General features: G+C 36.3%; 6 protein-coding genes, 1 long non-coding RNA gene and 1 other non-coding gene across 10 annotated transcripts; 5 read left to right on the forward strand and 3 right to left on the reverse strand.

Annotated features, from left to right (window-relative positions):
• Positions 1–1,601: 1,601 nt before the first annotated feature.
• LOC130467592 (uncharacterized) lies at positions 1,602–29,585 on the reverse strand. The gene is made up of 8 exons (XM_056836143.1): positions 29,406–29,585; positions 29,172–29,315; positions 6,498–6,627; positions 6,079–6,371; positions 5,190–5,958; positions 4,076–5,074; positions 3,270–3,913; positions 1,602–3,044 (listed from the first exon to the last, which is right to left on the reverse strand). The coding sequence occupies exons 1-8, from the start codon at positions 29,583–29,585 to the stop codon at positions 1,602–1,604; spliced, it is 4,602 nt and encodes a 1,533-aa protein (XP_056692121.1).
• On the forward strand, positions 6,482–6,587 carry LOC130468325 (small nucleolar RNA R71). Its single transcript, XR_008928716.1, has one exon. It is a non-coding gene; the product is annotated as a small nucleolar RNA R71 (small nucleolar RNA).
• Positions 29,586–34,702: 5,117 nt separating the features above from the next.
• Positions 34,703–36,226, forward strand: LOC110780060 (protein ALP1-like). Its single transcript, XM_021984492.2, has one exon. It carries the CDS (start codon positions 34,755–34,757, stop codon positions 36,045–36,047), a length of 1,293 nt encoding a protein of 430 aa, XP_021840184.1. The 5' UTR covers positions 34,703–34,754; the 3' UTR covers positions 36,048–36,226.
• A 1,244-nt stretch (positions 36,227–37,470) lies between these two features.
• Positions 37,471–39,544, reverse strand: LOC110780061 (cuscuta receptor 1). Its single transcript, XM_056836144.1, has 2 exons — positions 39,276–39,544; positions 37,471–39,190 (listed from the first exon to the last, which is right to left on the reverse strand). Exons 1-2 carry the CDS (start codon positions 39,542–39,544, stop codon positions 37,471–37,473), a joined length of 1,989 nt encoding a protein of 662 aa, XP_056692122.1.
• A 140-nt stretch (positions 39,545–39,684) lies between these two features.
• On the reverse strand, positions 39,685–40,509 carry LOC110792327 (uncharacterized). Of its 2 annotated transcripts, none has more exons than XR_008928133.1 (3): positions 40,301–40,509; positions 39,903–40,064; positions 39,685–39,823 (listed from the first exon to the last, which is right to left on the reverse strand). It is a non-coding gene; the product is annotated as an uncharacterized lncRNA (long non-coding RNA). The 2 variants fall into 2 exon arrangements; XR_008928132.1 differs by having other exon boundaries at positions 39,903–40,061; positions 40,301–40,500.
• A 3,950-nt stretch (positions 40,510–44,459) lies between these two features.
• On the forward strand, positions 44,460–57,604 carry LOC110792326 (arginine biosynthesis bifunctional protein ArgJ, chloroplastic). Of its 2 annotated transcripts, none has more exons than XM_021997140.2 (18): positions 44,460–44,730; positions 45,101–45,178; positions 45,306–45,428; positions 45,892–46,015; positions 46,374–46,447; positions 46,813–46,857; positions 47,047–47,097; positions 47,198–47,266; positions 47,449–47,507; positions 47,663–47,732; positions 48,811–48,891; positions 48,963–49,049; positions 50,782–50,904; positions 51,449–51,511; positions 54,179–54,256; positions 54,381–54,526; positions 55,390–55,460; positions 57,262–57,604. In XM_021997140.2, the coding sequence occupies exons 2-18, from the start codon at positions 45,122–45,124 to the stop codon at positions 57,342–57,344; spliced, it is 1,404 nt and encodes a 467-aa protein (XP_021852832.1). In that variant the 5' UTR covers positions 44,460–44,730; positions 45,101–45,121; the 3' UTR covers positions 57,345–57,604. The 2 variants fall into 2 exon arrangements, with proteins under 2 accessions (XP_021852832.1, XP_056693133.1); XM_056837155.1 differs by having other exon boundaries at positions 44,476–44,730; positions 45,046–45,178.
• Positions 57,605–63,763: 6,159 nt separating this feature from the next.
• LOC110792325 (uncharacterized) lies at positions 63,764–69,372 on the forward strand. Its single transcript, XM_021997136.2, has 9 exons — positions 63,764–64,058; positions 64,162–64,319; positions 65,260–65,441; positions 66,197–66,481; positions 66,579–66,637; positions 66,730–66,766; positions 66,882–66,953; positions 68,186–68,513; positions 68,670–69,372. Exons 1-9 carry the CDS (start codon positions 63,950–63,952, stop codon positions 69,024–69,026), a joined length of 1,587 nt encoding a protein of 528 aa, XP_021852828.1. The 5' UTR covers positions 63,764–63,949; the 3' UTR covers positions 69,027–69,372.
• A 58,238-nt stretch (positions 69,373–127,610) lies between these two features.
• LOC110792324 (uncharacterized) lies at positions 127,611–128,524 on the forward strand. Its single transcript, XM_021997135.2, has one exon. It carries the CDS (start codon positions 127,707–127,709, stop codon positions 128,286–128,288), a length of 582 nt encoding a protein of 193 aa, XP_021852827.1. The 5' UTR covers positions 127,611–127,706; the 3' UTR covers positions 128,289–128,524.
• Positions 128,525–144,179: the final 15,655 nt, after the last annotated feature.

Genomic DNA, 144,179 nt, shown 5'->3' on the forward strand with positions numbered 1-144,179 from the left:
GGTTTGGGTGCAGTTGGTTTAGTGGCATTACGCTTAGGATTTGAGCGTCTTGGTGGTGTCATGGTGTATGAAATCTGTGATAAGTGTCACCACAATCAACACTGCCAACAATCCAAGTAAATCAAAACTCCGGTACTCCAAGAAACAATCAAATCAATGAAAACCAGAATTCACAATGAAGCAATTTGTCCCTCAATCAATTTCAATTGACAATCAAGTAATGCATGCAATTCAATTTAACCATAAGCATAGAAATTCTTGAATAATGTCAAAGAGTAAAATAGAGGGAGTAATTCGAATCTTACTACCAATTTGGTGATGAATAGAGCATGAAATTGATGTAAATCTCCTCCTTTGACCCTTATGAAGTGCACAATTCAACCAATTTGAACTCCAATTATGAGAAACAAAAACCCCCAAATTGATTAAGTCTAGGGTTTATGGTGTTAAGGTGGGGAAAAGGTGAAGGATTTTGAGGGTGGGTGGCTGGTTTGGGGCGGCGCCGGCAACGGGGGTGGTCGCCGGCGGTGTTGTGGTGGTGGCAGTTGGTAGGTGATGGTGAGTGATGGGACGTTGGGTGATGGTGGTGGAGAGTATTGGTGAGTGAGAGAAAGGCGTGATGCGTGGGTAAAAGATTTTTGGGTGGGTTGATTGTGGGCTGAAGGGCGTCGAGTGAGGTGAGGCATGAGGGCTGGCAGCGCGAGCTCTCTCGCTGGCGTCGAGCCAGCGCTCGCTGGAAGCTACGAGCAAAGAGGAGTGGCGCGGGCTGTGGAATGGCGAGGCATGCGCGCGCGAGACCTCTCGCTGGTGGTCGAGCATCGCTCACTGGAGCTACGCGAGATCGATCGCTGATGACGAGGGATCCCTCGCTGGGCGCTGCGAGACTTGTTGCGCGAGCTCTCTCGCTGCATCGAGCCAGCGCTCGCTGGGCGCGAGCATAGGTGGGCTGGCTGGTGCACGACGAAGAGCAGCGCGGGCATTGGCAAGGGGCAGTGAAGGCTGGCAGGACGCGAGACATCGCTCGCTGGTGACGAGTGCTCGCTCGCTGGCGAGAGATGCACGCAATGGGACAAGTCCAGCGCTCACGCTGGATTGCCAGCGGGCAAGGCAGTGGCTCTCAATCGGAGTGGTTATAGGCCAGCGCGCACGCTGGGTAGGCGCTGGGTTTCGCGAGCTTGCGGCTTGTCGATGCATCAAAATTTCCGAAATTAACTCGATCTTGCACCTACACATCTTTTAAAAGGAAACAAGCACCACTAAAATAAAAAAAATTAGAATCGTTTGTAAAAATTAAAACACGCAAAAATAAATTAAAAATTACGATGAATGAAAACTAATCTAAAAATAAAATAAAAATAAAAATACGAAAATAAATAAATAAATAAATGAATTCAAGTGAACTCAAAAATAAAATATTTTTTGTTCTTTTGTTGTTTTTATACTTTTTTTTTTCAATAAAATAACCAAATAAATAAAATAAATTTCATTTAAAAAATAGAAATAAAAAAAAAAAAAAATTGAAAAGAAAAAGAGTTAGAAATCGGGTTGCCTCCCGATAAGCGCTCGTTTTAAGTCATTAGCTTGACTCCAAACCTCAATAGTCAAGCGTCGGTGGGTGGATCGGAGAGATAGATCGTCTCCAATTTTCCAATAAACGCTCCTTCAGTGTATAGCTTCAAACGTTGACCGTTCACTTTGAACTTGGTGCCATTTTCACTAGCAACCTCAATAGCTCCATGTTCCTTGACTTCGGTGATAGTAAAAGGTCCGGACCATCTAGACTTAAGCTTTCCTGGAAAAAGCCGTAGTCGTGAATTATAAAGCAAGACCTTATCACCGATGTTGAACTCCCGTTTTTGAATCATCTTATCATGAAACTTCTTCGTTTGCTCCTTATAGAGCTTATGATTCTCATAAGCTTCAAACCGTAGTTCATCTAGCTCATTCAATTGAAGAAGTCTCGCTTCACCGGCCGCTTCTAAATCCATATTGATCTCCTTGACGGCCCAAGTAGAGAGATATTCCATTTCAACTGGTAAATGACAAGCTTTGCCATACACCAACCTATACGGAGTTGTCCCCAACGGAGTCTTGTAGGCCGTGCGCAACGCCCACAATGTGTCATCCAACTTCAACGACCAATCTTTTCGAGACTTGTTGACCACTTTTTCGAGAATTCTCTTGATCTGTCGATTAGAAACTTCAACTTGGCCACTCGTTTGAGGATGATAAGCCATGCCAACCTTTTGAGTAACTCCGTGCTTCTTCAGAAGAGCCTTAAAAGTCCTTTGATGAAAATGGGAACCCCCATCACTAATCATGACCCTTGGGACTCCAAAGCGCGGAAAGATGATTTTCTTGAAAAGCTTCTTAACGACGTTAGAGTCGTTGGTTGGCGATGCAATAGCTTCCACCCACTTTGTAACGTAATCAACGGCAACCAAGATGTACCGATTCCCACATGAAGAAGGGAACGGTCCCATAAAATCAATGCCCCATACATCAAATGGCTCAACTTCAAGAATTCCGGTCTGTGGTAGCTCTTGCCTTTTCGAAACGTTGCCCGTCCGTTGACATTCATCACATGCATTGCAAAAGAAACGAGCATCCTTGAATATAGAAGGCCAATAGAAACCACTTTGAAGAGTTCGATGGGCGGTCGGAATAGCACCAAGATGGCCACTAGAAGGTAAACTGTGGCAATGCTTAAGAACCCCTTGGGTATCCCAATCCGCTACACACCTACGAAACATACCATCGGCACACTTCCGATACAAATGTGGATCATCCCAAAAATACCGCTTAGCATCATGGTAGAATCTCTTACGTTGTTGATATGTCAACTCCAGAGGATGGGAGCCACCAACACAATAGTTTGCAAAGTCCGCATACCATGGGGATTGAGTAGACACAGAGAATAGATGATCGTCAGGAAAAGAATCATTGATAGGCCCGTCTGTGCTAGATTGAAATTTCAACCGAGAGAGATGATCTGCAACAACATTCTCAGCACCCTTCTTATCCCGAATCTCCAAATCAAACTCCTGGAGAAGAAGAATCCATCGAATAAGTCTCGGTTTGGCCTCTTTCTTGGCCAACAAATACTTCAAACCGGCATGATCAGTGTGTATAATGACTTTCGAACCAACAAGATACGTCCGGAATTTGTCAAGTGCATAAACAACCGCAAGGAGCTCTTTCTCAGTAGTAGCATAATTCATCTGAGCTCCATCCAAGGTTTTGCTTGCATAATAGATGGCATGCAACACCTTGTTCTTTCTTTGGCCAAGCACTGCTCCAACAGCATAATCACTCGCATCACACATAATTTCGAACGGCAAATCCCAATCCGGAGGCTGAATGATCGGAGCAGTTATCAATGCTTTCTTGATCCTGTCAAAAGACTCCAAACAAGCATCAGTGAACTCAAATGTGGCATCCTTGAGCAGTAATTGAGTGAGGGGCTTCGCAATTTTAGAAAAATCTTTTATGAAACGGCGATAGAAACCCGCATGACCGAGAAAACTCCTCACCCCCTTGACATTCACGGGAGGGGGAAGTTTCTCGATCACCTCAATTTTTGCTCGGTCAACTTGGATGCCACGCTCAGAAATAAGGTGACCAAGTACCACTCCTTCATTGACCATAAAGTGGCACTTTTCCCAGTTCAATACCAAATTCACTTCAGAACAACGTTTAAGTACTTTAGAAAGATTATGCAAACATACATCAAAGTCAGAACCATAAACACTAAAATCATCCATAAATACCTCCATGATATCCTCGATGAAGTCAGATAAAATGGCCATCATACACCTTTGAAATGTAGCAGGGGCGTTGCACAAACCAAACGGCATTCTGCGGTATGCAAAAGTTCCATATGGACAGGTGAACGTCGTCTTCTCCTGGTCGTCTGGGTGAATGGGAATCTGAAAGAAACCTGAATATCCATCCAAATAACAGAAAAAGTTGTGTTTTTCTAATCTTTCTAGCATCTGGTCAATAAAGGGGAGGGGAAAGTGATCCTTCAAGGTGGCCGTATTCAACATTCTATAATCTATAAACATACGCCAACCTGTGACAACACGAGTGGGGATAAGCTCATCCTTATCATTCTTAACGACCGTTGTCCCCCCCTTCTTAGGAACGACTTGCACCGGGCTCACCCATTTAGAATCTGAAATGGGATAGATGATGCCCGCATCAAGTAGTTTCACTACCTCTTTTCTCACCACATCTTGCATATTAAGATTCAAACGACATTGTGGCTGTATGCGAGGGCGGTGATCTGCTTCCAAGTTAATTCTATGCATACAAAAGTCAGGACTAATGCCCTTGAGATCGTCAATGCTATACCCGATTGCCTTTTTGTGCATACATAGCACGGTCAGAAGCTTAGAAAGCTGGCTATCGTCGAGTGCAGCATTAACGATCACAGGAAAATCCTCATTATCATCAAGAAATGCATATTTAAGGTGAGATGGTAATGGTTTTAGTTCTACCTTCGTTACCTGTGGCTCGGAAATAGAGCAAACAGTTGCCAATACCTCAAAACCATCGACCTTCTCAACTTCAATTCCATCTAAATCCGAGATCAAGGAATCAATCTCACAATCTCCTTCTCCTTTATGGGCTTCCAAGGTGAGAGTCGCCAGCAATAGATCATCATACAACATTCTAGGAATGTTGTCTAGAGAAATCTCTTCTGCAATATCAATCCTGCAACAAGTATTCTCAAGCATAGGAGACTTCACAGCATTGGTTAGATTAAAAGTAACAGTATCATCACCAACACTCAAAGTAAGAGACCCAGACTTGACATCAATAACAGCACCTGCAGTACATAAAAATGGCCTACCCAAAATTATGGGGATTTGACTATCCTCCTCCATATCTAGCACCACAAAATCAACAGGAATGTAGAATTTTCCCACCCGGACAGGAACATCCTCCAAAATACCTAAAGGATATTTTATAGAACGATCTGCCATTTGCAAAGTGATTTGTGTGCATTTTAGTTTTCCCATATTCAACCTATTACAGACAGAAAGGGGCATGACAGACACACTTGCACCTAAATCACATAATGCTTTATCAATGAACAATGCACCTACATGACAGGGGATGGAAAAACTACCCGGATCCTTAAGTTTGGGTGGAGACTTATTTTGCAATATGGCACTACGTACACTCTTCAGTTAGAGCGACTCTCTCCACACCACCATAATCCCTTTTCTTAGTGATCATCTCTTTCAAAAATTTTGCATAAACAGGAACTTGAGATATTAAATCAGTAAAAGGGACCGTTACCTCAAGATTCTTGACCATTGCCAAGAACTTACCAAGCTGTTGATCGACCTTAGTTTTCTGCATCCGGTGAGGGAAAGGTAACTTAGGCACAATAGGGAGAGAATCAGAATTCTTCTCTTTCCCCTTATTTGCACCAACATCATCAGCATTACCAACTTCCAGGACTTGAGGCTCTGCATCAATTGCTTTCCCTGGTCCATCTGTGTTCTCCTTAGCAAGAGTTGCATCATCAGTGGGCATCGGGGGTCCATTATATTTAGTGCCACTTCTAAGAGTGATAGCATTGGCACTTTCTCTGTTCTGGGGCGGAGTAGGTTGCCCTGGTAGTGTACCCGGTTGCCTTTGAGATAGAGTGTCAGCAAGTTGAGCAACTTGATTCTCCAACATTCTATTCTGATTCTTCAACTCTTTGATGCTCTCATCATGGTTCTTTTGAGCTATCTCTGCGGTCTTCTGCATATTTGCAATGAGCTTATACAGATCACCCATGTTAGGCTCTGGAGTAGCACTGCTCTGAGGGGGTTGTTGATATCCTTGATGCGGGGGCCTATTAAACCCCGGGGGAGCATTATGTGAGGCTCCTTGTTGAAATGGAGGCCTAGCAACATGTGGTTGAGGTGGATGGAACTGTGGTTGCGACCATTGTTGCTGGGGTTGAGGATTTTGAACATTGTTGCCCCGATATGAGAAATTTGGATGATTCCTCCAACCCGGATTAAATGAATTGGAATATGGGTCATTGGGTTGTCTCTGCTGAAAAGCATTCACTTGCTCCAATTGCGTAGTATCTTGTAAACTATAAGAGCACTCATGACCAAAGTGACCTTGGATTCCACATACTTCGCAGTAAGAAGTTGTCACTGGAGCTACACTAGACATAGCATTAATACTCATTGGGGGAGTACTAGACTGAGGAGCCTTCAAAGAATCGATCTTCAGGTTCAAGGCTGCCACTTGTGAGGACAATAGATCATAAGCATCGACATCCAATTTTCCCTTCTTAGATGTGGATCTGGTGGTGCTGTAATGGTTGGCAGCTACATTGGCAAGAAAATCATAACCTGCATCCACTTCTTTGTCAAGAAAAACACCCCCAGCAGCAGAATCAACCGTGTTCTTTGTTTCATCTTGCAAACCATGGTAGAAAATCTGAACCAAGAACCATTTTTCAATGTTGTGATGCGGACACGACCGCTGCAAAGCCTTGAATCTATCCCAGGCTTCTCGAAGTGATTCACCAGGTTCTTGAGTGAATGTAGTCAGCTTATGCCTTATTTCAGCAGTCTTGGTGGGTGGAAAGAATTCTTCTAGGAAGGCCTGTTAAATAGCACTCCACTCTGTCTCCTTGACATCATTCAACCATGTATGAGCCTTATCACGAAGGCTAAAACCAAACAACATGACTTTCAATTGGTCTTGAGTGACCCCTTGATGCTTGATAGTACCACACAGTTGGTTGAACCTCTGCAAATGGTTGGTGGGTTCCTCAGATGGATGGCCACCATATTGACTTTGTGAGACCATGGAGATTAGAGCGGGTTTGATCTCAAAGTTGACTGCATCAATAGTTGGCATTGTGAGCCCAGTCGGAACACTATTCGAGGAAGGAACCCCATATGATTTCAGGGATTTAGACATCGTGTGACTCGGTGGAGTCTGTGAGTCTTGGGACCCTGACTTCTTCTTCTTCTTTTTCTGTTGCTTTTTTAGTTGACGAAGGGTCTTTCCGAGATCGGGATCGGGAGGAACCAAGGTACCCGTTCTGGCAGACCTAGGCATAAACAACAACGAAAGAAAACGCAGTGAGATTTGCCTCAATTGGAACTGAGAGTTCCAATGAGACAATGGAAACAGTTCAAATAATCAAACTAAAACTAATAGAATCTAGCCGTCTCCCCGGCAACGGCGCCAAAAACTTGATGAATTAAAAAGTGATACCGCAAGTGCACGGTGTCTGTTGTTAGCAGATACTTAGCAAATACGGGTCGATCCCACAGGGAGACAAGTTCTATTAGTTTTTGCCCAATTATACGAACTATTTCAATAACGAAAGTTGATTTTGGATATTATTAACTAATGAAGCTAAAGCAATAATGTAAATGTGAAATTATCAATGAATTAAAAGGTCTAGGGCGTCTGTTCGGTTCACCATGCTTATACCAATCCAAGAACACAAATCAATCCATAAATGAATAAACTAAGCCGAGTAATTAAAGTACATGTTAATCCTACGGTCGGGTCTTAACACTTTCAATTCAACATATGCAGTACGGTCGCTAACATAATCAGAATTGCCGATTGCACTAAGCCTCTAAAAATACGATCTTTCGATTCTAATTCCTATTAGCTAGATAATCAATTCATGAAACTGGCCGATAACATGAATCAACAATTAAAACAAATCAATCGGAATACTCAAGCAATAATCTATAAATTAACAAACTTTATGCATAATAATCATGGTATAAACATGGCTTCCCTTACTTAGCCCTAGAGTACGACTACTCGCTCATAATTGAATTAATAAACATGATAGAAATAATAAACATGAATTTCATAATCAAAGAAAAGATTAAACTAAGGAACGAAAACAATAATAATAAATTAAAGCAAAAGAAATTATGAAAAATACCTCTATATTGATTAATTGAATGGAATGAACTAGGGCTCAATAATGTGTAGAGAGATAAATAAAACTGAGCGTTTAAAAGAATTCTAAGGAAATAATAACATGAGGGAAATAAATTAGTTCCCTTGAGTATTTATATGCTCCTATTTTCTAAAATAAAATAAATAAATAAATATGAAAATAAAAAATAAAAGTCGTCGATGATTGGTCGATGGAGCGATGATGTGGCAGCCAAACCCGAGCACGAGCCGCGCACATGGGAAGATAGATGGCGAGGCATGGGCAGCGAGGGATCTCGCGCACCATCCCTCGCTGGCATCATGATGAGCGACTAGCAAGAAGGTAGAGCAGCGAGGGAGCTAGCGAGCCATCCCTCGATGCCCTGCGCGTGTGTGTAGCAAGCTAAGCGACGAAGCTATAGGAAGCGAGGGAGCTAGCGAGCCATCCCTCGCTGGCCTAGTGAAGTGCAGCAAGACAAGACGACGAGCAACGAGGCAGCGAGGGAGCTAGCGAGCCATCCCTCGCTGGCCTAGTGAGATGCATAGGAGGCCAAGGCGACGAGCAACGAGGCAGCGAGGGAGCTAGCGAGCCATCCCTCGCTGGTCTAGTGAAGCAAGCAACCATGAAGCGATGAGGCACGACGGTAGATGTAGCGAGCCAACGATAAATGTAGTGAGCCTACGATAGATGTCTTGCGAGGCAACGAGGGATCTTGCGAGCCAACGGGGGATCTTGCGAGGCTATGCACAAGCGATACATCGAGTTAATCATCCCCGGAAAACTCAATTCTCCGATCAAACACTTCGTCTCCGACTCAAACCATCCGGTGATCATTCGTTCCACCTCCAAACACTCCGAAAGCACCCAAATGATTGTAAAATCACCTGAAATATCAAAGAAAACACAAACGGAGCGTAATAGAGTACAATAACGACGACTTATGCAATTATGACTCTAAATGCAACTAAAATGAGACGAATGCCTAGAAATGCAACCTAAATGAGCCTAGAATACCCTATATAAATATATTCATCAACCGGATACCTAGTATTTATGCTCACCCCTAGTACACGACTAATTAGAGTATTATTTTTCATTTGAGAATTCCTGTATAGTTAACTGAAGATATATTCCTCGACCCGTCCTGAAAGTGTCAGAAATATACGAAGTACTTACTATACTCCGTCCGTTTAGAAATAATGGTTACGCTTTTATCTTTTCATGCTTGTCAATGTAAATGTTTGGACATTAATATCTAGAACTTTGTATTCATAAAAATTATAAAAAGTAGATATTCTGAAAGTACATAAATATCGAGATAATCAAATAAGGCCTCACACGACTATAGTTTTCCTTACCCATAAATCACAAAGATAGTCAAATTGAAGTTTGTGAATACTGTGGAAAGTTAAAGTATCCCCAATAATATGAAACAGATGGATTAGGTGCTTAGAAAGCTTGCAGAAAACTGAAAGTGTGGAACGCGTTAGATTCCTTCATTTAATTGTCTTTCATATGTTGTAATTTTAATGATTTGTAATTTTGTTCCTTGATTTTTGTAATTATGTTGTAAATTTATTATACTTTTTATTCATAAATTATTTTCAACATTACGTTTATGCTCAGATGCTCTTTTTCTATAGTTACTTTAAATAAAATATGGAATATCCAAGTAGTCGCTAAAACACTAAAATCAGTTGCAAATTTGGTCTCCTTGGTTATCATCCAGTAGCAAAAAAATATATCAGTGACTGACAATAAATAGTCGTAAAATTGGGTTTTAGTCGTAAATATAAAGTAGTCGCAAAATCAACCGTTAGAAAGTAGTCCCAAGGTAGTCGCAATTTTTTTTTAAAACCATCCAAAGTATCCAACATTCTCTTCCAAATCTAAATCATCTTTGTCCTCTTCTCTCTCTAACAAAAATATCCTCTCTTATCTCTCCTCTCACCGCTCGCTGTACCTCTTCAATTTTAGCCTCCACCTCATCGACGATTGGCGATTTTGGATCTCTAGATTGCCATCGCCGGCGAAGGGGTGTATGTTTTGTTGTTCAATTGTAGTTTTTTTTTGTTTCTTTAAATGTTTTTTAAGCTTAATATTCATAGTTATTATTTTGTTCTTCAATCGGCAAGGTTCATAGTTTCTAATCGATTTAGGAGGTGTGATAGGTTTGTTGGCATATATGGTACCACCCACCACTGTTTTCGGTGGGTTTTGTCGCCGCTAGGGTGGTTCCGTCGCTTCTCTATCGCCGTTCAAGTTTCCTTCCAAGTTTGACTAGTATGTTTTCTTTGTATTTGTTTTCCCTTTTGGTTGATCATCTCTCTTTTGAGGGGTTTTTTGGGGCTAGGTTGGTCGATGATTTAAGGTTTCTTTAGTAGCATTTGTTTTCTTCATAATAATTGTTTGTTCTATTGGCTTGGTGTATTTTGGATGTGTATGTTACCTTGGGGGAGTGGTGTTATGTGGGTTTGGGAGTCTCATGGGATTATGCTGGTGGGGTCTGTAGGAAAAGGCTATGCCCTACTTCGTCTATCTGGTCAGGATGCTGACCCTCTCCTATGTGGTGGAGGGAAACTAGTGTGGTTATAACCATAAGGTTGTTGTTTCTAGGATTTATTAGGAGATTATTTGATGGAAGTTATGCTTAATGGGTTTGGTGTGAGGAGGAGAATTTTGTATGCATACAAAGTTGATGTCCCTATGGTTTTTTAGTTAGTTTGTTCGTGATGATTTTGTTTTTCATCGTCGTTAATACATATCTTGAAGGAGGCTCCCCATCTTTAATGTTTGGGGTCAGAAAATCCCTTCATTTTCTTGCTATCTCCATCGTTGGAGTTGTGAGAAAAGAATCTGCATTGAATTGTAAGGCTTCTCATGGTAGAGTCACCAAGGAAAGTGGCTCTGCTAGTAGTATTCCAAGACTTTTAGGTTGTCGTTATGTTATGTATCTCGATCTCTGAGAGTGGATTGGTGTCATGCATGTGTCGGTTTTTCAATCAGGATGTTTGTCAGACGTTTTCTTCACTTCTTATAGGCTTCCATCGTCAATGTGCTTCAAAATTTCTGCAATGTCAAAGTCCCTTTACCGGTGTCATAGTTCCACCATTGTCATTCTCACACTTTCCTGTAATGAATGTGTTGTGGGTTCAAGGTCTAGTTGCTGCTAGTTTATGTATCACTTGGCTTTCCAGGCTCTGAGCCACTGTCTCAATGCAAGGCATGCATTTTCGTCTCTTATTTATTGACTGCCTTCATTTGTATGTTTTTAGTCTTGGCCCTTGTAATTGTTTAGTAGTTACTTGTTCTATTCTCTTTTCTTTAGCTTCCTAGTTTAGGTTGTAATTGTGTTTTTTTGTTGAGTGAACTCTTTGAAAAAAAAATCGCAAGGTAGTCGCAAAAATTTTGACTACTAAAAAGTTAGTCGCAAAAATTTTGACTCCTAAAAAGTTAGTCGCAAAATGAAAATGGCGACAAGGGTTTAACCTAATTTTGTGACGGTTTTCAATATTTTTGCGACTACTTTAGTCAGTTGCAAAATTGGCTTTTTCTTGTAGTGACAACCTTGATACATCTGGACCTTAGGAATGAGAGTAACTGCAATGTTGTTAATTTGTTTCAGGACCTTCCCTGTAGAAAAGAACTCTTGAACAGCCAAGTAAACATCATCTCTAACAATACTCCAAGTTTCTTTAAAGAAGTAGCTATTGAATCCATCCAAACCTGTATGGTCCAAAAGTGCTACTGTGTTTGGTCATACGTATATGCTAAGATACACTTAGACCATAAAAGATAGATAGTTTAACCAACAATTATTCACACAATTAATTAAATTTGTACGAGTGCAAGTCTATAGGATCAATACTTGGATTGTAGGAACTAGCGTAGGCCAATATTAAGGCTTAAGTCTGTTGAAAATAAAGGAGTGAAGTTGGACACATCATTAAAAATATTTTCTCCCAACTGCACTGAGAAAGAAAAAACTAATAATATTGTTAATAGGAGATTGAATTTGGGGAATTCTACTACTGATTCATCGAAAGAGTGAATTAAAAAAACACTTGCTAAATGACATTAATTTAGGGTTTAGGGTTGCAAACCTCCTTCAAATAGTTGGATGCTTGAAGTCAGATGCTTGAAATCGTCGTCAACCACTTCGCCGAATCAACATGACGAATTGTATAAATTCCAACTTGAACGTACTTTTGCTACCAATATTGATAACGGGTGAGAGAGAATTTTATGGAAAATGGTGGGAAGCTTCGTGACTCGCCGGGAAGGAGAAGAGAGAATTAGGATTATGTTAACGAGAGAGACTATGAGTATTAAAGCCTTGTTCTCTTCCACTTATAGGACCTTATTTCCAGGTCCTATTAGTTCAGATAAGTTCCAATCAGTTCAGATAAGTTAAGATAAGTTCCTATAAGTTTCTATAAGTTGAATAAGGTCCTACAAGTTCCAATAAGGTCCTACAAATTCCAATAAGGTCATATGAGTTCCTATAAGTTGCAATAAGTCCTATAAGTTCCAATAAGGTCTTAAAAGTTCTAATAGTCTTATAAGTTCCAATAAAGTCGTATAAGTTCCAATAAGGTCTTAAATAAAATGTGCAATATTATGACTATTTACGTTGTTATATTAAATAAATCATATTTATACTATTAAATTAAAATAATTTGTGGTTACTAATTGACGATAATAATTATCAATTATATGTAAATATGAATTAATATGTTATTAATTACTATCAATATAATTATAATGGAAAAAACTTAATAAAAACTTTTAAAATTATGTGTACATTACAAATCAATGGAAGATTTTTTGGTGAGACGCAAATAACGATTGTAATACCTCAATATTTATAAATATATTTTTATTATATTTATAAATTATTTTACGATTTATTAGCATTTAAATAGTATTTAAATGTATTTAATGTATTTTAATTAATTAGAATATTTATTATTTTAATTAATTACGAAACGAATTTAATTCTTGAGTCGGGAAATTAAATGAGTTGCAAATGATTTTTAAAAGCTTCGGGTTTTAAATAAAAGTCCAGTTCGTTTTATTAATCAAGCCCAATCCAAACAGTTTAATTTAAATCCTAAGCTAGCCCAATTCATTTAATTCCTAAGCCCAACTTAAATATCCTAAGCCTAGCCCATCAAGGGATTAAGGAGTCTATAAATAGGACTCCCCATCATTAAATAAACCCCTAAAATTTCATAAACCCCTTTTTGATTTCTTTCACCTCACTCCTCTCCCTCTCTCCTCTCGTCCGCACGCACGCACACCCGTGCTCGTGCCCTTCGTGCGCTCGGCCTCACGCCCCGCACACTGCTCGTGCTCTCGTGCCTCGGCCTCACGCCCCGCACACTCGCACGCCCCTCTCCCTCTCCTCGCGCCCAGCGCGCCCCTTGCTCTCTCTTGCTCGCGCACCAGCGCGCCCCTTGCCCTCTCTTGCTCGCGCACCAGCGCGCCCCTGCTCTCTCTCCCTCGCGTACGCAGCGCGCCCCTTGCTCCCTCCTCGCGCACATCAGCGCGCCCCTGCTGCCTCTCCCTCGCGCAGCGCGCGCCTGTGCCTCGCCCCTCGTCGCTGCGCGCACACCCACACACGGTTGGTGCGTGTGTGTGTGTGTGTTGTTCGTGTTCGTTCTTGTTTAATTTTTCGCCCAATCACCCTAATTCGTGATTGTTCCGTGCTATAGGCCGGATTGGTATAATTCTCTTCTTCCTTACCTATTCTATTTAAATTCCGTATTTTAAATTATTATATTAATATTGTTTTGAGTAATTAAAATGCTGGGAACCGGTTATGAATACCGTGGTTTGAGGATTTGTGTGTTGTGATTCATTAGGTTTGTTTTAATTATTAAAGTATGAATTTTCAGATTTGTTTATTTAATAAAGCATGGATTTTTATTGATTTTTTAAAGGCGGAAAAAGTATGTTTTTGTACTAGGGATTGATTTTGCAAATTGAGACGACTTTATTATTGAAAAACGATTGAATTCTAAAGTCTAAAGGAAGTTTTAATTTTTATAAAGTTGCTGGAAATTTAATGAACATGGAAATAATTTAAGTTTCATTATTTTGATGATAGGAGGTGATTTCTAGTTGAGTGCTCGTTATTGCAAAGTGGCCCCTACGCTTAGGTATTCAAGGTACGTACAAGTCTAGGGCGACCACACCTTTTTGTCAATGACATTACATGATTGTTGATGATGTGAATTACATTATGTGAAATCATGTTTATTTTGGTGAATGAGCATGTGTTTTGTGATGTTGGATTTATTGAATTAATTGTTGAACAAGCATGTTGAAATTATTATGAGTGTGGATTTCATTGTCAATCATGTTGTTCAATATTTATGCATGTATGGTTGAATTCACATGCAAGGGATGGATTAATTATTTGCATGCTATTGTACGGGATGTCTAGCATACTTTGAGCCATTTATTTATACCTCGTTGTACTATTTATTTCACCACATGTGAAAGGTTAGCTCACGTAAGCCACCGCACATGTAGGGTTCAGTTGGGAATATTATGTATGAAATGAATTAGGATTTGTCGTGCAAGGGCACAACCTCATGTTAATATGCATGATGTGGAGTCTCACTTTTGTGAGGAGGAACATGGTAGTAATATCACAAGTGTCTTGCTTGGTTGATCACAAGTCTTAAAACATTAAAATAAGATTGTTTTGGTTGTCGTTTATTAATTGTATGTATGCATGTTGTCGAGTCTTGAGTTCGACTTTATTAAAATATTAATAAACGTAAAGTGCAACCGGAACAATCTTCAAAACTCTTGGAACGTATATACCTTGAGTATGAACAATGGGGGGAGTCTTGCCGGAAAGCTCGTACTCCTACTAATGATACAAGACGTTGTTTCATTTATATTATGCGCAGGAATTCCGTCGGTATGGCCCGACATTCGGTATGGCCCGATTCTATTATTATTATATTTGGTGTATGGTTGGCTCCCATCACTTTTTCCCTTTGTGGATTATTCTTTTGGCCCGTTCGAAGCTTATTCTAATTAAATTGTGAGTCAAGAGTCGAGTCAAGAGTCGAGTCTTGTATCTCATGATTGTTTGATTTGTTATTATATGGCTTTTGCATGTTGATTAGTATTTAGTGAGTGATGCATGCTTTAGTTTCATTACTCTATGCTTGTAAGTACTCAGCTTTTGCTGACTACGTGCTTTGTGTGTTTCTGGTCATGGCATTTGCCTTAATGACCCTATGATGATCCATCATATGCACTTGCATTGTTGGGGAGTAGATTAATATAGCAGGTTGGTAGATCAAGTACGATCGAAATCATGTGGCTTGGGATGATTGAGAGAGTTGCATATTTTCGTCTTTTGAAACTATTTTATTTAATATTTTAATTATGTTTGAAATGTTTGAATTATTTATATTTTGGGTTTTGGGCCATTATGGTTCCAAATTGTAGGAGGCCTCGATATTTTATTAATTATGGTTTTTAAAAGTTAGTTGACATTTAATTCCGTTGCGTAATTCTGGTAATAGCCTTAGCCGTTATCACGGTGGCGGTAATGCTTTAGTAATTCCTTTGTTTTAAGTTGGAAAATAGTTTTATAAAAGCAAGGAATTATTAGGGTGTTACAAAGTGGTATTTGCAGAGCTCTAGTTTGAGAGCTGCTTTGCATTAATTAATAGTGCAAAGTGGTAAATCCTTAAACTACGATTGCGGAACTTTAGAATTTTTGAAAATTATTTTCCTAAAGTCAAAACGTATTATTTTGAGTACTCAATATTTTAAAGGTCAAATACCAATTATTTTGGGTCGTTTGAAATAAGTTGAAAGGTTTGGATTATTATTTAATTTAATTAATTTTTTCGAATTTTTTTTATTTATTCGAAAATTTCGAACTAAATTCGAATATATTTATTTTATTTCGGAAATTATTTTATTATCCGAATTATTTTAATTATTTATTTATCTATTTATTTTATTCGAATATTTTTTTTTTCGAATTTATATTTTAATTTTTCGAATTTTTTTATTTAATTAATCAATAATTTTTATTAATTTTCGATTTTAATTTAAATAATTTCAACTAAGTTAGGAGTTATTTCTTAATTAATTTCGAAAATTAATATTATTTTCAAGTGAGAACTGGGTAGATTAAGAAAGGGCATATTAGTTTAAGTATGCATTTTATGTGATTATGTGGATTATTAATTGCCATGTATATGTTCTAATCATGTTTTATCTTGCTTTATGTGATTAATTGCATCATATTTCATGTTGAGCATATATTTGTGCATTGAAATTGTATGGCTCCACGAACTATTTATTGTATCCTTTTGGGGTTGGAATTTCTATGGAAACGCGTTAGTAAGACTTTTGAGTTGTGAATTTTCAGGAATTAAGGATGCTACCTTCTAAGTTCACCAGTTTAGGATACTTAGAGAAGATGGATAATGAGACTCCTCGCACGTATGTTCAGAAGATCGTGTTTGCTTGTGACTATTTGGCTTCGACCAAGAACATGCCCCACCTTAGGCACAAAGATATGATGGCTAATATGATTATACATTGTTTACCCCATAAGAACCCCTACATAGACCTCAAGAATAGGTTCAGTGACATGCATTATAGTGATGGTACCCCAAATAGGTACAAATATGGGACTAGTGATGGTAGGTGGAAGTATGATTCTGAGGTTCTTGCTACTATCTTAGAGGTTGCGGAAATTAGCTATGAGGATGGAAAGTATTCTGCGGGTCTAGGTATGGGCTATGGAGGAATAGAAAGTGATGGTGAGGATGATATGATCCATGATGAGCAAGCTAGTGATGTTGAGGAGGATAGTGATGATGATGTGGTAGAGATTGAGAATCCTAACCCTATAGTTCCTGAACTAACCATTGAGATATCCAGTGGATCTGAAGATGAGCTTGAAGAGAATAATGTGGTTGATAGTGAGCCACAGCAAAATGATGAGGCTATGGATGAAGACTCAGATCCGGAAGAAGACTTGGATGATCCTAATGATCAAGACTTTACTCCAGAGCAATACAAGGAAAGAAATGATCGTCGTGATGACGTTAGTCTCTAGAGAAATGTAATCCTTAGTTTTATTTCTGTTGTTCCTTTCTTTTCGTTGAAGTAATAAAGTGGCAAAGCTACTATTTATGGTTTTAGTCTATTATAGTTGGAGAATAAATGTTATGGCATTAGTGGATGTAAGACTTATTCATTGGAGTTTTAATAAAAGAATAGAATTTCCTTTTTCGTTATCCTTTAAGTTTAATTCTCAATTCTAAGTCTTGTGGGTTTCGCAAAGGGATTATTTGTTATTTCTTCAATGAAATTTTTATGTGCAAGGTGGTTTAGTAGCAACCATCTAAATTTACTTGCATCGAATAGTGGGGTGAGAAGGCCCGAAAGTGGCGCCAAATCTTCCCCTAGGTGGCGCCTAAGTGTGTGTTCTTGTTGTGAGTAGGTTCGTTGTAGAACCAGTACCTTAGTGATCTCATGTCCAACCAATATTAAAGTTAGCCTTTTTATTTATTCAGGAGAAGGGATATGGCTAGCCAAGAGATTTTTGAAGTGGTTAGACAACTAGCTGAGGTAGTCCGTGACCTAGCTCAAACCAGAGCAAACCCAATGCATGACCCGGCTGGGGAAATGTTTAAGAAAATAGCTCAAAGCAAGCCTCCACTCTATAGCGGAGAGATTGAACCAAGTGTGTTGGAGAACTGGTTGAGAGAGTTTGATAAACTCATTGTAGCTGTGAATTGCCCCGAAAACCTTAGGGTGAATAGTGTTGTGTACTACCTGAGAGGTGAAGCTGATTTGTGGTGGCAACGATGTGAAAATACCCTTAGAGCCACACCTAACTTTGGATGGGAAGCATTCAAAACTGCACTAAGGAACAAGTTTTACCCACCTTACCTGAAGAAGCAAAAGGCGCAGGAGTTCATTGAACTCAAAATGGGAAGTCTGTCTGTGACGGAATACTATTCTAAGTTTATAGAGCTGTCTAGGTTTGCACCTGAAGTGGTGGCAACGGAAGAGCTCAGGGCTCAAAGATTTGAGAATGGTTTGACCATGGCCGGACTTACAGTTGTTGTTGTCTGGAGAGACCTTTACCTCATTAGACACCCTGTACGGAAAAGCTGCTCACCTGTATGGGTTACAGCAAAGGAAGAACGGTAGTGTTGAAAAGAGAAAGGATGGTGGAAACTCAAATCAAGGAAATAACCATCAGAATCAGGGGAATTTTAAGAAGCACAAAGGAAATGGGAATTTCCAGTTTAGGGCTAACAATGGTGGTAATCGCAACAACCAAGGTGGTGGAAATCAGTCTGGAAGGAATGGAGTACGGACCTACGAATGTAGGCGCTGTAACATGAATCACCCTGGAAAGGATTGTGATGGGAACTTGGTGACTTGTAGATTCTGTCAGAAGTTAGGCCATAGGGAGTATGAATGCTATTCTAAGAATGGAAATCCTAACCAAGGTAACCACCAAGGCAATAACCGGAATAATCAGAACCGGAATGGGGGGAAATGGAGGTGGAAATCAAAGAAACTACCAAAGTGGTAGCAATGGCAATCACCAGAACCATGGAAAGCCTGGAGGAAACCAACAGCAGAATGGGAATCGAAACAACAATGGGAACACCAATGGAGGTGGCTATAACAAAGGAGTTGCCCAAGGAAAGTTGAATGTGATATCTAGGCAAGAAGCGGAGACTTCCTCTGACGTCATAGCGGGTACTTTTTCTATTAATTCCGTTTCAGTTAAAGTTCTATTTGATTCTGGTGCGACTTATTCTTTTATATCAGTAGATGCTTTGGGGAAATTAGGGTTGAAAGAGCCTGAATCAATTGAAGTACCTATAGTCATACCTACTGGTAGCATAGTGAAGTGTACCAAAATCCATAGAGATGTGCCTATGACCATAGCCAAGACCGTATTCTTATCTAACCTAATCAAATTCGAGTTAGGAGAGCTAGATGTAATTCTAGGGATGGATTGGTTGGCCAAGTTCAAAGCCAAAATAGATTGTGAGAAGCAGAAGGTTCACTTGAGGTCTAGCCTAGGCAAGGTAGTGTCATATCGTCGTTTTGGTAAACCTAAGAACATAGGAATCATCACGGCAATGGAACTCGTGAAGCTAATCAGTAAAGGGAACCCAGCCTTCTTATGTAATGTGAGGAACCTAGAGCATGTGATCAAGGATCAGCCTGAGGATATTGCAGTAGTCAATGAATTCCTTGATGTATTTCCAGAAGAGATCCCGGGGATGCCTCCCAATCGACCTATTGACTTTACCATAGATTTAGTGCCTGGAACCGCCCCTATTTCAAAAGCACCTTATAGAATGGCTCCAGCAGAAATGAATGAATTAAGAATCCAACTAGAGGATCTATTGGAGAAAGGTTATATTAGGCCAAGTGCATCGCCTTGGGGAGCACCAGTGTTGTTTGTGAAGAAAAAGGATGGAAGTATGAGGCTCTGTATAGACTACAAGGAGCTCAATAAGGTCACAATCAAGAACAAGTATCCATTACCTAGGATAGAAGACCTATTTGACCAACTAAAAGGAGCAGGAATCTTTTCGAAGATCGATTTGCGTTCGGGTTACCATCAATTGAGAATCACTGACCATGACATACCAAAGACCGCATTCAGAACTAGATACGGACATTATGAGTTCACTGTTATGCCTTTTGGGTTAACCAATGCCCCTGCAATATTTATGGACTTAATGAACCGTGTATTCCATGCCTATTTGGACAAGTTTGTAGTGGTTTTCATAGATGACATCCTAGTGTATTCGAAGAGTGAAGAAGATCACGCGGAACACTTGAGATCGGTGTTGAGTACCTTGAGAGATAACCAGTTGTATGTCAAATTATCAAAGTGTGAGTTTTGGTTAGAAAGAGTTGCATTTTTGGGACATTTTGTGTCGAAAGAATGAGTGGCAGTTGACCCTGCTAAGATCAAAGCTGTTAGTGAATGACCTACACCCAAGAGTGTGACTGACACTCGTAGTTTTCTGGGATTAGCTGGCTACTATAGACGATTTGTGCAAGACTTCTCTAGGATAGCCAAGCCCATGACTACCTTGATGAAGAAGGAAACCAAGTTTGAATGGAGTGACCAGTGTGAGGAAGCATTCCAAGCATTAAAGACGCGATTGACAACCGCGCCAGTGTTAACCTTACCAGATGAGAGTGGTGCATACGATGTGTATAGTGATGCCTCTAAGAATGGTTTAGGGTGTGTATTGATGCAAAACGGGGAAATTATTGCGTATGCGTCAAGGCAATTGAAGCCATATGAATCCAATTACCCTACCCATGATTTAGAGCTAGCGGCTATAGTCTTTGCATTGAAGATATGGAGACATTATCTGTATGGTGTGAAGTGTAGGATATTTACGGATCACAAAAGTTTAAAGTACATCTTCACACAGAAGGATTTGAATATGCGCCAACGAAGGTGGTTGGAGTTAATTAAGGACTATGATTTGGATATCCAGTACCATGAGGGAAAAGCCAATGTAGTTGCGGATGCCTTGAGTAGGAAATCAAGTCATAATGTTAATGCGTTAGTAGTTGCGAACGAGCTGTGTAAGGACATGCAGCGTTTGAACCTTGAAATAGTGAGTGGTGAAAGCCTTGAGGGAATGATGAGTGCCTTAACCATCCAGCCGTCAATATTGGATCAGATTAGGGAGAATCAAGCTGGTGATGTGAAGTTAGAGCGAATCAAGGAAAAGATTTCGCAAGGGAAGGAGTTAGAATTCCATCCATGATGATGGAAGCTTGAGGTAAAAAGGCAGGTGGTGCGTGCCTCAAAAGTGTGGAGAATTGAAAGAGAGATTGATGAAAGAAGGGCATAATACGCCATATTCTGTGCACCCAAGGGGTGACAAGTTGTATAAGGACTTGAAAAAGGTCTATTGGTGGCCAAGGATGAAGAACGAAGTGGCTGAATTTGTGGCTAGATGTCTGACTTGTCAGAAGGTTAAAATTGAGCATAGGAGACCTCAAGGGGAAGGTCCAACCTTTAGAGATTCCAAGCTCGAAATGGGACTGTATTTCTATGGACTTTGTCACTTGTTTACCTAAGTCAAAAACTGGGAATGATACAATTTGGGTTGTGGTAGATAGGTTGACCAAGTCCGCAGTGTTTATACCAACGAAGAAAACCTGGAAAATGGAACAACTTGCTAAAGCCTACATTAAGAATGTTGTGAGGTTACATGGAGTTCCTAAGGATATCGTATCAGATAGGGATTCAAGGTTTCTTTCGAATTTCTGGAAAAGTGTGCAGAAGAGCTTTGGTACGACATTGAAAATGAGTACAGCCTTCCACCCAGCCACGGATGGACAAACTGAAAGGACTATCCAAACCCTGGAGGACATGCTTCGGGCATGTGTTATTTATTTCCAAGGAAGTTGGGAAGATAGCCTAGATTTGATTGAGTTTTCCTATAACAATAGCTATCATGCTAGCATTGGAATGGCACCATTTGAGGCTTTGTATGGACGAAAGTGTAGAAGTCCACTTTGTTGGAATGATATTAGTGAAACCGTAGTGTTGGGACCTAAAATGATAGAGGACACCATGAACCAAATCCGAACCATCCAATCAAAGATTCAAGCGGCGCAGGATCGCCAAAAGAGTTATGCAGACTTGAAACGTAGGGATGAAGAGTTCAACATAGGTGATAAAGTGTTGCTCAAAGTGTCACCAATGAAAGGTGTCATGAGATTTGGGAAGAAAGGGAAATTAAGCCCTAAGTACATAGGCCCATATGAGATCTTAGAAAGAATCGGAAAGGTAGCTTATAGACTAGCCTTGCCTATGGACTTGCATAGAGTGCATAATGTGTTCCACATATCTCAGTTAAGGAAATATATCCCGGATAAATCGCATGTGTTGCAACCGGAGACCATAGAATTAGACCAAAGTCTAACCTTTGAGGAAAGACCTGTCAAAATCCTTGATAGCAAAGTGCGTAGTACGCGTACTAAAGATGTGAAAATTGTCAAAGTGTTGTGGTCTAATCAAGAATCTGAGGAAGCCACTTGGGAAGCGGAGGACGAAATGAGAAAGAAATATCCCGAGCTTTTTCCCGAGGTTAGTTGAGTTACGGGGTCGTAACTCGTGTCTTTTAAGGGGGGTAGAGTGCGGTAGAATTTCGCGCTTTTTACCTTGTTTTTCCCTATTTTATGCTCATTTTAGTGCTTTCTATTGAATTTTCACTTATTAAAACTTTTGTAAATGAACGTATTGAAAAGCCTCATAAAGTCTCAAGTTGAGTTGAATTTTGGATTTCCGAACCCAAGTTTCGGGACGAAACTTCTTTTAAGGAGGGTAGACTGTAATACCTCGTATTTTTATAATATTTATAAATATATTTTATTATATTTATAAATCATTTTACGATTTATTAGCATTTAAATAGTATTTAAATGTATTTAATGTATTTTAATTAATTAGAATATTTATTATTTTAATTAATTACGAAATGAATTTAATTCTTGAGCCGGGAAATTAAATGAGTTGCAAATGATTTTTAAAAGCTTCGGGTTTTAAATAAAAGTCCAGTTCGTTTTATTAATCAAGCCCAATCCAAACAGTTTAATTTAAATCCTAAGCTAGCCCAATTCATTTAATTCCTAAGCCCAACTCAAATATCCTAAGCCTAGCCCATCAAGGGATTAGGGAGCCTATAAATAGGACTCCCCATCATTAAATAAACCCCTAAAATTTCATAAGCCCCTTTTTTATTTCTTGCACCTGACTCCTCTCCCTCTCTCCTCTCGTCCGCACGCACGCACACCCGTGCTCGTGCCCTTCGTGCGCTCGGCCTCACGCCCCGCACACTACTCGTGCTCTCGTGCCTCGGCCTCACGCCCCGCACACTCGCACGCCCCTCTCCCTCTCCTCGCGCCCAGCGCGCCCCTTGGTCTCTCTTGCTCGCGCACCAGCGCGCCCCTTGCCCTCTCTTGCTCGCGCACCAGCGCGCCCCTGCTCTCTCTCCCTCGTGTACGCAGCGCGCCCCTTACTCCCTCCTCGCGCACATCAGCGCGCCCCTGCTGCCTCTCCCTCGCGCAGCGCGCGCCTGTGCCTCGTCCCTCGTCGTTGCGCGCACACCCACACACGGTTGGTGCGTGTGTGTGTGTGTGTATTGTTCGTGTTCGTTCTTGTTCAATTTTTTGCCCAATCACCCTAATTCGTGATTGTTCCATGCTATAGGCCGGATTTGTATAATTCTCTTCTTCCTTACCTATTCTATTTAAATTCCGTATTTTAAATTATTATATTAATATTGTTTTGAGTAATTAAAATGCTGGGAACCGGTTATGAATACCGTGGTTTGAGGATTTGTGTGTTGTGATTCATTAGGTTTGTTTTAATTATTAAAGTATGAATTTTCAGATTTGTTTATTTAATAAAGCATGGATTTTTATTGATTTTAAAGGCGGAAAAAGTATGTTTTTGTACTAGGGATTGATTTTGCAAATTGAGACGACTTTATTATTGAAAAACGATTGAATTCTAAAGTCTAAAGGAAGTTTTAATTTTTATAAAGTTGCTGGAAATTTAATGAACATGGAAATAATTTAAGTTTCATTATTTTGATGATAGGAGGTGATTTCTAGTTGATTGCTCGTTATTGCAAAGTGGCCCCTACGCTTAGGTATTCAAGGTACGTACAAGTCTAGGGCGACCACACCTTTTTGTCAATGACATTACATGATTGTTGATGATGTGAATTACATTATGTGAAATCATGTTTATTTTGGTGAACGAGCATGTGTTTTGTGATGTTGGATTTATTGAATTAATTGTTGAACAAGCATGTTGAAATTATTATGAGTATGGATTTCATTGTCAATCATGTTGTTCAATATTTATGCATGTATGGTTGAATTCACATGCAAGGGATGGATTAATTATTTGTATGCTATTGTACGGGATGTCTAGCATACTTTGAGCCATTTATTTGTACCTCGTTGTACTATTTATTTCACCACATGTGAAGGGTTAGCTCACGTAAGCCACCGCACATGTAGGGTTCAATTGGGAATATTATGTATGAAATGAATTAGGATTTGTCGTGCAAGGGCACAACCCTCATGTTAATATGCATGATGTGGAGTCTCACTTTGGTGAGGAGGAACATGGTAGTAATATCACAAGTGTCTTGCTTGGTTGATCACAAGTCTTAAAACATTAAAATAATATTGTTTTGGTTGTCGTTTATTAATTGTATGTATGCATGTTGTCGAGTCTTGAGTTCGCCTTTATTAAAATATTAATAAACGTAAAGTGCAACCGGAACAAGCTTCAAAACTCTTGGAACGTATATACCTTGAGTATGAACAATGGGGGGAGTCTTGCCGGAAAGCTCGTACTCCTACTAATGATACAAGACGTTGTTTCATTTATATTATGCGCAGGAATTCCGTCGGTATGGCCCGACACTCGGTATGGCCCGATTTTATTATTATTACATTTGGTGTATGGTTGGCTCCCATCACTTTTTCCCTTTGTGGATTATTCTTTTGGCCCGTTCGAAGCTTATTCTAATTAAATTGTGAGTCAAGAGTCGAGTCTTGTATCTCATGATTGTTTGATTTGTTATTATATGGCTTTTGCATGTTGATTAGTATTTAGTGAGTGATGCATGCTTTAGTTTCATTACTCTATGCTTGTAAGTACTCAGCTTTTGCTGACTACGTGCTTTGTGTGTTTCTGGTCATGGCATTTGCCTTAATGACCCTATGATGATCCATCATATGCACTTGCATTGTTGGGGAGTAGATTAATATAGCAGGTTGGTAGATCAAGTACGATCGAAATCATGTGGCTTGGGATGATTGAGAGAGTTGCATGTTTTCGTCTTTTGAAACTATTTTATTTAATATTTTAATTATGTTTGAAATGTTTGGGTTTTGAGCCATTATGGTTCCAAATTGTAGGAGGCCTCGATATTTTATTAATTATGGTTTTTAAAAGTTAGTTGACATTTAATTCCGCTGCGTAATTCTGGTAATAGCCTTAGCCGTTATCACGGTGGCGGTAATGCTTTAGTAATTCCTTTGTTTTAAGTTGGAAAATGGTTTTATAAAAGCAAGGAATTATTAGGATGTTACAACGATAATATTACTTCTTTACATCAATGCATCAAGTGAAATTCTCATACGGAGTAACAAAGAATTGTTTTTCGCCCGTGATAAGAATTGAGTATAAAGATGTTTATTAAAGAGTTAGTTACCCTTTTTTTCCACAAATTGATTGAATTCTTACTTGGATTTTATAAATTTTGGGTACCTATTGCAGGGTAATATTTTATCTATTAAATAACATAAAAACATAATATTAATATAAGAACTAAATAATAATTGCTTTATTAATTTATATTTATTAATTTTTGCAATCAACTATTATCAATATTCTAATTGTTAAAAGTTTAGTAATAAACTTTAAATAAATTCTAATAAGATTTAATCAAGTCTTATAAGGTCTTATAATGTCATATAAGTTTATATAAGTTAAACAAGGTCATATAAGGTCCTATAAGTCCAGATAAGTTCAGTTCCTATAAGTTGAAGAGAACACAACCTAAATATGAAATCCTTGCAAATTTCAAATTTTGGTTGTGAAGTTAAAAATTGGCCAACTGCCCCAAACGAGTTCCATTATATTCAAGTGGGTCCATCTAATTTATCCTATTAAATTACATTCTTAGCCCCACTTGTGTCATGTTTTGCCACAAGTCAATGTTGGCTGAGACGAACTCCATTACGAGATTAAACATTACGGAATACTCCCCAAGCTCGGCGAGGCGACAGAAGGTTACGTTTGTCAAAAACATAACCTTATGCAAGAGGACAAAATAGGGAAAATGGTCAAGAGGTAAAAGACAAGAAAGAAATGACAAGAACAACAATCTGAACAGAAAAAGAAGAGAGAGATGGGGGAAAAAGTAGAGAGAGAAAGAGAAAAAGTGACAAAGTAGAGAGATAAAGTACCATTTTTTAAAAGGTATAATTTCATTAAAAAGAGTATCATTTTTTTTAAAAAAAAAACTCTTCGTCCCTTAATACTCGTCACGCTTTCCTTATAAAACCGCCCCTTAATAGTCGCCCCCTTTCTATAATTTACATACTTTTACTATTATTATATCATTTCTCTCACTTAACCATGTACCCACATATATTCCTACTTCCTAACAAAAACATTAAAAAATTCAACATTCACCCCCACCCTCACCCCTTTATTTGACACATTTCCTACTAACTATATTAAAAAAGTACCCCACTATCAACTACCAACTACCAACTAATAAATTAATAAGTCAACTAAGTTACCTAAATTCTGTGCCGGGCAAATTGGGGTGAGTATTAAGGGACGGGGGGAGTACTATTGTTTCATTTTTTGTACCATTACTTCATTTTTTTCGTATCCATTATCAATCCAAAAAATAATCATAAAAATATTATTTTAAAAAAGAGTTGACAACATTTTTTTTTGTCTTTTTTCTATTTTGTCTTTTTGCTGCGTTATGTAATTGGTATTACACAACTGTTATGCCAATATACTTACTCGTACCCCCTCTGTTTCGAAATAATCGGGATAATTTATCTTTTCACATTTACCAATGTAAATGTTTGAACATTAATATCTTTAAAAAATTATAAAAAATTGATATTCCGATAGTATATATCGAGACAAATCAAATAAGACCCTACCCGACTATACTTTTCCTTACACATAAATCACAAATGATAGTCAAATTAAAATTTATAAATAGTGACAAAATCTAAGCGTTTCTGTTAGGGGTGACCCGGACCGGGTACCCGATTGAATTTCAAAGAACCGGTCCCGGTACCGGTCAACATCGGTTCCTGAAAATTGGAACCGATTCCGGAACCGGTCAACACCGAGTCCAAGTTTTGTGGAACCGGTCCCGGAATCAGCGGGAACCAGTTCTAGTACCGGGTACCCGGTCAATTTTAATTATAATTTTTTCTTTAAGTAATTTGGTATATATTATTTTATTCAAATCCAACACCCTGTATCATACAAGTGGCGAAAAAATGGAATTAACGTAATACAAAGCGATAGAATAGATCATTCATAAATTAAGTCCAACAGGGAGTGGTGGATAACTCAGTTGGTTAGAGCTTCCATCCCGATTTCAGGTGATCATGGGATCGATTCTCATCTCCCCCGTTGTGGCTTATTCGCACAAAAAAAAAAATAAGTCCAACAATATGATTGAACAATATTGACTTTAAATTTTAATAAAGTAAATGTCTCGGACTAATCTGCCATTTACCTCAAATTTTATCTTACAAAAAAGCATCAAATCCACAAATCAAACCATTATTCGTGATATCAAAATGAAGATTCAATTGTTAGCCCAAAAAATAAGAGAGTTAACTTCTAAAGAAGACTATTACACATTAATTTAGTTTTTTCATCAATAAATAGAAGATCTATTAAGGGTAACTGTATTCAAATGTAGAAGAGGAAGATAGAGAATAGAAGAATGACTTGAAAAAAGAAAGAACATTGACAAAACAAAATATAAAACGCCCGCAACATGATGAATTTGGTATGAATGAAGGACCTTTTGGGACTTGAACGATGATTTGTATGACAATTTGATGTTAGAATAATGAGAAGAAATAAATGAAGAAATTGAAAACATACACAAAGATTTAAGGTGGTTCACTCTTCAGTGAGCTACATCCAACATGGGAGAGGGTTTGGAGCTTTTATTACTCTTGTATGGAGAAAGGATTACAAAGAGGAATTCTCAAAGGTGAAGAAGAGAGAATTCTATGTATGCTTAGATCTAGGGTTTTAACCTCACTTGTGTTTCTCTCTCTTAATCCTGAAAATCTCATTACATTTGGTATTTATAGTGTTAGACATCAAAACAATCCAAGGGACAAGAAAAGGCCACGTCGATAGAAGCTTGCGGAGAAGAAAACAGTTCACCCGCAGGGTTCGGCCGAACCTAAAACATGTTCGGCCGAACCAAGGTCAGGTTTGGCCGAACCTACCCAAGGTTTGGTCGAACCTCCAAAATCTCCAAGCTACTGTCTATGGTCGAACCATCAAAGGTTCGGGCGAACTTCTATCAGGTTCCGCCGAACCTCCTGTGATTCATGACAGCTTCTCGTAAAATAGTTATAACTCCGTCATTTCTAATCTAAAATGAGCTTATGACCATGCGTTGGAAAGCTATTGGACCAAGATTTCACCTCCAACTTGAATCATCTCAATCTAATGAGTAGATCATGAGATATGTTCATTTGAAGTCATTTCTTCCACTATAATAGGCTAATATATATATATCCTTCAAGGAGGATTCGAGGCACACATTACAATTCTCCACCTTTAATTGAATCCTCCACACTTCCTCATAATGTAATATCAAACTATGCTCCAAACACACTCCCGACAAGCCCTTATAGGCTTACATCGACCATGGAGAAAGACCAACTAAGTCCACACACAATGTGAACTTAGTTACCGGAAAATGATTTGTCAACATGTCGACAGGATTCTTCTCGGTACCAATCTTCTTCAAGACCAATTATTTCTTAGCTATCACATCTCGAACAAAGTTGTACTTGATGTCAATGTGCTTGGTTCTCTTGTAGAATGTGTTTTGATTCTTAGCCAACTGTATGGCACTTTGACTATCACAAAAAACAAGCTTGAATATGGACTAAACTCTCCCACTAGACCCTTGAGCCACTTTGCTTCTTTGAATGCTTCGGTAATGGCCATAAACTCGGCCTCCGTAGTTGAAAGAGCTACAACATCTTGTAGCATTGATTGCCAACTCACGGTCGTACCACCCAAAGTAAAGACATAACCGGAAGTAGATTTTTGGTCATCCAAATCACCTCCATAATCCGAATCACAAAAGCCTTCAAGTCCGTTTGCATTTTTACCAAACTCAATTCAAACGTTTGAGGTACCCTTGAAGTACCTCAACAACCACTTTACGGCTTCCCAATGGACCTTTTCCGGTCTTGACATATACCGACTAACTATGCTCACCGCATGAGCTATATCCGGTCTTGAACACACCATGACATATATCACACTTTCAACCGTACTAGTGTATGGAATGTGAACTTAAACTTTTCTTTCATGATTGAAAATGGATTTTGCATGCACCATGGATAAGCGCTCAAGAACCTTCTCAATGTATCTCCTTTGAATAAGATACAAAACACCCGCATTACTATCACGAATGATCTCCACACCAAGAATCTTCTTGGCTTCACCAAGATCTTCCATATCAAACTCACTTGCCAACAACTATTTAAATTTGTCAATCTCAATCATATTCTCGCAAGCCACCAACATATCATCTTCGTATAAGAGCAAGTAGATGAAGGAACCACTCACAAGTTCTTTGTAATAGACACAACTATCATAAGAGCTCCTTCTGAAATCATGTGCCAACATGAATGATTCAAATCGTTTATACCATTTCCTTGGAGATTGCTTCAAGCCATACAAGTACTTTAAAAGATGACACGCATGATTTTGCTTCCCTTTCTCCTCAAAACCTTCCGGTTGCTTCATGTAGATCTCCTCCTCCTAATCCCCATGGAGGAATGCGTCTTCGCATCAAGTTGGTGTAACTCCAAGTTTTCCATAGCTACCAATTAAGGTAAGCAACACCCTTATGGATGAGTGTTTCACAATCGGATAAAATACTTCATGAAAGTCAACGCCTTCAATTTGTATGAAACCTCTTGCAACAACTCTTGCCTTGTAGACGGGACCGCCGATTCCGATGTACCTTCTTTGTTCTTGAACACCCACTTGCACCTAACAATTCTTTTGTCTTTCGGTGCAATGCATAGGCTCCAAGTATTGTTCTTGTGGAAGGAATCCATCTCTTGCTCCATGGCCAACAACCACTTGCCGGCATCATTTAGAGACATTTCTTCCTTGAATGAACAAGGATCATCATTATCAGTCTCTACTTGACTTGCAACGGAGAGAGCATATTGGACATAATCACACTCCTCAATGTATCTACTTGGAGGCTTGATTGGTCTCTTTGCTCTTTCTTCGGCAATAGATTTCTTTTGAGCTTGTGGTGTCCCTTCATGAGTCTCCTTGGCGAGGGACCATCTTCATGTGAATGCTCATCTAGTCCACCTCCTCCTCGGTATCATGGTGTGAACCTACATCATTGCAAATAAAAAGCTCCTTTCCATGAATGATCATACACTTTTCATCAAAAACAATATCTCTAGAAGTTACGACTCTTCTAGATTGATTACACCATACTCTATAACCTTTAACTCCCAAACCATAGCCAACAAAAATACATGTTTTAGCTCTAGGTTCAAGTTTACCATCACTAACATAAATATAAGCCAGATAACCAAATACTCTCAAACTAGGATAATCAACGGGTTTTCCGTACCATACCTCAAGAGGTGACTTCAAGTTAAGAGCCGAGTGAGGAGAGAGATTCACCAAGTAACAAGCCGTTGCAATGGCTTCTGCCCAAAAATATTTCCCCAAATTTGCTTGTGAAAGCATACATCTACCCCTCTCTAAAAGAGTTACATTCATCCGCTCTGAAACCCCATTTTGTTGAGATCTACCCGCACAAGTTGGATGCCACACAATGCCATGCTTGAGAAAATACTTCAAGAACTTCTTCACAACAAATTATAGACCACTATCGGTACTCAAGGTTTTGATCTTTTTCTTGGTCTTATTTTCAATCATGGTCTTCCAATCATGGAACACATCAAGGACATCATCTTTATGCTTTGTAAAGAACACTCAAACCTTCCTAGAGAAGTCATCAATTATAGTGAGCAAATAATTACAACCACCAATCGAAAGAACTCTAGAGGGACCCCACAAATTCGAATGGTTGTATTCAAGTATCCGTTTGGTGTTTGTGTACCGCGCGTTTGAAGCTAACCCTATTGTGTTTACCAAACACACAATGCTCACAAAAGCCAAGGCTTCCAAGTTTCAAGCTTCCAAAAAAACCTTGCTTGCTAAGCTCCAACATACCATGCTCCCCCATATGACCAAGTCTCAAATGCCGTAACTTGGTTTCACTATCACTCATAGTACCCGTGGAAATATTTGCCGAGCCTACCATGGTGGATCCTTGAAATGAGTACAAGCTACCCACTTTGGCACCCTTCATCAATACAAGAGAACCTTCCACAACCTTCATTACTCCACCTTCCACTATACACTTACAACTTTAGTGTCAAGAGCGCAAAGAGAGATCAAATTATTCTTTAGCTCCGGAATATGACGAACTTTAGTTAAGGTTCTTACAATACCATCAAACATTTTGATGGCTACCGTCCCAATTCCAATCACCTTGCACATTGCATTGTTTCCCATGGTGACAATACCTTCATTATACTCCTCATAGGAGCTAAAGAGATCCTTGTTCGGGGTCATATAAAACGAGCAACCCGAATCCAAAATCCATTCATCCTTACCTTTGATTCTTCCATGAGTGGCAACTAATGCGCCACTATCACTATATGTGTCTACATAGCTAGCCTCGACGGTAGCATGAGGTTCTTTACCCTTTCCGGACTCACCATCACCTCCCGATTGTTTCTTTTTCCACTTCCAACATTTCAACTTAATGTGTCCTTTAATGTGGCAATAATTACAAGATTTCTTACGGTTAGGATTCGATTTCTTTGACTTGGATCGACCCCGATTCATTCCCCATTACCACCACTACTAGTAGAAGTCTTCTCAAGATTTCTACCCCTCACAAACAAGCCATCATTGGAGTTATTTGATGATTTAGAAATTAATTGATTATCAATTAAGTCCTTTTGGGTCAAAGCATCTCTAACATCATCAATACTCAAGTCATATCTACCATACAAGATAGTTTCACAAAAATGTTTATATATAGGATGGTGGTAATGAACATAACAAGTAAATTGCAAGATTCTCATCATCTAAAACAACATCAATATTTTGAAGATGCATAACAATCGAAAAGAACTCATCTAAATGAGACTTAAGAGAATTACCTTTCTCAAACCGAAGATCATAGAGTCTACTCTTGAGTAGTAGACGATTGGTGACACTTTTAGCCATATAGTTTAAAGAGCATCAAACTTTGACCATAGATCATCAGCGGTTTCCTCCTTGGCAACTTCCCTCAATACTACTTTCGATAGGCAAAGTTGTATCGCCGATAAAGCCTTCAAATCAATCTCCTGCCACTTCACATCCGTCATAGTAGTGAGTTTCTTATCCTTCCCTTTAAGAGGCTTGTGCACACCATTTTATATCAAAATAGCTTTCATTTTCATGCCAAAGGACAAAGTTGATTGACCTATCAAGCTTCTCAATATCCAACTTCATTGTCGACATGAGTATTCAATACTCCCCAAGAAATCAAACAAACAACCCAAACACAACCTTAGCTCTTGATACCAATTGTTATGAACGAAGGACCTTTTTGGACTTGAATGTTGATTTGTATGACAATTTGATGTTGAAATAATGAGAAGAAATAAATGAAGAAATTAAAAATATGCACAAAAATTTAAGGTGGATCACTCTTCAATGAGCTACATCCACAATGGGGGAAGGTTTGGAGCTTGTATTACTCTTGTATGGAGAAATGATTACAAAGAGAAATTCTCAAAAGTGAAGAAGAGAGAATTCTATGTATGCTTAGATCTAAGGTTTTAACCTCACTTTTGTTTCTCTCTTAATCCTGAAAATCTTATTACATTTGGTATTTATAGTGTTAGACATCAAAACAATCTAAGGGACAAGAAAAGGCCATGTCGATTGAAGCTTGTGGAGAAGAAAACAGTTCACCCGCAGGGTTCGGTCGAACCTATAATAGGTTCGACCGAACCAAGGTCAAGTTTGGCCGAACTTACCAAAAGTTTGGTCGAACCTCCAAAATCTACAAGCTATTGGCTATGGTTGAACCATTAAAGGTTCGTACGAACTTCTAGAAGGTTCGGTCGAACCTTAAAGTTTGAGGTTTGGCCGAACCTCCCCTGCTTCATGACAACTTCTCGTAAAATAGTCATAACTCCCTCATTTCTCATCCAAAATGAGCTTATGACCATGCGTTGGAAAGCTATTGAACCAAGCATTCACCTCCAACTTGAATCAACTTAATCTAATGAGTAGATCATGAGATATGTTCATTTGAAGTCAGTTCTTCCACTATAACAACCTAACATCCTTCAAGAAAGATTCGAGGCACACATAACAGAATTGAACTTTTATCTTTGAGATCGATATGGGAGAGATGAGTGATTTGCTTGCATGAAGAACAAAAACTTTAGATCTAACAAAGGGTGAATCTGGTGAGTTGGTGACCGATGAGTGAGAAAAATGTTATTTAAACTTAGGGTTAGTGAGTATGGTGGTGTTACTTGTGTAAATGAGTAGATAAAAAGGAACGATGGGCTTCTAAACAAAGTTATGACATACAAGCCCATTGTCCCCATTCATTTGCATCATATCTATTTAATTTCAGAAATTTTTGTGTAAGACTGCCTAACGGTTAGACCATTTTTTTTTGGAACATAACTAAAAGCAATAAAATCATAACTAATTGAATAAAAAAAAGTTAAAGGTTTAAAGACAAACAGTTAAATTTATGAGTCGAATAGTTATTACTTTTGAACAAACTTATTATTAACTAAAACTCATAAAATTTTAACTAATTGATCTCATTGCTTAACTAATCAGTTTCAATGTTTAACTAATTGGTTCAGTGCTTAACTAATTGGTTCAGTTGCATAACTAATTAGTTTCGTTGCTTAACTAATTAGTTTCGTTGCTTAACTAATTGAATTTCAGACTTAACTAAATGGTTTCAATGGTTAACTAATTGGTTAAAGTGCATAACTAATTGGTTCCAGTGCATAAAAAGTGGTCTAACCGCTAGACCGTCTTTCCTAAAAGTTTGTATTTAATTAAACTGAGTAAATAAAAATTAAACGGTTACACGGATACCGACAAGTACCGGGTCCAAATGTTTTGGAACCGGAACCGGTACCGGTCAGAACCGAAACCGATACCGATCAAAACCGGTTCCTGATTTTTAGATCCGGTCTCGATACCAGTAGGACCAGTTCTTATTTTGTACCCGACAGATCTTTATCGATTCCGGTTACGAGACCGATACCTATAGTTTTGCTCACCCCTAATCTATTCCTATATACTAAAAGAGACATCAGGAATGACACGTGTCAATTCCTTGTGCTATTTTTTCCCGCCAAAAATCCTTTCCTAAAAAAAATATTTACTTTATTCTATTTTTATTTTCTCTCCTTTTATATAAATGTTTATAAATAGAAAAAATTATAGGGTTATTAAATATGACATTATTAAACAATTTTGGTAATATTTAGTCAAATCTTCATATCAATAATAATATTTTGTTCATATTAAGCATATCAAATATTTAATTCGGTCAAATCATCATATTAAACATATATAATACTATGTAATAGAGCGGAAATTGTATATTATATGATAAAATGAGTAAGTTCGAGATTTATTAATTACGCAATAGATTTAAGGGATAAATATTTCAGTTAAAAAAGATAGTCAATTAATAATTTTCAAATAACTGTGCATGCATTGCACGGGACCTAATCTAGTTTCTGTTATTTTGAAACCGAGGGAGTACTTCATATTATCGAAACCTTTCTAAAAATGAAACAACCATCTTTCCAAATTTGACCACTAAAAAACATGGCTGCTTCTCCAAAACCTCCTTCTACTAAACGCCGGACCACCAAACGCAAAACCACCGCTACCACCGCCACCATCACCCTTTCTCCGCTAACCGCCGCTATAACAACCGCCCTCACATCATCCCACTCCTTCTTCCACAACCACGAGCTTCACCTCCTCCCGTCTCAATCTGTCTCCCTTCAATCTTCCCTCTCTTCCGTCTTCCTTTCTCTCTCCAAACTCCAACCCCATTTTCAGCTCGCACTACCTCTCTCCTCCCCCTCCTCTTCCTGCTGTTGGTTTCAGCGTTTTCTCCTTTCTTCTTCAAACGATGAAGATCCTAGGTGGGTTGATTTCTTCCGAATGTCAAAACCCACTTTTTATCGCCTTAATTCCATCCTAAGTAATTCTATTTCATCTGTTCTTCCTTCGTCAATTTCTCCTGATTTTGCAATTGGTGCTGCTATTTGTAGACTCGCGCATAATTGGTCGTTTTCCTTTGTCGGTAAACGGTTTGGGTTGAGCTCGAGTGATGCTTGTAGGGTTTTTTATGCTGTTTGTAAGGTGATTTGTGAACAATTAGGAGGTTATTTGGGTGGATTTGGGTCGGAATTAAGAGATATTGTTGTGGGTTTTGAGCGGATTTCATTGATTAATTGTTGTGGGGTTTTAGGGGTTGAGAAATTCCCAATTGAAGGGGAATTATTGGGGGGAAATGGATTTTTGATGATTCAAGCTTTGGTTGATAGTGATGGTAGATTCTTGGATGTTTCTGCCGGTTGGCCTAGTACATTCGACCCCGATTCGATTTTACGACAAACTAGGTTGTTCTTGAGTGTGGACGAATCTAAAGAGTTGTTGAATGGTCCAGAAGTTGAGCTAATTGATGGGAGTTTGATGCCTCAGTATATAATGGGTGATTCTTGTTACCCTTGTTTGCCATGGCTTTTGACTCCTTTTGCTAGGAGGGGTGAGGCAGAGGATTCAAGCTCGAGTAAAAAGGAGTTCAATGAGGCGCATAAGAGAGCAACGGATTTGGTAAGGATGGCATTTGGGAGGGTTAGAGCTAATTGGAAGTTGCTTGATAGAAAGTGGAAGGAGGAGTTTGCTGAGTTCTTACCTTTCATTATCATCACTGCTTGTGTGCTGAATAATTTTTTGATGAAGCACGGAGAACTATTAAGTCATGGTGATCTTGGCTGTGTTCGAGAGCAGGATATACCGGTTTTTGACGGCGAGGTCGATGAGAGTGCTGCAAGGATTAGGGATTTGTTGGCATTGCATCTTAGCCGGGTAACACAGGATAACTGAATATTTTTTATGCGAAACACTTGATTTAACTAGTTGATGATATATTTAATTGGAATGTTCTTTGTTCTAATATAATTAGTTTTCTTTTGTATTTCAATGTGATTATGATTTGGTTGATCTTTGATTAATATTGTTGAAAGTTGAATAAGAATGAGAATGTCATAACTCTGGTACCAAAATTTCTAATCTTGTTTGTTCCATCCGCTCGGGAACCCATCTTTTACCCCTTGTAGATATTGGCTACTATATTATTAACTCTTGAGATGAATTAGTTACCTGGTTTTTAGAATATGGTTGGTGTTTATATTGTGTCTTTGCTTGAAGTTTTTGTCTGGGAAGGGGATAATCAATCATGCCCTCGTGTGAAAGTTGATGTATTTTAAATTACATCAAGTGTTCATTTCCTGTCATAGTTGAGAGTTTCTGAGTTAGATGCGAAAGAAAAATTAGTGACTGAGATTGGTGTTCTCTATATCTTATAGGGGTCTGGTTAGGTGCGAAATGACGTTCATTAACCCTGCTAGCTGCTAACTGTTTGTTTGCTATGTGAAGCCCAATAGCTGTTAAGCAAGCTGATTTGGATAGAGGTAACTTAGATGCCTCTATCAAAGTGGAAAATAACTTAAGAACTAGGGAGACATGTCTTTTTTTTTATTTGGAAAGAATACATGATGAATACATTCAAGCAGTATTAGTATATTGTACTTTGCAGATAGCTTAAGTTATTATATGTTACTTTGTGTTAGCTATTCTTAGTTCCTACTAGCTAGCATGGAAACAAACTAGATATATGCGTACCCTTTTGTTAGATGAAAAACAAAAATGGCTTTAATAATCAACACACCTAAGCTTGTTGCATTGAGCATGTCACTTGGGGTGACGAATTTGTTTCCATGCGAATGTAGATACCTCATTCTTGGAAGTTGTCCTTTTTAGGAACTTTAAGATACTACAGTCTCGGGGAGATGAGGGGATAAGTTGTCCTTTTTAGGCACTTTAAGTTACTATACAGTCTTGAGGAGTTGAGGGGATATTGCCCTTTAGTTTCAATGCAACAAGCTTGGAAGGGGATCTTGTGTTTAATTGAAGATCTAAGCCATGGAGTAATCTCTTCTGGCATTGATAAGCCTGTAGTCATGTTGGCGTGAAGGGTCAGGGAACGTGCATAAAAAATGAAAAGCTGGATTTCTAGTTCTGATTCATTAAGGATTTGAATCAATTACTTATCAATTCCGATTTTTCATTGTTTATCTCTAAAAGAGAGGAGATGAACATGAGGAAGAGGCAATCATAATTTTTTTTTACCTGACACATTATCATCCGTAGTCTTAATAGATTATTATCCATAGTCAATTAATACTATGAGGTACCATCATCACATTCACAACTTACAAGTGATGAAACCTTAACATCAAGAACCACATTAAACACGCCTAACTCTCAGGAGCTTTCTCATATTGTCCTCAAAGTAGTAGTAGCTAGAAATGATACATGTTTTGACAAGATAAAACAATGCATTCCTCCACTGAGGATTAATCAACATAACTATCACAACCGCAAGAAACATAGTTACACCGGATATCACAAAGGTCATATAAAATGATTCCATGTCAATCCAATCGCCATCTTCATCTTTGTACGATGCAGTTTTACTTATGTATGAGGGCGATTTATCTGCAGTGCAGTTCTTGGATATAGGGGGTCCGCATAGGAAGAAGTTGCCTTGGTAACTGTTGGTGTCGAAGGTTGAAAACTGAACTTCATATGGTATTCTACCGGATAAGTTGTTGTACGCGACCATGAAGACTTCTATTGCATTCAATGTTGTAAGCGCGGGTGGAATGCTTCCATTTAGGAGGTTGTATGAAAAATCCAAGCTCTCTATGTTCTTGAGGTTTGAAAGAGTTGTTGGAATAGCACCCCATAACTTATTATGAGACAAATTTAACGCATGAAGGGTGCTCAAATTACCTAGCTCACGTGGTATCTGGCCGGTTATGTTGTTGCAAGAGAGATCTATTCCAGACATGAGATACATGGCACTACCAATGTAAAGGTAAGACTGGCTCTTTGTCGTAAACTGCACCTTGTTTGAAAACTCATACTCAAAACTTTTATATTTTCTCTCTTCAATCAACTCGGCTAATTTGCCTGTTTGTCTACTGCCAGGCTCAGAAGATGATAATGGAGGTGCAGCAATGATATCGCCAGAAAAAGCAATTTCACCTAGGCAAGTGGGTATAGAACCATACAAGCTATTGGAAGAGAGGTCCAGTATAGATAAGGTAAGCAACTTGCACAACTGCACAGGAACTTGACCATGAAACTGATTACCCCTCAAGACCAGAACTTCTAGGTTTATGAGATTTTCAATTTCAGCTGGAATATGACCACTCAAGTCATTATTGCCGAGATCCAAAATCATCAACATAGAAGCATTGTTAAAAAATGCATCAGTCATGTGGCCACTCAATCTATTGTTGTTTAACAAGAGAGAGAAAGGTACGTAGCCGTTGTTGAAGCTTGAGCAATATGGTAGAGTCCCAGTTAACTTGTTAAATGATAGGTCCAAGATAATTAAGGAAGGGAACTTGGAAGAACTGCATATGTCTTTGGGAATAAAGCCTTCTAGGGAATTATTACTTAAATTCAGTACCCCTAAGTTTGGACTTGGACCAAAGATGTTTTGTGTGAGACTTCCTGACAAGATATTACCGTGCAAATCCAGGGTTATCGTATTTAGTAAGTGTTGGAAAGATGGAAGTGTTCCCCTAAAATCATTGTTTGATAGATCAAGAGTCACTAAGTTGATGCAGCTTTTGGTTAAGTGTTGTATCCCCTCAGATAAATGATTATTTGCCAAATATAATCCATGAAGAGACTTTAAGCCAAGGCTCGAGGGGATATTTCCCTGGAGTCCATTGTTTGACAAGTCCAATTGAATGAGATTAGGAAATACCACACCTATGTTTGCAGGAATATGTCCTTGTATGTTATTTTGGGCAATGTTTATTCGGGTTGTATAGGCAAGAGTCTGAGAGGGTAGCTGGAGTGATCCTAAGAGTGAGCAATTTCTAAGGACAAGTGTGTTCAATCTTGTATTGTTCTCTAAAAGCCATGTAGGAAATTCCTCATCCAAGAAACTATCAGAAAGATCAATAAGCCTCAGCCCTCAGGTCTCGCTGTTGAAGCAATACACGAGGATATGCAGAGAGTTTGCAATCTGACAAACTGAGTATGTTTATGTTTAGGCCATTAGTAAAAGGTTGGACATCCTGATCTATAGTTTCATGGACTAGTTGGTTTGAGTCTCCAATAAAGTATTTCAACTTGGTGTGGTTTGCAAATGCTTGGAATGTATCTGGGATCTCAAAGTAATTTTCTGACAGTGCAAGGTATTCAAGAGAGAGGAGATGAGTCAGAGGAGATGAGCCAATATTTCCTGTAAATTGATTTCCACTGAGGTCTAATGTTTCCAAACCTGTGAGGTTTTGCATCCACAACGGAATTGCTCCAGCAAGATGATTATAAGAGAGATCCAACTCTCTAAGTGACAGTAAGCTACCGAAACATGAAGTATTACCATCACATGCTTTTCTCCACAACCTGCAATGTTGATTATAGATTGATAGTATTAAACTATGTGAGGTTGTATTAACTGTTAGCATTGCATGGTAAAGAGATGAGAAATAACTTGCCGTAAAAATTGTGGATGCTAGTAATTTGGTTGGCACATAAATCCAGCTTCTCCAGATTCTTGCTGATGGCTTTAATATCTGTTGTTCGCCAAAAGGAATATTTAGCTATGTTAACATGTAGTTCGTTTACAGATAGATACCGTGTTTTAAAGCTTACCATGAAGTTGAATTGATCCCGTCAGACTGTTTGCTCTTAGATTTAGATGTCTGAGTGATTGAAAACCAGATAACTCCGGCAAGATGCTGTTGTTCAAAACATTAGAACTCAAATCCAGCGATTTAAGCTTTTTAAGGCTTGCTGACAACTTTACTGAACCTGCTTCAAAACGAACATTTATATTGGTTTTTCTAAATGAAAAAGCCAAAAGCTAACTAAAAAGCAAATGAAAAGCCAGTTAAAAACACTCCTTTGTGTAAGATCAACTAAATAGGGGGAAGTGGAACACGATTACATAAGTGGTACACTAATTGTAGGACAGAAGATCCAGACTCGTTGTAAGACTTTATAACCACGAGACAAGGGAATTTATAGAAGAAGCATGAGATAGATTTTACCTTTAGCCTCGGTCCATCATCGTTATCATTATCATTATCATCCACAATAAACTTTTACCTTCAAACTTCATCATCTTCTCGCTAAAATAAATGTCCAAAATCGCAATATGTATCAGTATACATGTTATTCACTTTAAATCTGCAAAGACTTTGTTTTTGTTTTTTTTGCAAGTCAACTGTAGTATACTTTACCAAATACGGAGTACCAGTCAATGTCTTTATTAACTGCCAAAAGAACTTTGACTTTTTTAGTTGACTATAAATCTACATCTAGTGCTACGCTTTGTTCTTCCTAGTTATGGAATTAAATATCTAATCATGTGCTTTTAAACTTTTATGACGTGGAGTAATTGTTAAATCAATTGTACATAAACATGACCAATTTATTCAATGAGGAGTTTTGTAGTATGTGTTTTCTGGAAAAGCTACTTAATTGTTACCTAATGTTAGGGGTGTTCATAAAAAATCAAAAGGAAAAATCGGACTAAATGGTTACAATTTTTTTTTTCGGTTTTTTCATGAAATGCCCATGAGGTTTGCAATAATGTACCAAATACCCCTGCGCGTTTCAAAATTCATAGAATACCCCTATTTTTTCCCTACTGTTCACCAAATACCCCTATTATGATTTTCCGTTAGTCCTCCGTTAAGTCATGTTTATAATTCATTAAATACACCTACATATAAAGTTTTTGCATAGTATACACCTATTTATAAAGTTTTTTGCACCAAATACACGAACTCCTTTTAAACAGCAGAATTTGAATCCAACGGCTAGATTTATTACAATATAGCCGTTATGTTCTTGCTGCTTATAAGTAAGGCTAGTGTTCACTTGCCTTGCTGCATGTTTAGCCCTCCATTTCCTAAATAGCCATGAGTTCTAATAAAAGTCGAATCCTCTTCCACCCCAAATTTATCATACGTAAAAGTTCCTAATAAAAACTGCTTTTTTAGAGAGTCTTGATTCATTTCTTACATCATTTGACATATTGCACAACTCTCCCAAAACCAAGCATTGGCCAGCATTCTCCGTCATGGATTGACTGTTAACGCTAACGACATGATTAATAGAATGGTACAATTTCAATCCTTTGATACACTTCCAGACATCCATTACAAGTGGTCTAGTACTTGGATCAAAGGCCAAGCATTTGAGCAAAACTTCGTGTACTGATGAATAATCACTAGCCAGTGACAGCTCCAACATAACGTTTACAGTCTCAGGAGGGAACTTATTTCGTTTCTTTTATCAACATTCATCCAACTAACAACACTCATATCCATAAAAGTTGAACCAATTCTAACCCTACCAGTAGTAGTACCCAATCCATCCTCCGTCGAAACTGCACCATCCAGTCCTTCCAAGCAGCATAAAGCTCCTCGGACCATATTCGTGGCCAAATCCAAGACCTTGAAAAAATAAGCCCAGTATGTGGAATTTGAAATCCATATTGAAATGCTGGTATTTGAAATTCATTCATTGCTTACTTTTTTTTCTCTCTCCTCCACACAAACCAACCCCTTCCTTTCTCTTTCTTGGCTGCCATTGGAGCTCGATTCACTCTTTCATCTCAACCAAAATCAATTATCAATCCTCAAATTTCATTTTCTCTCTCCTCCGACCACTGGTCACTGACTCACCGCCCCAACTGCCTTCACGAACACCACCTTCGTAAGTCGTAACCATCGCCTCAACCCTCACAAGCGACGACCACCTCTGTACTCCGTATCTACTCCATAGATGCATAGAATCTGATCGAATCCACCTCAGTTTAATTGAGCAAAATGATTATGGGTTTCTAATTTACTTGAAATTGAATAGAGGGGAATGGTAATCCATTTGACAGAAACAATAATGCTTGCTTAGATCAAGAGGATGGATTGCCAATTGACACGAGGAGAGAGAAAGACATAAGTTGCTAGAATGTCCGTACCCGAGTACGCGTGGAATTGCATAGTCGCCGTCGTAGGATTGTAAGCAAACTGGACATTCCGGTGGTTCTATTGCCGGTGACGAGGTTGAAGAACAGGGGAGAGGAGAGAGAAAGAGGATAAGTTGGGTTTTTTTTTTTGAAATTTCTATCACATTTGTTGCTTAAATCGCACCAAATAAGAATTAAGGGCAAATTGGTAAAACACAACTAACGGCAAGCTAACGTCCGTTAAATCCAGGTGCATTTAATGAACAGTACAGAATTATAGGGGTATTTTATGAATTTTGAAACGCGCAGGGGTATTTGGTGCATTATTGCAAACCTCAGGGGCATTTCATGAAAAAACCGTTTTTTTTTTGTTCTACTATAAGGAGTTCTCACCGCCTTCGACGAGTGGACTAATGAGCACTATTTCCTTCAGTTTTAGGTAGTTCTTCCTATCGTAAGACCCTTTATGAGTCAGAGAAATCAGAGGCAAAGGAACTCGACTACTTGCTTACTTGAATGAGTAAGGTCAAATTCACTTACTTGGACTTGGAACAAGTATGGCGACATATGAAGTCGCTCAAAACTTCGCTCCGATCGCTTAAGCTAAAAACCTATTCGAGCTTTACCTTCAAGCATCCTCTCAGTTGAAGTTTTTTCCATTCCCAAAGTTCGAACCCGAGATCTTAGTTAAGGAGCAAGAGACCCTTAACCACTCATGTCAACCTCAATTGGTACATTTTTTCAATTTTTATCATTACCTATATAAAAAAAGCCCTCTGGGAAGATGTTTTGCGTAATTTTTTTTCCAACTTTACCCCATATGATTACGAATTAATTAATTCATATCCAATTTTTCCTCTTAAAAGGCACATGTTACTGTCTTATACAAATTTTTATTTAAAACTGACATACAATAAATATTGTAAATCGAAGTAAAAGTTAAATAAAAATGTTTCTGAAAATTTGTCAAATACAACCCAGTAAAGTGGTATATGCATTTAACAAGGAATGGAGAAAAGTATATATATAATTTTTTTTTTTTTGTAAAGCTAAACATTTTCATGCTGCTTTTTATAGAGATATGGATATACACTTATTAACTTGCATGCAAATAAGAATGACAAAATTTTGTTTGATGTAAACAATTAAGAAATAATGTATTTTATGTTATACGGAGTACTTAATTAATATGAGTACTCCTTCGATCCTTGAATGTTAGTCCCTTTTGGAATCCAAAATAATCCAACAAAATTACAATTATCACATGAATTTCAATAGAATATATGACTCACGTGGGTAGAAGAGAGAAAAAATTGTGGGGTTTAATGGGATAAAAGTTTACTTCAGAGTAAACAAGTGTGTCTTTTGGATATTTATAAAGATTTAAAGGGAATAAATGCTGGACAAATAATGAAATAATCCAAAAGAGACTAATAAAAAAGAATAACTCATTAAAAAAAAAAAAGGAGAGAATAATAAAAGGATAAATGGTTTTTTACCACCTAAAAAAATCAAAAATTTGTTTTTTACCACCTAAAAAACTAAAACTTGTATTTTACCACCTAAAAAAAATTAAAAACTTGTTTTTTACCACCTGAAAAATGGAAAAATGTATGAAAATGTTGTGTAGGGGGCGACAATAACGGTAATATTTCTTATATGTTCTATTATTCCACGATTTCATGTATTTAACTCTTTTGACTTTCCCAACTTCCTTATGTTTCATGAATTTGCATAATTTTTCACCACCATTAATTCACAAAATTTAATGAAAGTAAATCAAGAAGGGTGAAAGAGTTAAAGAAAAACATATAGGGAGTGTAAAAAATTGGAGGGAAGTTGAATTAGATAGACATACATAAAGAATTTATCTAATTTTTGGCTTTCAAGCGGTAAAAAAAGTTTTTGTTTTAACTTTTTTTTTTAGGTGGTAAAATACAAGTTTTAATTTTTTAGGTGGTAAAGAACAAATTTTCAATTTTTATAGGTGGTAAAAAATAATTTGTCCATAAATACGTCGAGCCAACACGTGCATTTAATATCAAAAATCAAATAGAAAGTAGAACGATTGCATTCCATGACAGCTTGATCAAATCAGGTTCCATTTTTATTTTCGTTTACGTATTAGGTTGAGTTCCAGTTTGTTTCAATAAATTTGAGTCGGGTTTGTTTGTTTTCGTTTATAATGCAAAGTGGGTATTAAATCTTTTAACAATAAAAAAATCATTCAGAAGACAAGAAACTCATTCGATGCTACCGAGTACCGAGTACTACTCCGTAGCAAATAGTACGAAGTAATTGATAAAAAATACTCAATTTATCAACTTGTACCGATAAATCGTTCATGAATTTAACCCCGCGTTGCTGGTCATCTTCGTCTTCCTCTACCTCCCGACTCCTTCGCCTCTTAAAACCCTCCAATAAAACCACCATCTTCCAGTTGTATCACCACCCCTTGTCGGCGCCGCCCCCTTTTTCGCTGCTATTCTCGGTGTTGACGACAATGTATAACTTCTTTTCCTTCTGTGCTTTCTTCACTTCTCTATTTCGTATCGATTGTTTTAACTAGTAATTTAATTGGTTGATTTGTCAAATGAGTTTTAAAAGTTCTAAAATTTTCTACGAAACATTAAATAAGTAATTAGGTTTTTTTCCTGTGTATTTGTAAAGTATGGTGATTAATTGAATGAATTAGTATGTTAATTATTGAATTTATTAGTTCTTCAATTTTTGAGCTGTATAGCTTCAGTATACTGAAAAATATTTGTGTTTTTCTTTTTACTGAAAGTTTTCTTGCATCCCCAATCTGCAATGTTACAGATTATTACGATATGATAGGTAAAACCCTAAGTTTGCACAATTTCTGAAAATGCAGCAACTCCATTTTTGTTGAATTATGTCGATTTGCTTCCATCAAATCTCCGTCAAACTTCCAAGTTTCAACAACCGAAAGGTTTGCCACTATTTTTGTGAATTTTTTTGTTTGGTTAATTGTAAGAGTATTTGGGATAGCCTGACAATAATTTAGTTTCTATCATGTCTAAATTACCCTGAAATGTATGATGTGCTTTAATTCACAGATATGGAGACCATCTGTGTCTAGGAGGGCATTGACAATAGTCTCTATGTCGTCAGTTGCTACTGATGCAGCGAATTACATCCCTGCCGCTCCTATACTTGTCCCCGAAGGACCTTGGCAACAGGTGACTGATTTCATGAATCATATTTGCGTCTTCTTGCCTATCTTGAACAATGTTAAAGATTCGTGTCAAATTTTTGTATGCGAAATAGGTGCAGGAGTGCAATTTGTTACCTATTTTGTTCATTTTAGTCCATAAGTGTCCCACTGTATTGATTTTTACGTACCAATTTGAACGTTTCTTATCGTAGTCTGTAGGGTAGTAGTGAATTGGGTAACACTGATCTCGAATATTGAGTTGGAATGACAGCAATACGCAATCTAACCTCTTTTTCTGTTTCTAAAAGAAAGCAAAAAGATGAAATAAAAGCTAGGAATCTGAGAGTGATGGATAGCTCAGTTGGTTAGAGCTTCCATCCCGTTTCCAGGTGATCCTGGGATCGATTCTCCCGCCCTTGTGGCTCATTCGCACCAAAATAAATAAATAAATAAAAGCTAGGAATCTCAGTGTTCAATTTCTTTTGTAGATTTCTGGGGGAGTTACAGCTGCAAAGGGATTCAAGGCTTCTGGTATCTATGGTGGATTGAGGGCCCAAGGACAGAAACCGGACCTTGCTCTGGTCACTTGTGATGTAGATGCTATATCCGCAGGTTGCTTTTCTTTCTTATGAGTCTGACATGCCTGTTTTTATTTTCTGATTAGTTTTGATTTCAAAACACATGCTTCTTCTATTCCGGAATGTCTGGCTTCTTATATTTCTCTGACATGTAATATTAGAATAGCATTAAATTTGAGTGCGTGTATTGATATCTGGCTCTTAGATAGTTCAGAAATGCGTTGATTTGCACTTAACAGATCATGACGTATATTAATGTAGTGGAGTGATTTGGTTGACATTTTCTATGAGAATATCACGAATATTTAAGCCTAAGCTTCATATTGTCTGTCTTGGCTTTCATGACGCTGATACTGTAACTTAATATCTAGTTTATCTTTATTTGCTTTCAGGTGCTTTTACTACTAATGTGGTTGCTGCTGCACCAGTTGTGTATTGCAAGAAAGCTTTAGAGAAATCGAAAACGGTAGGCAATTTATGTTTCAGTTGGTGTAGCTGACCCTGTTAATCTAGGATTAATTAACCAGTTGAAGAGCTTCAAGCATCTTTTTAAAGTCTGATTTGTTTCTCACTTGAGGGTTTGATGTTTTTGTGGATTGTTTCATTATCTGATTTGGGAAAAAAAAAAATTCAAGGTTGTTTTTCCATAGAACTCCATGCAGTAGTATAGTATCCAATACTGATATAATGGTATACACTTATTATTTTGAGACTCTACATCATTCGTACCAACTGCTATATCTGTATTAAGCCTTCAATGTCTTTTGCTTTTCTATAATTGAGTGCATCTCATATCATTTGTTTAACATCCTAACTTCTTGCCCTTGCTAGGCACGTGCTGTACTGATAAATGCTGGCCAAGCAAATGCAGCCACGGTAAGCATTTTGTGGTTCTGGATGATTGCCTGTGTGTTCTGGTATTTACAATTGTGTGACTTGAAGTGATAGGTTGTCTTGTTTTTAGATCAATCATAAACATTGAAATAAACTCTACCTTCATGTACTTTAGTTGCAAAAGAGAGCATTGGATTAGATATTTAATAGTGACATACCTTATGATTGCAGGGAGATGCTGGCTACCAAGATGTTATAGAATGTGCAAGTTCCTTGGCTGAGGTCTGTCAGTAGATGCTTTATTCAATTGCAGGAGACTTGTCATGGCGCTAACCAAGTTTTATTTGTGCTGCATCTTCTGATGATATTTCTACTATGGAAGATGCTCCACTTGGTGCAAGAGGAAGTACTTATTGAATCAACAGGTGTAATTGGCCATAGAATAAAAAAGGTAGGGGAAGGAAATTATTAGCTACAATTGAATTTGTTTGCTTGTTGATATCTTTATTGCAAAGAAAATATTGGTGAACATTATGGGAGCTCAATATATTTGTCTGGACTCTTCTGATGGAAAGTGACAAGTGTGATCTATTGTGAGAATATTAACAGCTATTTTGGTGGTTCATGTTGCAGAAGGCTCTTCTTGAGGCACTACCAAAGCTTGTTGGTTCTCTGTCATCTACAATTGAAGGGTATGTATTTTTGTTTCCTTTATAAGTTGACATGCGGATATGAGCTCCAATCTTGTAAAGTTTTGTTATGCATTCTTGCTGCACTTATCATTATGTAGTAATTATATTTGCTTCTTTTTATTCAAATGTTTTGGAACTTACTAGAGGATATATAGGGCAGATTCTGCAGCTGTTGCAATCACTACTACTGATCTCGTGAAGAAAAGTGTTGCCATTGAATCCAAGGTATGTAAAGTTTTATCTTTTTTATTTGTCCTTCATCATTTATGTGACACTTGTACGGTTGCGCTCGTTTAGAGTGTTGAACAGCTAGGAAATTTTGTATCATTTATTACTTCTGTGTAATAGCATGTTGGCCTTAATGTGTTGGTTTGCCTACAACAATGAGATGTTTGCTGATTTGGCATAATAGCATGTTGTACTTAGAATGTCTTAATTGTTATAGGAATCTTCAGATAGGCAACAAGTATACTTGGAGGTTGATGTACATGTGTCTTTGAGTTTGAGTGTGAACTAAATTTAAGTGAGTTGCTTCTTAACCAAACCTGTGTTCCCTTTATTCTCATTTACTCTTCTTTTTAATCATTAATCAAATGTTTAGGTGCATCATAGAGCCAATTTGTGAGGGACATCACTTGACATTTTAGCGTTCCACTGAGGTGTTCCATAGGCATTTAAAGTACCAAATTAGGAAAAGTGCAATGAACTGCTATTATGGAGAGGGGTTTAAGGTCTTGACCATGACAAGCAAAACCATCAGCAGTCAGCATTACCTCTAAACCAGAAATAAAAGTGGTGCAAAAAAACAGGAGGAGAGGAGTTACATGGTAGATATAGTGGTGAAAAGTATCTTGTGAATATGATGGATGTAAGAGGCCTTGACATAAAAAATACAGCAGATATTGCTATTTTGACACTAATGCTTTATCCAAATATATTTAATCCAAATTTGGGATTGGGAGTTTAGGAAATTAGGAGCAGTAGTTAATGTGATTCAAAGTGCTCGAAGAAAAATCTCCTTTGTTTACCTTTTTTGTCTCATATATACCATACCATACCATACCATACCATACAATACAATACCTTGTTAGTTCCAATGTTGAAAATTTTCCATAAGGGGATTTTCTCAATATTTTATGCGTAATTGGTGCTACCATTTTTGCATAATCTATTAATACCAGCCTTATTCTTATTCTGTCAATAGTTTATGCATGAAAAGTTGTAATGCCCTAATTATTAAACTTGTACTGTTTTTTATTAATGATAATTTTCCCTAATAAATTCCAACGAATGCATATTTAAGGTTGGAGAGACTTGTATCCGAGTTGGGGGCATGGCTAAAGGTTCAGGGATGATCCACCCCAATATGGCAACTATGCTTGGGGTATGTGTTTTGTGAATGCTCTTGTTTCTTTTCTTTTGCACTTAAGAATTAAGATATGGTATGACTTTCAGGTTATTACAACTGATGCTGTAGTTGACAGTGATGTTTGGAGGAAGATGGTGCAGGTGGCTGTAAGTCGAAGTTTCAACCAAATTACGGTTAGTTACGACATTGTCTTCAATGTATGGCCTTCGTTGTTGTTACAAAGTGGAGAGATTGAGCAACTGTTCATTGAATGATCTTTCCTTTGTTCTCTTAAAGAGCTCACCGGATATTTGTTATTGAGCCTGGTATTCTCATCTCATGCTTCACATTATGTCATATTTTTTCTATCTGCAACGATGACTTGATATTGTTTGGAGCATTGTAAATAATCATCTTCCCCTTTGACGTACTGGTTGCGGTATTTATGTGCTTCAAAATTCATTGCAATAGTCCTTTGGTGTTGTAGTTAATAGAAGTAAATGAAACTGTAGAAAAATGCTTGACCATGCTGCTTTAGAGCTTAACTATTCAAGTTTTTCACAAATTTCAGGAGTGTTTCAGAGGAACGAAAAGATGTTGGTTGCTAAACTTGCTAATTGCTATGCTATAAACTTTCTTCCTAGTTTTTGTAAGGCTGTAACTTTATGACCCATAACATGGTTTAGTTAGAAAGCCCGAACCTTGCTCATTTTGTTTTGTGGCGTTTGCCCCTTCACTTCTTTTTAACCTTAGCATTTCTATGGCTGAAGATGATATGGAGTAGTTTTTAGTTTTTACCAAGAAAACCACTGTTTCCATTATCTTTCCCAGTGTTTAGTTTTGCAACAGTCCACTATTTTCAATCTTTTTACAGAAAACAGAATGGTACCTTGTTCATCAACTATGTTGGTCTCTGAAGAGATCATCAATTGAGAGTTTCCAACTTTCCATTATTAGTATTTCTATGCTGGTCTCCATTTTCAGCCTCGATGTGCTCCTGAAGTTGTAATAGAGATAAAAATATAAAATGGAATTGAAATCAAATGACATTTGAATCAGTTGAAAGTGTGAAAGTGAGGTTATAGATTAGACACTGAGATTGAACCTGCCAGATTAGAATTTGCTATGCACCAATTAAGGTTTTCAATTTGATATTCCATACCAAATTCCATACTTCAGTTTTACTTTGTCTACTTCATTTATTTGGTATGGAATGAAATGGCATATGGTTTACTCCAATTCAATTTTAAATCCCTATATGGATATATATATATATATATATATATATATATATATATATATATATATATATATATATGTGATGTTTGATCTCTCTACGATTCTAAGCTTACTATTATACGAGAGAGTTCCACTTCGGCCTAATGTAATCGCCTCAACAAAGACCCTTATCCTTGTACTTCCTTAATTTTGAAAGAGCTCTTTCTCCCTGACAATACCTTAATCTGTTCAAATATCTACTCATTGAGAAAACATGTGCTGCTGCTACGTAAGTTTTCTAGACGAGACTGGATATTTTGCTTGTAGTTGAATTACAAGTAATGGGGTTTGTGATAGGCGTCATAAGATCTTAGAGGGTATTAAAAAAAAAAGTTAGTAAAGGGGATCTTCATAAGCTTCAGGCACTCTTCAAATTCATAAACCATAACTCTTCAAGGGCGCATACTTCTTTTGATTGGCAATTCTGTACTTTAGATCCATTCCAGACATGCTTTGACTGGTATCTATAAGACTGCATTATGCATTTTCTGTACATCTTTACCTCTTAATGTCAATGACGGGATGCACATTAAGTTCTTGTTGTGCTGTAAACATGCGTAGTGAAGTACAGTATTTAAACAATATATGTATGATCCTCGTGATTTATACCACATACGCCAGGCATGTGAAGAGTTGCATGAATTGCAGGTAGATGGGGATACAAGTACCAATGACACAGTAATTGCTTTGGCTAGTGGGCTTTCTGGTGCGGCACGGATATCAAACTTGAATGGTCCTGAAGCATCACAACTTCAATTATGCCTTGACGCTGTATGAGAATTTTAACCATATTCTATATTTTGATGTGTTAAAGAATATAAAGTAAAATGTCTTCAATTTTCTGTGTATTATGAAATGTTCTACGTGATTGCTGCTCCACACCTCCGTCTTTGGTCGGAAACACATTTTGTGTTCTTCCCCCGACCCCATTTTTTCCAACAGCCATAATGGAACTTGTTAATCTTCTCTTGCTAAGCTTTTGTAGTTAATGATTGTATAAACACGTGAAATTTTGTGCCAAAAATATGTTGTCTTTGTCTTCAAACTGCTTGCGGTTCTTCATCCCTTCTTTCTATAAGAATCTTTCTTGTGGTTCATTTTGAAAGTTATTTAAACTTTAAAGTTAACTGTGATTGTATGAAATGAACTTTTAAAGCTTTTCCCTCAAATATTTGATACAAAATAATTCTATTTGTGAACATAGTTTTGAAAAATGAGGAATAACTGGCAACATCAAGAAACCCGCTTTGTCTTCCTGAATGTTTAATTATGTTTTAGCACTTAACATTTGATGTGAACATCATTTCTTTCTCAGGTAATGCAAGGTCTTGCAAAGTCAATTGCTTGGGATGGAGAAGGAGCAACCTGTCTTATTGAGGTATGTGCTCTACTGAACTATATTTGTTCTAAGTGAGATATTCTTTTATACAGTGTAGAAGATACTATTGATTTCTCATCTTAATCGTTTTTTTGGTTTGGTTCTACTAGTCTAGTAAACAACAACAACAAAGCCTTAGTCCAAAAATGTTTCGGCGTCGGCTAACATGAATCGTCGTTGGAGATCGTCATTGTCACCAATCAAACCAGAAAAGAGCGGGAAGTTAAAAGAATAAACAAGGAAGAGGGAGGTGGAATTAATGAAAATAAGATAAGAGGAATATATATATATATATATATATATATATATATATATATATATATATATAGTATTATATATATATAGTATTATAAGGGATAATAAAAATAAGTAAAGTTTAAAATAAATAAATAAGTAAAATAAGTACATTTCAAAATAGCATGTAAAAAAAAAACCGCTAGAAGTAAAACTAAGAATAGCCAAAATGGAAGCTGCTGTATAAGTCAAATAAAGTCATCAACGTATATTCGCTCCCTCCACTATGTCCTATCCAACGCCATATTTTCCTCAATCCCAAGAAAGCTCATATCGTGCTCAACCACCTTCCTCCAAGTTTTCTTAGGTCTTCCCCTACCCCTTGCAATTCTATCACTTTGCCACCCTTCTAGGCTCCTAACTGGGGCATCACTTGATTTTCCATCACCTTAAACTCAATCGGTGCAACCCTACTTTCTTCCTAATAATCTCATTCCTCAAACGATCCTTTCTTGTATGCCCACACATCCAACGTAACATGCGCATCTCCGCCACATTCATGTTATGCACGTGACAATGATTGATATATTGTAGAGATAATTTTTTTAGAAATTGCTAAATGAAGCCAATAGGATGCATGCTAAAGCCATGACAAAGATCACATTCTTAGGTAATTTGCGCCTGGAAAGTCCTGTCATGACCTCCCTCGAACTGTCATTCTTATCCAGTCACAGGATGAAAGCCGCCTCAGTAAGTCAAGTTAGTAATTTGAAAAAGGTTTTATAAACTGGCCTCTACCTTGGCATCAGCCTTTTGGTTGTTTGTTCTAAAGTCCACTTCATTGTTCCAGATCTTGAACATGTGTTCTGTACCTGAGTTTATACTACGATTTTCCTGTTTAAGACATGTTACCTGAACTGTAGATGTGTTACCCCTGGGAGTTAGAATCATCGCCGTTCCTCCTTAGAATAGAATTGCTAGACCTGCTAACAAAAACATTGATGCTCTGGCGACTCTCACTACCTCCCACAGCCTTGTCACTACCTTACCATCCTTATACTGAGCTTCATTCAACTCTAGGAGGACATACCTGCAAATAATCCTCTTGGGATATATGAATAAGATGGGCTGGGGTTCCCGGAAACAGTTTTCTCGAGAAACTCCTTGTCTCTATCATTTTGAACATGGTCATCACTCATTCTGCAAGTATTGAAAGCTATTAGAAAAGGTCTGCCCCATATCTTTTACTGTGGTATAGTGGAACCAGACCAGTAGATAATAGGGGTTCACTCTCTGGGCAGATACCTATATGAATACAACCATCATCCTCACAGGTGCCAGGACTGGTGAGTACATTTGTACAAAAGCCTCACTTAACTTCATATTCCCCCATGGGAACCATACTCACCTCATGTGTACCGAACTGTAAGTTTTATGCATCTAGTTTCTCTTTAAAACCGAGGCTGGTCCAATGGCCTTCCCAACTCTGTACATCCTCAAATCTTTTGTAGGTCAACCATTGAACCCATTTGTCACCCTTAAGTAAATCCAGACTTTGAGTTCCATTGTGAAACTTTCTTGGATCTGATCCTAATTGAACATTGTGAGTAATCTCAACATTTTCTAAAACCATTGTTTGCAGTACAGCCCTAAAACTTACCAAGATTTGTTGTCAAAACGCAACAAAATAATTGTGAACTACCCCTCCAAGAAAACCCAGGCAGAGAAATTTACCTTCAAAGGAGATTTATTCTTCATCCATCTTAGAAAATGCTAGTCTTCCTATTTGCAGATCTACTGACTGAGATGAAAGTCATCCAGTGAGCCATAGCTGCCTTCACAACCATGCTCTGGTTAAAGGGAGATATTTCTATCTCTCTTGCAACGTTGCTAGTAAAAATATGAGCTGTGGAGGAGCAAGGGTGGGAGATTTTCTGGAGATGGGTTTGTGCCTCCAACCCAAAGTTTGAGCGGTGATGAAACTTAGTTTTGGGGTTTTCCAACTCAACAGATAAAGTGTTAGAAACTTTACATCATATGTAGAAAACAGAAATCGAAAAGAGAGGAAGTATAAGAGAGATGGGTGAGTTATTTGGTTCACCAATAAACTTGAACCTTTGTGATTATTTGCAATGAATATATGTGAACTAAAAGTTGTGTTCCTCCATTTATTTTTGTATAATCGACTTCTTATTCGAAAAACTGGATTAAACAATGTACTACTATTTTACTAATATGCTGCTGCTGAAAGTGTTTTTCACCTTACTAACATACCTTCCCTCCAGCCCCCTCCTGTTAAGACTTTGTCCAAGGTCCTTGTGGGTAATATGTCTGATAGACGACCAGGTTCTCCATTTTGACCTGTGATCCAAGTCGTAATACACTGATGTCAGATCGCACAAATTTTAATGCTTATAGAATTATGGCCTGCAGGTATCTGTAACGGGTACCAGTGATGAGGCTGAAGCTGCAAAAATTGCACGCTCTGTAGCATCTTCTTCTCTTGTCAAGGTAGCCCTTTCTTTGCTTTGAAGTTCCTTTGCTAAAACAAATTCATGGTTCTGTTTATTTGCTTAATTCATGTTTCTGTTTATCAAACTTCTCCTTACCTAGTCTGTTATACCTATGCTTTAAGGCTGCTGTGTATGGCCGAGATCCGAACTGGGGACGTATTGCGTGTGCTGCTGGCTATGCAACAATCCCTTTCAATTTAAACAAACTCCAAATATCACTTGGAGACATTATGCTTATGAATGGTGGGCAGCCCCTTCCATTTGATCGGTATGGACTATTTTTTTTCTTTTCAAGCTTTACTGTAAGAGCAGCTGAAAGAGATCTGCACTGTTTTCTCTTACCCTTTAATTATATTGAAATATTTACATGTCTTGTATAGTTGTCAATTATTGTGGAAATTGCTACTTCACCCAATTCGAAGGTTATTGAAACCTTAGGTTTTCTAGCAAAGATGTTTGAACCTGAAACCCAAAATCACTCTAGTCCAGGGATCTAAAAGGTTTTGGATTAAGTCAGGGTGGATAGGAAAATCCAAAACTCCAAGCTTTGACTCGTTTGCTGTTTTTTTCTTGATAAAGTAATGCTTTCCTATTTGTTGCCCATGTGATTCTTATTTGTTCTTTTATGATGTACATGTCCCCGTTTGATGGTATAAATTAGTTAAAGGATTGTAAATTCAACGAATTATATTTTGGATATTCCAACGATACTGATATAGTTCTTCAACTCACTAATATAGTTCTTCAAATTTCCGCTGGAAACTTATGTTTTACTGCTGCCTTGGAGAGAAAAGAACCTGTTGGAGGGTTTAGATCTACGGAAAACAATAATTCAATAAGATATGGACTAAATGGCTTAGCAAAAGAAAGTATACTTCTTCTCCAGTCATCTATTGGTAAATAACTAAATACAGAGTACTATTCAAAATAATTTTTACTAAGGGCTAGTGTGTACCAAAATGACCCAGGATTCTAGCCACTAATAATTTTCTTAAATTTAGTGTTTAGGACTGGTTAAATAGGCCCAAAAACGACCTAAATGGCTCCAGGACTTGAACCAATAATAATTTCTTAAATTTCAGTTGGATTCTTTCTTCTTTCAATTTAACATCTTTATATCTAATTCTACAGGGAGGCTGCCAGCAATTACCTTCGGAGAGCTGGGGAGGAACATGGTACTGTTGAAATGCACATCTCAGTAGGTAAGCTAAATATCTATCTAAACTAGTACAGGACCCCTTGTACAAATCATTTAGTTTGCAACCTCGTCTTCTCTGAATATTATTGCATGGAACATGGTGTATGATAAATGCCTATTATACTTAGCTAAAAGAAAACAGTATTATGCTTTCCTTGTTCCTTGATTGTCTTTATTGAAGTGCAATAGAAACGGTGAAATCATTTCTGATTCTATGCAGGATCAAAGACCACTGCTAAAACTCACAGTAAAATATAATATAGAAGAGATTTAAGAAGAGGGAGTGATGATATTCTTTAAATAGTGAATGAAAATAATTAGAATATGTGTTGCTCATATTTGTGAAATGAGAAATCAGTTATGCTAAGCTCAAGAAATAAATTAATAAGCAAATGATGAAAATCCGGGAAATACAGTTATAACAGAATTTCTCACTGCGCCAAAATCAGTTTGGCTTTAACCTTATTTTAACTCCCTTGTCATGATTCTAATGAATCAGACAAACTGGGTTGACTTCGGAATAAAGGACTCCTCTTCTTGAAGTCAAAAAAATTAATTGCCAAAGGTGATGTATCGACAAACTGTCTTTTTCTTTTCTATTACGAGGTAGGTTAAAAAAATGTTTGGTACTATTTAGCTTGTAACATGGCTTGATGAGGTCGTAGAAGCTTAAAATATTGAAAGTGGAGCAGATTTCTTGGTCTAATCATTCACTTGCATTGTGCCAATTTCATTTCCCTCTGATTGATATACACTGACAGTAGATTACAAAATTGGATTACTATCCGTGTCATAAGGGTTGAGGTGCAATACTGATAATCAAACTTCTTTGGGATTTATCGGGCCTTGATTTACATGACTCGGTGTAGGAGAGCAGTGGGGTCCAGGCTTCTAGCACTTGCCCCTGTCGCCAGTTCCCCATACATGTGTGACTTTTGGGAGTCCATTCTAGTAATTTATATATACACAGTTTATGAGGCAGTAATTGCAGTAGTATATAGTTCATTTCATTGGTTCTTGCCTCATTTGCATTATAGTGACAAGGGGTTTGACATGATCGTTTGTTGAGGAATATTAATAAAATGACGGACATTTTAGCGTTCACTTTATCTTGTTAGGTATGTTGGGATAGAGAGATCTGTACATAAATAAACAGAGGAAATCATAAAATGAAAAGAAACAACAATGAATTAACTACGTAGATGAAGAATGATACAATAGGTTCTATCCTCATTTTTCATCAAATGAAACTATGAAAGGACTTAGATGTCCAATTATATAACCCTTGCTAAAATGTAATGTGCACTTTTCTGACTACTCGTCTGAACAGATATTCACACAAGGATTATTTTTTTGTTGGAGGCGAGGGCCTACACCGAACTTTCATGACACTGCCTGATACTTATGTTCGTGTCTTTAGACACTTCATAACCTTTACACTGTTTTTTCAGCAATCATGTAGTAAAATGAAACATAAGGAAAGAGAGCAAGAGAGGGAAGGGGAAAATAAATCCCTCTCTTCCCTTCCCTTCCCTTCCCTTCCCTTGAAATACCTCCATGCAAGCACACTATTAGTGCTTGAAGTACATTAATGAACTACATAAATTATGTCATATAGCTGCAAGAAAATAATTAGCAGGAATAAAAGTGGTTTGTAGGGGGATTGGACTGGGAAGCTTAGGGTGTGTTTGGTATTTACCAATATGGGAGTGAAATAGACTAATTCTATTCACACATGCTTCTCATAGCTTTTGAAGTATATCCCTGTAAATGTAAGTTTCTTACTCTGGTATTGTCTGTTACAGGTGATGGGCCAGGAGAGGGGAAGGCATGGGGATGTGACCTGAGCTATGATTATGTCAAGATAAACGCAGAATACACAACGTAAACTCGATGTCAGATAAAATTATGTGTGATTGCTGCACCTTAACGAGTGCAGTTACCCTGGATGAGTGCATCAGGTGTTCATCGACTGTCAACCGTATCATTTAGCTTAACCATTACTGTTAACCATTGCAATGGCTTTTGAATATTTGAACCGTAACCGAACTGTTAAGAGATGGTTAACCACTCTGGCATTTCAGTAATATAGATGTTGATGGAATAAAGAGCTTGTTCATTGCATTATGATGATTAGCAATTCAATAATATTCTCAAGTTGGTTTTAAATTATAATAAGCATAATATTATTTCACTAAACAATAAAATTATAGCAAAATTAGTATAAATTTTAGTTCTTAAAGCTAGAATCCCTTTTCATTTAAATACCTTTCTTTTTACCAAAGGATGACTTTATCTTTTTCTTTTTTTGTGTGGATTGGCGCTATAATCACACTTATTTGGTTGGGGAATCTCTTTTGATTTATTTAACTACCCTAATTGTTTTCATTTTAAAAAGTTATTTTAAAAGAATCTCTTATTAAAGAGATATCACCAACCCTAATATTCATAAGGTTCTTTTGACGGAGTAATGATAAATATGCAAATAGCAAAAACAAGGTATTATTTCATCTGCGAGATTAGTATGTTATGTCTGTTGTTGAAAATCCCCCAAGTAAAACCTATGCCTTTCACTAGAGCCTCGTTTTTTTAACTATTTCAATTCATACTCCTTCTGTCTCATTTAACTTTCCCACTTTGATCAGAAATTTCTAGGGGTGTAAATGAGGCGAGTCGATCAATAAACTACTCGGGCTCGGGCTCGTTTAAAGCTCGTTCATGTTCGTTCATTTATTAAACGAGCCGAGCTTGAACAACTTTTGAAGCTCGCTTAATAAACGAGCTTGAACATGAACATAGGTATGCTCGTTCATTTACGTTCATGAACAACTCGTTCATTTATGTTCATGAACAACTCGTTCATTTATGTTCGTGAACAACTTCTTCTAGTTATGTTATGTATCATATTTTACCATATATACGTTTTTCAAATATAAATAAAAATCATGTTTTTGACTTTTGAAATCCATAATAGAATAAAAATATTTTGAAATAAAATTTTAATTGCTAAATTAGTGCTCTTTGACTCTTTCTAAATTATTAGTTTGTTTATCAAATAAAGTAATGTAGTTTAATCTTTATTATTAGACATGATTATAATTTGTTAGATTTTCAAGTGGTTATACTCTAAATCTCGTTTAAGAAAGCTCGTTCATGAAAAAAGCTTGTTTATAAACTCGGCTCGATTAATAAATGAGCCGTTCACGAACAGTTCGCGAACACAAAATCTTTAAAACGAACCGAGCTTGAACAGATTTTTGAACTCGATTAAAAGCTCGGGCTCGGGCTCGAGCTCGCATAAGTTAAATAAACATGAACATGAACATGGTAAAGCTCGGCTCGGCTCGTTTACACCCCTAGAAATTTCCAAACAAATTGGTTAAATGAATCAAGTAAAATAAGATCGGGGGAGTATTGTTTTCTTAAAAGATAATTACTCTTTTTTTTTTTTTTTTTTTTTGCTTTGCAGTGGAGGACATTTCAAAAGTAGAATTGACTAGAACCTAATCTAAATGGTCTCTTGACCAAATAGACCCACTTAATTCAACATGAATGTAACTCTTTCAAAACAAGTTTTTACATTAATTCGCCTCCTTCTAAAATCGCAATAGTTTAACTATTACACTCATCTATTTACAAAATTCACCTTTAATACACTATACAACATGTAGGCGTGTTCTTTGGTAGAGTTTAAGGTAACAAACAACATTCTAGTAACATTTATAGTACGATGATGTAGCGGTAGAGGAAGCGATTGAGTAGCTTTTTCAAAACATAGATATAGTAAAGTTTTAAACAATTCAATTGGATTTATAATATTTTAGAATTTCAATCACTACTTTTATCGAACACTCGTATTATCAACAACTACTTTAACGGTTAACTTAACATTTTCCCACTAGACAAACGCTAAAAATTGTCCCGTGTCACTAGTTTAGACAAAGTATCATAGTTTGGGGTGACAATTAGGACAAACAGACATGCTTTGGGATGGATTCATCGGTTCGGGTTGAAACAATTTCATTTGGCTATCGGTTCGGATTGGGTCGGGTTGAAAAATTAACGAGTCGGTTCGGTTTGTTTCGTTTTGGTAGACACAAGTTCATACCGGGTTTGGTTACTATCGGTTCTGGTTCATATCGAGTCGGGGTATAGTCGGGTCGGGTTGTAAACGGGTATAGTCGAGTCGGGTTGTAAACGGGTATAGTCGAGTCGGGTTGTAAACGGGTTTAGCAGGGTTATAACAAGTTCGAGTCATATCGGGTCTGACTCATGTCGGGTCGGGCCAGGTCGATTTGGGTTGGAATAAAGCGGGTTGTAAACTTGTAATAGGTTCAGGTCATAACGGGTTGGGTTCATGTCGGGTTCATCTGATAACGGTTTGAAATGGGTTGGGTTGAAGATGTTTAGTCGTGTTACATTGGGTTCGGGTTCTTATCATTTTGGTTCACCCTTTCCTCCAATAATATATTATGTAGTTACATTTATGGTAATTGAATTATGCTATAATTCCATTTTTATCTTAGTTTTCTAAAAAGAGTAATGCAATTTTTTTAAAAGTAAAAATATTAAAAAATATTTTGGCGGGAACACCAGGAAGTGACACGTATCATTCCTAGTGTCTTTTTCAGTATTATGTACGAACTACGAAGTAATAGATAGATTAACTCCATTTTTATCTTTGTTATCTCGACATTAATTTATAAAAATGTTCTACGTAGTACGACTTTTAATTTGGATTAATAAAACATATTACGGTTGTAAATAGTTCGGGGTAGACGAGTTATAAACGGTTTGGATTAAACGGGGTACGGGTTGTAAACGGTTTGGGTTAAACCGGTTACGAGTTAAACAGTTCGGGTGTAAACGATTCGTATTAATCTAGTTTTTCTCGGGTTGAAACGGTTTGGACTGAAACAGATCGGGTCATAAACATATTTAATATCCATTGGTTCGGGTAGAAACGGTTCCGGTTGCTGCAGAAAGGTTTGTTATCGGGTTTTTGGTCTTAATCGGGTTAATATTTTCGAGTCGGTATAAATACGAGTGAATATAATCGGATCAGATCGGATTTCAATTACAAATTGCGAGTTATTAAAGATTCGAATTCTATACAATCAGAGTAATCCAGCGTGTTCAACGATTTGGATTGAGAATTTACGGCTCTAATTCATATTCGTAGACTCGTAGCCGTTAGTTAGTTGAACACTTAGAATTTGAATCTATACATTACATGTGAATTTTGTAGTCACGTTGCGCTTCTTTATAGATTGTGGGAATATCTCTGTTTTTTTTTAATTAAAACAAAAGCAAAGAAAGTGACATAGGAAAAGGTGGAGAAATCATGGAAATGCTGAGATTATGAATAAAAAAGAAATTACAAAAAATTAAAAAAAATTGGTGTTTGATTTAAATTAATTAAGAATAAGACTTGGAAATTTAAGATAAACGTGGCAGAATGCCAGAATCTTTGCTGGACAAATGACAACCAAACAGCGTAACACGTTTTGTAATTAGGATCACCAGATTTTTATTCGATCATTAATCAAATTAAAAGTAATTAAATAATTAATTAAGAGGTAGACATTAGACATAGGTTAGGAGTTAACTACTACTCCCTTCGTTTCTTTTTGATCTTCCTGTTTGGAGTTTTGGGTGGAACTTAAGAAACTGGAATCTTTTAATGATTGGGTGTAAGAGTAATGATTGAGTGTAAGAGAAAATAATAAATAAATGAAGAAAGTAATAAAGAAATGAAAGAGAGAGAAGATATTTTTATGAAAGTAATAAAAAATCATAAAAGTGGAGTTGGGTGGGTGAATAGGGAAATGTGAATGAATTAAATAAGGGATGGTGGAGAAATTTATGATAAAAAGTCATGTCCCAAAATAGAAACAGGAAGATCAAATAGGAACGACATTTATAGAAACAGGAAGATCAAAAAGAAATGGAGGGAGTATATCTTATGCCTAATTGACATTTTTTAAAAACAAAAATTATATTCAATCAAAATTCCATGTGATAGTCCGATGAGCTTGTTTTTTTTCCAATTTTAAATTCCAAAGACATTTATTCCCTTATAGTTATATGATTAACCATTGACGTGATTAAATTTGTATAGTGTATGCGTTAGGTTTTAGGTTCATATCTCCACCTCCATAAACGAATTATGTTAGAGAAATTGTAAAATCGCTTCATGAACCTTGGTATTGACGTATCTTCATTTGTGCTAGTATGGTACGAGCACTCGACTCCGCTTGAATTTTTTTAGTTATACCAACAAAAAAAAAAACAAAAAAAAGATTGTTGTCTAAAACATACACGTAAAAAGGCGTAGTTTTGAGAACTATCTACGTATTTGCAAAAAAAAAAAAAAATTTATCTACGTAGCAACTTTTTAAAGTATTTTGTTGAACTTAAAAGATAGACTATCAATCAATTAACTTGAACACAAACTATTTGTTTGATTAAGAAAACAAAAGAAGTTTACCAATATTAAGAGAATGCAAATTAAAGTTAAAGCGACTCCAAAGTGGTTTTTGGACCTTTCTTAGCATAATTGAGAAGGTAATACTTACTTTGGATAAAATGAATGAATCAACTTGAAATTGCACTTTTTAACTGGGTTGGCGTGAGTGGTTATATCTCTTGCTCCTTAATCAAGGTCTCGGATTCGAGCCTTGATTGTGGAAAAAACATCAACAGGGAGAGATGTTGAGAGATGTTGCTCATTAAGATACCTATTTAAACTCCTGTCATAGATTAGTTCACTTGTTGAAAGTGGTGAAAGCTCCTTATAATGAAAACCCAAAAAATGCACTTTCTAAATATAGTTGAAGTTATGTACTACCTCCGTTCCTAAAAGTTCTTTACGCTTTCCGTTTTAGTCCGTTCCTGAAAGTTCTTTACGCTCCTACTTTATTCCATTTTTACTCCTATTTGGCCCACCATAAATTACCCACTCACAATACTTTAATATTAGTTTCCACCCACTCACATTGTTGGACAATTTATAGCCACTCATTTTTCATTTGTTACCCCACCATCACATGTTCACCAAAATTCCTTAATTACCGTGCAAATAGTAACCGTAAAGATCATTTAGGAACGGAGGTAGTACTACGTACGTTTTTACTCATATGAGTTTGACTTTGGAGGTTAGCCAAGGAGAAAACTTCTATAATTGTTGGCAACCACCACTTATGGAATACCAACTTCACCTAATCAACCTATTCAGTCTATGATACTTTTGTTATAAAATTGGTATTAAAAAATCGAGATAATAAGTCTGAATTAAGCATGGACCATCGAGGACAAGAAGTAATGTGACATATCAAAATACCAAATATGTGGTAAACCGATTGTGATCGCATTGTTTTCCGTATTCTATTCACATAGAGGTGTGTTAAAATCAATTTCATCGCAGATAATTCTGAAACTATCAAACATAAGCAATGTATTAAAGAACCCATATTGAATAAATTACTCCAAACCTCCTTTTTCATAAAGGAAATTATTATTTTATAGTACAATCAAATAGGCAAAAATCATTTTTAGTGGTCCTTTGCAAGAATTTTCACCATATAACCGGTTGTACCTTGTGTAAAAATACTTGTAAACAAAGAAACAAACTTAGTTATGCAGTGTATAATTCACAAGTGTACAACTGGTATTACTGAGTATATAGCAAATCACCGTGATTTGATTTTCATTCAACCAAAAATTTTGATCACAATTCTGCTAATTTAGAAACGAAGTAGAAAGACGGGGGTCGCTTATTCAAGGAGGTAGTTGACTCGAGCTTTAGCAAGTCAACTACCTTAAGTTTCGCATAAGCGTGTAACCTGACAAGTTCGATGGAATAGGTGATCATATCTTGCATGCCCGCGAGGAAAGAAAGAAGAGCGACAAGGTTCAAATTTGACTGTTTGCGGTATGGGAGTATGCAACCTAGTTCTGTTAGTGGAAATGGAAGTATTGGTGATTTTACGAGGAATGATGTGAATAGTGGTTCAAAACGAATTTCATATATCCCTTTTCTACTCAATCCAAAAACAAGAGAAATTCATCCAATTGAACTCACGCTCAAAGGAGGACCACACTTTTCCTTCCAACCTTTCAATACCGGGCATGTGTTAGACTCTATACATCGTGTATTCGTGTTACCACTTAACAGAGTCATGAATATCTAAAATGAAAACAAAATAATGTGTCCCTAAAAACAACACGGAAGCGCGTCTTAAATTAAAATCATTCAACAACAACAAAATAATAAAAATAATATAATAAAAATAATAATGTGAAAGCTATCAAAAAAAAAAAAAAAAAAAAAGAAAGCATAAAACACCAATTAACTACCCACAACTCCACGACATTGTCATTTGCCCAGTTCTTCTTCTTCTTCTTCCTCCTCAATTTCAACTCACATCACACTCCCTGTTTCTCTCTTTCTCTCTCCTGAAAATCCCAACAAAATTCTTCGTTGAATCATTAATGATGTCATATGTAACCAAAACAATTCTCATATTATTCTTCACACTCTTCTTCTTCTTCACTTTTTCCAATGCATTTCAAGATTTGGGCTCTTCTTCTTCCTTCCCAGGTTTGTACACTCTTGAAAAGTTAATTTTTCACTTAAATTTCAGTTTTTATGCAATTTTGATTTTGATTATTTTGGGGATTTTTATTTTATTTAATTTATGCAGGGGTGATTAGTAATAGTAGGAGGTCCATTGCTGAAACTACTACAGAAGGCAATTCATTAACGGTATTGGCTGCCAAGAACACTTACAGAAGGGACCCACTTAATCATTTCCGGCGCTACACTGGTGGTTGGAATATCACCGATAAACATTACTGGGCTGTTAGTATTTTGTGACTTTCTTCCCTTCTCTTGACTGAAAATTTTCTGGGTATTTGCAGTTCGGATTTTTTATTCTTTCAACTTTTTGGATTTTAAAGTTGGGATTTTTTCTATTTTTTTGGATATTTTCTGGGCATTGATTTCTAACTTAGGTCATCTTTTGGACCTTTTCATGTAGTATACTGTATGGTTTCTTTATCTGAAATTTAGTGGTGGAGTATAATTGTCTGTAATCTTGAATTTTTCTAGGTTGTTTGTTGAGTATTTGTTACGTTTACTATTTTTATGAGATTTTTCTGGGTTGATTTTGATAATTTGCATGATATTAAGGGCAATTGGGCATAGCTTAACTTTGAATTTTAACTTTTGAATGTGAAATTGAAATGTTAGTGTCCTGCACGTTGTCCTGTTCTATTGTGGATTTTAAAATGTTATCTCTGAATTTGAATAATGGCTTGTTGGTGGAGTGAGATGATTGGAGCTTGAATTCATACTGTGATGCTTGCTGGGTCTTTCTTGACTTTGGCATTTTGCCATTTTAAACAAGTATTTTAGTGTAGTGGTTCTCGGATTCATCCGAGTTTTTAGATATATGGACTCAGCTTCATTTCTATGTTGGGTCATGTTTTTCTGAATTGGGATATGATTTATGTAATGTGGTTTGCTGATTCTTGTATTCGTTTTGCAATAAGTTGTATCAATCTGCTAGTGTTACGTAGTACAGTAACTGTTAATCTTGCATAGCCGAGCTTCTGATTTCTAGGCACAATGTATTTAGTACTTATCATGTGATGCTGGCCTTTCACAGCAATTGCTATTCTGCACATACTTTTAATGCAGGGTTAGTCTCAGTTCTGTTAGGAATCTACTTGTTGAGTGCTATTCTGATGGCTTCTATATGTTGTTCCGCTCCTGACATTTTTTGTGTTACTTAATGCAGTCTGTGTCTTTCACAGCAGCCCCATTCTTCATTGTTGCCGCAGTGTGGTGGGTGATTTTTGGGTTGACTTTGTTATGCACCTGCTTTTATTTCTGCTGTTGTCGAAAAGCACCATATGGCTATTCTCGAGTCTGCTATGCTCTTTCACTCATTCTCTTGGTACTTTTCACCATTGCTGCTATGTAAGTATTCCTATTCTTCATCATCTTGTTTCGATGTGTCAACTCTAATGGGGAAACAATATAACATAGTTGGAATGTACAAACTTGGGAATCCAAGATCTGTCATGAAATGTTGATTACTTGATTTGATTGATATAACATAGTTGGAATGTACAAACTTGGGAATCCAATATAACATAGTTGATTACTTTATTGTCCCAAAAGTTGTAACTTACCGGGTTAGGCTTGCTAGGACTGCTAATCATGGAGAATATGTTTAAAATTTTATATCAAACTCATAAAGGAACAGATTGTTTTGTTGCTCTTATTTCTAAAGATTTTCCTCTGGATGAGAGTAAATTTCTCCAAAATGTAGCTTGTAAATAGAATCTGAACCAATGATTATCCATGTCTCTTGAGATTAGAAGTTTAGAAGCATGCAGCTCCACCAAATCTTTTTGAGTATCTGGGGATTGGGGATTTTATTCCGCCGCCATTTTTTAACAATTGAACACCTTCAGGTGCAGTGAAATGTTCAAAACTATGAAGTTCATTTCTACTCTTCTTGCCAAGTAAAATTATCAAAAAATTGTTAAATTTATCCTTCTCTTTCTTCCTCTGTAAAACAAGTTTCCAAATTTACGTATTGAAACTCCTCTTAATTTCTTCACCTGTTACACTTATGTTGCTACTTTCCAATGTTGTCTAGAAATCTAGAATCATTGCCATCTCCAGCGTTTAATATATGTCACAAATTGTTTGTTCTGTAACTGCAGTATCGGTTGCATATTTCTCTATACTGGCCAGCAAAAATTCCATAATAGTACGACATCAACGTTGCGTTATGTGGTATATCAAGCAAATTTTACTGTTGAAAACCTTAACAATGTCTCACGTTATCTCGATGAGGCAAAAAACATTGGTGTGGGACAGACGAAGCTACCAGAAGATCTCCAGAATAAGATCAGCAATATACAAACGAAGATGAGTTCTGCTGCAAATACTCTTGATCAGAGAACCGAGGAAAACTCTAGGAGAATTCGTCGGGTCTTAGATTTAGTGTAAGTATGCAGTCCTTGGTTCTTGCATATTGTCACCAATACTGGTTTTGTTTTTAGCTTTGTAATTACTGATTGTGGTCATTGCAACTAATTGTAGGAGGCTTGCCCTGATTATCCTTGCAGCAGTTATGCTTTTACTGGCATTTGTCGGATTCTGTGAGTTTAGAATGCCTTCTCTTATAGACTTTGCTTCTCCTGATTTTCTTGGCTATAAATCATTTAATGATGAACTTGTTTTGTGGTTGCAGTGCTGTCAGTTTTCGGAGTGCAATGTCTTGTGTATACGTAAGCTTCTGTTGTTGCTAATCCATGTTTATTTTTCCTTCATCTTGGTATTGATATCTGTTGTTTGACTGGTTTCTTTTTCACTAACTTCTATGTGCCTTGTCTATGATTGCAGACTGGTCATTGTTGGTTGGCTTCTGGTGACATTAACGTTTATCTTATGTGGGGTTTTTCTTGTCCTCCACAAGTAAGTCCGACTGTATTGTTTCTCATGTTTTATTGGGATTAATTGCACAAAATTAAGAATTTGGGACTCTTCCTTGGTGACTGGCGTGTTTGTGTGAGTGATTATCACTTTGACACTTACTGCATTTCATTTGTTAAGCCGAAAGCACCACCTAGATAGATGTTAAGATGTGTTGATTGTGTTTTGTTTTCCAGCTGGTGATGCAATCTCTGTGGGAATAAATTTGGCTTCTGTAGCTGTTATTCTGAAAACTTCCTTTAAGACTGAGTCTTCATGGACAGTTTCAACAGACTCCAATAATGATTATTAATGTCCACCATCAATCATTTTCATTTGTTTAGTCTATAGTTGTTTGCTAAGGAATAGGGGTTCGCTAAGCACTTTTTTTAAGTATGCGTAAATCCTAATTTGAGCTAAGAAAAACAGGCAATGAATTACGTAGAATTTTTATTTTATCTAGTTACATAGTAACACTAGCCCAATTATCAGATATTTAAGAATGTTCCTGTGAATAAGAATAGGGAAAGGAAGGTATTCAATCCCCCTTGTTCTTGTGAAAATATGGAGTAGCAGATGTTTTTGGACTAGGCAATTGGTTGATGGCTGGTTATAGTGGTTAATTACCTTTGAATAGGAAATGAAGGGGTCCAGAAAGTTGTTTTTCAAAGCGTAAATCACCTCTTTTGGAAAAGTTGTATGAATCTATGGAATTATGAGGTTGGGGAACAAAGTTCCAAGTTATATGCATATGTGGTTAATGATTAGGTTTATTTGGCGTCTTGACAGACTAGTTATTGCTTAAATAAGCATGACTTTTTCATAGATTTGAGCAAGTCTCATTAGTCAACTGGTGTGCTATTCTAATTTCATAATTGGTAGCGTGTATTTATTTGTATTTTTGCTTTTCTAGTGAACATGGTCAGGACATTATAATGTTAAAAGTGTTTTTGAATACATAATTGGTTATTGACATAATGTATAAAAGCGGAGTATAAAATGCAAGTTGTCTAAGATGTTACACTCACCATATCTGGATTCTTGGTGAGCAATTTTCTTACATGTTGCTGATCACTGGCAGTAGAATATGGGTCATCACATTATACCATGGAATCTCCTTGTTTTCAGCTGTACATTCTTGATACAATATTTAGACATGACATGACATGACATATCATGTATATTAGTTTAATCTCTGTACATGCATGGTATCTGAGTATCGTGTGGATTACCAGTGTGGTTGCAGATACTTGTATTTCCATGGATCAATGGGTCCAAAACCCTACAGCCCACACAGCCTTGGATGACATCTTGCCTTGTGTTGACAATGCAACTGCTCAAGAAACTTTGATACGATCCAAAGAAGTTACTAGTCAACTAGTCGGCTTGGTCAACTTGGTCATTGGCAATATTGCTAACGCTAACGTCCCACCAAGTACTCCTCCGCCATTATACTTCAACCAATCAGGTCCTTCTGTGCCTAATCTTTGCAACCCATTCAACTCTAATCTGACTGATCGCACATGCATGTCTGCTGAAGTGGACTTCACCAACGCAACCCAGGTAATAATACATGACTTCATGAGATATCTTGTGGTAATAATACATGACTTTACGAGATATCTTGTGGTAATAATACTTGACTTTATGAGATATCTTTTTTCCTCCTACATATTCTGGAAGAAGTATGTTTAGAATCCATTATTTTTGTGTATATAGGTGTGGAAGAATTATGTGTGCGAGTCTAGAAAAGTAAACAGCAACGAGATATGTACCACAAGAGGACGACTAACACCCACGATATACAGCCAGATGAATTCAGCAGATACAGTGGGCTATGCTTTGTATCATTACACACCATTTTTGGTAGATCTCCAAGACTGCACATTTGTCCGCAGCACTTTCAGTGACTTCAGTGTCAACCACTGCCCTGGATTGAGGAAATATACACAATGGATCTATATCGGTCTGGTGTTGGTGTCTGGTTCTGTTATGTTTTCTCTGATTTTCTGGGTTATATATGCAAGGGAGCGAAGGCATCGTGTCTATACCAAGCAATTCATGGCTGGTCACTAAAAAGTAAAAACCCTTTCTTCTTCTTCTACATTCTAGATAGGAGGGGGAGGAAGAAGAAGATAATTGGAGTTTGATTCATGTTTTTTATTCTTTTGTGTATACAGATGTAGTGTGCAAGATGGACTTGTTTTTACATGCCATATGTATTTTCGGACCTAGATTGGCATTTATATGAGTATATTATGTTAGAAGTAGGTATGGTACAAATGTTTCATCATATCCTGTTACTGCAGTTTTGTGCTGTATAACTGTACGAGGCTTTGTATTAAGACGGAGACGTTCCTATGGGATTGTACTAGGGAGAATTAGCTGCAAATCCTCATCTCTCTTATGTTTCAACTCTTTATTCTCTGGTTGTTCCTCTTTTTTCTTTTATTTATTTATTTACTAGATTTAAGCCCGTGCGATGCACGGTTTTTTTTAAATATGATTTGTTAATCGTTCTTAGAACTATACTCACTTACTATTGTGATCAAGAATTGCGTTAATCATTTATTTTATTTTATTTTAATTGTGAGATCCAATTTGTACTTTTATTTTTTTAACTCTTATTAGTTATTACTATGGATAAATAACAAACTAAAACAACTACTCCCTTTGCCTCTAATGTTACACTTTCGAATGTTAACGGTATTCATAATTGAAGAGAATCTACTAAACTCTTTCCAATACTTAAGAAAAAACATATTCATGTAGGGTCTTGTTTGATCCATTTTTATGGGTACATTAAGAATATCAATGTTATTATTTTGTCTAATGTATTATTAGAGATTAAAGTGATACAAAATACGTATTGGCAAACATGAAAAATAGAAACTGTAATGTCTGATTATTTGTTAAAAAACAATTTAAAGAATTTCCTAGATCATTTTTCTAAATAAACCCGCCAAATCATTACAACATGTGTTATCATATATAAATAGGTGTTTTTATAAATTACATAGAAAGTTAAAATAGATCCCTATTCAAGTTAGAATATAAATATTTTCTTAACATTGAAAATGTTTATGCATAAGAGTCTCATAGAAAAACCGAGTTTATAAAATGGTTAGTTCAATAATGGGAAAACTCGAGTTAGTTATTCATGTGATGCTATTAGAACTCTATTAAATACTTAATAATAATTATCATAATTAAAATTTATGATATGAATTGATCCAAATATCAAACGTTTAATATAAATAAAACTCTATTACATGCTTGATAATTATCTAAAAATAGAAGTTAATCGTATATCATGTGTATGTTATCGCACTTTTATAATAATGTATTAGTAAAGTAATTGTCATTACCTACTTGTTACCAGCTTTGAAACATTAGTTGTTGTTTTCTTGGTAATGTCGTGCTTAAATACTGTATACGACTATAATAATGTATTAGTAATTGTCATTTGAATTAATTATTCGCATCTAGCACTTGAAGAGTTGTAGTCTTGTAGGGGTTTAAATCACGGGTTACACTCTATGTTACGAATATCAAAGGCTTAATGTAAGTAAAACTCTATTATGTTAAAAAGTAGAAGTACGTAGGATAAATTTACGTTGAAAATCTACTATCATTTTGTTTGTTATCATCTTTTCAAATATTTATCTTATCACTATGGATAATTTACACGTAGTACAAAACATGGAAGAGATAGAATATGATAAATTTTCGTTAGGATATTTTATTCGTATGGGGTATTTTAAAGATAATTAGAATGCTATTTTAGTTATCATCTTTTATAATATTTATCTTATCATTATGGGTAACATATATAGAATATAAAGCATGGAAGAGATAGAATATGATAAATTTTCGTTAGAACATTTTTCATATGGAATATTTTAAAGATACTAATGATGCTATGTTAATTATAGACTCCTTAAAAAAGTATTAGCATTATCTGACTCAAATTCCAACTGAAAAACGCAATCCAAACTGGGAAAAAAAGTTGGATCATAATCACACCATACATTAGAGAAGTGAATACTTATTAAAAATTAATTAGAAGCTATCACACCATGCATTATTTTTAATAGTTCGTCTATTGTTTCAGTATAAGACCCCAAATTTAGATTCGTTTATGTTCAGGCTGACCATTATTTTGGTTTAGTATAATATGTTGGAGCCAACTATTAAATACAACGTTGTTAATAGCTTAAAGTGTAGCCTAAACTATATCAATTAAAGTTGTTACCGTTTAGGCTAAAATTAAATTGTGTTTACGTATTGGTTTACTTGTTTACCTCTTTTCATCCATCACCTCTCACGGTTGTGATTAACGGTTTTATGTGTGATATTAGGGTAGAGTTCACCTTGCTTTTGTAGTGTACATCTTATATACGGAAAACCTATTGTTGCAGCATTAGTTTATATATGCAGCACATGATCTTGAATCTGTTTTTGTTCTCTCTTTACAGTGCTTAAACAAATACAAATTGTTTATCTCCAACATAATGGACTTGCTTAAAAAAGGAAATATCTAGATATCTAAACATCTAAAGAATAAGAGGGATCTGAGAAGGTAGGAGGAGAATTGAAAAAATGAAACAATTGAGGAGTTTGGCCAAAGTCTTCCTCCTTAATTGAAGCTAAGGGAATTCTATAGTATTTTAAAGGAAAAGGAAATGCAAGCAATTAAGGAGAGAACCAATTTACTTTTATTAATCATCAGCACAGTTTTAGGATTATACTTCATATAAACTCTAATTCAAGTCACGGCATTTATAACGCAACTTCAACTAAAATTGTGAAGGCTATTAAGATGAAAGCTTCAAACACATGAAGGTTCCTTTGAACCATGCAAACTACTTCGTATACCATTATATAATAACGAAAATACTCAGTATATAATTGTGTGCTCGTATATTAATTACGGCTACACGGACCTAATTAACTAAAATTATACCATCAACCGTGAGTTTTTGTGGATTGTCGAAGTAGGATTTTTGGTAGCCATGAGCTTATATGTATATATATACAAAAAGGTAAAAGAAAAGTAAGATAATTTTTTGTTGGAATCTATCTTTATCATATTATGTATCTATCTTTTTTTTTTTAATTAATTAAAATATATTAATAATGATTATATTTTAATCCAAGTAGAATTATAATGTAAATAAAATTCTAATGTAAATGTAAATAACATTCTAACGAAATTTTTAGGTGTTAGCACTCTTATGGTGTTAGGATTCTTAACATAAAGTAAGATTTTGATACCTAACATTCCAACGGAAACTTTGATCCAATGGAAATTTTAATTTATCCTTTTTTTTAATTAATTAAAATATATTAATAATGATTTTGTTTTAATTTATCTTTTTTTTAATTAATTAAAATATATTAATAATGATTTTGTGACTGGACATTCCTACGTGGCACTCCGAATGCTCTCCAAAAAACTCCCCTTTATATATATATATATATTAGATCTAATTTGGTTAGTCAATTTTCATTTCGAACTGCTCATACGCAACTCCATTTCAAATTATAATGCTCCAATAGTCCAATGATGATCACTTTGACCATGCACATCCCAGATTTTTGGCTGCATACCTATGCATGCAGAGCTGGGTGCATATGAGCTTTTATCGACATCGTGAAATAGTTAAAATTGAACATGATGTAAAAATAAATGAACATGAAAAAAAATATCTTTCTTCATACTTCTCTTTAGAGAAATAATAATTTAGATTAATTTAGTAATATTAATTAATATATCAGAAAAATTTAGTACGTCCGCACAAGTTTAATCACTATACGGTACATTTCGATAGAAAATTATCATTCGAAAAATAAATAAAAAATATAAACATTGATGAATCTTTTTCTTCTTCTACGTTCCTCTTTCCTCTATGCTTCTTTCTCTCTCCCCTGCAACTTTTTCTCCATCTTAATAGTTCTTATTTGTCCCTTCTCGTCGATAAATTTTCTACCACCAATTGCAAACGGATTGAGTTCACCAACTTCTCCTCCACTTCTTCTTCGACTCTGTCTTTTTTCCTCCTTGTTAAATTCTGAAAATTGAACATTGAACCTTTTTTTAATTAAAAAAGAAATTGAAAGGATATCAAACATAGTATGAACATTAAATTTCTAAAACTGAACATTGAGTTTTAAAAATTGAACATAACAAAGAATAATAGGTGAATTTTTTTAGAAACTAAAAAAAATCACCTATTATTGATTTAAACACATTTACTCCAAAAATCGAGTATTAAATATTTTAACAGTAATTTAAATTTACAAACCCATAAATTGAACATATTATTTATGAACACGAGACATAAGAAACTGAACATCACACAAAATTATTGAACATATATTAGTTTTATAAGTTGAGTTTAGTTGAACATGATTTTATATAAGTTGAACATAAGACTTTAGAAACTGGACATCACACAAAAGTATTAAACATATATTAGTTTTATAAGTTAAATTTAGTTGAACATGATTTTGTTTAGTTGAACATGATTTTATATAAGTTGAGCATAAGACTTTAGAAACTGAACATCACACAAAAGTATTAAACATATATTAGTTTTATAAGTTAAATTTAGTTGAACATGATTTTGTTTATTTGAACATGATTTTATATAAGTTGAACATAAGACTTTAGAAACTGAACATCACACAAAAGTATTAAACATATATTAGTTTTATAAGTTAAATTTAGTTGAACATGATTTTGTATAAGTTGAACATAAGACTTGAGAAACCGAACATCACAAAAAAGTCTTGAACATATATTAGTTTAATAAGTTGAACGTGATTCTTTATAGGTTGAACAAGATAGTTGAAAAACTGAACATCATTCAAAATCAAGACGAACAAAGTAGAAAATTATCATTTTTAAGAGAAGAAAATATATGTTCAACAATATTATCAGCGTAAAATAGATGAAGCTAATACTAATTACTATGCTTAAAATTAATCCATATCACAGCCAAAAATTTAGCAATGCAACTTAAGTTAACATTTCACAATTACACAAATTATATAATTAGATAGATGTTTTTAGTGCAAAACATAATTGATAGATAATCACATCATATATTGTACTAGTAAACTGATTTCAATTAATAAAAACTACAACATAAGCAAATTTCTCTCAATCGCAAACAAATTCGTTCAAAAAATAAAACTAATTAACATCACACAAAAGTGTTAAATTTAGTTGACCATGATTTTGTGTAAATTGAACATGATTCTTTATAAGTTGAACACGAGAGTTGAGAAACTGAACACCACACAAAAGTATTGAACATATATTAGTTTTATAAGTTAAATTTAGTTGAATATGATTTTGTGTAAAGTTGAACATGATTCTTTATAAGTTGAACACGGGAGTTGAAAAACTGAACATCACAAAAACATGTTATTATTTGAGAACATCACTTTTATAAGTTGAATGTGATAAATTATAAACTGAACATAACAAATTAAGAATTAATATTTAACAATAATTATCACAAGTATAACCCCAAAAAATACAGAAATCAATCAACAAAAATAAAAGGAAATGAAAGAGAACAATAGAAATTCCATACCACACCAATCAATAGCTTTCTTCAAAACATTATTGGCACCATGAGCACACTCACCTCGTTCAGAATCGAAGTATTAGGGCCACATCTCTTCGTCTTCGCGCAATACGTCCCTGCTTCATCCTCAACTCCTCTTATCTATGTCTTGCTGAAGAAGCTTGATCAATCTCTAGTTGACCTAAATTCCGACTCACAGTTCGAATATCAACAAGCCAATCCCCAAATTTCTTGTTCTCTTTCTTCTCAACGTAAACCCTAACTGCCGGAATATGCTATTCCAGCATTTGTTTCAAGTCGAAGACCGCGCAATCTTCATCAATCTCCGCTCGATTTGACGAAGAACAGTAATAGATCGGCGAAGAAAGACGTACATTATTTTCCGACGGCATATCAAGGCAGCGGTGGCAGAGAAATCGGAGGAGTTAGCGATGGAAGCAAAGAATGAGCGCAGCATATCGACGACGGCGAAAGGTGGAGGGGAGAGAGAAGGAGTGACATCAATGGAGGAAAGAGAGTGGGAGGTTTTGATGATAGAGAAAATGGTGAGAGAAAAGGGGCAGAGGTTAGAGGAGAGAGAAAATGGGTATGTGATATAAAATAGGGGCGTGGTTTCTTATTGTTGAAACACAGTCGTTTAATTGCATATGCATATATAGATAGGTGCATACCTATCTATATATTAATAATTACCATGCACATCACTGTTTTTGGTGTCCGACACGTGCGTTTGGTGGATGTGTCATCGGTTTAACGGAAAATCTTAGAAATAACTCTTGATTATATGCCTGAAATGACCAATACGGCAATATATAACGCTGAAAATGTTTAAGCCCAATGTTGAATAGTAGGAAACGTAACAAGGATAAGGACAGAGTGAGCCCATAATAGAAACATAAATTATTATTTTATAATACAATTTTAATATTATATACGCCACGTAAGAATGACAGACATTATAAAAAAAAAGCTTTTCAAGTAAAATCATCTTCTCATAAATTTGGTCATTGAGGGAGATAATTTGGATTGATAAATTCCATGACTTGTGTGTGGCAGGTTTTATGGGAAATTAATACTCTCATTGAAGACTCTTTGGCGGACTTATCCAACATCGATAAACTTATGATCAACTATTGTTATCGGGAAGCCAATTAAGCGGATGATTTTATGGCGGAAAAAGGAAGATTTTATATTTCTATGTCGCTATATTTTTCGTCTTTTGATCATTCACTCTCCCATATCATCTGCAAGGATGTTAAAGCTTGGCCCACTCAAAGGGTATATGAAGAATCAAGAATTGTTATAATCGAGTTCAGGCAAGGTACAACCTGCAGTTCATTTTTGTGTTGTCTTCAGTATAATCTCATTTCTAACGACAAGGAAGGGAGTTCCCTTTCTTATACACTTTTACATCTAGGATCCGAATTGTATTATTGATACTAATAGGAACTAAACCTTGTACGAATCTTAAGTGGAGGGTAATTTACTTACTTAATGCTTAAAGAATGGCTATCGATCGTCGTGTATGGTTAATCTATTACTCTATAGATGCTTGTCCACCACCGTTTTACGTGTTTATGTGTTCTTATTACGTATAAAATAATACGCCGCAAATCGAGTATAGGACTATAGGCTATTCAAAACATATTGGTTAGCCACCTTTGTGATAGAAATGTTTGGTAAAATGTCACACTCGAAGTGACAAATTGTAGTTCCAATTTAAATTGCTTTTGGCTTGCCGACTTTAATACGGAGTACTACTTACATATGTTCACTACATCTAAAATTAAGCGAAACTTCCCAAATTGTGTAAAGGAGAACACAACAATAACAGACAAAAGGAAGATGCACAAAGCCGACATCTAAGTTGTTTTTTGAACCTTAATGGCCAAGTTACCTTACTTGCCCGAATTGCCTACTTTCCAACTTTTAATAGTACATAAGTTAATGAATTGAGTCATTGTTGATTATATATAACTTAATCAAATACAGAGTATAGGTTGAGAACACACGTAGGACATAGTTCCACCTAAACAAATCATGACTTCGTCACTAGGTGGACTAGAAATCTAAAGCAGTACTCCATTTAGAACTAAACAATCTTTTGAAAATATTTCTATGTTACTAAATAATTGTTGTCTTAACTTACTTTATTATGTTACTAAATAATTGTCACTTTTAAAGTATCAATGGAACTTCTACTTTTATAATTTAAGGGCGCGTTCGTTATCGTATTTTTGTTATGGTTTTCTGTTTTTTACAAAAACTAAAAAACAAAATATGAAAACCACAAAAACTATTTTCCAGTTTTTTGTTACCGGTTTCAAAATCAACATAATTATTAGGTACTCCCTCTGTTCAATAATGTTTCTCATGTTTACTATTCATATGGTCAAAGTTTAAAAACTTTGACCGTAATTAATAGTATGATTAATATAAATGTTAACTTGTGGGATATCATTAAATTCGTATGAGTTTTTTTTAGTTCATGATTCAATCTAAATCATATGATTTACAAATGAAAAAACCAAAAATAAAAACTCACCATTATACCAAATGAGCCCAAACTATTACACTAAAATATTGATCTTTATTATAAATGGGTAGGAGTATAAAAGAATGCCTAGAAATATGGACACAATTAGAGTATTTATTGAAAATTTAGGGGAAATAGTACGGAGTATTTACAAGAGTAGTATCTATAATATGGATCACGGTGTATTGGACAGTACCTGAATAAATGTTTTTTATTTATAAGACAAAAAGTACATCTAGACCAATTGCTTGTTGGTTCAATGGTGATTGAGGCTGGACTTGGTAGGGAGAACCCGTGTTCGATTCCCCGCAACAATAATTGGGAGAGGACTGGAACATAACCACCCAGAATTAAACTCGCCCCGAATCCGAATCCTTATCTAAATTATGTAAATGTTAAATTCACCTAGACATTTTTTGAAAATGGTGTTAGATTAATGGACTTTCTAGTTTAAAAATGTACGGAGTATTTAACTAAAAACCAGGGAAAAGGATTTCATTTAGCTAAAAACCAGGGAAAATGAAAAATATTTAGGCAATTAAACGTTCTCCAAAGATATTTCCAGCTAAAAATTAGCTACAAGAAATGTGAATCGTAAATAATGTCACCCCAAGATTTCCTAAATAATTAACACCAACTAAATATTTGATATTCGTTCCGAAATTTCTATGCATGGCATCCAAGACCGGATGCTCATGTTCTCCTACCAAGCACCCGGGTTCTTTTCGATGTCATTCGCATCGAAATTCTAATTCTAATTCTAATTCCAAATCCAAATCCAAATCCAAAGCAGACGTCGTCAATAATGTCAAGACTGCTTCAATTTCTAACAATTTAAATTCCAATTATTCTACGAGGATAAAATCTCGTACCATAAGTAATAAAATCGGAATTCTTACAAAAGGAAATGATTCGTCGAAGAATATAATTCTCCTACAAATTATTATCAAGTATATCCACCCGTCAAGGCATGATCGTCGAAGGAGGAGGAATTTTCAACCCAAGCCTAGTAGGTTTTTTCTAATGAATTGCCATGCAAGTCCTCGAATATGATCTATTTTTCTAATCATTGTACAAAATATGATTATATATCTTTCTTTTCGATCATATTGTTAGCTTTGGATTATAAAATCCGAAGTGAAAAACGGAAAAAAAAAAAAAATATTAAACAAAAGAAAAAAATGAAAAGCCCTAGTTAAGTTTGTCGAAAGAGGCGAATATTTCATATTTTAGCTAGAGTAAATACAGCATGAATGATTATCCTCATGTTGGTGTTCATGGAATGTATTATACTATTGGTAATGTACTAATTAATGTAGTCTTGTTAGAAGATGGTTGTTCAAGTATTCAATAGCCACTTCAAGGAACGAAATATATGTACAGTTAGATTATTATGGAATGAAATTATACATATCATACAACAAAAATTTTGTTGAAAATTATTTTGTGCTTTTTAAACCAAGGCATTTCAATTTTTAATGTACCACCAGCTGTAACATGATCGGCAAATGATAAATTCAAGGAAGAATTTCACTTCTTCGAAGGAAATCAACTTTAAAAAATGTTGATTTCCTTGGAAGAAGTAAAAATTTCCTTGGATTTATCACTTCTCAACATGATCCTGGTACAACCAAGGCTTTCCCTGAAATAGTCTCGGTTTTACGGGAAGTGTCTCTTGTTCTTGTAATGTCTTGCTTTGAACCCTAATAAAAAAAAATTGTCAATTATCATGCACTAATTAAAATCACATCATTGCACGTCAAACATTTCCTTTGATTCGAGATTTGGTATATCGTACAACTACTGCAATTTTAATAGGGTACGACCAAACCATCCAATATGATTTACGGAAAATGTTCACTATAAAATTCTCACTAATCCTAAGTACATATTTTAGGGGTTGCGAGAGAATCGCACCATTATAAATATATAGTATAACCGGAAAAATAAACATATATGTGAAGGTTCATAAAATTGCCCCGTATAGTTTTCTATTTTAACATTTTCTTTTGATATTGTAAGTAGTAGCATAAATATCATCACTATTCTGTCAAAAATCATGCAAATAATTATTTTAGTCAATTAACACTAAATCTTTTATACTTTTCCATTGAAACATTAAATCTCTCACTCTTTTCCAATGTCATGTTTTGGATAAACATAAAAACATTTTCAATACAGGTAATTTGCATTGTTTGAATAAAAAAACTTCATCAATATTAATTAATTGTTAAGTCGCTTACATGCGGACGTGTTCGGCGGTAGCGTTTGAGGTAGCGTTTTGACCAAGTCAAGACACTATTTATAAAATTTGTAAGTGTTTGGCGAGGTAGTGGTTTAGGTACCAGTTAGTGGTAGAGGTAGCGGTTGAGTAGCTTTTGTCAAATGTTAAAATTAGTAGCGTTTAAGGTAGCGGATAACTTTTGTCAAATTTATTAAAGTTTTAAATAATATTTAAGCTTTTCTATTATTTTATAATATCAACCGCTAATTTTATCGAACACTCATATTGTTACCCACTACTTTGCCAGCTAACCGTTACCCGTTACTATTCACCGCTACCTGCTACAACCGTTAGCCGCTATTCGCTACTGCTACTTTTACCATACCAACTTGACCATGATACCAAATGTAAAGAAATAAAAAGAAACGCAAGGGAGTAGTTAATAATATACAAAATCAAACGTAACAAAAACCCAAGCTAAAAGGTCCAAATAATATAATGCATGTAATTAGCATTAGTAAACCGGCAAAGTCGAAAATCTGTTTTGGGAGCAATAGCCCTCAACCTTTATCTGTAGGCGAGACCTCGTCGGTCACACTATAAATCCTCATAAACCGCCACTTATCCTGAGTTTGCCGCACTTGGAAACAGAATCTCCATTATTCTTGGCTAACTCCAAGCTTTGCAGTTTTTCAACAATAAATAATTCTACGTACTATTCCATTGGCATTGTAATTTGTAATCCCAAATTCAAATAACAAAAGGTATGAATCCCAATCCCAATCCCAATCCCAATCCCAATTCCAATCCCGGGCAAACATGTCTTTGTTCACCCACAAATCACCCTGGTTCATTCCGGTGCCAGTTACACCGCAATCCCAATCCCAAGTCCAATCCCAGAAGGTTAACCCATAATATTAGTAATAATTACTGGGAATTAGCAGTAATGACAAAGGCTAATTCATTGAAAGCCATTCTTGTTCAGATAATTAAGCCGTCAACTCATCATTTTCAAAGGAAACGGACTTTTCACCCTAAGCCTTCCAGGTTTTATCTCCTTAATCATCATGCCCTCTCTGTTTCTTGATTTTTTTTTCTTTTTATTGAATATAGAATAAAATAAATCTTTGTTAAGGTTTTCTTTAGGTTTTTTTGTTTTCTTAAGTAAATCTTTGATTTTGAGAAATTATGTAAATTTGGGATATTGTAATTTGTGCCAATGTTTTTTTTTAAGTAACTAAGGCACAAATAATAGTGCGATTTGTTTGTTTCATTTTAGTACTATAAACTGTGTAAATAAAAATTTGCATACGAGTTTCTTTTGATGGTTCATGCATGTAAGGCAATACAAATTTTTTGAGACTACGATTTTGTTGTTGTTCATTTGTGCAAATGAAATCTTTTTATCGCATTTTTATAATTCACTAGTGAGGTGGATAACTTGATAGAGATCTGAAGGCCTATGTACAATGAGTTAATAAAAAGTCACCAGTGATGTTTGATCTATGCCTTTGTTAACCTGTAAACCATGGAAGACAAAGAAAGGATCGGAAGTGTACGAATGTCATTACTGGGTCGAAAAGACCTTGTGAACCGCTCACAAGCACCTTGATAGCAAGCTATGAACCCCCAATTTAGAGCTGCTTTCAGATTAAGGATTTTGAAAACGTTGAATTCTTGCAACGCCAACCTAATATTAGAATTAACAAAAGTTAATCCCAAAGACCATCTAACAACTACTTCATCCATTCCAAAATTATAGTCATGTTTCTAATTTTGACTATTAAGGTCCTCACTTTACCATGTACTATATTAATTAAAAATACATTAAAAACTCCACCCATGTACTATATTCCACTTTTCTATGTACTTTATTCTCTTTTTCATGTACTTTATTCCCCTTTTCCGTGCAATTCAATCATCATTTATACTTTATTCCACTTTTTCATGTACTATATTCCATTTTTCTTAAAATCCGTATTTTTGGTCAAACGGGACTATAAATATGGGACTGAGGGAGTACAACCCAAGAACACCAAACCTTCCACTGACTAACATTTCCTTCCTCACCTAAGAGCATTACCCTAAGATTACTTCCAAAGCAACTTAACAACTTCCAGCACCAATACAGAAAATTCAACCCCTTCACTTCCTCAATTAAACACTACACTAACAAAAACCATAGTTAAGAAATTCTTATGAGTTTGTTGATGTTGATGTTGGTAATCAATTAAGAATATGGTCATGCTTACCATAGTTAACAAGTGTGTTATAGTTTATTGAATTGATACTTTGTTTTTGACATTTCTTAACTTTAAGAGGAAGATTTGATTCCCTCTTGTATATTTATTATGTTCCAATTTTATAAATTGTGTAAAATAATTAAATCCAAGTCAAATTTTAATCCGGACGAGGAATTGGAAAGATGATTAACATGCATACGAAATATAATAAATGGTGGGTGATTTCATTTCTACTCACTCAATCGTATATTCGTATTGATATTAAATTGAATGAACGCTTTTAATTTTTGTATATGTTCCCTCCGGCCTTCGCAGAAGAAGATCGAGGATTCTCTCTTGTTACGGTCCCCTCATCGCACCATCTATTTATTGTACACAAGAGATTATGTTTCAATTGTATAGAATATGTAAATTGATTACGTTCTTGCTCAAATCAATTAATAAGTTATATAAAGGTAAATTTTAATCTTTCGAAGAATCGGGATAATCAAGAAGATGACTAACATATACTCCGTATGTATCTTTTGATGGGATGCTAATGTAGTAATGACATGATGACTCTTTGATTTAAAAAATAACTAGTTAGTGTCTCGGGTGATGCTCCGGAGTGTTGCATATAGTTGGATTTTTTTTATTCATTTCAATTTACTTATAAATTTCTTCATAAATGTAATTTGAGAATAATATGAATTTCATTATATGCAATTTAAGAATAAAATTGGTTAACCAACAATTGTTGAACTCAAATTTTGAGTAACATTTTATTTGTATAAAACTTTATTTTTTTCTAATAGTTTACTTACAACCTATAAAAAAAATTAAATTACAATTGTATATTGAGTTACAAAGTTGAAATGCATTTTAGAGGGAAAAACGCATTTGATTGGCTAAAAGAAAACACAACATATTTTCCTATTTTTTTATCTGTTAATGTCATGGTTTTATGTTTGATCTAAATAAATTTCTAGAAAAGATATATGATTTGATTAGTAAAAGAATAGAAATTAAGAAAATTAAGAAATTATCATAAATTGTTACTCAAATACATAAATTTGGCCATTAAATTTTTTATAAGATATTGCTTTGGAGTCACAAGTTGTATGGTTGGAATGATGGATAAAACTTATCATTAACATATACTACGTAAGAGGTCATGGGTTCAAGGATGGGTGACAACATTTTTTTTATTATGAGGACACAATAAACATTCATGTGTGCGTATGACGTGGTGCTACGATGCCATGTCACTTGCCAAGTCATCGTGACACATGAAGAGATGTAATGGATTATCTTGGAGATTTAATAATATATATATATAGATATAGATATAGATATAGATTGAATGTATGCTTTTAATGTTCATATATGTTCCCTCAGTGTGTCGTATGTTTATCTAACACTTGAGTTTGTGTTTCAATTTTATATAGTGTGTAAATTCGTTACATTTTTGTTGAAATCATTAATCCAAATAAAAATAAATTTCAATCTCAACCAAGAACCATGGCGTGATTAATACGAAGTGTTGGGGTGTTAAAATGGGCTCACCATTTTAACCCAAAAGCCAATAAAACTCACTCAAGCCCAATATAACTTACAAGGCCTCAAAGGCCCAACAATGCACTATATATACCCCTCAAAGGGCAAGGTAAAGAGGCCATTCTCTAACCCTAGAGAAGCCACCCTACTTTCTCTCTCTCTCCCCTAAACACATCATTTTATACATCAAATGTACTGACTTGAGCGTCGGAGGCTCCGCCTCGGGGACCCCCCTGGCTCGGAGTTCATCTTGCAGGCACCGTACGTGACCGGAACTCAAGATATCAAGGACGCTCCTAGCATCGTTTCAACCCCGAAACAATTTGGCGCCGTCTGTGGGGAGAGTACAAAAACCCATGAAGATCCACTCTTTCATGGCTACTATGCTCAACTGGAAAACGGGCACAATAATCATATAATTGTGTCCAGATCCAATTTGCTCGACTGTACAACACCGATGGGTCGCGACAATAAGATGAGCATTCAAATTGGAGAAGTAGATCTGATTACTGTAGTAGATAAAAACAAGCAGCTCATAAATACTCTGTAAATAATTATTGGATGACAAATGATGTCACATATAATCAAAGGAGCAGCCAGCTTAAACAACGGCATACGAAAGACAAAGAAAAGAGGTACAAATTTGCCAATCTAATACTCCTTTGCCACTGAGTTGCTCTCTACTTGATAAAAAAAGAAGTCATTACTTGACAAAGCTACGAAGCCTAGCAGTCTAGCAGCTCACCTCATCACCTTGAGTGGTCGATACGGAGCTGAAGACGCCAACGCCGAGTTCGGTACCGAATCAAAGCTCCCGAAGCTCATCTCCATGGCAACTCCCGAAGCTCGTAGCCAAAACTCCTGAGCTAAGCAAGATGCCCAACATCCTCTAAAGCAGACTAAATTTGCAGCAGCAGAATCTTCGTTCCTCCGAAGAGTGCCGAAGAGATAGGCATCCTCAGTTTCAAAGTTATCTGAGCATTGAGACGTAGCTGAAACAAAGCAGCTCTAATGACTTGAAGTCGATCTCCCAAGGTGGAAAAGCTTCCCGAGGTCAGCCAGTTGGTCATGCTGCTCCCGAGCTCAGTCTCTTCGGGCTACCGAGGTTGACCCGCCGAGCTCCATAATCAGTCACAACCTAAGAGCTAAGTTTCTCCCTCTATTTATTGATTTTTGAAAAATTATAAACTGGCACATCTATGTTGTTTGATACACTGTTATTTGGCAGACCTCATAGTTGAGTTCATCAACTTGGTCGTGAAAGCTACACCAAAGAAACTACAGTACTAAAACTTCAGATCGTGCCCACAAGGTGTTTGTTAAAATGCCCAAACGAAGGTCAGCAACCCCAAGCAGTGCCGAAGCTCACTACTTAAACTCAGTACGGAGCACTGCCACCTTCCGAGGTTCGAGTCAAGCCTAGCTCATTGGGTCTTACCGCTGTGGCTAACCCGCCGAGGTTTTCCGCCAAGGTCGACCACCAAGGTCAGTGGCGAGCTCTGTACTGAAGCCCCATGGCCGAGGTATGTGCCGAGGTCTATGCCGAGCTCAGTGCCGAAGTTCAGCTCAGGTAAATTGAGTAAGGAAAAGCACGCCGAAGTTCAGCTCCCGAGGCTCATAGCCGAAGCTCGTTGTTGAAACTCATAGCCGAAGCTCGTTGCTGAAACGCATGGCCGAAGCTCATTACTGAAACTCAGTGCAGAGCATCACCGCCTTCGGAGATTCGAGTCAAGCCTATCTCATTGGGTTATTACCGCCCAAGTCAGTGTCGAGCATAGCTTCATATTAGTGGTCTAAAGCACCGCACCGAGGTCAGGCAATTTTAAAATATCAAGTTGGTGCCAACAAGGTGTTTGGAAATATTATGCCAAGTAGCAAATCAGCTCCTACAATTTACGAAGGAAACTCCATCATCATCAATTCAGTTGTGCCCACAAGGTGTTTGATAAAATGCTTCAATGAAGTCAGACTCACATTTATGCTACCATTCTTCAGTGAGAGGTTATAATTGATCTCCCGGAGTAGAACAAAGTAGTTCCGAGGATAGCGGCTCAGTTCTGAGCATAGCAGCTCTGAAGCTCGATGCCGAGGTAAATTGAGTGAAAGCAAGCCGAAGCACATTATTGAAGCTCATCACGGAAGCTAAGATACGAATCTAAGATCCGAAGCAGCCTCCAGAGCCAAACTCTCGAAGTTAACCTCCCGAGCTTATCAGCTCCCGAGCCGAGGTTAGTGCCGAAGCTTCCGAGCAGTGCCGAGTTCATCATGGGTAATGTTTCAAAGGATCCAAAAAGCTCTCTAAGTTGGAGCTCTACAACTTACCAGGTGGTTCTCAAGCATTCTAGCTCGCTGCCAACTGCCAAGTTACCAAATCACTAAAATCAACATCAGAATCGTGCTCAGTGCCGAAGAGTAATACCAAAAATAAAATCTCAGTACTGAACATGTAAGCTCAGCTCCCGAAGGTCACCCGCCGAAGTTAGTGACAGGGTCATCGCCGAGCATAAACAGCAATTTCGGAGCTTTGCCGAGCATCTCTAGGTGTGGCAGTATACAAACCTTTGTCATATTTATCTCAGCAAGTAAATAAATGTGGAGATAAGTCAAAGGTAGCAAAGGAAAAAATACTAAGCTCAAGCGACAGTAGCCGAAGTTCACCATCCGACTTCAAAGCTAAGCATTCTATTTATTTAAGCTTTGTATTTTATATTTTGTCAACATATAATTTACTTGACTTGATAAATTTGGTAAAATGCTAGTGTTCTTGGAAACTTAATTTGACAGACATTGTCTAACAATAAGTCATTTTGCAAGAGCATGCACCTCAAATTGTTCATCATGTTCAAAACGAATTATAAATTCATGTTTGACAAACATAAATACATCAAATGTTGAAGATCAAAATTGTGTAGCAAGTCTCCGACCAAGTCTACGGATTTGAAAGAAGACTAAAAAACCGCTCCGAGATTACAACTCGAACCGATGTTACAATCCGAGCCGATTTTAGAAGCACGTTCTTAAACAGATCTTCGGATTTGAAGAGCGAGGTTAAAAATCGCTCCGAGATTACAACTCGAATCGACGTTACAATCCGAGCCGAGGTAAAGAAACCGCTCCGAGATTACAACTCGAACCGATGTTACAATCCGAACCGATTTTAGAAGCACGTTCTTGAACAGATCTCCGGATTTGAAGAGCGAGGTTAAAAATCGCTCCGAGATTACAACTCGAATCGACGTTACAATCCGAGCCGAGGTAAAGAAACCGCTCTGAGATTACAACTCGAACCGATGTTACAATCCGAGCCGATTTTAGAAGCACGTTCTTAAACAGATCTTCGGATTTGAAGAGCGAGGTTAAAAATCGCTCCGAGATTACAACTCGAATCGACGTTACAATCCAAGCCGAGGTAAAGAAACCGCTCCGAGATTACAACTCGAACCGATGTTACAATCCGAGCCGATTTTAGAAGCACGTTCTTAAACAGATCTTCGGATTTGAAGAGCGAGGTTAAAAATCGCTCCGAGATTACAACTCGAATCGACGTTACAATCCGAGCCGAAGTAAAGAAATCGCTCTGAGATTACAACTCGAACCGATGTTACAATCCGAGCCGATTTTAGAAGCACGTTCTTAAACAGATCTTCGGATTTGAAGAGCGAGGTTAAAAATCACTCCGAGATTACAACTCGAATCGACGTTACAATCCGAGCCGAAAGTAAAATCCGAAGGTAAAATCCGAAGGTAAAATCCGAAGGTAAAATTAACTTTCACTGCCAAGTGATCAAAATCAAAACCCAACCCATTTTTCAAATAGAATTGGGTCTGGGGGGCATTTGTTGGGGTGTTAAAATGGGCTCACCATTTTAACCCAAAAGCCAATAAAACTCACTCAAGCCCAATATAACTTACAAGGCCTCGAAGGCCCAACAATGCACTATATATACCCCTCAAAGGGCAAGGTAAAGAGGCCATTCTCTAACCCTAGAGAAGCCACCCTACTTTCTCTCTCTCTCCCCTAAACACCTCATTTTATACATCAAATGTACTGACTTGAGCGTCGGAGGCTCCGCCTCGGGGACCCCCCTGGCTCAGAGTTCATCTTGCAGGCACCGTACGTGACCAGAACTCAAGATATCAAGGACGCTCCTAGCATCGTTTCAACCCCGAAACACGAAGTATATAATAATGGTGGGTGATTCTATTTGCGGTCTAACTCTCTCAATTTGATATGAAATTAAATGTATTGTTTTAAAATCCATATATTTTCCCTCATTTTGAACAAAAGAGTATTATCTCTTGTTAATGTTCCCTCAATAGTTGCACCGTCTGAATTGAGATTGTGTTTCAATTATACATACTCCCTCCGTCCCGGAATACTTGACCTGTTTTCCTTATCGGATCATCCCTTAATACTTGATATGTTTCTAAAAATGAAAATATTCTAACAATATTATATTACTTCTCACTCCACCCCTATTAAACCACCTATCCCCTACTCCATACAAAAAAATAATTAAAAATTCAACCCCTACTCTCCCCCAACCCCACCTCTTAACCCACCTCCCACTAACTACATTAAAACAATACCCCACTATCAACTACTACCTATTAAATTAAATAAGTCAATTCAAATCCCTTAAACTCTGTGCCGGTCAAACCGGGTCGAGTATTCCGGGACGGAGGGAGTACAGCCCAAGGGAGTACATGTCTTTCAAATGAGATAAAAATACTTTTTACTAAACATTACTCCCTCCGTCCCGGAATACTTGACCTGTTTTCCTTATCGGGTCGTCCCTTAATACTTGACATGTTTTTAAAAATGGAAATATTCTAACAATATTATATTATTTCTCACTCCACCCCTATTAACCCACCTACCCCCTAATCCATACAAAAAATAATTAAAAATTCAACCCCTACTCTCCTCCAACCCCACCTCTTAACCCAACTCCCACTAACTACATTAAAATAATACCCCACTATCAACTACTACCTATTAAATTAAATAAGTCAATTCAAGTTCCTTAAACTCTGTGCCGGTCAAACCGGGTCGAGTATTCCGGGACGGAGGGAGTACTAATTAATTACATACTTCTCGAAATCAATAAGGTAGCTAATAAAAGTCGGATTTTAATCTATGGCCATGTGAAAATTGGGAAAAACGGGAAGACGATTAACATATATTAATGGTTGGTGATTCCATTTACAATCTAACTCTATCAGTTTGATATGAAATTAAATGTACGTTATTAATATCCGTATATGTTCCCTCATTTTGAACAGAAGAGAATCGTCTCTTGTGAGTTGTTACTGTTTTCTCAATAAGTGTATTGTATATTTATTGGACACACCGAGAGGGTACATCTTTTAAAATTGGAATTCTTAGGCATTCAAAGAGCATGGAATAACTAATGCACACCTTATGAAAGTGATAAACCCATGATACAAGCATATGCTAAAAATATATAATATGGAGTATATGCTTAAAATTAGTGTACATATAGTTAATGAAGATTTGGGAAGGATCGAAAATTAAGTCATCAATTTGATTAGAATCTACTTTGCACCCAATTCTGTGAGAACATGCCAAGAATGATGCATCAATATGGGTTTCTTTAGAGTTAATTAATTGTAATTAAGTCTGTGTGAATCGAAACTTTGGAATCAATTAATCAAATCAAAAGGTTCTAGAAAGCAAAAGCAAAAACAAAAGAAGAAAATAAGATATATTGGAAGGTTAATTAATTAAGAAGCTTAATTGGTTGGGTTTGCACAATTGCATAGAAAGTAGTATAGGAAATTATGAAAAGGTTTAGGAATATAATTTGTTATTTCATCTTATTTAAGTGGCATATCTAAGTTGTATCTCTTTTTTGTATGAAAGTTAGATCTCAACTTTTCCATGAACATGCATTTTTCAATTATGAAGGTGGTTTCTTAATCAAATCGCATACTCCTACTATTAATCTATATCTTCTCTTGTACGTAGTAGTGACTAATGTTTGAAAGCGACTTTGTAACCAGCTCTTTTTATATAGTTATTGGGACTTGTGTTCTGTTTTGTTCACCTTATTTTTTATATAAAGAAGAAAGTTTTGAGTCCATCAATAATACAGAAAACTAATGAAAATCCCATTGAACTAACTTTTCGATCAGTATAGGTTGCACTTTCTATGAAATGGCTAATTGATAATCAGTAACTTCAAGAATGCTAAGTTGTATAGGTAGATAGATCAAGTTTCATTTGTGAAGACGAAAGGATGTAGAGTCAGGGCCGTCTCCGGCTATTTAGTGGCCCTGTGCTAAATACAGATAATGGGTCCCTATAAACTTTTACGCGTAATTATTTAATGTAAAATACATAACTATTGTATTGATTTTTTTTGTTTATTCAAAATATAGTGTCAAATTAATAATATATTTACGTCTTATGAGGGTTAGTTTGAGAAAAAAATGAAAATGTTTGACAAAAGGGTGATTTTTTAGTAAGTAAAACTAGAATAAAGTGAAAAGCAAAAAAAGAAGAAGGTTGATGAGTCTCAAACTCAGGTCCCAGATTCCTTGCTTTTGCCTCCATACCAACTGGGACAAAGTTCTTTTGTTTCTTAATAAAGAAGCTGAAAATTTATAATCTGATAATGTGTTGGGTTTAACCAGCAATTTTAGACTCCACAATTTTGTGGCCTTGTGATGTAGCTCCGATTAGACCGCCCCATAACCGAGCCTGTGTAGAGTAATGAAAAAACATGCATGTTTGGTTGTCTCATGCATAAAATTTCCTCCTCGCAACGTTGTTTGGTCTTTACACCAAAGTGTGAAATGAACACGAGTGTTGTATTTCATTCCTTAAACTCTGGAAATATTACTATACCGTTAATCAAACAACCACTGAACTACTCGTCGAATATAAATTTATAATACAAATAACTACATGATGTCCAAATGTCTAGTAGTCTTGAAGTTTAATAAACACTTTACCTTATAGAAATTGATACCCTAGATGGTTCCCAAAAGTGAGGAGGCCATGAAAATGATCGATGTTGATGTAAATGTCAACTACAATAACCGATAAAGTTTTAAGTGGTGGCATCTAAACTTGAATTATGATCGATTCTCGTCTATACTATTTGTCTTCTTGACTTTTCCTACACCTACAAATAAATTAAAAATATATTGATGATGTACGTGGTCCAAAGATGCGTTTCATATAAAGTTGGTTTAGAATAATGGAATAAAAAAGGTTGAATACACACTTAATAAACACGGATTTCCCTCGCAAACAAACACTAAAAAAAACAATAATAACTAATGAATGACTCAAAAGAGTGGGCTTTTGAGTCGGCCAGTTACTTAACTCAACAAAGAAATAGGAGCAAGTGTTGGCCATATATTCTTATTCATCTTTCAGTCACTTTCATGGATGCCATTGAATGGCTATTATTCATAATCACTATCATTCGACTTAAATTCCAGGGTGATAGGATGGTGATTGTCCTCTTCATTTTATTTATTTTAATTTTTACAAAAATCTTTACTTATTTTATTTATTTTGAAGTATATGGAAATAAAAACACAACATAACTAGTCTCTTTTCCTGAGAAAGTATAAATACATATCAGATATGTATGGGGAAATACATATCAGAACAAAAGACATAATAGGAAAAAGGACAAAAAAATAATTAAATGGTACTTTTCTAAACACAAATGGTACTTTTTTTTTACAGAATGATACTTTTTTTGCATGAATGGTACTTCCTTTTTTTGTCTTTTAGCTATTTGTCTTTTAGTTGATATGTGTGTTTCCACACATATCAGATATGCGAAAAAACGAACCCCTCTTTTCCTAGCTTGGACAGCTGGGTTATGAGCTCTAGTCACCTCATTCCTGGGCAATTTCGGAATACAAAAGTAAATTAACGAAATAACAATATCTCGGTCTCGGTCTTATATACGAAGTATGAGATCGACCAACTTCATATTAGTTGTACTTTTAATCCAAATAGTTACTCCCTCGACCCTTTTTGTTCTTTACATTTGGATTTATGTACGTGATTTAACGACTAATTAATGTACATTGAGCTTCCGCTATTTTTTAAATTAAATTACGTTTATTTATGATGTTTTCACTTTCCTAAAAAATCTAGAAAGATATCATTCTGGAGCCGCTCCTCTCTCTCTCCCTTTTCTCCCTTCTTTCTCATCTTTTAGGATTTTAACTAGTTTGTGGCCTGGGCGTTGCTCCGGGTTTTACTTTTAGTGGGATTTACTTATTTTAAATATGTGTGTATGTGGTGCTATTATCTGATTTCCATGCAAGATCAGTGGCCGATCAACAAACTTCCTTCCCATATCCGAAAACCAAAACAAAGTCGAGTTCTCCTCTTCATGATTAATTGATTATTATACTCTTGTCAATGTTTCCCTCTTCCGCACTCATAATTACACTCCATTACCCTAAGTTTTTTTTATTTTTCAAGCTTAAGTTGAGAAGAGAAGAATTTTACATTTATAAGTTAAGTAATTAATTCCCTTTTGTTTTTTTCCCCTTTAATTCATTATTATTCATTTTAAAAAGGTTGTATTTATTATTTAAATAGAAAATATAACATCATTGTGGCTAGCTAAGATGGTAAGAATGGTAACTTTTAATTCAAGAGGTCTAGTGTTCAATCCTTGCTACACGCTTTTTGGTTGTCAACTATATGTCATGATACTTAGTAGTGGTGATGTGGCGTAATAAGGAGGGATCTACGTGGCACATATACGTTCTTATAAACGCCTTTTAATATATTAGTATAGATTTTCTTGGCCGTTTCGGCCGAAAATGGTCTAACTTTCTTCGGAAACTAGACTATTTCCGACCCTTCTTGTTTTTTCATTGTTTTCTCTTTATGTTTTGGCTTTTTTCTTGGTTTCATTTCCGTTGGTTTGTTCTCAATTTATGCTTGGGTTTTTCCCAATTTATTTGGGTTTTTCCTAGATTTTTCTAAGTTCTTGATTCTCATCCATGGATGGAAATTTTATTTTTAGGGTTTTAATAATTTAGAAGGAGATTTGGATTCATACAAGTTTAGGGTTTATCATCAACTCGTCGATCGGAAAAATTCGTGCGCATATTGCGAAGGGTTCTACTTGGAAAGATGCGAAAACATGGAAAATCACTGCTCGCGTCAAGCTAGAAGCGGTGGAGTACGAGGTGTGCTTTAGGATGCAGAATAGTAATTGTTTTGATTGTAACAGTTATGCATTTTCTTTGAACCTGTGGTATGCAGATCAATTTTATCAGTATAGATGTCGTATGACTGATTATTAATGATGTTCTTCCCGTCAAAAAAAAATCAAAGATCTAGAAAGATTTTATTCCCCAATCAAAAAAGTGTGAGAGATTAAATGCCTCAATGAATCTAATTGGTTAAAATAATCTTGGACACAATTTTTTTTTGAGGGTAAGCCCTGAGGGGCGTTTAACTTTCATTAATAGGAAAATCCTCTAAAATCAAACGAACAATACATTGCGGGAAATCCGCAAACCAAACCTTACTACCAATTACCCAAGGCTCGCGATGAGCTAGCTCGTGGGCAACTCTATTACCTTCCCGACGAACAAAACTCCAAGAGATACTTTCTAGGAAACTACTCACATGAGCTATGTTATCAAGAATAAGATGAAACATGCTCCCTCCTCTTTCTAGTGACGAGGTTGGATTGATGAGACTAAGACAATCACTTTCAACTATTATGTGACGATAACCACCTTCGATCGCAGCTTGTAGGGCCCAGTAGCATGGCCTTGGCTTCGACAATTAGAGGATCCCACCTATCCTCCACCTTCCACGCCACAGCCAACAGAACTTCCCCATTTCATCCACGCACGACCACCCCCACACAAGAGCCTAGTGTTGGGGAATACAGTTAAATACATATAACATGTGCGGAACAACCCCCAAAGCCAGGAAACATGTATAAAGCACAGATTAAGCAAACTTACATTCGAAGCGTGTTTTCCAGAGTTTATGATTCACGAATACGAACAACGAACTCCAATCGTCGTTCCTCTATTTGGTTCACCGACACGTTCACATCCGTCTTGAGATTCGTAGCTTAGACAATGCTCAAGAGTGTTTTGCTTTTTGGGAAGAACAGTTTAGAGCGGAGGAAAAAACTGAACGTACGTTATTTAGAATTAGGTTAGGGTTGGAAAAACATAAGTTGGAGTGTGGAATATAACCCTTAGGTTATATTGTGTAACCGGCCAAGGCACAAGGCCTTAACCGGCCACACACATGCCCACACTCAGCGAAGCCCAGCAGCAGCCGAGCATCGCAGCCGTGGGCTTGGGCCTCGCTGCTTTGCTCGCTGCACTGCTGCCCATTGCTGCGGGTATACCCCGTGCCTGCGGGCTGGCTGCTTGCTGCACGCGAGCTGCTGGCTCGTTGGGCCTTGCGCGCATGCGCGCTTTGCTCGACGGGCCGGTAGCTTCGTTGCGGCTCGCATTCGCGACCAACGCCTTACGGCTATTATTTATCGTATCGTACACGACGAATCACCGTCGTACGATACGATTATTTATTTCTCCTAGCTTACGAATATTCGCGATACAATATACGATTCCGATCCAACGTCATATCGCTTATTATGTTTTTCCGAACTAATTCCCGAAAATCTATTAAATGAATTTCCGATTCATTTAATCCGGTGATCTGTTACATGTCATTGGTGTGACCTTATAGGTTCAGTCAAGAGTAAGCTGTGAGCCTAATATAGATTAGAACTCACTGATCGGAAGCATTGCTCCAGCTAGCTGTTCTGATCACTTGATCTCACTGAATAATTGTTCGTAATTAATCTAAACCTTGGTATTAGACTTGTCATTCAGACAAATGTGCATTCACATTCCTTTGTCCCTTAGTGTTACTTGTTGAACATAAGGTAAGATCCAAGCCATCCTTATTAGGTCTAGAAGTGTTTCTCGGATTACTGAGTTCAACTGTTAAACTTTTACAGAAGGTTAAGCCTTAACCATTCTCAGCACGGCCATGCATTTTCACAGTATCTAACTCTCCGAGAGGCCTTGTTACACAACAACACCATATCCTATCAAAGATAGGAGGACAACGCAATCTATGAACACTCACTTTGATTCATAGTACGCCCAATAACTGCTTTTATAGCCTCCTTTTACGGTGCGACGTTTTGCGAGCATTAGAGCGAACTAATTCTCAAACGAGCAATCATAATCACTCATGTTCCGAGGAATGGTTCTAATCACCATTAATGAGAACTGCATATGACATGACTTTAAACTCTTAAAGTGTTCTCATGGTCAATCCGATACAAGATCCAATAAGTATCTATGCAAAATATTCTGACGTCCATTCAATCTAGTTCAAGAAACCGAAACTACAAATCTACTTTCTATCTAATCTTCATTAGCCATTGGTCATCCACCTTTCAATGACCTGGATTAGGGACCCTTTGTGACTTCAATATTCAAGTTCACTTATGGGTGTTTCTTTGTCGAAGAATCCATCTTGACATCCCATTTGAATGCTTTGAATCAATTGGACTTTTCATTAAATACTAAACCAAATTAAATGAATATGAAATAAAGAATTTCATAAATATGAAATGGTTAAACCAATTGTTTTAAACACAGATCTAACAGATATTCTAAAACAAAACTTAGAAAATCAAAGCCATTCTCCAACATGCTTGATTCCCATGGTTGCTACATGTGTGTTGTGCTTCACTTCTGGCGACGGTTTAGTCAATGGATCCGTGACGTTGTCGTCTGTTCCAACCTTGAAAATCTCGATTTCTTTCCTTTCAACGATTTCTCGAAGTATGTGAAATCGCCGCAGTACGTGCTTGGACTTCTGGTGGCTCCTAGGCTCCTTTGCCTGGACAATGGCTCCGCTGTTGTCGCAATACAAAGCCATTGGTCCTTTAATGGAGGGGACAACCCCAAGTTCTTCGATGAACTTCCGAATCCAAACAGATTCCTTTGCTGCTTCTGAGGCAGCAATGTACTCGGCTTCAGTTGTAGAATCCGCAATAGTGCTTTGCTTAAAACTTTTCCAGCTTACTGCTCCGCCATTGAGGCAGAACACAAAACCAGACTGTGATCTGAAATCATCTCTGTCGGTTTGAAAGCTTGCGCCCGTATAGCCTTTAACAATCAACTCATATGTACCACCATAGACCAGAAATTGATCCTTAGTCCTTTTCAAGTAATTTAGGATATTCTTGACAACAGTCCAATGCGCCTCACCTGATTCTGACTGGTACCTGCTCGTTGCACTGAGTGCGAACGAAACATCCGGCCTTGTAAAAATCATAGCATACATGATGGATCCAATAGCCGAAGCTTATGAAATTCCATCATCTTTCTATGCTCATCAGATGTCTTGGGACACTGAGTCTTGCTAAGATATGTGCCATGTGCAGTGTCATGGGTAGATGGCCTCTCTTGTATTCCATCATATTGAACCTAGCTAGCACTTTGTCAATGTAAGTTCTCTGGCTTAGTCCAATCATCCTCTTAGATCTATCCCTATAGATCTTGATGCCCAATATGTATTGTGCCTCTCCTAAGTCCTTCATTGAGAAACACTTTCCAAGCCAAGTCTTTACAGACTCCGGCATAGGAATATCGTTTCCAATAAGTAGTATGTCGTCTACATACAATACTAGGAATGCAACTTTACTCCCACTGACCTTCTTGTATACACAAGATTCGTCCTGATTCTTGATGAAGCCAAACTTATTGACTGCTTCATCAAATCGTTTATTCCAGCTCCTTGATGCCTGCTTTAATCCATAGATGGGTTTCTTAAGCTTGCATACCTTTTCTTGATTCTTTTGATCGAAAAAACCCTCCGGCTGTGTCATACATACAGTCTCTTCAAGAACACCATTCAAGAAGGCAGTTTTAACATCCATTTGCCATATTTCATAGTCATGAAACGCGGCAATCGCAAGGATTATCCGAATAGACTTAAGCATAGCGACTGGAGAAAAGGTTTCATCGAAGTCAACGCCGTGAACTTGCCTGTAACCTTTTGCTACCAATCTAGCCTTGTATATGTATACAATTCCATCTTTGTCTTTCTTCAATTTGAAGACTCGTTTGCATCCCATAGGTGTAAACCCATCCGGCAAATCTACCAAATCCCAGACTTGATTTTCAAACATGGAGTCTATCTCGGATTTCATGTCCTCTAACCATTTAGTGGAGCTTGGGCTCATCATAGCTTGCTTGTAGGTCATAGGTTCATCACTATCTAATATGAGAACATCTAAGTTTTCAGTCAAGAGGACGCTTGTCCATCTGTCCGGCTGAACCTTAGTTTTATGTGACCTACGAGGGGCAACAACGTCTTGAGGAACTACTCCCACTGGCTCTTCTAAAGGCCTTGGAGGTTCTTCACCTTGAACTGCTTCTAAAGAGTTCTTGGTTCGTTGTTCATCTCGAATCTCTTCGAGGTCTATTATTCTCCCACTTGTCAATTTGGAAATATGATTTCTTTCCAAAAAGACACCGTCACGAGCAACGAATACTTTGTTCTCTGACTTGTTGTAAAAGTAATACCCCCAAAGATACTTAACTGGATGAATGGTCTGCTTTTTGACAGGGATGAAGTGTAATTTCTGTTTATGGTTCACCGAAAGTCCTAGCCGTCTACCTCAACCTTAAAGGTCATGCTCATTGATGGATTATGTTCCTTGTTTGCTTTGATTTTTGCTTTGATTTCAATGTTGAATTGTTAATTTACTGATGTGTAGCTTCTGCTTGTCTGTAGTGAGGACAATTAAGAAGAGAGAGGTGGCCTTTGCATCGATTTCCTCGGTTTCTTTACAAAGGATGAGTCTGATAATACATATTCTTGAAAGGAATCCCCGAGTTCTAAACAGACTACTAACATGAAACAATGTAATAACGCCCAACTAACAACCTTAAAAGTTTATATTGTACTCCAGGCTCCCTAATTACGAGTTTTCTCATTGACGATAACAGAGCCTAAGTATCATTTAATTGTATGTGTATCTATCCATCATTAACAAAAAATTTGCATTTGCTATTAAGTGTTTTGCACTGATCTTTTCCGTAATCCTAATTAACATAACAAATTTTTATATCTTGGGGTACCGTGCGCTAGCGCCCGGGCCAATAACTAGTATTAAGAAACAAATAGAGTTCGAAGTATTGCCCAAAGCTGAGTGGGCTTACAAATATCTGGATGAAATATCTGGATGACCAAAAGTTAAAATTACTAAATTTACTTATATAGTTAAACTGTATGAAATATCTGCGTGTGATATTTCGATTATTAGACTGGTCCATTTTAATAAGATAGATATTTTCATGAATAATTTGTTAAAATTGGCCCCATATAAAATTATAAACTACAAAGCAATCTCATTCGATACTGTACATTGTATTTGTACAAAAAACATCCTAAATTCCTACTTAACGTACGATCTCATTCAAAAATACGCATCTCACTTTACTAATACAACAACGGCTTTTAATTAAATAACAGTTGAACTTTTGAATATATTAAATATTGATTCACACTAAAAGACAAATTAATGATTAGCAACACGACTTTCTGTTAGAAATTAAGAAAGCTTGAGGGTTAAGGGCAATGCAAGTTTTATAGATTATGGTGTTGTTTGCAAATTGCAACATGAGATTACATAATTGTACTACGTTACGTATTACTACTACTTGTTTTTATTACTCCGTAATAGATTATTTCTCGATCGATGTTGTGGAATTGTATAGAGGAATGATGTACGAATTCTAAGTAGTTTCTATTTTAACATGTTCGAAAAGTCTTACTATAGTGGAGTGTAAATGTTTCGGATTGAGGACCCTCGATCAATATAATTATATGAGCGGTTCAAATTCGACTCGACTGTAAACCCCTTAAACGATTACCTAAATATAAAGATAGTTGTGGGTCGAATTTTGTGCCGAGCTCACGTGCTTAGATTTGAATAGATCCGGTTTAATTCAAGCCTTCTTGTTTCGTATCAGGTTGGGTCGTACAGAAATTTTTAAAAAGGCGGCCTAGACATGGCCCTAGCCCCTCGTCTTCATGTTGTCCGGGTCGGATCTTCGAATCTTATCTAATTTTACTAAATTCAACATACTTTTTTCTAAAAAGGTGGCATAAACCTAGCCCACGATCTATGACTTTATGCTCATGTCAGACCGTGCTTTTCATTCCAGGTCGTCCCGAACAGGAGCGGATACACGTTGTATTAAGGGTAGACAATGTCTACCCTCTACCAAAAAAAAAACAAAAAAAAGGGAAGAATTTAACATGCCGAAACAAAGTCGTTAATTGTGATTTATACTAATAGTATCCTAGAAGACACATTAACGTATTGCAGCTTGGTGGTAATAACTAACTGTAGGTTTCAATAGGTCGCGGGTTCGAGTTGATGAGAACATCATCGGTCTTACATTTAATTTTACGGATTTTTCATGAAATACCCCCGAATTTTGGCGTAATTCACCAAATGCCGCTCGACTTTCAGAAATTCACCAAATGCCCCTCACAAATGACTTAATACCCAAAATACCCTTACTAATGATGCGCCGTTAGTCCTCCGTTAACCTAATTTTCAAATTCACCAAATACCTCTATTTTAATACTTATTTCACCAAATACCCTTATTCAGAAACTTAATTCACCAAATACCAATAACTTAAAATTACTCATTTTGATGCTCAACGACTAGTTTTTGTGTTTGAAAATTAGCCGTTGCTTATTGTTTGCTTATAAATACTCTTTTTCTGACGATTTATTGTAGTTTTCCTATTATTTTGTTAATTTCATATCATTTTTGTCATGAGTTTTCTTTCAAAATCATCATCCACACCCAATGAGTCCACATATGTAAGAGTCCCAAATAAATTTTGTTATCATGGGAGAAAATTTGACATCCGAATATCTGATACAACACTCAATCTGAAGCTCCGGTACAACACTAAAACAGAAAACACTCCTAAAAACACCTCAAAACGTCGCAACTCTTCAAGAAAATAGCTACTTCTTTTGTACCTTATTCTTTATGTGACCAATTAATTATATTTACCACGCAATCGGAAGGTATTCCTTTTTCAATATGGGAAATATCTTTAACATATGCAAACAGATTAAAAATAAAGCTCTTATTAATTTTATTCTAACGCATATGTTCCAGCTACCTCGGCTTCTATTGCTTCCATGCCACATATTTAACGTTAACTCCCTTTTGTCTTCTGTCTCTACTGCCTCCAAACATCTTTCTTCAATCTCCTAACTTTCTCTCAACCTTACAGTCGAGGCATAAAGGTTTTCCCACTTTTCTTTTGAGCTAGGTCCTATTGACATGGTCAGATTTATGGACAAATGTCTATTTTTGGATTTGAGGGAACAAGAAAAAAAAATGAAACTAAGGTATGTTCCAAAGCTCATGAACCAGTGAAAAAACATGAATCTTGGCACAAAGATTTGCCTCCAAACTCAAGATTTTCACATCATGAATCCAAGTTGAAATCGAGGTTGTGATAAAAATGTATGTGTTATTGAACTTGATTTCTTAGTTTCTTTACCATTCGGACAATAAGAAAATTAAGGTGTTAGCTTTAGATTGAATTACTTCAGCTTCACTTACATAAGATCCCTTTGAAAATGGGGTTTTTTGGCCTTTTGCTCAGCTAAAATGCATTGTCTTTACTGGATGAGGCCTGAACTTATTGGATCATAATTGAAACTTACTGAGTGTTGTATCGGAGCCTCAGATGGAAATTTCCTCCCATAATATTAGAAATTGTTTGGGACTCTTACATATGTGGATTCATGGGTGTGGATGATGATTTTGAAAGTAAAACTCATGACAAAAATGATATGAAATTAACAAAACAATAGAAAAACTACAATAAATAGTCAGAAAAGGGGTTTTTATAAGCAAACAATAAGCAACGGCTTATTTTCAAACATAAAAACTAGCCGCTGAGCATCAAAATGGGTAATTTTAAGTTATGTGTATTTGGTGAATTAAGTTTCAGAATAGGGGTATTATATGAAATAAGTAATAAAATAGGGGTATTTGGTGAATTTAAAAATTAGGCTAACGGAGGACTAACGGCGCGTCATTAGTAAGGGTATTTTGGGTATTAAGTCATTTGTGAGGGGCATTTGGTGAATTTCTGAAAGTCGAGGGGCATTTGGTGAATTACGCCATAATTCGGGGGTATTTCATGAAAAATCCGAAAGTCGAGGGGCATTTTATGTACAAGATGAAATTCTTTTACTTTTATCATTTTATGTGCATACCTTATATTTCATCCAGCAACCCAATGCAAAATCCATGTTCTCAACTTCTCATACAACATTCTTATTAAACACTGTCTGTAATATTATTATATACTGTCTATAATATACATGTAATTTATTTTATTACTCCCTCCGTATTTATTTAAGGGATACACTTGTCTTTTCCGGCCTTATTTATTTAAGAGATACACTTGCCATTTTTAGTAACTTATCAACCCCATCATCTAATTAAATAATACATCTAATTTACCCTATCACCCACCATCCTATTAAACAAATAATTTCATAAACCCACACCACCTCCCACCCATCAAAATAACATGGTCCCCACTTGTTTAATTATTAAAATATCTATCCAACCCCACTTGCTTTATTATTTTATTTCATTCAATTTTTCTTCTTAACACCCGTGCCCGGCCAAGTGTATCTCTTAAATAAATACGGAGGGAGTATATACGTACATAGTATAATTTGAATAGTGCATACCTTATTTTAAAATCCTGAATATGCCACTGGACTTGAGCCATCTTTACCTAAATATATGATCCTTTAGTGGATAATGGCCTTGTTTGGCAAATGGCTTTTTGCTGGCTTTTTGGTTGGCTTTTGGCTGTTGGCTTTTTAATCTGGTCAAACAGCCAAAAAATGTGTTTGGTAACTGGCTTTTTAGCTTACTGAAAAGCTAGCTTTTTCGCCAAAAATGAAAAGCTAGTAACACTAGCTTTTTGGAGTTGGCTTTTGGCTTTTCACTATCTAAATTACTTTTTTGTCCTTGTTTTTTACTAATAATTAATAATTAATAATTAATAATTAATAATTAATAATTAATAATTAATAATTAATGATTAATAATTAATGATTAATAATTAATGATTAATGATTAATAATTAATGATTAATGATTAATGATTAATGATTAGTGATTAATGATTATTGATTAGTGATTAGTAATTAGTAATTAGTAATTAGTAATTAGTAATTAATAACTAATAATTAATAATTAATAATTAATAATTTTTAATAATTAATAATTAGTAATTAGTAATATAATTAATAATTAATAATTAATAATTAATAATTAATAATTAATAATTAGTAATTAATAATTAGTAATTAGTAATATAATTAATAATTAATAATTAATAATTAATAATTAATAATTAATAATTAATAATTAATAATTAATAATTAATAATTAATAATTAATAATTAATAATTAATAATTAATAATGAATAATTAATAATTAATAATTAATAATTAATGATTAATAATTAATAATTAATAATTAATAATTAATGATTAATAATTAATAATTAATAATTAATAATTAAAAGTTAATAATTACGGAGTATTAATTAATGACTAATAACTAAAAGTGAATAATTAATTAATAATTAATCATTAATTATTAATTATTAATTATTAATTATTAATTATTAATTATTAATCATTGATTATTTATTATTAGTTATTAATTATTACTCCGTAATTATTAATTAAAATAATAATTTATTAATACTATTGCATAAATTAATTTATTTTTAATTTATATTTATTTATTTGTAATTACGTTTTACTCCGTACACAATACACAGTATGTATTGAAAAATGAATAAAAGACATTAAATGTCCTTAAATGTCATTTTACATAGCTACAGCCAACAGCCAACAACTGATTTTACCAAACATATTTGTAACCAATCCATAGTCAAACAGCCAACAAAAGCAGCCAACTTGAACAGTCAATCAAACCAGCCAAGTAAAACAGCCGACAGCCAACAGCCAATTGTCAAACAGGGCCAATGTTTTTCCCATGCAATTGCCGACGCCAAAGTTAAAAATGATGATTGAGTTTTGGAAATGCTATTCACTTATTCTCATTTCAAATCCCGAGGAAAGGGATAACGGATAAGAAGCAACCCCTAGCACTAGAGTCTGGCTAGACGGTTGGGGTGTGGTAGCGACGCACCGTTTGTCAATTGGTTGCTAGTCTACTATACTGACATTTTTGGTATGGCACCTTTATGGTGGTTAGTGGTTACATAATACAGATGACCCCCTTGCACTTTCGCCATGCGTCTTGAATCTTGATACAATGTCCAATTCATACACTTGACTCCTCAACAAAGAAAATGAAATACTACTAGAAATGCGTTCCATCATATTGTATTGTTATTTCAACGTGTCTTCATCGAGGTGGAAAAATGGGTTCGTAAAATTGAGAAAGTCGACTTATAAGACCTGATTTTATAAGATGCATGAGAGCATTAAAATGTGAAAAGTGTGTAAGAAAAGAGTATTTTTACGGGGAAGGGGAAAAAGTAGATAATTGTTTATTGATAAAGTACAAATAAAAGTTAATATTGGGACAAAAAGTAGAATGTGTAAGAAAAACAATCATTATTTATGTAAAAGTGGGAAAAATGTATGCCAATAATAGAAACAAAACACTTAAATATGAACGTCCGGATTAAAATACATGACTCTTATTTAGGAACAGAGGGAATAGACGTTATTAAAACATATTACTCTGTATTAAACTTGATTGGACCTTATTAGACTAATTGTAGGACTTGAATATTTTCAATTTCTATCCATTCACGCATACATGTGTCGTCCCACGTTGTACTGATTAACCTAATACTCCGCACTAATTTGACAAACATGAAGATGATGTTGTTTCAAAATACCGATCGTTTTTTTGGTTAACATATCGATCAATGAAGTGTTTATACAATTATCTATGTTAAAACTTACAATATAATAAATTCTTGCATTGCAAGATTTATAATTTGGTCTACCTAACTAATTTGGTTATGGCTACCAGAACTCAAGACACGTTATTATGGGCATTGTTAGCTAGCTAGGAAACCTTTTTCAATTATACACGGAGTCGGAGTATATACTTAATTGAAATACAGACAAGCTAGGCATATAATACCTTCCTATATAATTGTGTTTGGTAATAATGTATGAAAAGCATGTTCAGTACCTATGTTGCACACTTTGTAAAATCAAGCATATTATACAATATAACAAATCGTATATAAAAGGGCGAGTTTTTTTTTTTTTTTTTTTTTGGTGTTAGCACCCGGTTCACCCTTAGGGTTAATCCGGATTCGGGGCGAGTTTTGAGTGGATAGGTTTCGTTCCCCTCCCAATTGTTGTTGCGGGGATTGAACACAGATTCTCCCTACCAAGTTCAGCCCCAATCACCACTGAACCAACAAACCATTGGTCCAAAAATTATCCTTTTTGATATGAAAGGGTCGGGCAATGCTTAGTCGCCCGACTTATGTAGTTGATGAATATAATTGTCAAAGCTTTGCATGGAAATTAAACTCGTCATTTTCTAGCTTAAGGAATGTGAATGCCTTTTTCTATTAATGTGAATCGAACTTATGGAGTACATAAACCTGTTTATAGAATTATAGTATGTTACTCCGTTCAAGGAATATGAAACATCAGTGGATGCTTTAATTAAAGCACTTTATAATTTCAACACTAACATCTTCATTTGTTCCATATGATTGAGATACCTATGTTAATTTACAATGATACCAGTTATACATGCTTGTGAGTTGTGAGTTGTGACCATCATTTTCAGTCTCCAACATTTCACGTTAGATGATACCACGAATACAGTCTTAGTTTGGGCCTTAGAAGATATGTTCCCTAGTATAGTTACAATTATTAATGACCTACCATTTGGCATCATCTCCTTTTGTGAACCAATTGCGGGAAATTCTAGATCCTCTACCACTCTACTCACTAAGACTTTAGGTTAAATAGTTGTTGTGAGAATAATGCTTTGAATAGGTGAAACCTCTTATTGCAACGCCCAATCACACAGTATCTGTTATTTTAGACTAGGGTTATCTGTCTTTAGTCTATTTTCTGGGTTTTTCCGCATCTGTCTAGAGAGTACTATATAAACTCTCTAGGTCATAATCTAGTTGTATTCTGTAATTTGTACTCTTCAACATCAATAAAACTTTCCTCTCCTCTGCATGTGGACGTAGCTAACACATTGTTAGTGAAACACGTTAAATCTCTGGGTTATTTATTACGTTATTTAATATTTCTTTACATCCGTTATAACAGTTGTATTAATAAAAAAAGCTTAGATTAAACAACTTTAATCATGTATTATACATTACTCCAACTTTAATCATGAATTCTATGTCTCTATGGCTCTGATATTGAAGAGTAAGCTTCCAAATGCCAACATTTTTCACTATAAAAAGTTGTACTATTAACAACGGGAAATTCCGTCGCTAAAGGTCAATAATCGTTGATTAATGACGGGATTTTCTGTTGTGAACCCGTCATAAAAGGGGGCCGTCGTAAAAGACATTAGCGCCGTCGCAAAAGGCTTTTACGACGGTATTTTTAACCCGTCGTAATTAGATTGTCGTTAAAAATACAAATTTTTGTAGTATTTGCAACAAAAACAAAAAAAAAAAAATTCTATGTCTCTATTCCATCTAATTAATCAGTACTCCGTAGCGTTTTTCTACACAACTATATATTCAATAATTTTGATCCCCTGGGCATTTTGATTTGGTGCAAGTATAAGCCCACCAAAGACTTCATTTTTCTCACCTCTATTTCGATCAACTAACGCACACGGAATTTGGCAATTATCTACTGAAGTTATGGATTACATTTGGTTGAAGGTGTGTTCTTTTCGCCGGATAAAACCTGAACTTAATTATTCGAATTAAACTTATATGAACTTGTTGGAATAGATCAAACTTGATTGGAATTTATTGGATTTGATCAGAACTGATTGTAAGAAAGTAAGTTGGAGAGAGTCAACTGGAAAGAATTGACTTATACGGCTGATTGAAACTTTAAGACCTAATTGAAGCTTATTGCCATAGGAGATAACCTGAATCCAACTTAAATATCTAAACTTATTAGATTTGAAATTAACTTAATTTTTTTCAGGTGAATAGAACGTACCCTAAGTACGCCTTACGTTATAACACATACTTTATTATCGAACTATGACATAGCCTAGCTATTGTCTGTCAAATCACTAATTATCCGCAATTTAGAAGGTGGGCCATGGTGCACATAGAGTATGGTGCACCTTAAGAACACTAGTATATAATTGAAAAAACATTTGGTTACGAGAAAAGAACATGAATATTTTTTTTATTTAGGTTTATAATAAATAGTAAAACAACATATTATTTTTATAACAAAAAAGTGAAATATTATATCGCATGTTCTTTTGCCGTAGTGTCATGTTCTTTTGCTTATGCACATATGTTCTTTTGGTGCACCATGCTATATGTGCACCACGGTCCATAGTCCACGGATTGTTGAGTTGAGTTCCCCTTGAGAAGAGATACATATGTTCTTTTGATGCATCATTCTCTATGTGCACTACGGTTCATAGTCCACGGATTGCTAGTTATCAGGTGGAGTAGTTTTTTTAGAAGAATTTGTTTTCAATCAATCAAGTGAGTGTATACGCAACAATTTTCAACATCCTAAACTAACATGTGTGCCTATCATTTAATTTCTAGACTTGGGAAACTTAGGTAGAGCGGAGACGGAGTACGTACATCAATCTATCCCTATACTCCGTATTATGCATGCAAGACAACTCAGGCGGATTTTATACTAGTCAAGAATCTTAATTTTCGAATTTTAATTAGGTTGTTGATTTAGTACGAAAGTATAAATTAAATGTCAAATGAATGCACTATGAAGGTTCATGCATGCATATATACTTATCCCTGAATTATGATCCAAGATTGCATGGAAACAGATCGAATATATGCTCGATTAATTAGCATTTAGCACCTTCCTTATTTTCATTCATACCCCCTCATTAACAAGATTGCATCCGTGTTCATCACTTGATTACCATTTACCACACGTTTGATTATTATTTTTATTTACACAATGAAAGTTATATTTATTTATAATGTTAATTTTCACTTTTATCTAAAATCTTGTTGGTGATACTAAGTCAGCTGCCTCATCACACACATCAAACATTCAGTCACAGCATAGCAAAGCTGCTGGACTTGCCCACACAGGATTATTCCCTCACCAACTGAATTCATCCTAACTGAATTCAGTTATGATAAAGCCACGTTGGCTTCCTTACAGTGTGATCCTACTCCTGCTTTCCTATTGGTTGTTAGATTATTGCTGGCTTCCTATTGGCTATGACAGCATTACAGTATGCTTGTATATAAAGGGTTGCTTCCCCTCTTTCTTATTTGATTATCACAAAATATTAAGCTGATTGTAAGAACTCTCTACTTCAATATAATTTCTCTCTCTGCAGTTCTGTTTATGCTGCAGAGATCCAAACTGATCTCATTGTTAGATTTCTGTACTTGGATACATTCTGCAAGTTTCAACATGGTATCAGAGCTGTGAGAATCGAATTCTGGTGCAACGTTTTCTGCTGATCTTAATCAAAATTTTCTGTGTTCTGCGAGTTCTTCGATTTCTGAATTCTGCAAATTCTTGAGGTCTGTTCATCCTCATTCTCTCGTTTACTGAATATTAAAATTACAGTGATTGAAATTCATCTTAGCTGATTTAGTTGCTGATCTTTGGATGATTTCTGTAGTTTGTTGATAATCTGAATTTTTCCTTCATTTTCATACTTGATTTTTTGAATCAATTTTCCTTCTGAGAACTACAAACATAAAATGGATCAAACACTACTACCACCTAATCAAAATCTTGTATCACCTTTTTATCTACATCCTACTGACAACACTGCTAGTCAGTTAGTCTCGGTGAAGTTCAAAGGAGAAGGATATGGAGACTGGAGGAGGAGTATGATGATTTCTATGTCTTCTACGAACAAATTAGGCTTTGTTAATGGTGTTATAAGCAAGCCAGATCCTGCAGATGTCACTTATGAAGCTTGGATGAGATGCAATGATATGATGATATCTTGGTTGATATTCAATCTAGATAGTACTATAGCTAAAAGTGTGTTGTACTTCAATACTGCAAGAGAGATTTGAGTGGATCTAGAGGAGAGATATGGTTTTGTATCTGGACCACAATTGTTTTCTTTAGAGCAACAGGCTGCTGAAATTACACAAGGAGGACAAAACATAGCAGAGTTTTTCACTGAGATAAAGTCTATATGGGACAAGATGAGTGCAGCTAATCCATTACCATCTTGTACCTGTAACCTGTGCACATGTAATCTGACTCAAAAGATATTCAAAATGCAGCAAGATCAAAGGCTCATGCAATTCTTGATGAAATTGGGAGAACATCTAGCTACAGCTAGAGGTATTCTATTGATGATGCAACCTCTTCCAACTATTACTCATGCATACAGAATGTTAGCTCAAGAAGAAAGGCAAAGAGAAATTGCATCACCAGCACAGACAGAGAGTCATGCTTTTGGTGCTGATAGAAGAAGGTATAATGATTACCATGCCAAGAACAATAACTATAGAGTTCAGCAGTCACAACAATATGGGAGAAACTCATATCAATACAACAATCAGCCTTATCAGTCAGGAGGTAACAAATCCACTGGATACAGAAAGCCATTCACCTACTTCTGTGATCATTGCAAGGTGAATGGACACAGCACTGAAAGATGCTTCAAGCTACATGGATTTCCTCCAGGATTCACAGGTTTTAAGAATGACAAAAGAACTGCTGCAGCTGTTTATTCTGATGACACTTACTTTGATGATATGGCAGATTATCAACAACAGTTTTATCCTAGTGACAAGGAACAATCACAGCCTGGTTTTCTTACTGCAGAACAATGTACACAATTGTTGAGTTTACTTAACAAACAACAACCTGATAAACCAGGGACTACAGACATTGCAACAGAAGAAGGAGAAACTGCTGGTCATGCCTTCATGGCAGGTAATGCATATTGTTTTCTTACATGTTCACACTCTAGTTGGTTATTGGATAGTGGAGCATCTGATCACATATGTGCTAGCCTTAGCATGTTTGATAGCTATGAACCTGTTCATGACACTAATGACTGTATTACTATACCTGATGGAAGAAAGGTAGCAATACACCACAAAGGAACTGTCACAATAAATGAGAGTATACAATTAAAAGATGTATTGCATGTGCCTGAATTCCAGTACAACTTATTGTCTGTGAACAAGTTGTGTCAAGACCAGCAGTGCACTGTGTCCTTTACAGCTGATAAGTGTTATGTACAGGGCCATTTAATGAGACAGCCACAGGTACTTAGTAGTGTGAGATCAGGATTGTACAGTGTGGAACCCAACCAGCCACAATTCAATAAGGCAACATCAACTACTTGTGCTACAGCCTCTGCTTCAAACAACACAGATGAACAGCTTTGGAATTTAAGGCTAGGACACATGCCTTTCAATAAGATGAGAACAGTCATAAGTAGCTTGACAAATTCCATCAGAAATGACTCTATCTGTCAAATTTGTCCTGCTGCAAAGCAATCTAGGAATTCTTTTCCTGTAAGTAGCATTAAGACTAGCAAGATGTTTCAATTAGTACATCTGGACACTTGGGGTCCATATAAGAATAAAACATATAATGGATGTACTTTGTTCCTCACAATAGTTGATGATTTTACAAGAACTACATGGACTCATTTACTGAAATGCAAAAATGATGTTGTTGCTGTGATTACTTCTTTCTTAAATATGGTAGAAGCACAGTTCAGTAGTAGAGTTTTATGTGTCAAATCTGATAATGCCCTAGAGTTGACAGAGGGAAATATGAAGAAAATACTGCTAGACAGAGGCATTCTACATCAGACTAGTTTTAGTGGAACACCACAACAAAATGGGGTGGTTGAAAGAAAACATAAGCATCTCTTAGAAACTGCTAGGGCACTCCATTTCCAATCCAAGCTTCCTATCAGATTTTGGGGAGAATGTGTGCTGTGTGCAACATACTTGATCAACAGGATGCCTTTGAAAAGTATTGGAGGTATGACACCTTATGAAAAGCTGCATGAAATTAAGCCATCTTATGATCATTTAAGAGCTTTTGGCTGCTTGTGTTATGTTTCCACCAGCAAAGTAGACAGAGCTAAGTTTGACCCTAGGGCCAAATTGTTAGGTTATGATACATATGACAATTCATAAATCATGCGGAAAAACCATAAACCCAGGAAAACATATTATTTACACATAATCATTTAGCATAGATTAGATGCATACTCTTTGTTGCGTGCCTTCCCTAGCTGCGCCCGAACCGAACAAGAACAAGTCTTTAGGACTCCAAGTGTCATCCCTCCGTAGATAGTCCACAGCACGTCCGGATCCGCCTTAAGATTGACCAACTAGAATCGCCCTTAAGGTACTATTATTTTCGGCACTTTATAGGCAAATGTGTGACTGAATTTTTCTCTCAAAAACTCACTTTGAATACTTTGAAACTTGTGTTATAAATTGTGAGCCCTAGCCTCATATTTATAGCGGTATGGAAAGGGAATCGAAATCCTATTCAGATACAAATTAATTAAACCTAGAATCCTACAAGAACTCTAATTTAATTAATTTATCAAATAGAATTAGGAATTTAATCATTAACCGAACTCTGCATGTTTTAGGAAACGTGCACGAACACAAACACTTGCACACACACGCACGGCAGCCACGATGGGCCCCATGCGTGCGCGCGAGCAGCAGCCCACTCAGCGCCCGCGCGCGCTGCGCGCTGCGCGTGCTGTGCGCGCTGTGCGCGCTGCGCGCTGCGCGCAGCCTGCTGGGCCTGGCCTTGCGCTGGGCCTGGCGTTGCTGTTTGTGCGGCGCTCTTGGCTTGCTGGGCGATGGCCTGGCTTCGTGCTGGGCCTCGTCCGGCAGGCCTCGTCCGATGCTTATTCGTACGATGCGCTTCCGATTAAATTTTCCGATTCCGGAATTCATTTCCGATACGAACAATATTTAATATTTCCGATTCCGGAATTAATTTCCGTTTCGAACAAATATTTAATATTTCCGTTTCCGGAATTATTTTCCGATTCTGGCAATATTTCCATTTCCGATAATATTTTCCGACACGTACCATGTTTCCGTTTCCAGCAACATCTACGACTTGGATAATATTTATATTTCCGATACGATCCATATTTCCGTTTCCGGCAATATCATCGTTTCCGGAGTATTCATTCCTTGCCTGTGACGATCTCAGCTCCCACTGAAACCAAGATTCGTCGGTTCCGAATATTCATAGATGGAGTATTTAATGCTATTAAATACTTGATCCGTTTACGTACTATTTGTGTGACCCTACGGGTTCAGTCAAGAGTAAGCTGTGGATTAATATCATTAATTCCACTTGAACTGAAGCGGCCTCTAGCTAGGCATTCAGCTCACTTGATCTCACTGAATTATTAACTTGTTAATTAATACTGAACCGCATTTATTAGACTTAACATAGAATGCATACTTGGACCAAGGGCATTATTTCCTTCAGTCTCCCACTTGTCCTTAGGGACAAGTGTGCATTTCCTAATTCCTTTGTCGCTCGATGCTTGCTCTTGAACATAAGGTAAGAGTTGTCATCCTTATTATGTCCAGAGGTGTTCCTCGGTTTCAGAGTTCAACTGATCAAATAAACAGATAATCATAGCCTATGATTCATCCGAGCACGGCCATGCATTTCACAGTTTCTAGCTCTCCGAGTGGCCTTGTACAACTTTTAAGCATCTCATCCCGATTTATGGGAGGACAATCCCAATCTTGCGATCTTGAGATTAGACTTCGTTTGATAGGTGATTACCTGAGCGTTGCCTTTATAGCCTCCTTTTACGGTGCGACGGTTGGTCAACGTCAAAGCAACCAGTTCTCAAACAAGTAATCTCAAATCACTCAGGTATTGAGGATTTAGTGTCTAATAATTTAATGAAATTTACTTATGACAGACTTTCATCTCTTACAGTAAAGTTTCATAGGTCTCGTCCGATACTAGTCTTCCCAAAGTAAGTATCTATGCAAATGATTATGACATTGCCATGTCCACATAGTTCAAGAAACAGAACTACTAGTCATCTTGCATTCTAATCGTCTAACGTTTTCTATGCGTCCAATTTTATAGAAAACTCCGATTAGGGACCATTTTCAACCTTTGACATTCAAGTTCACTTGATAGACATTTCTTAGTCACAGGACTGGTCCTGACAGTCTATCTTGAATATATCGTCAAATTGAAGGGACTCATCATTTAATAAACCACAATTTAAATGGATAAATGAATTCTTTTCATTTATTGTGAATGATTAACCAATAATGTTTTACAAAGATTTAAACTCTAAAACTTTAAAACATTAAACAGAGACATCAAAGCCATTCTCCAATATGCTTGATTCCCATAGCTGCAGTGTGCGAGTTGTGCTTCGCCTGCGGCAGAGGTTTAGTTAATGGATCTGATATGTTGTCATCAGTTCCAATTTTGCTTATCTCGACTTCTTTTCTTTCAACGAACTCTCGTAGAAGGTGAAATCTACGAAGTACATGCTTGACTCTCTGGTGGTGTCTAGGCTCTTTTGCCTGTGCAATAGCTCCGTTATTATCACAATACAGGGCTATTGGTCCTTTAATGGAGGGGACTACACCAAGTTCTCCTATGAACTTCCTTAGCCATATAGCTTCCTTTGCTGCTTCATGTGCAGCAATGTACTCCGCTTCAGTTGTAGAATCCGCAATGGTGCTTTGCTTAGCACTTTTCCAGCTTACTGCTCCTCCGTTGAGGCAGAAGACAAACCCAGACTGTGATCTGAAATCATCTTTGTCGGTTTGGAAACTTGCGTCCGTATAGCCTTTAACAATTAATTCATCATCTCCACCATAGACCAGGAAGTCATCTTTGTGCCTTTTCAGGTACTTCAGAATGTTCTTGGCAGCAGTCCAATGCGCCTCTCCTGGGTCTGACTGGTATCTGCTCGTAGCACTGAGTGCGTACGCAACATCCGGGCGTGTACATATCATAGCATACATTATTGAACCAATCAATGATGCATATGGAATCCCATTCATTCGTCTACGCTCATCAAGTGTTTTTGGGCACTGAGTCTTGCTTAGAGTCATTCCATGAGACATGGGTAGGTAGCCTCGCTTGGAGTCCGCCATCTTGAACCTATCAAGCACCTTATTGATATAAGTTCTTTGACTAAGTCCAATCATCTTTTTAGATCTATCTCTGTAAATCTTGATGCCCAATATGTACTGTGCTTCTCCTAGATCCTTCATCGAAAAACATTTCCCAAGCCAAATCTTGACAGAGTTCAACATAGGAATGTCATTTCCGATAAGCAATATGTCGTCGACATATAATACTAGGAAAGCAATTTTGCTCCCACTGACCTTCTTGTATACACAAGATTCGTCCGCGTTCTTGATGAAACCAAAGTCACTGACTGCTTCATCAAAACGTATATTCCAGCTCCTGGATGCCTGCTTCAATCCGTAGATTGACTTCTTTAGCTTGCATACCTTTTTAGCATTCTTTGGATCCTCAAAACCTTCAGGCTGTGTCATAAACACAGTTTCTGTTAAAACGCCGTTTAAGAAAGCAGTTTTGACATCCATCTGCCATATTTCGTAGTCGTAATATGCAGCGATTGCTAACATTATTCGAATAGACTTTAGCATTGCAACTGGTGAAAAGGTTTCATCGTAATCCACACCGTGGACTTGCCTGTAACCTTTTGCAACCAATCTAGCTTTGAAAACTTCAAGTTTCCCATCCTTGTCCTTTTTCAGTTTGAAAACCCATTTGCTTCCAATGGCTTGGTAGCCATCTGGCAAATCGACCAAATCCCATACTTGGTTTTCAGACATGGAGTCTAATTCAGATTGCATGGCTTCTTGCCATTGCTTGGAGCTAGGGCTCGTCATAGCTTGCTTGTAAGTCGCAGGTTCATCACTTTCAAGTAATAGAACGTCATAGCTCTCGTTCGTCAAAATACCTAAGTACCTTTCCGGTTGAGATCTATATCTTTGCGATCTACGCGGGGTAACATTTCTAGATTGACCATGATTCTCACCAGATTCTTCTAAAGATCTCTGAGTTTCATCCTGAATGTCATCCTGAGCATTCTCTAGAGTTTGTTGTTCGACTCGAATTTCTTCGAGGTCTACTTTTCTCCCACTTGTCATTTTGGAAATGTGATCCTTCTCCAAAAAGACACCATCTCGAGCAACAAACACTTTGTTCTCAGATGTATTGTAGAAGTAATACCCCTTTGTTTCCTTTGGATAGCCCACAAGGATACATTTGTCAGATTTTGGATGAAGTTTGTCTGAAATTAATCGTTTGACGTATACTTCACATCCCCAAATCTTAAGAAAAGACACATTTGGAGGCTTTCCAAACCATAATTCGTATGGAGTCTTTTCGACAGCTTTAGACAGAGCTCTATTTATAGTGAGTGCAGCTGTATTTAGTGCATGTCCCCAAAATTCTAATGGAAGTTCGGCCTGACCCATCATTGACCTGACCATGTCTAGCAAGGTTCTGTTCCTCCGTTCTGACACACCGTTCCATTGTGGTGTTCCAGGAGGAGTCAACTCTGATAGAATTCCACATTCTTTCAGATGGTCATCAAATTCATAGCTCAGATATTCACCGCCTCTATCAGACCGCAGTGCCTTAATCTTCTTGCCTAATTGATTCTCTACTTCACTCTGAAATTCCTTGAATTTGTCAAAGGATTCAGACTTATGCTTCATTAGGTAGACATAACCATACCTACTGAAGTCATCAGTGAAAGTGATAAAGTAGCTGAAACCACCTCTAGCATTTGTACTCATTGGTCCACATACATCTGTATGGATTAAACCCAATAGTTCATTTGCTCTTTCTCCAACTTTAGAGAAAGGTTGCTTCGTCATTTTGCCAAGTAAACATGATTCGCATTTACCATAATCCTCTAAGTCAAATGGTTCTAGAATTCCTTCCCTTTGAAGTCTTTCTAAGCGTTTCAAGTTTATATGGCCTAATCGACAATGCCACAGATAGGTGAGATCTGAATCATCCTTTTTGGCCTTTTTGGTATTTATGTTATATACTTGTTTGTCGTGATCTAATAAATAAAGTCCATTGACTAATCTAGCAGATCCATAAAACATCTCTTTAAAATAAAACGAACAACTATTGTCTTTTATTATAAAGGAAAATCCCTTAGCATCTAAATAAGAAACAGAAATGATGTTTTTAGTAAGACTTGGAACATGGAAACATTCTTCCAGTTCCAAAACTAGCCCGGAGGGCAACGACAAATAGTAAGTTCCTACAGCTAATGCAGCAATCCGTGCTCCATTTCCCACTCGTAGGTCGACTTCACCCTTGCTTAACTTTCTACTTCTTCTTAGTCCCTGTGGATTGGAACATAAGTGTGAGCCACAACCTGTATCTAATACCCAAGAAGTTGAATTAGCAAGTATACAGTCTATAACGAAAATACCTGAAGATGGAACGACTGTTCCGTTCTTCTGATCTTCCTTTAGCTTTGGACATTCTCTTTTGTAATGGCCTATTCCATCACAATAAAGACAGCTTGATGTGGACTTGTCCTTGGACTTTCCACCTTTCTTGAATGGTCTCTTTCTAGCCTTGAGTAAATCTTTGGCTTCACAGTCCAGTACTATTTCAGCCTTTCTGACAAGGTGAATAAATTCTGCAACTGTTTCTTCTCTTGGTTCACTTAGGTATAGTTGCTTGAAGCGACCAAACCCACTGTGTAGTGAATTGAGCAAGACAGAGACTGCCATCCTTTCGCTTATTGGTGTTCCTAGTAGACTTAGGCGATCAAAATATGAACACATAAGATCCACATGGAACCTCAGTGGGACGCCTACCCTTTGTTTAGTGCGAAGGAGCTGAACATGTGTTTCTTGGACCTCCATCCTATAACACCTGTTGGGAGAACTAACCTTTAGACCAGACATTGATTCAATCAACTCATGGACGTTCAGGTCCCTGTCCTCCGTACTTCCACGACAGATATCCCTCAGATTTTTGATGAGCGTAAAAGGTTCATAGGCTACAAACCTTCTAGCCCAATTATCAGGGATATTGTTCAGCATGAGACTCATAACCTTTTTGAGATCCGCATCCCAGGCGTAAAATCTCTCAGGGGTCATGTCTCTGGCATAGTAGCTTGGCATGGGATGTGACAGTACATACTCAAGTCCATTGAGTTTGACTATTTCAACTAGCTTAGCTTCCCATTCAAGAAAATTTGTCAGGTTCAGCTTGACCATAAGCTCAGAACCCATGATGATGTTTTGATTGTTGTTTGCCATATTAAAAACTACAATTGAAAAGAATAAACAAATAAATAACCATTCACAGTTTCTCTTAATAAACTTAAATTCTAGCATACATGCATAATTCAATGTTTATTAAGCATTTTATTCAATTTATGTGTTCCGGCAGGTGTGAATAAAATGATTCCAAGATCCTAAAATCATTGAAGAACTAAGCACAGTTTGTCGACTTAATCCTAGAACATCTTAGGTAAGCAAAAGCCTTTTGCTAATAGTCTAGAAACTATTCTTGGTTGATAGGTACGTCTAAGAACTTATTAGGTAAACCTATCGAATTTGCCACGACATAAAAGGACTCCTTACTTATATCGTTGAGTTTCACCAAAACTAACATGTACTCACAATTATTTGTGTACCTTGCCCCTTTAGGACCAATAAGTAACACCTCGCTGAGCGAAAACTATTACTAGATTGATGTAAAGGATATCCAAGCAAGTGTATATTTTGGCATGGCACCTTTTAACTCAATTTTTAAGTTTGGAACTTAAGGCTCTTACTATGTTGGTTAGATTTTAAGTGAACTAAAATCCTTAATCATGCAACATAATCAAGCTTTTGATCTCATGCATTTTAAGACATATTTAAAACAATAAATAACTTAAAGCATGCATAAGATAAATGTGATCTAGTATGGCCCGACTTCATCTTGAAGCTTTGACTTCAAAGTCCGTCTTGAAAATCTCCGTGGGAGGCACCATTTTCTTCAAATAGGATAAGCTATAACTAATTACAACTATTTGATGGTTCGCAGACCATATTTGAATTGAAAAATAACTTTGGTACTTTAGACCAATTACATTCAAATTAATGGTACGCAGACCATATTTTCTATCCTATTTGGGCCATACTAGTCACTTCATAACCTGCATAACAGTACATATACAATATATACCATTCACCCATTCATTATCATGAATGGCCCACATAGCTGGTTAGTAAAACACATTATGCATCACGTAAACATTTGCAGCAATTAATCAAGGGCACCAATAATCTACCAATTATTCAGTCCTTATTAATTATAATCAAGTTGTTTTAACCTTAAGGATTTGTAGACCTAATCAAGAGTTTATGACTAAAAAGCGCTCCCACTTAAACCAATAAATTCATATGCTTTACCAATTTTAAACATAAAAATGTATTTCTAGTCTAACCGGAAACATACAAATTTAATTAAAATTTAAAGCTCATATAAATTTATAATTGAATCCAAAAAGTTTAATTTAATTTCAGTCGCATTTAAATTAATTCATGATTTTAATTTTAGTAAAATAATTAGAATAAATAACATTTATTATAATTATAATATTCAAAATTAAAATCCAAGAAAATAATTTAAATTATTAATTTTAAAATTAATTAAAATTACGTGAACTGAAATTTTCAAATTAAACATTCAAAACGATCTAATCGTAACGCAAACACCCTACGCGTTGCACGCCCATGGGCCGCACGCACACAGCCATTGCTGGCCATGCGCGCGCAGCCCATGCGCTCGTCGCATAGCTGCTGCATCCCTATCGCAAGCCTCCGCACGCATTGGTGCTCGCTGCGCGCGCCAGCGCTCATCGCACGCGGGCTATCGCTCGCAGTGCGCGCGCGACATCGCTCGCTGGGCGCGCGACATCGCTCGCTGGGCGCGCGAGCCATCCCTCGCTGGGCGCGCGACATCGCTCGCTGGGCGGGCGAGCAATGCTAGGCGCAGCGCTCGTGGCACGCGAGCTTGCGCTCGCTGCGCGCGAGGCTGCGCGCTCTTGTGCGAGGCAGCGCGCGTTGTGGCGCAGCTCGCTTGCTGCCCACACGCGACTGCCTTGGCTCGCCCTACGCCCATGCCCATTCGTCCATTGGTCGTGGCACACGACACAAGGCAGGGCTGCTGCCTTGTGCTCGTGCACTACGCCCTTGCTCATTGCATTCGTGCCGCACGGGCGACGAGCTCCCTTGCTCGTCGTCGCATGCCCGCATTATACAACACCCCTTAAGGGTAACACGAAGCGTCCATTGCTTCGTGCGTGCAAGTTATATGAACGAATCGCATAAAAATTTAAAATTTATATTTAAAATTAATGACAAATTAATAAATAATATTAATTTCATAATTTTAGGGCGAAAAATCGAAAATTTATTATCCAATTGATTTCCGATTGTTATGGATTCAAGTCTAGGTCATAAAAATTTAAAATTTATCGTAAATTTACAATTTTTATGGTGGTTTTTAATCATAGGTTTCTAATTAAATTACAATTAATTATGAAAATCAAATTAATTCTAAATTATTCTAATTTTCAACAAATTAATCATAATTACAAATTAGATTGCATAATTAACAAGATTAGGCATTCAAACTTGTTAAACATATGCAGTAGGTCAATCAAAAATTCAAGATTTATCAACAAGAATCGCAAATATTTAATTTAACATCTTAAATTTACGAAATTTTGCATTCGAAAAACTAAAACCTTCGAGAAGTCATAGTTAGGCTTCGAATTTGAGAATTCTGGGTTCGGCAGAAAAATATTATTTTTGTCAAAATTTTAGAATGCCTTTTACATGCGGAATTGACACAAAAATTACTCAATTCGGATGAGTAACGAAGAAACTGCCGAAAAACTGCGTACGTATAATTAAATAAACGCAATTTGCAATTAATTAACAATTACGAAAATTAATCACCCCTTTTAATTCTTGCAAATTTGTAATATTTAACCATGTTCATGCAATTTAGATTATGAAAATAATAAGGGGCTCTTGATACCACTGTTAGGTTATGATACATATGACAATTCATAAACCATGCGGAAAAACCATAAACCCAGGAAAACATATTATTTACACATAATCATTTAGCATAGATTAGATGCATACTCTTTGTTGCGTGCCTTCCCTAGCTGCGCCCGAACCGAACAAGAACAAGTCTTTAGGACTCCAAGTGTCGTCCCTCCGTAGATAGTCCACAGCACGTCCGGATCCGCCTTAAGATTGACCAACTAGAATCGCCCTTAAGGTACTATTATTTTCGGCACTTTATAGGCAAATGTGTGACTGAATTTTTCTCTCAAAAAATCACTTTGAATACTTTGAAACTTGTGTTATAAATTGTGAGCCCTAGCCTCATATTTATAGCGGTATGGAAAGGGAATCGAAATCCTATTCAGATACAAATTAATTAAACCTAGAATCCTACAAGAACTCTAATTTAATTAATTTATCAAATAGAATTAGGAATTTAATCATTAACCGAACTCTGCATGTTTTAGGAAACGTGCACGAACACAAACACTTGCACACACACGCACGGCAGCCACGATGGGCCCCATGCGTGCGCGCGAGCAGCAGCCCACTCAGCGCCCGCGCGCGCTGCGCGCTGCGCGTGCTGTGCGCGCTGTGCGCGCAGCCTGCTGGGCCTGGCCTTGCGCTGGGCCTGGCGTTCCTGTTTGTGCGGCGCTCTTGGCTTGCTGGGCGATGGCCTGGCTTCGTGCTGGGCCTCGTCCGGCAGGCCTCGTCCGATGCTTATTCGTACGATGCGCTTCCGATTAAATTTTCCGATTCCGGAATTCATTTCCGATACGAACAATATTTAATATTTCCGATTCCGGAATTAATTTCCGTTTCGAACAAATATTTAATATTTCCGTTTCCGGAATTATTTTCCGATTCTGGCAATATTTCCATTTCCGATAATATTTTCCGACACGTACCATGTTTCCGTTTCCAGCAACATCTACGACTTGGATAATATTTATATTTCCGATACGATCCATATTTCCGTTTCCGGCAATATCATCGTTTCCGGAGTATTCATTCCTTGCCTGTGACGATCTCAGCTCCCACTGAAACCAAGATCCGTCGGTTCCGAATATTCATAGATGGAGTATTTAATGCTATTAAATACTTGATCCGTTTACGTACTATTTGTGTGACCCTACGGGTTCAGTCAAGAGTAAGCTGTGGATTAATATCATTAATTCCACTTGAACTGAAGCGGCCTCTAGCTAGGCATTCAGCTCACTTGATCTCACTGAATTATTAACTTGTTAATTAATACTGAACCGCATTTATTAGACTTAACATAGAATGCATACTTGGACCAAGGGCATTATTTCCTTCACAAATCCTGTGTATTCATTGGATATTCTCCAACACAGAAAGGGTACAAAGTTTTAGACTGCAATACTAATAAAATCACAGTATCCAGAGATGTTACTTTTCATGAATCACATTTTCCTTATCACTTGCCCACAGCTGATCATACAACTGTGACTGAGTTTCCCCCATACATTTTCCTTCCTAAACACACTCCTGTTATTCCAGATCCGAATCTCCCTTTCATTTTCCCTATCCCACATAATGATCATTCTGACAACTCTTTTTCTACTCAATCTTCTCCTCTTTCTACCCCACTTTCTATCTCTCTTTCTACACCCCTTACTACTCCACATTCTTCATCTGATTCTTCTTCAAATTCCATATCTATTGAACCACATAATTCAATTCTTGATCTGTCAGTCAATACTAAACCTGCATCTACTCTCAGAAAGTCCACCAGACCACATAATCCTCCCTCTTATCTCAATGATTACCATTGTCATTTTGCTACACACTGGTGTAATCTGGTGTCCTACAGAAGTTTACCTAGCAGTCATCATGCAATGGTGGCATGCATTGACATCTACACAGAACCAAGAACTTATAAGGAAGCAATTTTAAAACCAGAATGGGTCAAGGCTATGGAAAAAGAGATTGAAGCCTTACTTGACAATCACACTTGGGAGGTTGTTGCATTACCAGTTGGAAAGAAAGCCATAGGGTGTAAATGGGTTTTCAAAATTAAGCTCAAAGCAGATGGTTCTTTGGAGAGATGCAAAGCAAGATTGGTGGCTCAAGGTTACACACAACAATATGGTATAGATTTTGAGGAAACCTTCTCACCAGTGGTGAAAATGGCAACAGTGAGGTGTATAATTGCTCTGGCAGCAAGCATGCAATGGACTGTTTTTCAGTTAGATGTTAACAATGCCTTCCTTCATGGTGACCTACATGAGGAAGTGTATATGAAAATGCCAGAGGGAATCCCTAACCCAGAAAACAAGGTTTGCAAACTTACCAAATCATTGTATGGCTTGAAACAAGCATCTAGGCAATGGTTTGCTAAGCTTCATGCAGAATTAAAGACACAGGGTTTTCTACAGTCAAAGAATGATTATTCTTTGTTCATCAAAAGGGATAAAAGTCATATTACTTTGGCAGCTATGTATGTGGATGATATTCTGCTTACTGGTAATCATTTACCTACCATTACTGCTTTGAAGACACATCTGGATGAGGTTTTCAGCATCAAAGACCTGGGAGTTATGAGTTATTTCCTTGGCATAGAGGTTGGATATGTTTCTGATGGGGTTGTTCTTACACAGAAAAAGTTTACTAAAACCATCTTAACAGACTGCACTTTTGATCTTCACAAATCTGCAACTACTCCTTTGCCTATCAACACTAAATTATATGCAGATGAAGGTGTCATTTATGATCAACCAGATGTCTACAGAACATTGGTTGGGAAGCTGAACTTTCTAACAAACACAAGACCTTAGTTGTGTTTCTCTGTACAGCTGCTAAGTCAATTTATGCATCAGCCTCGAATGCCACATGTTCTGGCTTTGCAGCATGTTTTGAGATATGTAGCAAGCACTGCAGGTCAAGGAATCCTTCTTAAAGCTTCTGACACTTTGACTTTACAAGCTTTTTCAGACAGTGATTGGGCAGCATGTCCCAACACCAGAAAATCAATTACTGGGTATGTTTTACTCTTTGGCAATTCACCTGTTTCTTCGAAATCAAAGAAACAAAGTACTGTCTCAAGAAGCTCTTCTGAAGCTGAATATAGAGCAATGGCAGCAGCAGCTTCAGAAGTCACCTGGCTTGTCAGACTTTTGGAAGAAATTGGTGTGACTAATTTAAAACCAGTGACCCTTCACTGTGATAACCAATCAGCTATCTACATAGCCAAGAATCCTGTGTTCCATGAGCGTACAAAACATATAGAAATCGAATGCCATTTTACCAGAGATAAGGTCATTGAAGGGCTTCTGCAGCTAACCTACCTTCCTACACACTCACAGTTAGCAGATGTGTTCACCAAGGCTCTTCCATCTCCTCAGTACAAAGAGCTTCTATCCAAGCTAGGTGTACTTTCAGTCACCCCTAGCTTGAGGGGGGTGTTGGTGATACTAAGTCAGCTGCCTCATCACACACATCAAACATTCAGTCACAGCATAGCAAAGCTGCTGGACTTGCCCACACAGGATTATTCCCTCATTAACTGAATTCATCCTAACTGAATTCAGTTATGATAAAGCCACGTTGGCTTCCTTACAATGTGATCCTACTCCTGCTTTCCTATTGGTTGTTAGATTATTGCTGGCTTCCTATTGACTATGACAGCATTACAGTATGCTTGTATATAAAGGGTTGCTTCCCCTCTTTCTTATTTGATTATCACAAAATATTAAGCTGATTGTAAGAACTCTCTACTTCAATATAATTTCTCTCTCTGCAGTTCTGTTTATGCTGCAGAGATCCAAACTGATCTCATTGTTAGATTTCTGTACTTGGATACATTCTGCAAGTTTCAACAAATCTGATATTGGAAAAGTGTGAGAGAATTAAAGTCACGATGAAAAAGTGTGATAGATTAAATGTCTCAATGAATTTAACTGATTAAAATACGACTTTGTGACAGAATATTAAGGTTATTTATGTTATAATGTTAAAAGAGACACTTCATATAATATTTCAAACGTAAATATTAAAATTGAACACATTAAACGAAATACATAAAAAATAAAAAGGAACCGAGAAAGTGCTCAATTTCATAAGCAATTAAGGTGTTATTCATTCTCCTGAATTTTTCTAAACTTGTCAAAGTGAATAAAATAGAGTCTTATTTAATTAACATAAAAGTTGTTTATGTTGTTCGTACAAAGTATTTAGGAACGGGAGAGGTGGAGACCATCCCATCGTTTGACACGACTAAGTGACTAGAAGCCACATTAGCACTACGTGGCAGCTGATTATAGTCTTTCGACAAGCAGAAATATAACATTAAAATAAAAAAGCAGCCAGAAATAATCAGAAATAACCAGCCAAAAACTTCTACTAAATTTAGTGGTTGATAATGTAGTCGGTACAAATTTCCATGGTATCTTAATATAACTGTGGCCGACTTTGAAACTAACGGCCCCCTTCAAGTGCTTTTCTTTGTAAGGTTTGCATCTCAATGTTCGAATCATAGGGAACAAACTAACTTACTTTTTTAATTATGATTCTTTTTTATAAACTATTCAAATCTATACAAGATCAAGATTATGGACTTAAATATTCACATCATTATGTATTTATTGTTGGTGTCATTGATATACAGATCTGGTTTTAATTTATTTAATTTCTAAATAATGTACCGGTTGTTAGTGACAAGAAAAATAACATTAGACATATCACATACGCAATATTATTTCATTGACACTAATAATAAAACAAGCGATAAAAATTCCTTAATTTAATTCCCAAGTAATGTTATTGCCTGGTTGGGTTGTTTCGTGACAAGAAAATATTCAAAGACATTAATTATCTAGAAATTGAAATATTCGATATTATTTGATTGACACTAATAAAAACGTTAATAGCTAAAAGTTATTTACCGATCGAGTATTTAATTAATTAGCTCGATTCTATAAATAACATACGGAGTAATTAATTTGAAGATTGTACGTTCTTTTTAACATTTTTTGAAGATGTGTTATTAATATCGATCTATTCTTTCTTAATTTCTAAATATTGTACTCCGTAGTGATGTTTTGGTGACTTGAAAATGCGCAAAAACATTACACATCTAATAATTATAAATTTAAATAATCCATATTATTTGACTGACAATAATAATAAAAGACCAAACTTTTAGATACTTAGTTATTATCAATCCTACATTATATTTCAAATGGTATTTAATTTATTTTGATAAAATTTATTTAATATACATATATAAAGGAGGCATATTTGCTGAAATATTAGAGCGCCACCTAGGATTACTAATGGTTTCGGCCAATGAAAAATAAGATTTCTAATTTATTTTTGAATTAAAAAAATCGATTGCCACGTAGATAATTAATTAGGTGCCACGTAGATACTTTAATTAATTAATATCTAATATATACAACTCCATCCAAACTCAAACACTCTAAAAATTAAAAAATAAATCTAAAATAAATCTAATGGTTTCGGCCAATGAAAAATAAGATTTCAAAATTAATGTTGAATTAAAAAAGTCGAGTGCCACATACATAAATAATTAAGTGTCACGTAGACTTTTTATTAATTAATTATTAATATTATGGATATACAATTTCATCCAAAAACAAACACTCTCATAATTAAAAAATAAATCTAAAATAAATTCAATGGAAAATAAAGCTAATCTAATATAATATATAAAATTGGTATATACATAGAATTTCTATTTAAACATAACAATTTAATAGAATCCGTGCATCGCACGGGCTAAAATCTAGTAAGAAAATATATATGATAAAATAAACTAGGTAAAGTAAAAAAATTACGAAATGAGTACATTCTAACAATTCCCTAGGGAAATAAGTTTATGTTTATGTAAAATAAACATTCTAACAATATCTAATTATCTATACACCCTAGGAAAAGTAACTCAAATCTTAAAAGATGTTAACAAGAGTAAAGTTATGTCAATTATATGTATGCTTCTTTTTTATGCCTAAGGAATATGAGACATATATTTTTATTTAGAATAGTGATGAACGTGAATACGTATGTGTTGTGGCATGAGTATGTAACAGGTTGGGGACATGTGGCACTATACTGTTAGAGTTTATTCAAGATGGCATTAAATGATTTGTTGAGTGGTTAGTAATGTTTATTTGTTCTTGGAAGTATGAGCCATACATCAATAATATATATATATATATATATATATATATATATATATATATATATATATATATATATATTAAGTTAGGTTTATGATCTCCGAAATTATAATACTCTTTCCGTTCTTAAATATTAGTTCTTTTTTATTTTTTCGTCTGTTTCAACTCAATATTTAAACATAAATATTTCCTAATACTTATGTTAAAAAAAATATAAAATTTTGATATTGTTAAACTACACACTGAGACAAACAAAACAAGATCACACATGAATATATATTTTGAAATACCTATTGGAAGTAAATTAGAAAATTCTCTTTAATAGTGAATAGTGTTAAAATTCCAAAAGAACTAATGTTCGAGAACGGAGGGAGTACCTCCGTTTTAAAAAGACCTTTACAATTACTATTGTACAGACTTCAATAATGTTTGACTTTTAGTATATCCAACTTTGTATGTCAAAAAATTTTAAAAATTTAATACTTATAAAATATATTTTGAGACGGATCTATCAAGATATCTCATGATAATTTTTTATAGATATAATAGTGAGAATTTATGATCAAGGTTTCGATTGTTGGACACATTTTTCAAAGGGTAAATAACTTAATGAAATTGAGGTAGTAGGGGAGAGTAGGCAATCAAGCATACAATTATATGATATTCATGGTGTTAAATAATCGTATGCTTTATTTTTGGTTGCTCCATCTATTATTATACTTTCACCGTTCTTATTTACATGACACAATTAAATTTTAGACACTATTCACACAATCTCATTTGACTTCCTTTTATGATTTACACTTAAGAAAAATATATAGTCGTGTGAGATCTTATTAGATTCGTCTCAATAAATATTTTTTAAAGAAACTTTTTATAATTTTTATCCATAATTGAAGATATTAATGTTTGAAATCGTACATTGACAAATGTGCCTAAATAATTGTGTCATATAAAAAAGAACAAACGAAAGTATGCTACGTACTCCTCCTATACATATGAAATATTTTTCTTTTGATATTATGCGTCTTAGCATGTAGTTTTAAAAATGGTGACAGACCTGATAATATATAATGAAATTAATCTAATCTTATACGAGTATATATATATTTTGCATATGAACAAAAAATTATTGATGAAGTAGTTTAGGGATGTCAATGGAGCGGGATGCATGCGGATGTAGGCCCCCCATCCCCATTCCCCACCTGAAATTTACATCTCCATCCCCGCCCCATCACCCATGACGGGTACAAAATTCTTCCCCATCCCCGCCCCAACAGGTACAAATTAAAATCCATCCGCCTGGGTATCCATCCCCATCTCATCCCCGCCCCATATATATATCCCCCACAACACCCACCTAGTATTTCTTATTGAACAAACATTATGGGAAAAAGTAACTCCCATAACAAAAAAAATTCAAACAAACAAACTTAAGTTTCATATTAATTCATATTATCACATAATACAAACAAATCCAAACGCATAAAGAAGTTGTTTAACTTTTTTCTTTTTTAAAAATTTTCGATTCACGTAGGAATGATAGTCAGGTAGGGTTGACGAGTATCAAACGGGGCGGGTGGGGATGGGGCGGGGCGGACGGAGATGGGGCGAGTCCAACACAAATTCCACACCCGCTCCATCACCTATGGTGGGTATAATTTTTATACCCATTCCCGCCCCATCATCTATTAAACCTCCCTCCATCACCGCCTACTTAGGGCGGATAATACGGGACGAGTCTCCCATAAAACTCGCCCCACTGACATTCCTAAAGTAGTTCACACTTGATTAACAAAGTTTATTAATTACTATTCGTAATTGACACTTGATTAACAAAGTTTACGACTACCTTTACAAGATGTGATTCATCCCACAAGAAGAGTAATTTCATGCATCACCTTACAATAGCTTAGTTCATAAGATTATACTCCCAGCCTGACAATTAAAAGGTGTACAATAAATATAAAAAAACACATTATATTAATATCATATGCAACTACATATGAGTTCTTAGTTATTATTAACCATTGAAAAATATTATTTAGAGATAAACTATCACATTTTTATGATAATGTGACTAATACTCAGCATTAAAATTGTCACATTTACATGGTGCGGAAAAAAAGGATGAATGATTTTTTACCATTTAAAAGAATCGAAATTGTTTTTTACCACCTAAAAAACTAAAACTTGTATGTTACCACCTAAAAGAAATTTAAAATTTGTTTTTTACCACCTAAAAAATGAGCTGAAAATGTTATGTGGGGAGCCACAATAACGGTAATATTTCTGACATTTTCTTTTTTCGACCATATCATGTATTTAACTCTCTTTCTTAACTTTCATGAATTCACATAATTTTTCACCACCATCAATTCACAAAATTGACCCAATTCAATGGATATAAAGAGAGAAGAGTTAAAAGTTAAAGAAAATCACATAGGGAGTGTAAAAAATTAGAGGAAAATTGAATTAGATACCACACATGCATACATAGAGATTTAATCTATATTTTTTCATTTGCAAGTGATAAAAAATAAGATCTAATTATTTTGTAGGTGGTAAAATATAAATTTTAATTTGTTAGGTGGTAAAAAATAATTTATTTTTATAAGCAGTAGAAAACAATTTGTCAAAAAAAAAATTGCAATGACAAAATCCGTGGGTATCCTGTTCGCTACTAAACGCATTGATTTATTGTCGTTTCATCTGTTGCCCACAGACTTTCCCATTTTCAATATCCTATCTAATGGCTATCTCCTCCTTAACCCACCGCTTAGCTAACTCTAGTTAGGTCTAACGAAACTTAACCCAATTTCCTTGTAATTAATATAAAAAATAAATCAACAAAAAAAGTAATCATTTAAAAAAAGAAAAAGAAAAAGAAAAAGAAAACCCCTCACCACCCTCCTATAAATACATGTCTCGAGTAAAGCAAAGTTTGCCAAATTAGCTAGCGAACCGCAGCTTACAAGAATCTCTCTCTTCTTCTTTCCGCATACTTTCTCTCTCTAAAACAAGAAAAACAATGGCGGCTTCTTCTGCTGCAAGAAAATCAAGCGGACCAGTCCTAAGGTCTCACTCACCTTCAGAAAGATTCTATGGAGGTTCCAATACGTCGTCGTCTGCTTCAGCGTTTGCGTCTTCAACCTCCAGCAGCTTCACTTCTCGAAGCTATCTTCAACGCTCAGCTTCCCCCACACGCGTCAACATGTACTCCACCGGTTCGTCTCCGTCCGCAGCGGTCCGGTTCAACTCCGGTTCAATTTCACCGAACCGTTCGATTTCAACTCAATCCGTGCGACGTCAACAGGCGACGACAAGCCAGAAGAAGAGTTGTATGTGTTCGCCTACAAATCATCCTGGTTCGTTTCGGTGTAGTCTCCACAAAAATTCACCGAGCCGGAATTCGGTTCAGCCGTACCAATCGAACAGACTCTACGCTCGACGGTCCGCGATGACGAACTCGCTCGTGAGAATTGGAACTGTTGAAGGTGATTTGGTGAAACGTGCTTTGGCTGCGTTGATTCGTCCTTCGTCTCATCAACAGAAAAGAAGAGGTGATTTTCAGCCAAGGAGAAGCAGGTTATCAATGGTGTCAACAAATTGAAATTTGCAGCGAGTTAAAGTTAGGGTTAGGATTTTTTAATTTTTGATAAATTTTGGGGGAATTTTCTCAGAAAGTTCTAGGTTTCCGACGATTGGAAGAACTTCAACGATTCCGGCGGACGAAGAGAAATTTGTGTATATACTATAGTATAAGTGATACTCCGTATGACAGTATAATTACAATATGATCGAATTAAGAAACAAAAAATCTTTAAGAATTTTGGGACAGTACATAAACAGGGACTTCTTTAATTTTTTGACAAATTCCAATCCGATTCACAGCTTCAATTACCATTAATCTTCATTAGATTTTGGATTGAGAATTTTGGCTTAAGTCGGTCAGCAATTGGTGCAATTACGCCGTCGTTTAATGATTTGGATTGATATTGTGATGTGACTACGTGAGTGACGACGTTGTTCCGTCCCGTTAGACTTCTCCGTTTGCGTTGCCGTTAGCTGTCTTCACTGTTCCGTGAGGTATATATAATTTTATTATTATTATTATTATTATTTATTGTTGTTATTATATTTGGTATTTTTATTTATTTCTAACCTTTTTTGGGTGGGAAACTGACAGGGAATATTATGGAGTAATAGAGTATTAATGTATTATGGAGTTGGCAAATGTTGGACCTTGTACAATGGACTTTGGGACGAAATTGGGACACAGAAATAAATCAACAATGATGGTTGTCTTGATAAGGAAGGAAAAATAAAAATAAAATTCTCTACCAAAAGACAATTGATTTAAAATTTGAAGGTTATCATTAGTTCATGCTTAAATTAGCAAATGGAGGTGGAAGTGGAACATACGACATACAAGTAGATGACCTAAAGTGCAAAGTATCCCACTTGGACACTATACACCTTGATCATCTATCCAAGGCACCTGGGTTGAGTCGGATTAGTGGTAGTGTTGGATTAACTAGATTAAAAATCCTTTAAACTAAATCTAACCCGTTTAAATTAACGAGAGGAAGCGATTTTAATTACTTTCAAAGTCAATGGCCCAATTTTAACTAAAAGACTTACTCTGAATGTTGTTTTGATTATGTTTTTCTTAAGGTGAATTTTGACAAATTTTTATTAACATAAGATCGCTTCAAATAAAGTCAAGTTGTCAATGTCCTTATATTACTAATGGTTGATTATTAATTAGTGTAGAAGATTGATCAAGTTGGTGATATTTTGATGAAGCTTTAGAAGTAAAATAGACGAATAATATGAAGTCAACGAGACCATTCTCTTGTGAATTGAACCATACGACGTGGTCATAAGGAACAGTTTGGAAGACCCTGACGAGATCCTACTACATGTATATCTAGTGTACAAGACATCTTATACACCATGTTTTTCTATTGGTAGAAATGACATATTTATTGTCTTTCATTCTCATTTTTTTAGTGGGTTTGATGATGTGTTAACAAATTAACGGTGGTGTACACTAGGTGTACATGTAGTTATTTCCGACCTTGACGTTTTCATCTTATAAGGGACTCGTTCTGTTCTTAGCAACAATCAGTAATTGAAGATTCGTTATTAGTCTATAATGTATTTGATTTAATTTCTCCGAAATGTGTGTCAAATCAAATTTGATTAGTTGTAATTTGATCTAATTTATCCGACATGTGTGTCAAATCAAGTGCAAGTGAAATTCTATTACTTGTGATTTGTAATTTGATCTAATTAACTTCTCCAAAATGCGCGTCAAATGAAATGAAAGTGAAATTTCTCATTTCTATAGAAAGATTGGATCTTGTTTTTCAATATATGTGAATGTGATGATATGAGATGTTTAGTGTTTGGAAGATGTCAGGGGAGTACATTATTGTGTCACAATTCGTGCTTAAATTCTAAGTTATCTATAGAAATTTAAAGATCTTGTTGGAGCATTACAGTAAACAATAGCGCTTCTTTATACCAGCGACTTACTTTTATGTGATATATAGACAACAACAATTGTATTAAGGCGTGTAAAGAATTATGATTGATACATTACCGACATATAGTAATCAATTTGTAAAGAATTATGTGTGATCCGTTTAGGTATGTAATTGCCTAACTGAAGCTTTTAAAGTGGTATAAAATCAAAGTAATAGAGTACTAAGGCTACTCACTGTGTACAGCAACAAACCATATACCTGATGCTTGTATCTATGTTGTAGTGTAATGTTGAATACTTGATATATCCAAATATAATTCTTGAAAATTAGTTACTCACTTTGTTTCTTTTTCTTCTTTACGTTTTTCTTTTTGGATGTTTCAAAATGTTATTTACATTTCCTTTTATATTATCACATAAATGCTTTAATATTCTATCAAAATTTGTGTCTAATAATTATGTTAACCAATTAAATTCATTGTCATTTAATCTTTTACACTTTTTCATTGAGACATTAATTTTTTTTTTTTATCAATATCAGAATTTTAATAAAAGTGAAAACATTATAAATAAAAGTAATTTGCCTTGTTTAAAATGAATCTCAATGTTTATTAATTAATCGTTAATAAACGTGTAAAAAATCAGACTTAAAAAATAAAAAGAAAAGAGTACAATATTACAAGAAAATAAAAGAAAAACTCGGATAAGAAGATAGAATCATAATTGTAATAAAAAAAGTTAAGTCTATTTGGTGTTTGGGGACCCTACAAATGATTCCTTCACCCACTTGAACTTAAATTATGTGCCCATTGTTTCCAAATTCAGCGGACTTTCATTTTCATCAATTTGCATCTTGCTTATCCGAGTTGGATATTTTGTTGCAATTACAATAATAGTCTTGTAGCGTGACTCATGAATTAGCTGATCTTTCAAGTAGCCCAATTGAGAGTGGCCTTTATTAGATGATCTTATACTTTGTAAGAGTGACACCTTAAAGATTTTAACACCTCTACGGCTCTATGCTACATAACTTATTAACATAGATATGTTAAAAGGTTGTTAGTTGTTACTCGATGTTAAAAGGTGGTTACCAGTTTCGTTGATATGAAAATTGTGATAAGTGGACAATTACACATGCATATCAAATAATAAAAGCATAGGACTGTACATTAAATGGGTTTGTTGCTTGTTACTCTTTCCACCTCTTTTGTTCTTCTTAGTTGAAGTGTGTTTGTGAGCCTTAAAAAAGTTAAAGTAGGAAAAACAAATTGAGTCGAATGGAGTAATAAATCTATATTTTAAAAGACAAACAATAGATGTTTAGAAACTGTCATCACCTCCTTTTCATCCATCAATTTGCTTTTTTTTTTCTTTTGTTGTTGGCTATATTTTACAGCACTAATGTAGGTTTCACTCAATTTTCCTCGTTCAACATCAATTCACTATATAATTATATATTTATTCAACATCTTTCACTTCTTCTTTAGCACTCCAATAATATTCACACATATATATATATATATATATATATATATATATATATATATGTATATATATTCACCTTGAAATTCTACATTTTTCTAAATTATAAATTTTCACTAGAATCAGAAGTCCTGCATAAAGTTTCTAAAAAACTACTTCCTCCGTCCCAAATAACTTACCTCGCTTTCCCTACTCCCAATTTACTTGCTATGTTTCTATTAATGACATGAATTTACTAATTTTATATAATTTCTCTCACTTAAAGGACTCACTTGTATTCCTACTTTCTAAAAAGCTTTGACACATTTTCCACTAACTATATTAAAAAAATACACCACTATCAATTAATCCTTCGTCCCTTTTTGGTCTTTACGTATTCCGTTTAGAATGTCCTATTTCATGTCTTTAAATTGAGAATCTTTCCTTTTATATTATCACGTAAATGCCTTTAGTATTCTGTTAAAAATTGTGTCAAGTGATTATTTTAACCAACTAAATTCTCTAAGATATTTAATTTTTCACACTTTTTTTTATTGGGGCATTAAATCTTTCACCATTTTTCAATATCAGATTTTTGATACAAGTGAAAACATTACATTTCATTGTTTGAATAAAAAATACTCCAGAAGAAATCTCAGTCTACATTAATTAGTCGTTAAATCATGTGCATGATACCAAACTTACAGAACAAAAAGGGACGGATTGAGTACCACCTAATTAAATACTCCCCCGTATTTAATTAAATTATACACTTTTTATAATCGGCCGTATTTAATTAAAGGATACACTTTCCTTTTTTAGGCTATCATGGTCCCCATTTCCAATTATTATATTAATTATTTTCTCCTTTTTTTTGTGGTCTCTACACTAACTCACATCATATTTTTACTACAATAAATAGTTCACCTACTACCTCACTTTCATTTTATTTTAATAAATTAAACTCAATTTCCTAAAACTACATGCCGGTCAAAGTGTATTCTTTAATTAAATATGGAGGAAGTATGAATTAACCTAAAACCATGTGTTAGTCAAAGCGGGAAGAGTAATTCTGGATGGAGGGAATACTACGTCAAAGAAAGGTTAAAGAGCTAAATTCACATCTAAGACCCATTGACACCAACCCATTCCAAGTCTTTTCTTCAAAACCTGAACTAACGGTTTTTTCATGAAATGTCCCCGAGTTTTAACAAAATGCACCAAATATGCCTATCTTTTCCAAAATGCACCAAATACTCCCGAGGTTTAAAATAATATAAAAAAATTCCCTTGAGGATGACATACGTCAAGTCTCCATTAACGTGTGTTTACTTCTTTTTTTCCCCATACTCAACCCATTTCTGTATTAATCCTAACATTAAACCTTAAGTAAATGAATTAAATCCCTAAAAATAAGTACCTACTATAAAAAACAAAACAAAACAAAAAAATTTACCCCAAACTTCTGCTACAACGCTGCTTCTTCTTCTGTTCTGCTTTGCCATCATCATCTTCTTTCTCATCTCTCACCACCATAGCAGCTATGGCCACCAACACCACACAATTCCCTAAATAACCTTGTCTCGCCTCCCCTTCGCGGTGCCAACACCAGCCCACCTCTTATACCCTACTCATTCTCGCTCAACCGCCCCAACGTTCTTTCTCCTCTTCTTATTCACCAACACCATATCAAAACCCCAACCATCGCCCTCAACAACTATCAAGAAGCCCCTTCCTTTTTCTCATTCATGCTGTAATACCTTGTACTATTAAGTAATTATAAATATATTTAATTATATTTATAAATAGTTTTATTATTTTTATAAATTAAAGTCGTATTTAAATATTTATTTAAATGTATTTTATCAATTAAAAATATTTATTATTTTAATTAAGCGAAAATGATTTTATTTTAGTTGGGGATTTAATTGGGTTTTGAAAATAAAATGAGTTTGAAATATTCTAGCCCAATCCAATTTCAATTATGAGCCCAAGCAGATAAAGCAAGCTCGATCTCAATAATGAAGTCCAACCTTGAGTTTCCTAATCCTAGCCCATATAGGAAACGAAACCTATAAATACCCTCTTATGTTTCAAAACCGCCAACACTCAGTAATTCCACAAACCCTCACAAAACTCTCCCTCACTTTTCTCTCTCTCTGTCTCTCTTTCACTCGGCCCCCTTCTCCTTCGAGCAGAACTCCTGCGCCCAACAAGCACCGCTCCCAGCGCTCTGCTGCTCGTCGTGCCTTCGCTGTCCAGCACCCTCGTGCCCATCGTGCCTCGCCTCTACTGCTTGTTGCCGCGCCCTCGCCCTGCTACCCCTGCCTTCGCGCGTGCCCAACCCCGCACTCAACAACAGCGCACGTACGCGGCAACACTACTGCACCTCCTCTCCTTTGCTCGTTCACAGTCACCGACCACCACCTTCACCGTCGCCGTGCTTTTAAGCCGGCCGGTATGAATTCTCTTGCTGTGCCATTTCCAGACTGACCCCTAATCTATCTCTATTTAAATTATGTTTTCAAATTATGATTATTTATTTTGATTATTGATTTAAATTGTTTTGGGATTGATTATGAACACCAAAGTTTAGGATTTTGATGTTAGAATATTGATGTTAAATTTAATTATAAGGTTTAAAATTTTTAGATTTAAATTATAAATTAAATCTTTGGTTTTTATGAGTTTAATGGGTTTTAATTGTGAATTAAGGTTAAGGTTTTAATTAAACTCATATGATTAATTGATTAGCACAATTAGATGTCAATAGGAATTTTCAGATTAGTTATGATCATTAAAGCGTCAATTTTAATGGTTTTATCCATGAAATTAATTAGATTTCATGCTAGGTTTTTAAACGATTAATTAAAATTATTATTTTCATTAATAACGATTAATTTCTAAGTAATTCAAGCGATTTAAAATTCAATAATGTTGCTGGAAATTTAATAAACATGAAGAATAATTAAGTCTTATTTATTCCAAATAGGAGGTTTTCTAGTCTATTTGGAAAGTGAATCACAAAGTGGCCCATCTACTTAGATATTGGTACGTACAAGTCTAGGGAGACCCAATTAAATTCATGTGAATGCATGTTATGGCTATGTTGTTGTGATTCATGTTTACTTGGATTATGGATTCATGTTTGAGTATGTGAGCAAACATGTTATTATTGGTTATGTTTGTTGAAGTTTGTAACAAGCATGTTGTCCAAGTATGTTTTATGCATGTAAGGTTTATGCGCATGCAAGCAAGTTATTTATGCTATTGTACGTAAGGTCTAACATTTTATAAGCCAAGTCATTCGTGCCATGTTGCACAATTTAGCAAACAACACGTGATTCGTCCGTGTAGGGTATTCATATTTAGTAAACCACATATGTAGGGTATACAACATTCTTTAGTAAACCACATACGTAGGGTATACTACCTCTGTTTCAAAATAATAGGGACACTTTGACTTTTGACACTATTCACTATTTCAATTTGACTATCGTTTATGATTTATGGGTAAGAAAAAACATAGTCGTGTGAGATCTTGTTTGATTCGTCTCGATATTTATTTTAGGAATATCAACTTTTTATAATTTTTATGAATACTAAATTAGAGATATTAATGTCCAAACGTTTACATTGGCAAACGTGAAAAGGTAAACTGTCCCCATTATTTCAAAACGGAGGGAGTACTCTATAGATTCATTGTCAATGTGAATTGAATTAGAAATTATTCGTGCCTAGTGTATAACCTGCATATTAACAGGCATGTCGTGTATGTTAGATTATGAATAATAGAACAATATAATTCATGCGGAAAAACCATAAAGCCAGAATCCAAATTAATTGCCACATAGTCAATTAGCATAATTTAGGTGACATACAATGTGATGCGTGCCTTCTCTAGCTGCTTCCGAACTGAACAAGAACAAGTCTTTAGAGCCCCAAACGTTGCCCCTCCGTAGAAAGTCCACAGCACGCTCGGATCCGCCTTAGGTTCAACCAACTAGGATTTTACTTAAGGTTTTATGTATTCGGGTAGGCTTGTATTATGTTCTCCCTTGAACACAATGGGAATAAAGAATATGATTTCAATTCAATTGATCTGTATAATTATGAGGGCATAGCCTCATATTTATGGTGTAGGAAATAAGGAATTTGAGTTTTACTAGGAATAGAATTTCCAAATCTACTAGGATTGAAATTCTTATTCAATTAGAATTGCAACTATAATTAAACTCTTAATTATTTGAATTTACTAAAACTAGGAATACTTAATTCAAGGTTACTTGGGAATTAAGCAATCAGATATTTCTTGGAGCCCAAGAAGAACAACCCACGCAGCCACGATGGGCCATGTGGGTGTGCGTGATGCCTCGGCCCATGCCTCAGAAGGCCTTGCACACGATGCTCGAAGGCTGGGCGCAGCCCATGCGCTGCTGCCTTGCCTTAGGCTTGGCGCGACCCATAGCTGCTGCCTTGCCGTAGGCTTGGCGCGGCCCATGAGGCTGGTGCCTTGCTGCAGGCTTGGCGTGGCCCATGAGGCTGCTGCCTTGCTTGTAGCTTGGCGTGGCCCATGGTTGCGCCCTTGCTCGCAGGGCGCAGCCTTGTGGCTACTACCTTTGCTCGTCGAGCAATGGGCCGACTCGCTTGTCGGCTTGTCGCTCATCGAGCTTCCGGTTCGTTTTCCGATTCCGGAATTCATTTCCGTTTCGAACAAATATTTACGTTTCCGTTAATATTTTCGATTCCGAAAATAATTTCCTTTTCCGACAATATTTCCGATTCCGGTAATATTTCCGTTTTCGGCAATATTTCTGATTCTGGCAATATTTCTATTTCCCATAATACTTTCCGATACGAGCCATGTTTCCGTTTCCGGCGACATCTACTACTTGGATATTTATATTTCCGTCATGAACCATATTTCCGTTTCCGGCAATATCATCATTTCCGGAGTATTCTTTATTTTGCCTTTTGACGATTTCAGCTCCCACTGGAACCGAGATCCGTCGTTTCCGAATGTTCATAAATGGAGTACTTAATGAATAATATATTCACTTAAATACTTGATCCGTTCACGTACTATTTTTGTGACCCTACGGGTTCAGTCAAGAGTAAGTTGTGGATTAATATTATTAATTCCACTTGAACTGAAGCGACCTCTAGCTAGGCATTCATTTCACTTGATCTCACTGAACTATTAACTTGTTAATTAAAATTGACCCACATTTATTAGACTTAGCATTAAATGCAGACTTGGACCAAGGGCATTATTTCCTTCAGTCGCCCACTTGTCCTTAGGCACAAGTGTGAATTTCCTAATTCCTTTGTCGCTTGATGCCTGCTCATGAACATAAAGTAAGAGTAGTCATCCTTATTATGTCCAGAGGTATTTCTCGGTTTCAGAGTTCAGCTGATCAAATAAATAGATACTCATAGCCTATGATTCATCTGAGCACGACCATGCATTTTTCAGTTTCTAGCTCTCCGAGTGGCCTTGTACAACTTTCAGCATCTCATCCCGATTTGTGGGAGGACAATCCCAATCTTGTGATATTGAGTTTAGACTTCGTTTGATAGGTGATTACCTGAGCGTTGCCGTTATAGTCTCCTTTTACGATGCGACGCTTAACAATGTCAAAGTAACCAGTTCTCAAACAAGTAATCTCAAATCACTCGGGTATTGAGGATTAGTGTCTAATAATGTAATGAAATTTACTTATGACAAATTTTCATCTCTTACAATAAAGTTTATAGGTTTGTCCGATACTAATATTTTCAAGTAAGTATCTATGCAAATGATTGTGACATTGCCATGTCCACATAGTTCAAGAAACAGAACTACTAGTCATCTTGCATTCTAGTCGTCTAGCGTTTTCTATGCATCCACCTTCATAGAAAACTTCCGACCAGGGACCATTTTCAACTTTTGACAATCAAGTTCACTTGATAGACATTTCTTAGTCACAGGACTGGTCCTGACAGTGTATCTTGAATATATCGTCAAATTGAAAGGACTCATCATTTAATAAACCATAAAATTAAATGGAAAAATGAATTCTATTCATTTATATGAATGGTTAACCAAATGTTTTTACAAAGTATTAAACTCTAAGACTTTAAAACATTCATTTAGGACATCAAAGCCATTCTCCAACATGCTTGATTCCCATAGCTGCAGTGTGCGAGTTGTGCTTCGCTTGCGACAAAGGTTTAGTTAATGGATCTGAGATGTTGTCGTCAGTTCCAATATTTCTTATCTCGACTTCTTTTCTTTCAACGAACTCCCGTAGAAGGTGAAATCTACGAAGTACATGCTTGACTCTCTAGTGGTGTCTAGGCTCCTTTGCCTGTGCAATAGCTCCGTTATTGTCACAATATAGAGCTATTGGTCCTTTAATGGAGGGGTCTACACCAAGTTCACCTATGAGTTTCCTTAGCCAAATAGCTTCCTTTGCTGCTTCATTTACAGCAATGTACTCTGTTTAACACTTTTCTATCTTACTGCACCTCCGTTGAGGCAGAAGACAAACCCAGACTGTGATCTGAACATCTTTGTCGGTTTGGAAACTTGCGTCCGTATAGCCTTTAACAATTAATTCATCATCTCCACCATAGACCAGGAAATCATCTTTGGGCCTTTTCAGGTACTTCAGAATATTCTTGGCAACAGTCCAATGTGCCTCTCCTGGGTCTGACTGGTATCTGCTCGTAGCACTGAGTGCGTATGCAATATCCAAGTGTGTACATATCATAGCATAAGTTATTGAACCAATCAATGATGCATATGGAATCCCACTCATTCGTCTACGCTCATCCATTGTTTTTGGGCACTGAGTCTTGCTTAGAGTCAGCCATGAGACATGGGTAGGTAGCCTCGCTTAGAGTCTTCCATATTGAACCTTTCAAGCACCTTATTGACATAAGTTCTTTGACTAAGTCCAATCATCCTTTTAGATCTATCTCTGTAGATCTTGATGCCCAGTATGTACTGTTCTTCTCCTAGATCCTTCATCGAAAAACATTTCCCAAGCCAAATCTTGATAGAGTTTAATATAGGAATGTCATTTCCGATAAGTAATATGTAGTCGACATATAATACTAGAAAAGAAATTTTGCTCCCACTGACTTTCTTGTATACATAAGATTCGTCTGCGTTCTTGACGAAGCCAAAGTCACTGACTGCTTCATCAAAACGTATATTCCAGCTCCTTGATGCTTGCTTCAATCCATAAATGGGTTTCTTAAGCTTGCATACCTTTTTAACATTCTTTGGATCCTCAAAACCCTCAGGTTGTGTCATAAACATAGTTTATGTTAAAACACCGTTTAAGAAAGCGGTTTTGACATCCATCTGCAATATTTCGTAATCGTAATATGCAGCGATTGCTAACATTATCCGAATAGACTTTAGCATTGCAACTGGTGAAAAGGTTTCATCATAATCCACACCGTGGACTTGCCTGTATTTTTTTGCAACCAATCTAGATTTGAAAACTTCTAATTTCCCATCCTTGTTCTTTTTCAGTTTGAAAACCCATTTGCTTCCTATGGCTTCGTAGCCATCTGGCAAATCGACTAAATCCCAAACTTGGTTCTCAGACATGGAGTCTAATTCAGACTGCATGGCTTCTTGCCACTGCTTGGAGCTAGGGCTCGTCATAGCTTGGTTGTAAGTCGCAGGTTCATCGCTTTCCATCAATAGAATTTCATGGCTCTCATTCGTCAAAATACCTATGTATCTTTCCGGTTGAGACCTATATCTCTGCGATCTACGCGGGGTTACATTTCTAGTTGGTTCTTGGTTCTCACCAGATACTTCTAAAGATCTCTGAGTTTCAACCTGAATGTCATCTTGAGCATTCTCCAGAGTTTGTTGTTCGACTCGAATTTCTTCGAGGTCTACTTTTCTCCCACTTCTCATTTTGGAAATGTAATCTCTTTCCAAAAAGATACCATCTCGAGCAACAAACACCTTGTTCTCAGATGTATTGTAGAAGTAATACCCCTTTGTTTCCTTTGGGTAGCCCACAAGGATACATTTGTCAAATTTTGGTTGATGTTTGTCTGAAATTAATCGTTTGACGTATACTTCACAACCCAAAATCTTAAGAAAAGACACATTTGGAGGCTTTCCAAACCATAACTCACATGGAGTCTTTTCGACAGCTTTAGACGGAGCTCTGTTTAGTGTGAGTGCAGCTGTGTTTAGTGCATGTCCCCAAAATTCTATTGGAAGTTCAGCCTGACCCATCATTGATCGAACCATGTCTAGAAAGGTCTTGTTCCTCCGTTCTGACACACCGTTCCATTGAGGTGTCCCGGGAGGAGTCAATTTTGACAAGATTCCACACTCTTTCAGATGGTCATCGATCAAATTCATAGCTAATATATTCACCGCCTCTATCAGACCATAGTGCTTTAATATTCTTGCCTACTTGATTCTCTACTTCACTCTGAAATTCCTTGAATTTGTCAAAGGATTCAGACTTATGCTTCATTAGGTAGACATATCCATATCTACTGAAGTCGTCAGTGAAAGTGATAAAGTAGCTAAAACCACCTCTAGAATTTGAACTCATTGGTCCACATACATCTGTATGGATTAAATCCAATAGATCAGTTGCTCTTTCTCCAACTTTAGAGAAAGGTTGCTTTGTTATTTTGCCAAGTAAGCATGATTCGCATTTACCATAATCCTCTAAGTCAGTATTTTTCTTGATAGTTTCAATAACTATCTACTATATGCGTGTGATACATAGAAATGGCTCCCTTGCAATTGACTATCATAAGGAGAAGGAAGAAGAAGAAAATAGAGTTACTAATCCAAGTTTGACTACATATGAAGCATTATTACCAAATCCAAGGAAGAAGACTTTGATGAATGAGCTCCTGAATGTACCAGGTTTGACTAGATATGAAGCATTATTAGCATTGGAAAAGTTGGCATCTAATCCAAGTGATAGCTCCCTTTTTTTACCAAAGCCCAGATGATGAGTAGAAGAAAGATTTTGTCCTCAATCTCATTCATCCTCATATTCGCTCGAATGATAATGCTTGATATCTTATTGGCTTAGCCGTACTTTTGGTTTGCTAAAAACTTTGAAGGGTTTTGGTATTGATGCCTTGTTAAAGATTTATCATATTTTGGTGTAGTGACAATATTTTGGTATTTGATGATGATGTAAACATTAAAATGTACGTTCGAATTTTTTTGAATAATTATTTGTGTGGAATTGTAGTTTTTCCAAATTTGATGATATATTACTAGTTATTTGTCACATTTTAAGTATATATAAAAAATTATATTCAATATATATTAAAAAAAAGTTGAATCAGAATCCATTCCAAGAATGAACCAAACAGCATGAATGGGAGATAGAATCTATTCCAGGATCAAACCAAACAATTTCAGCTTGATATGGGAAATACAATTCATACCTCCCTGGTATGAGACTCCATACCATTCCATTCCAGTTCAACGAACCAAACGGCCCCTAAGTGTGTGAAGACTCTCTAGGATGTAATTGTAGGTGAATGATGACTCAATTGGTGGACTTCAACTTGGTTTAGACTTTAGGAAACAATTATTGTGATGACTCTAAGTACGTGGATTTTGGCTAGGTAAACTTAGGCTTTAATGGACATGATGGACTCAAGGGAAGACTCACATAAAGGGTGACAACCTCAGCTAGAATTTTTGACTTGACATGACTCGTCCATTGCCTCGAATATTATTAAGAGATTATAACGAGTAATTTGGTAAAAATACATTTTATTAACCGATTTTAGAAAACAAACTCTTTTCTTTGTTTAGAAACTTTTTCTTTTAGTGAACGTCAAAGGTTATTTTAGCATGAACGGTATTATGCCGAACATTAGTGTTATTAGAGGACCAATAATCACTTTATGAATCATTTTAATTTTAAGTCAAAAGTATTTAGAAGTTATCAACGGGAACTGAACCAGTAGGCGCAAGAAATTTCTAGCGCTGGGTTTAGCAGCGCTTGAAACTTTTGGAGCAGGCCTATGATGCGCCTGTTTTTTTAAGGGCTTGCGAGCCTTTTAGAGGTTTATTCATGCAGTTGGCATTTAGTCAGTCGAATTTCACCGTAGCTTGAATTTTACTAATCTAAGACCTTTGTTGAGTTTTTGTGCACTCAAACATTCAGCATTCCGGCACGAAAGGATATAATTCGTTCGTACTGCCCTTTGGGTTTGATCGGTAAATGCTAATTTGGGTTGAAATTATTTTTCGACTAGATTAGACTGCATTCCGTGAAAATACCTTTGGAGCAATTTTGAATATGTGTTTTACGAGGGGTATTTTCAGCCAGACTTAAGTAGTGATTAAAGAAGATGCGTATTTTAGTCTTTTGAATTAGTTGCACGAATGTACGACTTAAACTTTAAACTTATAATTTACTGACTTAAATGCAAGGAATAAGCAGGATACGCGCTGCAATATGATAGCGCTCTTTAGAGCAGTGCTTGAAATTTATAGCGCTTGAAGGGCCAGCGTTTTTAATAAACTGGCTCTGGCCGTAGTGGCTTATTTATCCTCTCGTGGTAGGCGCTATAATTTTCAGGCGTTCCGTAAGAACGCTGCAATGGGTAGCGCTGCTTTTTTCTGGCGCTTTTACCCTGGCTGCGGAATTTTGCAATTCCAATTTCTCGATTCGTAGCTTTATTTGTTTATTTGGAAGTTTTGAAGCATTTTTTGGATTTTGACAACATTTTTTTACCTTAAACTAGGTTTCTGGTTGGTTAGTTTCACATAGCATGTAAAATTTCTACACGAAACTAACAACGAGCATAATTCAGATATAATGGGCATTTAGTTTTATGCTAGTCTTTAAGGTATGATAGGCTGGGTGTCAAAAGTGTACCAAACCTATCGCCAATTCCCCAACAGGCCCTTGTCGGAGTAGCTAGGTTCATGACAAATTTTATCAAGGTCTATCCAGTACGTGCTGGAATGGCATATACCGTGAATGGACCTTGGAGATAAACGGTTTGATTAGGGTGGATGTGCTACATTGCGAACGTGCCGAGTGGACAACATCCGAAGAGCGTGAACCCCCCGGACTCTAATAGGTGTCCTTATTCCAAACATCCGAGATGAAACATGCCAAGGAAGCCAAGATTAGGTATGCGGTTTTGTCGCGATCATTCGTCACATTGAATACTTCAGGTCGTCCCAACATAATAAGGAAATAATTGAGGTGTAGCGTTCGATTTATGCTTTACGAATTCCTCACCGACGCATTACTTGCACAAATTACTTCAATATTTTCCACAACAAAGTCGCCACTTTAAACTTCTTAATTACTGACTTAAATGCAAGGAATAAGCAGGATACGCGCTGCAATATAATAGCGCTCTTTAGAGCAGCGCTTGAAATTTATAGCGCTTGAAGGGCCAGCGTTTTTAATAACTGGCTCTGGCCGTAGTGGCTTATTTATCCCCTCGGGGTAGGCGCTACAATTTTCAGGCGTTCCGTAAGAACGCATGCATTGGGTAGCGTTGCTTTTTTCTGGCGCTTTTACCCTGGCGGCGGAATTTTGCAATTCCGATTTCTCGATTCGTAGCTTTATTTTGGACGTTTTGAAGCATTTTTTGGATTTTGACAACGTTTTTTTTTACCTTAAACTAGGTTTCTAGTTGGTTAGTTTCACATAGCATGTAAAATTTGTACACAAAACTAACAACGAGCATGAATTCAGATATAATGCGCATTTAGTTTTATGCTAGTATTTAAGGTATGACAGGCTGGGTGTAAAAAGTGTACCAAACCTATCGCCAATTCCCCAACAGGCCCTTGCTGGAGTAGCCAGGTTCATGACAAATTTTATCAAGGCCTCTCCAGTACGTGCTGGAATGGCATATACCGTGAATGGACCTAGGAGATAAACGGTTTGATTAGGGTGGATGTGCTACATTGGGAATGTGTCGAGTGGACAACATCCGAAGAGCGTGAACCCCCCCGACTGATAGGTGTCCTTATTCCAAACTTCCGAGATGAAACATGCCAAGGAAGCCAAGATTAGGTATGCGGTGTTGTCGAAAAAGTCGCCACTTTGAGGGGGTCGAAAAAACATGCCACAACAAAGTCGCCACTTTGAGGGGGTCGAAAAAACAGGACGGGCATTAAGAAAATGGCCCGAACGACTTTCCCCTTTGGATGTGGAAATCATATTAAGTAAATAGGAACTAAATGTGGGCGTTAGCCTCGTTTTACTAGTCTTTAGGAGTCTTCATTCAGTTTTACAACTACATTGAAGAAAACAGATAAATCCCGGTTATCGTGATATGGCAGGAGTGCAAACATTTTTGACTCACAACGACCATAAGTTCCCTTGTGATCCTTGTTGTGGAGAAAACTCAATGTACATCCAGCGGAGTAGCGATTGAGAGTTCGGGGGACGTTTACTAAACGGGGGGTGCCCAATATTAGCCCACGCGGCGGTCCTTACTAGTTCAACATGACGACGAAAGTGATATGTGTTATTCTACATTGCTAATCTGGGTTGGTTTTAATGCAAAGAT

Source organism: Spinacia oleracea, chromosome 2 (assembly GCF_020520425.1).
Source record: "Spinacia oleracea cultivar Varoflay chromosome 2, BTI_SOV_V1, whole genome shotgun sequence".
Lineage (NCBI taxonomy): Eukaryota > Viridiplantae > Streptophyta > Magnoliopsida > Caryophyllales > Amaranthaceae > Spinacia > Spinacia oleracea.

Bases quoted from the DNA above. Each gene is read 5' to 3' on its own strand.
- LOC130467592 (XM_056836143.1), bottom strand. From the start codon at position 29,585: ATGAAGCAACCGGAAGGTTTTGAGGAGAAAGGGAAGCAAAATCATGCG. The intron at 29,316-29,405 runs GTGAGTGGTTCC...AAATTTAAATAG, and splicing joins GTGTCTATTACAAAGAACTT to TTGTTGGCAAGTGAGTTTGA. The intron at 3,045-3,269 runs GTGTTGCATGCC...CTTCTTCTCCAG, and splicing joins TTGGCCAAAGAAAGAACAAG to GAGTTTGATTTGGAGATTCG.
- LOC110792325 (XM_021997136.2), top strand. From the start codon at position 63,950: ATGATGTCATATGTAACCAAAACAATTCTCATATTATTCTTCACACTC. The intron at 64,320-65,259 runs GTTAGTATTTTG...TACTTAATGCAG, and splicing joins CCGATAAACATTACTGGGCT to TCTGTGTCTTTCACAGCAGC. The intron at 66,638-66,729 runs GTGAGTTTAGAA...TTGTGGTTGCAG, and splicing joins ACTGGCATTTGTCGGATTCT to TGCTGTCAGTTTTCGGAGTG.
- LOC110792324 (XM_021997135.2), top strand. From the start codon at position 127,707: ATGGCGGCTTCTTCTGCTGCAAGAAAATCAAGCGGACCAGTCCTAAGG.
- LOC110792326 (XM_021997140.2), top strand. From the start codon at position 45,122: ATGTCGATTTGCTTCCATCAAATCTCCGTCAAACTTCCAAGTTTCAAC. The intron at 47,098-47,197 runs GTCTGTCAGTAG...CTACTATGGAAG, and splicing joins GTGCAAGTTCCTTGGCTGAG to ATGCTCCACTTGGTGCAAGA. The intron at 47,267-47,448 runs GTAGGGGAAGGA...TTCATGTTGCAG, and splicing joins TTGGCCATAGAATAAAAAAG to AAGGCTCTTCTTGAGGCACT.
- LOC110780061 (XM_056836144.1), bottom strand. From the start codon at position 39,544: ATGCAAAACCTCACAGGTTTGGAAACATTAGACCTCAGTGGAAATCAA. The intron at 39,191-39,275 runs GTCAGATTGCAA...TCTTTCTGATAG, and splicing joins AACATAAACATACTCAGTTT to TTTCTTGGATGAGGAATTTC.
- LOC110780060 (XM_021984492.2), top strand. From the start codon at position 34,755: ATGGCTGCTTCTCCAAAACCTCCTTCTACTAAACGCCGGACCACCAAA.